This window comes from Opisthocomus hoazin, chromosome 22 (genome assembly GCF_030867145.1).
Source record: "Opisthocomus hoazin isolate bOpiHoa1 chromosome 22, bOpiHoa1.hap1, whole genome shotgun sequence".
Taxonomy (NCBI): Eukaryota; Metazoa; Chordata; class Aves; order Opisthocomiformes; family Opisthocomidae; genus Opisthocomus; species Opisthocomus hoazin.
Window position 1 is genome coordinate 2016187 of NC_134435.1, and position 142462 is coordinate 2158648.

A 142462-nucleotide genomic window follows, 5' to 3' on the forward strand; every position below is an offset into this window, starting at 1 on the left:
GGAGCAGAGGAAGCTCCAGCTGAACCCGAGGAAGAACTTCTTCCCTCTGAGGGTGCCGGAGCCCTGGCCCAGGCTGCCCAGGGAGGCTGTGGAGTCTCCTTCTCTGGAGATATTCCAGCCCCACCTGGCCGCGGTGCTGTGCAGCCTGCTCTGGGTGACCCTGCTTGGGCAGGGGGTTGGGCTGGGGGACCCACAGAGGTCCCTGCCAACCCCGACCATTCTGTGATTCTGTGATTCCCGCACGGCTGCGTGCTCCAGGAGGCAAGCTCCTGCGATGGCGCATGGGCACTTCATGGCTGCACACCTCCAAGCTCTTTTCTGCTGGAATTTACCCAGTTACGCAGTGTTCTCAGGCATTTCCTGCCTATCACCGTGTTAGTGACCTTGCCTGGAAGGAAAGCTGATACAGGAGCTACCAGCAGGCACCCCTGCAGTTTTTCAGACGGCGGGTGAAGGGGTGACCAGTGGAGGCAAGCTCTGCCAGCCTAGGAGGTCAAGTATGCGTGGTCCAAGCGCAGCAGAAAACACGAGTCCCAACAGCGGCTGACACCCAGCCCCAGGAACTGCACCGGCTCAGCAGAGCGCAGCCTCGGGTTTGGGGGATGGTTATTTTTCTTCCTTTTCTCTTCTCAGAAGCGCTCGTTTCCACACAGGGATTTGCAGAACGCTGCTCGCAGGCCCCACACCGAAAACTGCCTCCAAATCTAAGGCAACCCCCAGCGCCCAGGCTGCCAGAGGAACCAAGGATCTCACCTTCTTAAATGGGTTTGTTTTGTTGGGTTTTATTCCTCAGGGGAGGGGAATACTGCTTCCACAAAAGGATCCAGTAGACAAACAGCACGAGAGATACCAGGCTGGCTGTTAGACGACGAGACCTCGCCCGAACGGCGTTCCAAACGGTTTCCAGGACTTCTTTCTGAAACCCACCACAACTGGGCTAACCAAAGGAAGCAGGCTGGGGTTCGGGTCAGACGCGATACAGAATCACAGAATCACAGAATGGTAGGGTTTGGAAGGGACCTCTGTGGGTCATCTAGTCCAACCCTCCAGGTGAAGCAGGGTCACCCAGAGCAGGCTGCACAGGACCTTGTCCAGGCGGGTCTGGAATATCTCCAGAGAAGGAGACTCCACAGCCTCCCTGGGCAGCCTGTTCCAGTGCTCCGTCACCCTCAGAGGGAAGAAGTTCTTCCTCATGTTCAGACGGAACTTCCTGTGCCTCAGTTTGTGCCCATTGCCCCTTGTCCTGTCGCTGGGCACCACTGGAAAGAGTCTGGCCCCGTCCTCCTGACCCCCCGCTGCAGATATTTAGGGGCATTTCTAAGGTCCCCTCTCAGCCTTCTCTTCTCCAGGCTGAACAAGCCCAGCTCCCTCAGCCTCTCGTCGTAGGGGAGATGTTCCAGTCCCCTCATCATCCTTGTAGCCCTCCGCTGGACACTCTCCAGTAGCTCTTCATCTTTCTTGAACTGGGATACCTTGCTCTCCTCAAAGGTTTTATAAGCTTGCAGAATCATGATCATTATTTTGCAGGTGGAAGAATTGAGCCGTGGGAAAAGAGAGCGATGCCCCGAGGAGACAGCCCCGGAGCTCCCAGTCCAGCATCCCCTGGCCGACACTGGTTTCCGAGAAGTGCTTAAGGGACCTGGGAATCCAAGGCACTGCTTGAAAGGTGACTTGTCCCCTGAATTCCAGCTCCTGGGGAGACGCACTGAACCTCCAGGTATCTAAACCATACGGGAAGCGTGGGTCGTGGGAACCAGTCACGCCGTTACTTGGGCTGGCAGTTGCTGCTGCAATGCCGGGAGGTGCACGCCTCGGGGCTGGGTTTAGTCCTGGCCCTTGGGCTCGATTTGACTCTTAGGTCATCCAAGCTCTGTCCCTGGCTGCCAAGAGCTCCCGGGGACGCCTGGCGCACTGCTCAGATCTCTGCATCTCTACATGGCTGTTTAACTTTGATCCTTGACACGGTCGAAGGGGAGAACGGAGAACTTGGGAAGCACCGTTGAGACTGATGGATGCAGAGAGAGCAAAGCGTGTGTATCTCACGACGCATTCATGAGCTCTGCAAAAATCCCGGAGTCCTGCTTTACCTCAGTCACCATTCTGAACTTTTCCAGATCCATGTGAGCAAACCATAGCATTCCCTCTGCTGTAACAGCGGCTCAAGGCTCTCCCCCAGGACAGACACGCAGCCCTGAGCACGCACCTCGTCACACAGAGACGCTTGTGACCCCTCTGAAACAAAAGCCAGATCTCTTCTACAGTTCAGCGATTCAGGCTATGGAGAGCGGGGGTTTGCTCATAGACAGCCAGCCAAGTATTTGGCTCTGCAAACATCTGAAGTAACCTCCTGCTGCCCCATTACCTCACCTTCATCCTTCCCTACTGTTTCACTCAGCTTATTTAAAAGGAAGTACAAAAATACATTAGAAGAAGAGAAATGGCCCAGGTTTTACAGATAGTTCATGGAGGTTGGTCCAAACTCAGAGGAGCTCTTTCCTCACAAGATGAGCAAAGATTCTTGTGGAGAAACCAGACCTGGGTGAACCATGTACAAGAAGGCCCAAAAGCTAACTACGGAGAAAGAACGACCAGGCAATGACAGGCAGAGTCACTAAAGCATTTCTTAGACCTTCTGGCATACCAAGCTCGGCTGACAAGCACGTGGGGGGGAACCCCACAACCCCCCCGAGACAGAGTCTAGTGATGCTGTCGGCACAGCTGCTTCCCTCGGGCCATGCAAAGGCTCCCAAGCAGTTCTGCTACAAACTTCAGTAGCACCTTAGAGAAGCTTCTGGCAATTTTTCAGTCACCTTCCATTGCTAAATAAATGCTGAATGACTGGTTCTCTGCGTTGGTGACGACTGGAGAAGGCTCCACGAGAAGAGGACCCACCAGAGGACCTTCCAGCAGATGGCCGTGCGGCAGGGCAGCCCACCTCCCCGTCACCCCTGCCACGGCCACCAGCCACAGGCAGTGCTCCAGCGACTGAGACCACCTCTTTGCTTAGAACAAGTGTTTTAAAAGAATTACGGAAGAAAGTAAGTGTATACAATACAAAATTAATCAGGGTAAAGCCTACAGGACAACAAAAATAAAAGTAGCAGCTCTGTTCCACAAACAGCACATGAAAACATGGAGATGTAAAAAAATTACAAGCATACTTCACTTTAAAGATAATTCCAGATATGATTTTATTCTGAATTTCACAAGTAACAAGCATTTTTCTATAAAAAAACCTAGGGTAAGGATCAATTTAGTTACAGCCAGAAATATTTACATTCTTGAAGAAATTTCTGTATCTTTCTCTAGACAAAGGCTGTGGCCATTACTAGTTTAAGGTACTCCCCAAGGCATTTGTAAGTAAGGCATTACGGAGCCCGAGCCGATTCTAGACGTTAAGAAAACAGTCTACAACCGCCAAGGTTCGGGTTCTATTCTACCAATACTGACACAGGTATTTATTCGCTGGGACAGTCCCACCAGTTTCCTCACGTGCTTACCGGGCCCACGTGCGCAGGCCCCGGGAGAGCCTTCAGACGCAGAGCCCCTCCGGGCGAGACTGTGACGCAGCGAGGAGTAGAACTCACACCCATCTCAAATCGCACGAGATGAGCAGGACAGCATTAGCATCACCACATTTCAAACTAAAAGTGCCCTGAAAAAACAGTATTTTCACAACGTAGTTGGGTGCACGGTGAAAACGTTCACCAGTACCTCACTGGCGGGATGCTGAAGGCAGTTTTGTGCAGAACTATGTACCAGTTGTGCAATTAATATGATTAAGCACTCAAAACCCAGTCATTGCTCAACTCACTGCAGTCCAATTCCCCGGGGCAGGCACCACCTCCCCACACTTTCCTCTTCCAAAGGGTAGCTTGGAACCAGGGGAGGAGGTGTTCGCACCTCGTCACAGAAACTGCGTCTGCAGTCACCCAAAGCTTCCCGCTACCGAGAGGTGAAACACTCCGTGATGCTCACGTCAGCGTTGCAGTCACCATCCGGAGACACAAACAAGCGAACCGAACAAATGCAGACTGCGGAGCACGGAATTATGGTACCTGTTAACGGTGTTTCCACTTGCAAGCAAAGAAACTGGAGTCACAGGATTACGTGAGGTGCCCGAGACGATGCAAGAGAGCTGGAAAGGACAGGATCCCAGTTCCCCACTCGAGGCCACACGCTGCTTTCCTTGGGGAAGATACCGCAGCGTGCACTGTTCTCTAGCAGCAGAGAATTTTGCCTAACCGGATGATTTTGTATAAGCTCTATTGCTGCTGTAACACAGGTTATGGGCACCAAACCCGTTCAGTATTTCCCAGGCTAAGGGTAGCCTGAACAGCCAAGTCTGCATTATCTTCCTCTGCGGTCCCAGCTCCTCTTTCAAAGGCAAATTCTGTCCCTTCCCCCTCACACAGTGTCACTCTGCTGCTTTGAGGGTAACAGGAGCAAAAGCACTGGCTTGGCCCGAGAGCAGCAGAGCAGGTCCATCACCACGAGCCAGCACGCTAGGCGAGGCCGGTGTGGAGGTGAATTCACACACCGGTACTAAACCCCACCAACTCTTTGCAGCAGGGACGATCCGCGTGAGACTTCACCTTGGGATCCAGAGCTGGGCCGAGCATCCCTCGCTCACCGTCAGGTGGAGAGAAGCATCTCCCCCATGGACCTTGACTCATTTCACAGAATCATAGAATGGTCTGGGGGTTGGAAGGGACCTTAAAGACCACCCAGTTCCAAGCCCCCACCACGATTTCGCTGCACTCACGCAACAGCTCCGTGGGGGAAGTGAAACGCGTCTCCAAACCGCACGTTGAAGTGGTCCGTTTACAGCGGGGTCTCTGACAGCCGGTCCCAACCCTGCTTCGCGTCAGCGTCACGCCAAGCGACGTGCCCAGCGCCTGCTACCGATTCCACACGTCGCCTGGCATCCGTCCCGCCGGAGAAGGCGGCACTCGGCAGATGCCTGCTGCAGCACCAGTGCTTTATTCTGCAGGTCCATCTGCAGCCACGCTGACCGCTGCGCATCTGCTGCCAGCACCGACGCCCCTCCAAGACCTGCCAACGATGGGTCAGCTCCTCTCACCCGCGTCTTACTCGCACAGATCACATCACCCACCTATATTCAAATATTCCCTCAATTTCTTTTGGGAATACATATTAGCTGGATGCTGCCTACCGGCTAGAACACGCTCCTTGTTTTAGAGGCAAGTTAAAAAGACGTAAATACAAATTAACCCAGAACGCTATATTAAATATATTTTACATTTCTGACTCGTACTTTCTGTTTTTAAAAAAAGACGAGCAAGGGAAAAAAAAAAATGTACTTTTTGACACAGAGATTGCCATTGTGTTTTGTAGCATTAGTCATAACCAGGAAATTCTCCAGTGTGGCTGGCTTAAAAAAAAAAAACACAAACAAACAAACAAACCACCCTTCACAAAAAACTGTAGTAAATATCAGAATATTTAAATATTCAGGAACAGAAGTCTCCCTGGCAGGGCACATACTGGATAAAACAGTGGATAGGAAATTACAGCTAAACTCAGACGTTCAATGGGCTCTGCACTGTCGGACAGGCATTTCCATAGCAGATCGTCTGTCGGGCACACACGTCTCTTCCATCACAGGAAGACTTGTGGGACACGGCTGTTTACACTGGCAAACTCATCCGAAGGACGTCGCAGCTCAGTGTGCCTTGCCTCAGATTCCTGGGGTTATCAGATCCTTCTGCTACAACATGAGAAAAGGAGCTGCTTCTAAACAGTCCAGTTCTTAGAAACAGGGTTCACAAAAAAAAAAAAAATCCATACCGAGTTTTAGAGTGTATTCTTCTGTTTGTGATGAGCATTTCCGAGGCGGTGGTAAGCCTCACAAACTGTCTCATGTCTTTTGGGCAGGAGAGACTGGCTGTTACCTGTGCTCTCCTGCCATGTACTTGCTCATGTCAGGGCTATTCTATGGTGTGCAGTCAGGCTTGCAAAATCCAGATTCTCCATTTCTGCACCAGCTTCAAGTCACACACGGCATTTTACACCCACCCATCAGCCTGTTGAACAGGAGTGACGCTGAACCTGCCCAAACGCCCGGATTTCTCTCCTCGGCCGAGCTGACGGGGTGACAAAACCGTGCTGCTCGGTACCGTTCTCTCAGCGGTAACACCGGCCAGCTTCCCGCTGCACCCAGGAACTGAGATACTAAACGAGTCGGTGAGAAAACGCAGGGAAAGCAGAGCAAACCCGAAAGCTCGAGAGACCAGCAGGAAGAGTCCAAACAAAACACTACAGTCTATACAGTGGTTTCTATGTCTTGTTTCTACGACAGCAGGCTGGAGGGCCCACACCAGTGTGGCTACTGGAGCCGGTTACCAAGGACAGAATACGGGGTACTGGTTAACTGGCAGACTGGAATCAGCCGATGCCACTCTGCATTTAAACACGCAGGAAACGCAGCACTCCCCCGGCCAGCTGCCGCCGCAGAATAAGGCCCCTAACAGCTTTTGCTACCAAGGTTTAGGTTCTGTTTATTAAGTCTCTACAAGACAGAACAAAACACACACAAGTGCCACACGAGAGACATCTTTCACTGCTCCCATCTGTCAAAGCATCAGCACAATAGCACAAGTGAGACCGGGTGTACGTATATATTGTCTATATTAAAGAAACACAAGTAATGCCAAGGGTGCTTCCAGGACCCGAGGAACAATTTCTTGGCAGACTGTCAACGAGATTTGTTTTTGTTTTGTGGTTATTTGTTTAAAACATTTCAAAACAATTCACTGATTACATGAGTTAAGTGAAATAACAGACCTCACAGCAACTGTGCAGTGGGCACTCGAGAACGGAGAGCCAGCGGTCAAAGACATTCTGAATTTTGTTCTCAGTACATTCCACCATGAGGTCAATGCAGTGGCATAGATTAACACAAAAATTTATCTCCAGATACATTGATTGTGCGTGCATGTATGTGCACAGGTGTGAAAAACACAGAACAAAGACAGGAGAATTGTTCCTGTCACCCAAATTGCACAGAAGACATCAAAAGGACAATTTCGGCAGAACGCTTCCAACACACATCAAATGGGCAGAACCCCGAACTAACACCACTCCCATCCACACGCAGATGAAACCTTTTACATAATTTAAAATAAATACAGCCTGGAAGCAAACCACAGCCAGGGGCAGACGTAAACAGCTTCACCATACACGTACGGTTGAAAACCAGCATTGGAATCAAGTGAATTTTGTGAGCAAAACTTCAGTGCTACTGAAAATATTTTGTGCAAGACAATCCTTTCAATCTATCTTCAGTTAAAACATATCAAGTTAGAATTCTCAAAATCTTTCTTTGCGTCTTTCTGAATTTGGTGCTAAATTCAGCATATGCAAAGTCATTTGAGTAAGACCACAGACAGGCACGTTCTCAAACCCTTCACTGTAATAAATAAGTTTCCTGTCCAGAGACAGAAGTCAAGGAATCAAAACCAATTAGCAGCTTTTTCTGGCCATTTTTACTTCTTGATGTGCGTTAGCTCTGGCACAGGTTCACTGAGGAATCCAGCTATCCTGCCAGCCCTGGAATCCACTTTCAAGTATCGTTCAGCTGAGCTGTACACTTAGAGTTCCAACGGATAGACCAGATACTGTTCCATGGTACTACTGCGTTGAAACAACCGCGGCTGAAAAATCTCACTGAAGGCTATGCAGTATTTACGTTCGTATAAAAAGAGAATGTACGGAACACAGTGTTTAAATTAATAAATAAGGTTAAAATTACAGGAAACAAAGTGTTGCCACTAGCCCTTTCTAGAACGAATATTAGAAGGAAAGTCCGTTTCACTTTCAGTCCACCAGAAAGTAAGCAGGAGTTCCATCAGAGTGCTGTGCTCTTAAAAATCTCTGGGTTTTCTTCCTCCTCCTTGACATCCCTTGTGCTGCTAGATGCAGGCCTGTACTCCAACCTGGCGAGGAGGGGGGGAAGACAAGAAAGAAAAAAAGAGAATAACTTCAAAAATAGATAAGAGAACAGAGGAAAACAAATCTTTGATATCCTGAGCCCTATTTGACATTACAGCCTCCTAATTTTAATAACCTGCTGGCTTCCGTGGGACAGGTCCCCTTCTTACACCAGGTGTATGCTTACGTGCCTTCTTCAGTCAGAGCCGCGGCAAAAGGCCAAGCGCTCTCACTGCCTTTTTAGGTCAGCTGAACTAAGCTGGGAGAGTTCAGTACTTACATGACTTTCAGAACCTACAAAGATCGATTATAACCCACAAAGCGTCCCCATACCTTTAAAAGTAACTATATAAAGCAATACACTTTTACAAATGCATTCCTTGTATGTGCTTTTATTCAGTCCTCCAGCAATAGATTTGGAACTTAATGACGTACATAGAACGTACATGCTTGGGAGGAGGGACCAGGACCCCAGCCAAGCTCTTACATCTTCAGCAGAGCACCAACTAAACCCCCAACCCCAGCTCCTCGCTCTGACAACACCTAGGCCAGTCCACTCCTCAGAGCAGAGGACAGACGTGTTGAGATCAGCAGGTGACACTTACCCTTTCACCAACAGCATTTGCTCAATTGTGTCCGGAAGAGGCCTACCGTAGCTTTCTGGCAGAAATAAAGTCAGAATTCCTGACAGCACAGTCAGGCTCCCCATCAGGATGTAAGGCAGGAACCGGTCATAGGCACCTAGCCGAAGACAAAAACCAAAAGCTAGCATCAGCTCCAAGTCTCTGACAAAGTTGTGCGTAGGTGCAGGGCTTTATCTGCGCAAGAGTTATGCTTTCAGTAAAAAACAAACAAAACAACGCCCCTCACAGTCTGGCATTCAGAGTATGTGTTGTTTTAAATGTGGTTTTAGGAACTCAAGAGACGGGGAAACAATAGCTACACGAGCTGTCCCTCAATAAGTCAATAAGATCGTGAGTCCTCAGAGCACTTCAACAGGGCACAAGCCACAACTTCTCTGGGTTATGGCCATTCCTCAGAGATGTGGAGATATGATTTTAACCTCCACAAGACACCTGGATCTGGAAACAGAGAACAGCAGAAGGACCCCAGGACCCACAGAGGCAGGACACCAATCTGGGTAAAAAGCATCGCTTTCCAACGGCCAGCATCTGCCCCGCACACGTGCAGCCTGGCCAACCTACCGAGGTAAACGAAGTAAGGCGAGAGGATGCTGCCCAGTCTGGAGGCCATGGAACTGGCTCCAACTCCCATGTTTCTCACTACCGTTGGGTAGAGCTCAGCCGTGTAAACGTAGACCATCGAAAAGGCAGACGTGATCCCAAATTTCCCTAACATCACCAGCAGGATAGACAGCGCACGCATATCTGAAATCAAAACGCAGTAAGGATTTCAATAAAGTTCCGCCAATTCATGGTATCTGTTTATTCCACTGTGTTTGTATAACTCCTGTCTAATTAATTCCTGTATCTGGTGTCTTTTATTGTCTGTACACGTCTACAAGCATAGGCAACATGTTTTTAGAGTTTTTTCTGAATTACCAGGACTCAAAATTTTCATTTCCTCTTGAGCACGGGGCTTCCTGCCAAGCAAACACCAAGGAGAACAGTGCAAGAACTGGAGGTCCTCTCCGGTTTCAGATCTCTGCTATTGCAAACAACGCCACGTATCCCTTTTTAATAAGGTGAGCAAAGTTAAAGATTTGACACAAGTTATTTTTGGTTTCCTGCTCTGGTTGCTCATTAACATTCCTGGTTACAAGTCCCTAATTTAATTATAGGAAGCTGGGCTGACTTTAACTGGGACAGATCTGAAAATCAAAACAGATCGTATCAGCGTCCAACTGACTCAAAGGACTGGGGAAAGAGAATGTAACAGGGCTCACCTGTATAAAATGAGCAAGGCACTTCTTGTCCATTCTCTTTTGTTTATTCTTTGATTTGTAACCAAGTGCTAAGCAACAACACCCCCCACCATATTCAACATCACTACCAGTAAGAGTCCATAACCCTCTCAGTCTATCTGGCCTAAAGATACATATGGCTTCTTATCCAATAAATGTTATTTTGTCCTCCGTTCCAGTTGCCAGACATGAGTTTAACTACCAACTCTAACTCAGCACAACATCTTTGCCTAGCAGAAATGCTTCGACAATAACTCCCTTGAATACAACTGCTCAAACAAGCCATAAAGAGACAGCCATTTACAGTCATTGGGAGTTAAGTTCTGCAGCCTCTGGGTAACCTCCACTTGCCAAATCCCGGCTGGTCTAGTCCTGGTTTTACGCTTGGACCTTACCAGGGCGCCTTGCCAGGGATGTACATTAAGGCAAAGCTGGACTACAGAGCTGATCCTGACAGACCACAAAGTCAATGACCCACCTTGAAAAACGTATCTGAACTGACCTGTTGTGTGAGCTCCCTGTGCAGCAGCACTGAGAACCAAGGAAGAGGGGCACAGGTAGGGAATTAATATCTCCACCCCTGCCCAGTGCACAGTACTGCACTTCACCTATCATACGTATGTGAGATCAACTAACGATTCCATACGTGAAGGCACCAGCTGAATGAAGAGAAGAACGCAGCCTCCCAGGAACAGCGCAGCAGCCATTGAGTACCGTCGAGGGAGATTTCGAAGCAGCAGCCATGAAATAATGTAGGCTGGAACTTCAATCACTGCCGAGAGGAAGCAGTTCAAGTAGACGTCTCCGTGCAAGTTAGGTGTGTCAAGAGAAAGTCCAAAATAACCAACAGAGATTATCATCCTGAAAGAAGCAGAACAACTGGATCAGACAAATTTCTCTTCTTCCTGAGGTTGCCACGAACCTCTTTTACATCTCTGTTAAGCACAGAATTCATTATTTAAGGTAAAATCAGCATCTGCCATTCATTCACCCTCTGAAGCAGCTAAAGCGCTAACTTCAGAAACAGCAAGATAAAAATTAGAGTGCTGACACTTTTCATCTTTCAAGTTGCTCTTGAATTCAAAGAATAAAATGTATATTTAAAAAAACCTACAACTATCCTACTCAGCATTAACGCAATTGGGTAACTCCAGAGCTGCTGCCAGCCTTGCTGAGGCACACGCCTACGAGGCCACCAGTGCTGGATGATCCTGCAGCTACAGTGGTCATACTCCTTTTCTGATGCCACTGCCTGACTTTGCAACTGTCCACCCCACTCTCTCTCAGACCTTGCAAGGAAGCTCTGGGTATCGGTCACTTTTAGACATCTCCTTTGTCCCTGCTAGTCACGCTGATGGAGAGGGGCTGACCACTTCTCACGTATGCCTCCGTACTTCAGGTCACCCCTGGGAGATAAACGATGATCATGCACCAGCAGTGATACAGCAGCTCCTGTTACGGGTGGTTAGAGCCTTAGCCTGAAAGCTTGGACTACTAAATTTTACTAATAGCCTACAGCAGCTTTTCGTTATGTTTAACAGGGAGCACTGGGTGGAGAACATTGTTCCTGGGTCATCACCCTCCAGGCTTTGTGTATACAGTCTGGAAGGAGGAGTATGGCATCCTGACAGACCCAAACAATCCGGGACTTTCTCTGCCACGTCCCAAGCCGGCTGGGCACCATCCAAGTCACGTTTGCATGGCTCGGTGCCTGGACTGGTCATTGCCCAGAGCCTGGTGGCTGGGAATACTGCCATCTTAACCATGCTGCTGCCAGACGAGAGCTGGCTTCCATGTGACCAAGGGAAACATAACTGGCCTTGCAGATAAATCCTGCCGTGTCCTGGGAGACACTGGGAAGAGAGGGTGATGCTTCACCAAGTAACACGTGGCAAACAAGGAAATAACAGGCAATGGGTCAGGACGAGTCCAGACGCAACGGTGAGGCACCCAGCACATCATCTCCTTCAGCATGCACGTTGTAACAGAACCCGGAGCAAAGCCACCGCACAGCACGAAGCGGGTCACTGACCAAAGATTAGCTCTTCTTTCTTCCTCCTCATTTCACACGGGAAGAGTCTTCACAGTCCAATTGCTTAAAATAAGAGCCCTAGTGTACCTGGGCGGGTGTGAAGTCATGCTGCTGAGGGTGAGCCCCCGCTGCTGGGTGTGCCCTGCCAGCTACAGCCTTTCTTCTCACAAGTAGTTCCGTGGTGTTTTCCACCGTGCTGTGCAGTACGCCCAGCCCTGTGCTCTGAGGAGTGACTTTTACATACAACAAACTCCGCTGGCTGGAACGCACTTTCAGCAGCAGTTTGCCTTAGCTTATCACATGGGTAAACCTTGATACAGTTCTACATTTTCTAGGAAAACTTTCGGGGTATTTACACATCGCAGGGTGACACGAAGCCAAACTTTCTCCTTTCCAAGGCAAACCCAGCAAAGGGATTATTTTAAAGGCCTGCTATTTACTTAAAATTAACGAAACACTCAGCAATATGTAAAGGTGATACACTGCTAGCTGCAAGCATACTCTTTTTATGAGATCTTTCAATTTGTAACGCAGAACACACCATTGGTATGCTATGGGCTGGAAAACACTGCTGTGAGTCTGCACTGGGCGCTTTATATTCTGGGAAATTAATTAAAAGGAGGTTAGGCAACTGACATGCAAGGTAAAAATAGTGGAAAAATTGCCCAAAGCAACTGACAGCTTTTCTGCAAGAGGAGGTAAGCTTGTGTAAGTCAGCTGCACATGTTTGACTCTTTCTGCCTATCATAAAACTTCACTTACGTGGTAAAACGCCCTTCAGCATATGGAATGGATTACTTACTGCTATGTCACTGTTTCTCTCAGATGCTTTGTCCTACCAGAAATGCCGTTCAAACAGCTTTTGCATTTGATTTCTACAACACCACACGCAAAATCAGCTGTGCCTAGGAACTTGCTACCGATCTACTCCAAGCAGATGAGGAGGAGCACGGCAGTCTCAACTCTCTGGCTCACTTCCAGTTAAAGGTGAGTGTCAGCGTCTGGACTTGTAGGGAAGACAGCAGTATATGGAAGCGGTACCGACACGTCCACAAACAACTGATATTACTTTTCTTTTTTGTGCCGTTTTCTGCTCACTTTCCTTTCTCGGTGTGTTTGTAGCACTGTGCTGGGTGACAGGCAAGGCAATCTGGCTTAAATGTTAGCCAAGTCATCCCTGGACCCAAAAAGCCCCATCAGCTTGCACACACTGGAAGCTCAGTGGACTCCAAGGCTTTGCCTCACTAAAGCACAGGAACATTGTTCAGTGAGGCAGCAAACAGACTTAGTCAGCCCCAAAGCACTCGAGGGACCTTCTTCGCCAGGACACTGTAGGTATTAATGAAACCTCACTGTTACAGCCTCTGGCAGGCTGTAAGTTACCCTCTCCATTTTTTCTCTTCCAAGCAACTACAGCTTCATCAAGATTTCCAATGACAATCGTTTAACCAAATTGAACATCAAGTCTGGCTTCAGCTAGTGCAAGACCACGCTGAAGATGGCGGGTAGACAAGAGTAGTTAGCAGAAAAGTCTAGGGAAATCTGCGATTAGAACTTCAAAGGCAGCTTTACCCCCTTAAGAGACAATACAAACGAGATGGGAAGATTCTCCCCGCTGCGTTCAGACCCCTGGGCAGCAGTTCTCTGGCCGGGGGACAGGGCATGAATCACTCCTCTCCAAGACTTCGTTACAGTCAGCAGAGCATTCCCCAAGGCCCAGTATCAGGCAGGGTTCCCACGCATCATCGCCAGCTGATCTGATTCTTGCTCGGTTCAGGACACGCCTGACTGCTTCAGAAAGAAATAACAATCCAGATGTGTTTCTAGGCTGTTACTGGAATGAAGAACCTACGTAACCAGCAGTTTGTTGCTTCAGCCAGCAGACCATTGGTTTTTGAGCTGGTTTTGTCCATATCTCTTCAGAAAACCTTAGTGTTCAAAGAGCATTTTTTAATTGCTTTGCTGCCTTTGTGCTTACATACTCCCGAACCACACTTGCTTACCAAAGAATCACTGACATAATTGTAATAGTTAGGATATTTCGGGTTTTCATTAGATCCAAAATGGTGTATGTCTGTTGCTTCTGGGAATTCAAATCTTGCATCTGGAAAAATAAACAAACAAAAAGCCCACGGGAACATTAACTTCCTGCAAGCAGAATTATTGTGAAAATAAGTCCCCCCCAACTCATACATCAGTATTTTGATGTGCTGCAGAGCTGAAACAGGTGCCTCACTTTTAACCAAACACGTATAAGCTACAGGAGCCAACCACCTGGGAAAGTAGCTGCTCCTCCCTAATTTAAAGTCACTTAAAATTTAGGCTGAAATTAAGAACCATTTTCTCTGCCTGAGGCTTCACAAAGCAACTGCTTATTGTTACTTTTATACTTGAATTATGAAGCAATAATTCACGATTTATATGCCACTACTGGCAGGGTTCTTGCGTCCAGTTTTGAGCAGTGCACCTTGGGGAACATGCACATCAACTGCACCCAGGCAAGAAGAGAGCAACGAGGACTAGGAGACATTTGAAAAACCAGATCTGTAAAAGTAGAGGGTTTATTTAACCTGAGGGTCAGAAGACCGAGGGCGTCTTAAAAGACCAAGAATGGTCTTCAAAGACCAGCAAAAAAAGTGATAAACTGTCCTCTATGCCCACTGCAGGCAAGGCAAGAAATAACAAGATTAAATGGCATCAGGACTGATTTAGTAAATGACTCCTCGTGCTGGACCCAACAGTAACGTATTTAAACTGAGACAAACTGGATAATGAGCTGAAGAGCCTCCACCACTATCCAGCCTGGTTTTGAGATATTCTTCTAAGAATATAAGCAAAAAGACAACAAACTTCTCCTTTCCCCACGAAACTTTTCAGCTCCTCAAAATAAAACCACTTCCACGTAAACAATGCAAAGATATTCACCCACGAAGCACGCAAACAAGTTTTGTGCTCGGTAAGATTGTAAAAAAGGAAAGAATTTAAGCTTTTTTTTGAGTTTAGGACTTTAATTCAGACCCCTTACAAGGAGTAACAAGGGAGAGATTTTTCAAAATATGTAAAAGGTGATGTGAGAAGACAAGTTCCATTGATTAACATGATTAACTTTGATAAAGCAACACCACATGGCTGAAGAACCACAGTTTCCTAGACATGTCATATTTTTGTTATCATAAAAGATGGTATGTTTTCAGGATTTATCACAGGCTACTTAGTAATTTAATCATATTTTTAACAGTCTTACAGTAAGAACATTAACAATATTTTGATCTTACAATCTTCCACAGAGATTCTTTTTTCTGTTAGGACATTTTATATCTATCTGAAACTGTGACTCTAGCAACAGTTAGAAATATAATCAACAAACAAACAAGCATCCACCTTAGCAGCCCAAAATTATCAACTGAGAAAAGGTAATGCTGAAATATTTTTTAATTTTGACACTTTTGGAATTGTAAAGCTGCCAAGACACCTCACAATATTGAAGACTTCTCTTCCCCCAACTAGAAGAATCACTCCTGCCTGACAGATCTCTGCTATGTACAAGCACAATCCACTGTACACAAAGATTACTTCCTCCCTTGGCTTTTTAAGTCAGTGTGACCTGAGAATGTCAAATAATATGTTTAAAGACTGAATGCCTTTTGTTGGCACTGTGTACTCCTTCATGGTAACTGCAAATAGTTACAAATAAAAGTAAACTATGACTGTAGCTTCAAAACTGCAATTACTCACGACTCAACTTTCTGAACTCTTTCTGCCTGGTCTAATACACCATCCCCTACTCTGCATTAGTCCAACTTACAAGACTTTTTCCCCAGAAACCTCAGGCTGGTCCAGCAGAAGTGGCTGGATGTGTTGCAAGATACAGCACACCAATAAAGAGACAAAAGCAACCACCAGTTTCACTTCATTCCTCATCAACCTCTCTTCCACATTCTGCTAGTGGCGTTCCTTTTGGCAAGCTGGACACCGATTTGAGGCCCTTCACTCTCGCCCCTCAACTCAAAACGTACATTATCTCCCCAATGTGTCGTACACTGTATCGGAGCTAATGGGAACATGAAGTTTACGTAACCCCTGCAGTCAGGCAAAAATTATTTCCAAGTGATAGGTCATTCTGCAGACCCGGAGGAGAAAACAGCGGTCTGATGCTCACGCACACCAACCTTCAGCGTATTCGCTTTCATAAATCTTCATTTTCTACGACAAGCAAACAGTTCTCGACTGCTTTGACAGCTTTCACTCTGCCTGCAGGCAAACTCGCCCCCCCACGAACTGCAGCCAGCTTTACAGCTCGCAGCCCTTTCTCATAAATCACATGATCTTTCCGAAGTACTCTCCAGTTTCGCCACTGTTTGTTGCCAAGAAACCAGCAAACAGGAAACAAAAAAAAAAAGGAGAAAAACCAAACAAACCACAAACCAAACCCAGGAACAGTAAAATTCAGAGAGTCACAGCTGACAGGCAAAAAGGACCCTGCCTTTTAGGAGCTGGAAAAGCAGACAGCATAATCCTCGACAGCACAGGTTAGAGCAAGAAGCTCTGAGCAGGGCAGGGAGGGCAAAACGATGGTTTGAAATTAAACCTATCACCCAGACAATTCTCTCCCCCTCCTACGGGACAATTCAGCCAACCAGCCCCTATCTGTGCTCCGCAGCTTGTCTGCGACGAGTCATCTGCTGGATCCCAACTGGGTCTGACGTCCCTGGAGCTGAAATACTGCAGGTGCTGCTCTCCAGCCGCACGGTTCGAGCGATGCTCCCGACACCAGCTCGGGCTGTTCCTCCGTCCAGCACTCACGCTCCAACTGCACAAGGGTAAGGGCCAGCCGGATTTCTGAGAACCTCTCTGCAGCGTAAACACGCTTCCTAAAACCCCCAGCCAGGCTGCGAGCCTCCTGCTTTACAGCTCTTCAGAAAGCAGACGAAACGACAGCGTAAACAAACCGCCGATGAAGAAGTTTTGCACGGATTTTTTTTTTTTTGGTCACAGCATTCATTTACCTTAAAAAGTAAAAAGATGGACAGGAGTTCTGCATTCAAACAGTTCCTGTTCATCGAGCTCATTTTCCTTTCCGTGTCAGAACGTTCATCCGTGTGTCGGAAGGCTGATGTGCAGCGGTTTAGCTGTCAATAAGCACGGCGTGCTCCAGCCCACCCTGCTGCAGAAGTCAGCCTTCCCCCTTCTCCAGCGTTCCCTGGGGCCACATCCCTACTCTTGTCCCTGCCTTCTGCTGCTTCGTAGTCCAGCCCCACTCAGAGATGGCAAACAGATCAGTACTTCTTTCTAAGAACGGGAGACGAGGACTCCAGGGACAGTGACCTTAAGCAGCTGTTGGAGCCAGAGTTTATTTTCTGTTCTCCTGCCGCAGTGCTGGCAATGGGTGAGTTTTCATATCTATAGCATGAGCAGGAAGGAAGGAAGGGGGAGGCAAAAAATAAATTAAAAAAAACAAAAAACAAAAGGCATGTTCTAATGAAAACCCAGGGAAAAAGCTATCCGAAAAAGGTCTGGGTTTCCCTGGCATTCCCACTCTGTTCCAGCAAGAGTAGGATGTTGTACTATCTACAAATAAATCTGGGCAAACAGCTTTGTTTGCACCTCAGCTAACTTGAACCCAGGTGAAGCTGTTTCAATCTCAATAGCGAGCACACTACAGGCTGATGGCTGTCCATTTTCCTTCGCCTGGTACAGAGGCCTTGTAAAGCAGGCGAGTACACAAGGGATTTTCACATAAATTGCAAGACAATGTGAACTGTCAGTCAGAGCACAATTGGGCAACTGCCTCTAGAGATCTGTCTGGAGGCGCCCATTCTCCCGGATTATGCAAACAGTTTGGCTGTCTGACTTCTGGAGGTCATGTTTGAATGAGTGTGGAACTGCTTCTACTTCTTAAGGTCAGCAAACAGCTCAGACAAAGGGGAGATACCTAGAGGAAACAAGAACACGTTGGAAGAAATGGATGGGGGAAAAAAAGATACTGCTAACTACTCCACCCTAGAGGGGCTCAAGTTTTGCTTTCCTTAACGTGGAGTAGAAATTGGAGTACAGAGTTGAATAGCATAACATTATTTCCAGTGCCACTGGTCACAACTCGTCCTGTGTTAGACTTGTATAGATCGACATTCGACCACACAAGCACAAAATCTCTTCAGCGCAGGTGTTTAGACCACGAAGCAATAGGTACCTCTAGTTCACTACCTTCCCCCAAAAACTAGAGTTTAAAAGGAAAAAGGTGGCCGCAAACTGGATCAAAAAGATGTTTGCATTAGAATGCCTGTTGGCATTTCCATGGGAATGGGACAGCAAGGGCTTTGTAAATCTTACGGAAGCAGGGAAAGGGTATTCTGCTTTTCCTGAAAAGGATGATCATTTACCCACTCGAGAAGTATGTAACACACTGCAGGCATAACTCGATTCATACGTCTGGAAATTAATCACTTTACATGGTCACTAACAGCTCCACCAAACAACTGGACTGCTGCAGGAATCTTACCTCACTAGGGTCAAGTATTACATCTGGGGCTGTAATGCCATTAATTTTTGCAGCCTTTCGGATGATGTCTTCCGCCTCTTGAAATCTTCCCTGGGAGATCAGCCACCGTGGAGATTCTGGAATGACCCTGCGAGAAAGAGGTTCAGAATAACAAGCCTGCATTTCCACAGAAAGCATTGCTCCAGGCACCAATACGCATTGTTCCAGCCTTGAAGAGCTGAAAACTTGCCATATCTTGCAGCAATTAGAGCAATGACAACAGAAATCAGATTTACAAGAGCAGACTAGCATACTGAACAAGAACAGACTCAAACGTGTTTGGGGACTTTAGAAATACTAACAAAATAAGCAATGACTCAGAAAAAAAGAGCAACTAAAACCTTCAAAATATGGAAAACCAGTTTAATTAACAAAATTCAGAAATGTGAACACAAGCAGCACGCTGTACGTTAAGAGACGTATCCTTAGAGAATAATACATATAAAAATCAGCAACTGTAAATACTGCCACATTAAGGCAAGTCAGAAAGTAGAATTCGCCTGAGTCATTCAACTTTGTAAGAAACTGGATGGACTCACAAACCTAAATGCTAGCGTAAGTGAAGAAACACCACCACCGTGTGGACTATTTAAACTCTACACGCCACCTAAAAGTAGTATTTCATTAACTAAGGAAGAAACCACGGAAGTCTCACAGATGTGGAAGTACTGTTTTGTAGCTTGTCATATCTACGTCACCCTAGCATCGCCCAGCTTCCCAAAGCAACTGGTTTCTCCTTCTGCCTTTAGTTCAGGCCAGCTCTTAAGAGCTCATGGATTTCAGTTGGCGCAGAAGGATGAGTTTTACTAACCCTTTTTTTTTTTTTCTTTGCATGCACTACACTCGAATTTATAGAAGCCTACAGAAAATGAAGAATAGGCTTTTCAGGCATGAGTCAGATCACCCACAGCTGTGGGCTTGCAGCTAAACGACTGGGAAGAGCAAAGGACTCAAGGCCCATTCTTCACCTGCCCATTCCCGAATTTCATTGGTACAGGCTGGTTGGCTTGGAGTCCGGATCTTAAACATCTGCAGACAGGACCTTCGAAAGACGAAAGTCTTCTAAATTTGCCATACTCACCACCAGAGCGGGATGCAGAGCAGCCCAGGTAACGTCAGCGCCAGCAGCAGCATCCGCCAGTCTCTGATGAAGTAAGCAAACAGCGGCAGCAACATGTAGCCGAATGCATAAAATATGCAAACGCCTAGCGTGCAGAACAGCACGCGAATGGATTTGCCAAGAATTTCTGCGCCTGTTCAAATCAACAGAGTGAAGATTAGTATTTTTACTTAGTAGCAACCAGGTAACTTAGCAAACATACCTCTAACGACTGGCTCTGAAATACACTGCGCTGGGTAGTTACTGTACACAGCGCGCTCTGCCATCCAGTTTGAGAGGCACCACAGATCTGCTTCACGCAACGATCCTGCACCAGCCCAAGTAATTGTATGTATCAAAGGAGGAGAACCAGGGCATACGGTATTTCTGTAGCTAGAAGTAGCTAATACTTCTATAATTTTATGTTCTTGGAATCTCCCATTTTACTTGAGGAGCTAAAACCACCCGACACACTACAAAGCATTCACAACAGCCTCAGCTTGACCCCTGGAGGGTCTTCTCCAGCTTATGGAGAGAGACCAGCTTCCATAAATGGCCATTCAGAGATGCCTCAATTAGGTTTCTGACCTGTGTATCACCTTCTAAAAGACCATTCCACTGTTAGCCAAAAATCTTGCAGTGTTTTGGCATACACAGATGGAGGGTCACTAACGAAGGCTGCTGGCAGTGGAATTAATGAGCTAACAGGGTCCAGTGCTTCCCTTTGAAACGCTTCAGGCCCTGCAAATCAAGAGACCTTGTAAGAGATATAATCGGCCTCATTTCCACAGAAATTGAAGATGACAGAAGTTGTGGCAGAATGTCTGCAGTGAGGTTAGCTAAACACTGCTTTCACAGCTGCACTGGCCTTTTTTGGCCTCAGAGGAATTTCTTGCCAACATTTGCTACTTTGGACAGTGAAGTCACTGTAAATAACATGAATTAAATTTAAAAGAAAAAAAATTCTCAGATTCATAAGGTAATTCACACTCCCACCTGATCAAATAGGGTCTTAGTTAAACTGAAAATCCACCAAGCAGGAATCATTATGCCATTTAATTTTTTACTACAGGCTGTTTTAAGGAGACTATAATGCTTCCTTTGATTTTTTTTTCTGTTATAAGGTTTTATATCAAATAGGCATTTAGGCCCTCCAATGGACAACACAAATCCCTGAGAAATCCCATCTTACACATCATATTACCAACTGAGGGACAGATTTTGTTTCAAATAACCAGTTTGAGGTTTTTTGCCTTTTTAGGATGGTAAGCCACAGAATTAATTCAGACTGCACTTCTATCAACTGGAAACTTCCAAGGAGAGCATGAGTTACCCATGTTTGGTGAGGACACCCTCTTAACAGTGTTGCTTGGCAAAGCAAGTCAACCCTAAGCCAGTCCTGGAAAGGAGCAGGAAAAGCACAAGACCGAAGAAGGCACACTGTGCCCAGCAGGACTTGCATACCAAGCACAAACGCTGCCACATAGTTTGATATCTGTCCCATGCCGACCAGCACGAAGAACACTGAAAACATCTCCCAGCTGGTAGAGAAGACCTGTATGAAGCTGAAGCCAGTCTGCATTGCCAGAGTTGCAAAGAGCACATTCTTCCTGCCAAACCTTCCATGGACAGATTAAAAAAAAAGAAAAAGAAAAAGAACAAGAGATGATTATACAACAGCATGAATGAAATCTTCAGAAAGAGAAAAGTAAGGTTACTGGTATGCATACTTAGGGACATACAAAATGTCTACAGGTTCGGGAAATGTGACACAGGCACAACTACTCTAAATACCCTAAAATAATCCCCTGGCCTGGAAAAAATAATATTCCAAGGGCTGCTAGTTAAGTTGCCTTTAAGTACGTGTTGGAACACTATTCCTTTCTTACCAATAGGATCAGCAGGGAGACAAAACATCGTGAGAAAATTATTTAAAATGTAAGAGTATTAGAAGCTCATTCTCCTCTAAGGAGCACACAGATCATGACACAGAGCAGCATGTTAAAACAAAAAAAAACAAAAAGAAGGAAAGCTTCTGTAAGAGAGCTATCACTCAGGTTTGTAAGACGCTACTATCAGTAAGTGATCCATGTTGCAATCTTCATTCCACTTGGTTAAAAAATGAACCACTTTAAGGGATTCTAGCAATTCTATTGATGAAGTATTAAAAAAAAAAAAAGAAATTAAACTAAACCCAACCCATCAAGCTGTTGTAAGTGTCAGTGCTGATGTCTCGGCCTGGGCAGCTCCGCAGCGCAAGCAGACTTTGCAGCCTGGGACAGGACATCTGCCGACAGCAGGGCCACACAGCTCCGTTCTGAAGTTCAGCTTGACCAGGAGGTCTACAGCTGGTGCCATGAGCCTCAGGGAGGTCACAACGCGTTAAGAACAGATCGTCACTCGAACCTGCAAAATGCTGTGCCAACCTCAGTGTCATGCCTGGCTGGGCACGGGGCTCAGCTCGCTGCAAGACTTTCTGGGGCAGATGGCAGCAGCAAAACACGGCGTGCAGCCATCTCCTCGCTGGGCTGCTGCCTGCACTCGGTCTCTTGACCACGAGCCGGCGGCCGTTCTGTGGCTACGAGAGGGACTGGATGAGCTCCACAGATGGCCACCTCGACCGCACCTGGTGAGGATCTGTGTCACCATGTGAAGGAGCTGCAGGAGGAGACTCCCATGATGGTGAAGGTGTGAAGCTCGTGGCTTCTGGCACCAGGAGAACAGCTCCTGCTTCACCTGCCGGTTAGTCACAGAATCACAGAATAGTAGGGGTTGGAAGGGACCTCTGTGGGTCATCTAGTCCAACCCCCCTGCCGAAGCAGGGTCACCTACAGCAGGCCGCACAGGACCTTGTCCAGGCGGGTCTTGAATATCTCCAGAGAAGGAGACTCCACAGCCTCACTGGGCAGCCTGGGCCAGGGCTCCGTCACCCTCAGAGGGAAGAAGTTCTTCCTCATGTTCAGACGGAACTTCCTCTGCCTCAGTTTGTGCCCATTGCCCCTTGTCCTGTCACTGGGCACCACTGAAAAGAGCTTGGCCCCATCCTCCTGACACCCACCCTTCAGATATTTGTAGGCATTTATAAGGTCCCCTCGCAGCCTTCTCTTCTTCAGGCTGAACAAGCCCAGTTCCCTCAACCTCTCCTCGTAGGGGAGATGCTCCAGTCCCCTCACCATCCTCGTAGCCCTCCGCTGGACTCCATAGTCCCCATACCATGGAAGGCACTCGGCATCCTTGCAGCAGATGAGGGGCTGGGAGCTCTTTTGGATGAAGCACCCCAGCCCTGCAGCAGCACTGGGATGAAGTGGTGGGAGACTGCCCACGGCGAAGGGGGGAAATGGCCCCTCGCACAGGAGAGCAGCTGGAAGGCATGGAGCTCTGCCCAGGGCCAGACAACAAGCCAGCCGAGAGCTTATGGGTCAGGATTAGCAGGCACACCAACGCTGGTTGACCTGATCAGAAAGGAGTAAACCAGGCCTGCTTCACACAGCCTCTGGAAGCCTTGTGCTCAAAGGCACTGGCCATCATGGGGGACTTCAACCACTCCAACACCTGCGGGGAAGACGAGGCCCAGGAGGTTTCTGGAGTGCATCAACAGTGAGTTCCCAACGCAGCTGACTGAGGAGCCGACAAAGGGAGACGCTGCCAGACCTCGTGCTTGCAAACAAGGGAGAACTGTTTGCGGATGTAGGATGGTGAAGCGCGGGATCGTGAGGGGAAGAACGAGGCAGAAGGCAGGTTCATAGGGAGAGCAAACACTGGCCTGACCAGGGATCTGCTTGGAAAAATCCCACGGCATATGGCTCTGGAGAGAAGTCCAGGAGAGCTGGCTGATTTTCAAGGATCGCTGCCTCCAAGCTAAAGAGTGGTCCAACCTGACGAGCAGGAAACCATGCAAAGGCCCTGAATGATGCTACAAGATTTGTTGCACAGGGATTATGAGTCAAAGAAACAGAAACGCTGCAAGCGAATCAGCAAATTAGAGGACCACATATTGTTCCCCGGGAACTGGGAAGACAGCACACAAGGCATTGCACAACAAATCCCAGGGAGAGAATCAGAAAAACTGAGCTTAAAAAAAACCAAATAACTGTCAATGTCACAAAAAACAAGTGTACTATTTTTTTTTTTTTAATGTTTGCATTGATAACAAGAAGGCCTTGCTTCTCTGGAGTACAGCTGAACAGCATTCACGCTTTGCAGCTTCCAGAAATGCAGATCATCAGACTTAAACGCTGCATTTGATGATGAGGAAGAGAAACTATGGGCATTTACAAAAAGAGAATTTTAAATTTGACCTCAAAAAAAGCAAAACAAGCCTCAAGGATCTCTCTGAACACAGTCCAAAGTAATTAGAAGAGAACGTCACCGACCTGATTTTTCCAGATGAAACTTATCTCCTATACCTGTTCTCTGGCACAAAAACAGTTTGCTCCAGAAGTGATTTCACAGAAAAAACAAACAGATAAGGATAACACCCACTAACAAGCTTTGTAACGTTCTGTTCTGGTTCAGGACGTTTACTCTATACGCTCTGTGCACATTCAGCCAGCCACAGAACAAAGACACGTTAGTGGTTGCAATAAGACACTTACAGGAAATTTCACATGCAAGAATTGCTTAGAAAACAGCATCAAAGAAAGAGCCAGCAGCTCTGGTGTATATACTTTACTTGTCTGAGAGCTGTCCTGATATGAAAGATCCAAGCAGGACGCCCACGAAGAACAGGGAGGTGCTCAGGGGTCCCTTCCAGTCGTTGTCACACACGAGATCCCACTGCAGGGAGAGAGAACATGGAAATCTTCTAATAAACAGGATTTCCCCTCCCTCCTAAACGTCTGCCTGAGCCCGGGTGAAAATGTACCCTTTGGAGAGAAAACGGCCGCAGGAGCAGCGAGTTATGAACCTACTGCAAGACGCAGCTCTGGGAAGACAACGGCAAGGGAGGCTGGGCAGCAGCGGGCAAAGGCTGCCCGCCCCAGGCCCCAGCCCTACCGTCCGGTGCAACCCGTGCGGCTTTCCTCACGCCGGGGACGGCTCCGGCATCCCCTGCACGCACGTGAGGGACGGCAGCTCACAATTTCCCAGCACACGGGGTTCGGCTCCCTTTCAAAGGCTCTGCAGCCCCCTAAACTGCTGCAGCTCTGCTGGCTTTGGAAGGAGTGAGAATAGACCCCAAATTTGATTTTCCCTGCATACGGTAAAGTTTGTCGTTAAAATTTCACATTTCTAATTTAAGAGAAATTGCATTATACAAACAAATATAGAACAAAATGCCTCCTCATTTATTACCTTTTAATATGGTTTAGAGAGACTGGAGACTGTTCACTGCTCACTGGGAACCTAACTAATGTAAATTACAATCTTTGGAATACAGATTAAAATATATATCAAACAAACCAAAAATTCCAAAATGAAAACAAAAAAAAGAGAAAGAAAACAAGATATTTATTAAATAAAGACTGCCATAGTTTCCAATCTCCTACCCACTCCAGTCTGATGTTTTTGAAATAGCACTCGTGTTATTTTTGTACCTATACCAACAGCTATTATTGAAGGAGCCTTCCTTTTATTTTGGTTATCTGGGTGGGAAAAAGTGCATAAATATTAGCAGAAAGGACAAAACCCAGCAGGGATGCCTCACTGCTGCGCTGGGACTGGCGGAGCTCCCGGAGCAATCCCGTCCTGCCAGGACATGATCCTTGTGCTCATGCCCCCAAACCTTCCCAGCCAACGCAGTGCTCCAGCAAACCCCCCCCACCATCAACCGCGCACCGTTATGGAGGTGCCTTTCAGAATCTCAGCTTTCTAACGTGCTAACAAATTTGTGCCACTCATGTAAGGGATTTAACTGAACTGTAATTATCAATATCTTTTAGATTAATAACTGTAATTAACATTTATAATTAAATCCGTATTTACTTGACAAAAGGTGTACTTCATTATCGATTATAGGAAGTTTGAGCAATTCCATGATGACCACAGAGGCCAGCTGAGCCAGGAAGCTCCAGGAAAATGTGTCTGGCACCTTGGAAATACACAGCAAATGACTGTTACTGAATTTATATAGGCCAAAGGTTTCGGTGGTTATCATATGCTTTCACATGCTGACCCTCAGCAGGAAAACCAATCCACTCCCAGTACAAATCCTGCATTAATAAAGACTCGCCTACTCACAAAGAATCTTCTTTGTATCAGCTCCTGGAGCCAGACATCTTCAGTAACAGAACTAAAATCTAACTAGCCAAACACCTCGCTTGGTGATTTATAGTCCGTCATTACTAAATAAGTCACCGTTTTCCAGCTGACCCCCCTGTGCTTGCGAGTTCATCGCCTCGTTTCACCCACCTTCCGCTCTGCACTTTGGCACGCGGCTGCGCGACGCTCGGCTTTCCGCACACCGGCACGCCTGTGCCCAGTAGAATCATAGCATGGTTTGGGTTGGGAGGGACCTTAAAGATCTTCTGGTTCCAACCCTCCTGCCATCAGCAGGGACCCCTTCCACCAGACCAGGGTGCTCAGAGCTCCATCCAACCTGGCCTTGAGCCCTACCAGGGAGGGGGCAGCCACAGCTTCTCTGGGCAGCCTGGGCCAGGGCCTCACCACCCTCATGGGGAAGAAAAACAAAAAAAGTAACAAACATTTGTTTCAGACCACCGAGGCAGAGACACTGCTCGGAAAAGTTCACGGTATTCAAATGTGTTGTACTGCTCTGCCAAAAGCTTCTTGCATGGGCAGGTGGAAACATTTCGCTCCTTAAAATGTGGCAATGATTACCAGCTTGTTTTTCTGTCCACTTTATTAAAAGCAATGGTAGGAGCTGTTACGTGAAGATCACTTGAACCAGGCATCGAAGTGAACTTCAGTATCAAACTTCCAAGGGAAAACTACCTTGGTTGTGCAATACCAGTTACTTACCGACTCCACAGATGCACCACGATCCGAACAAAGGGACTTTAAGGTCTGTTACCCCTTGCCCTGCTAAACGAACACTGAAGTCTTCAACTTTTTAATGACTCACCAACCAGGTCTACTATATCGCTTGTCAGTGATGGTGGCATCAGCCTCCCAGAACCACTCTGCAACCGTACCCTGCCCTCAGCTGTGTGTTGTCCAAGCAGAAGCCACTGATGCCTCGCTGTTAGAAGACCAGCTCTGCAAAGAGCGAGTGTCCCCGGAGTAGTTACTGATTGAATCCTGCCGCTGGCCGGGCTGTTCGGACACAGCATACCGTGACCCAGTGCTCCAAAATCACGTGCTATTTTCACTTCTTAGTATCCTTTGAGTTGGCCTGCCAGCTGTAACGGCCTTTGCCCCAATGAATGAGATAAGGTTAACCTCAGCAAGGTATCTGGGCTCCAAAGAGAAGTAAAACATTTCAGCTTTGTTTCAAAGAGCAGCTGCTGATGTGGCAAAGCACTGAGCTCCTGAACACTGGTAGCCAACGCTCAAGGCATGGCACAGGGCATTCTCACTCAATATTGTTATAACTTTAATAGAAGACATCTTCTGTTGCAGTTTAAACTCATCTTCTTCCCCAAACAGCTTGCAGATGCTTTGGGCTGTAGCTACTTCTGGAACAATTCATCGGGTCAGGGCGATGCCTTCGTCAGCAGCCTCACACCTAGCAGCAGCAATCGCTTACGCACCGGAGGCGAGATGCGCGGTGAGAGATGTCCTTCCATAAAGGATTCCTGGCTGACACCAGCCGCTGGCGAGGACAGGTGGGAAGAGGGGCTGGGGCAAGGAGAACAGGCTATGGAGATGGCCAGAAAATGTGGACAGCCTGGGGGAGAGGGCAGGGGGACCCCACGAGGGAAAGCAGTGGCTTCTCGAGCTCAGGTTCAGGGCCAGAGTATGAAACAGTCCTAGGTATTTAGGGTCATCACTTTAGCAACTCTTTAGGAGAGCACTCTCCCAAGTTCTGCTTCATCTCTTACACAGCAAGCCAGCTACCTGGAACCACAACCCCAAATCCCTTGCTATGAGGCAAGCCCAGTTACAAAACCGAGAAGAATAAAAAAACCTAATCTGCTCCCTCAGACCTCCTCCCAGCCCCAAACGCAAGACCCTCCCCAACCACATTTTATTACCTTCCAGCCTTTTATCACAACACAGCCCGCACAAGAAGCTTTAGGGCAGGTTTAGCTGGAATCACCCTGAGCAGCAGAGGTGGAAGCGCGTGCTTAGTGCCAGTGTCAGTCTGGCCAGACTGGTGTTTCCTGTATTGTCTTATGCCTTTCCAACATTAAACTGAACATTAATATAACACCTCTATCCAAAAAGAACAGTACCCTACAATTTTCACGCAAGCCACAATTAGAACGGAATTCAGGCCCTAGATGAAATACTTGAATTCTTTAAACAGCAAACAACGGAACAACATTGGAAGCATAAAATGACGGTATCAAACTAAAATCACACGGCAAGTTTAGGCAGCGAGGACGCCACAAGTCCAGCTGAAGATACTGCCACACCACCAGCGAAAAACAGCCTTCCTCTACGTTCTCCAAGAACTTCAAAACCCTGGGGGTAAAGACCAACCTCCTGCGTGCAGGCCCTGCATCGACTGCGCTTGCCGAACCCCACCGGCCTGGAAAGGAGAGCGGGCACTTCCCAGATTACTGACACTCCAGCCTGCGATGGCTCTCATCCAGGCACCGACGCAGATCCCTTCTCCTGCTTCACCTTCACCGTAATTTTGTCATCTCTTACGAGATGTTGTAAGAGGAATAACAACATCCTAGCTTCTAATAACAAGATCCCTATCTGCTTTGAGCATAACATTTGCCCAATGTTTTTAACGCATCATAACATGGAAATTGCAAGCCTAATTATAGGGGAGCGTCTCAAAACATGAAAAGTTCTTGCAATACAATCTCAGCATCACAGCAAACAAACACATACCACCACCAAATACACACCACCACCAAATATGTTTGCAAAGTTACAGAAGTAGCTGCAGGGCCATCAACACCGTCCTTTAGGACCTCGCTTGAGAAAAGCGTGTTTCTCAGATTATCGAGAACTGTTCCACCGCAGGAGCACTGGCGCTTCCCTAAAGCCATTACTACAGCCCTGAACAAAGATCACCTACGACAAATACTAAAAACTTTGAGAGCTTTACTCAGTTACACCCCTACCATATAATGAGGAACCGTATAGGAAAAGGAATTTTTATAGCTACAATATATTGGGTCCTCCCACTCCATCTTTTTTTTTTTTTTTTTTAAACTGTTTTCTTCTCTTGCTGTGAATAACACACATAACTGAAAAATGAAATGGGATAGTCCCATGTGCTAATATTTTCCTTTTGAAATCCACACATCAGCAAGAATTTTTGAAGCTAATCCAATATACTGCACTCTCTGCTACCACTTGCTTCTCTCTGCAAGTAGAGGCAGGTCCTTAAAAAAAAATCTCGCAGTCTCACAATTGAGTACTTATGACCTTCGATTCAGAATCTGGTCTTATTTATACTCCTATAAATATTCTCTCTGCTTACTTGAGAGCTATGAGTATTATTAAACACACTTTCCTCTGACAATACATTTGTATATTCCAAATACTCAGAAGTTCTAGATGTTACATTAAAGTTTATTATCTAAACGTAAACAGAAGTCTCTATCTGTAAAATATACATTCTGCTCAATTTCTCCCCTTGTAGTTATTTCAAATATTTACACAGGTAAAACTTGCATAGAACAGGAAGGAAAGTGCCAAATATTTTATAATTCCAGTGCAGGAACTGAACTCTTGCCCATACATCACTGTTTTCAGACGGCTGGAGAAAAGGGCAACAGGCAACTGACATCAGAAACTGAGAAACGTGAGCTGAGTTTTAACCTGAAAGTAAAGGCAGCACAATGGGAACACTGCCCCATCACCAATTGTCCATGGGACCTCTGAAGGAGCGCTGCTTCCATTTTAACGACATCAACCGCAGGCCTATCCTTCTTTCCTAACACCAACCTATTTTCTGTTGCAAGGTCAGAAATGTCCGTACTTGTACAACTCTGAAGAGTCCTGCATTATGTGCTTCTTAAATCACACCTTGAAAACCTCAGCACTTTAGAAGTACTTTCGTACATCTGTCAGCCATTCATATTTACTTATTAAATGAAAACGAGACTTATTTTCCTTCTTCTGACAAGACTACTAAGATTTTGTACCTGCAAATCACCTAATGGTCTTTCCATAGGTTTATCAGCTCCTGGGGCGGAGAAGTTGTCAATACGAACTTCAGCCAGAAAAATTAGCAGATATTCATCTACAGCAGGAAAGAGGATGCAGTGATTTTAAAAGATGAAACACAATGGAGGTGACTTCTCATCTAGGAGGCCAGTGCACTAACATGACTGAAGAGGTCAAGAGTGAACCTGAATGACACAGGCTTGATTTACACTTCAGCTGCTGCCTCCACTCTTAGAAGAGCCTGTGGAAATCACAATGTCCAGCACGAGCCCACATTTTTATTTTAGTAAAACAAAACAACACATCCCTCTGCCTTCCAGCCAAGTGAACTGTCCAACCTCCAGTCGAACAGCAGTACCACAGGACCCACTTGTGCCATTCCAGATGCCACCACTGCAGTCTCCGCTGGTTTCTTGAAGGTCTGGCATAACCCACTCCAGGGACAGCGGCCTGACAGCTCAGCAGGGCACTTGCATCCCTGGGGTGGGGTAAAAGCAATGGAAACCTCAGGGCCCTAATATTTGCTAATTCTCTCTCCCTGCACGTCCGCAGAGGACCCAGAGTGCCAGCCCCGCACCGAGCCTCAGGACACTTGGCCGTTCCCACCACGCGCATCCTCCCTCTGCAAAAGCCAGGCAGGCCCTGAAGCTTGTGAAGAGCACAACAGGCACAAAACATGCAGCTCTGGAGCACACCACCTGCACTGAACTGATTTCAAACTGATGAACAACGCAACACATTTTTAGAAGTTGAGGATGAGTATGCGTATACAAAATTCAGTGTCTATTTATGCTTCAGTATGTAAGAATTACTCCCGTACCAACTAAAATGTTTTGACCGCTGTATCATCTAACATCTTCTCATTATATCGTATTTCTAGTCCGCTCACGCTCTCAGTAACTCCACTGCTCAATTCCATGCCCAGCTATTCAGTGTAGCCCCATAACAGATACTGACTGGCAGAAGTTAGCCTCTTCCCTTAATTACCACTGGTTTTACTCCTTTTACTACCACACACAAACATTTATTACTCCTACATGCTTTTTTATGGGACTTACGGAGGAATCAGAATGACACAGATGGCTTCCTGAGCCAAAGCAAAGCCTTTCTTATCCCCTGAGCTACAGCACTTCAAAAAGCAAAAGACAGAAAGGGATATGGTTACACGGGAGCTGGTTAAATGCTGCAGGCTGGCGAGTAACAACCCTCCGTTGTTAGTCTGTGTGAGAAAAGGAAGTCTCTCTCCAAATGAGAGGGAAGCAAATGTTTTAAGTCTCCCCTGAAAAGCAGAACCATAAATAAGGGCCCTCTCCAGAGTCACGAGAGATTCAGCAAAAAGCGTTCTTAAAAAAAAATTCCCCCTTCCCCCTCCCAGTGTTGGCTACGGAAATCTGGGACAAAGGTCCTCATGATTATTCAACAAGTTAGAGATATGCAACCAAACACAAGATTAGTGAATCATAAAAGCAGCAGCACCAAGCCAAGAAATTAAACAAGTTCAACACTGAAAACCTGTAAGTATGTGAAAGGGCACAGCTCTTGCAAAACTCCCTCAGAAGCATTAATATTAAAGGAAAAAGCAAAATACCGTCTCAGCGCGTGACGCCTGGGCAGACGAACCTGACCTCCCACAGCCCCACAACATCTGCCAAACCACACAGACAAAGGCCAGAGCTGCTGGCGAGTCTCAGCAAAACGGTAACAGCGCCTGTTCCGTACAGATTAAAAGACTCCCGGACGATACTCCGATAGCTTGAGACATTTTAATTCACACCAAGCCAAAGCTCAGCAAAGCAGCTCCCCAGAGCACTGGCTGAAATCATGCCTCAAGCCAGGCCAAGCGCTACAGCAAGGCACTCGGAACAAAACCCCTGTGTCCACCCGTGAACGGGGCTGCCCCGAGAAGATGCCAACTGCCCCACCAGTGCCTCAGCCCCTCGCCACAGCGCCTTCCCGCAACGGCCAGGCTCCAGGCACTCAGGGCGGCTCTCCTCTCGAGGAAGACAGCAGTTCTTTAGCAATAGGTGAGGCAATGCCTCGCGCCACTTGTCAGCATCACTCAAGCCCCTGCCGCTGTGCGTGTCCAAGGGAAGCTTCCAACAACTCCAGTGTCACCATTCCCACGCCTCCCCGTGCTGTCACGGCTCCTCTCCCACGCTCCGTTCCTCAACCCAGTCCTCCTCCTGAGGAAGATTTCTCTGCTCAGACCAGCTTACAGTCCTTAAGTACTCACACCCATCACCACCCAAACACCCACCACCTGCCAAACACCCACCACAACCCATTTTGCAAAGCAAGGAATAAAGGCAAATACAGTTCCAGCTCTGTAAAACTTGTCCACAGGCACAAACAGCCGATGGGACGGTGCAAACGGCTCGCAAGCCTTCTGAAATAAAATAAAACCGTGCACGTTTGGAAATTCAAGTACTCCTGAAAATCCATTTCCTTGTATCTTAAGCCACCCATCGCCTGCGGGTCTGCACAGCTTTCACCTGGAACAAGAGGAACAACGGACGAGCGTCAACCCTGCTCGGTCGCCCTGCCCAGACGTGACTCGAGGGGTGCATCGGAGCAGGGAGAACCCGACTCGGAGCAGGGAGAACCCGACTCGGAGCAGGGAGAACTGACCCGCGCCGGCGGGCGAGCAAAGCAGCGGGCACGACCAAAGCAGAGGTGCGTCGAGGGTCCTTCGGGACACAGCATCAAACCGGGGCTCCCCAACCGCCGCGCCTCGCGCAGCTCGGGGTGACTACTACCGCCTTTCATCAGACAAACCTTTGATCCCTCACGGGGCAAGCTGAACCCGTGGTCCCCGTGCTGCCCCTCGCTCCAAGCCCGGGACCGGGACCAGACGGACTCTGTGAAGCGGTGACCGTACCCACCCCGCGCTGGCGAAGGGAACGTGCTCCGCTCGGAGCCAGGCTGGCAGCCCGTTGGCCGGTGGAAGCCAACAGCAGGTCCCAAAGCCAAGCGGGGCGACAGCCGGGCAGGGACCCTCGCCCAGGGGAAAGCGGCGGGAGAAGCCCCGCTGCGAGGAGACCCTCCCTCCACCCGTCCCCCGCCCGTTCCCCGCACCTCGGTGACGATGGTGGAGAGGTAGACGTCGCGGCCGTACTCCCAGCCGTCCCGGCACGGCTCCTGCTCCAGCGAGCCCAGCTCCACGTCGGAGCCCGGCCGCAGGCCCAGCGCCGAGAAGTTGGCGAGGGCGGGCAGGCGGTAGCGGCGGCAGCGGCTCGGCTCGGCCCGGCCGCCCCGCAGCTCCAGCGGGATGCTGGCCTCCCGCCACTCCCCGCTCAGGTTGGCCCCGCCGGGCAGGGCGCACCGGTGCTCGGGGGTCCCGGCGAGGAAGATGATGGAGAGGCCGTTGAAGCCGTTGGGGACGATGCTGGCGCTGAGGAGGAAGAAGACGAGGCGCTGGAAGCGGCCCCACTCGCCCAGGAAGGCGGTCACCTCCTCGTAGTCGCGCATGGCGGGGCCGAGCCGCGGGCCGCCGCTACCTGGCCGGCCCGTCTGGAGCGGGGAGGCAGCGGCCGGCCGAGCGCCGAGCCATGGGCCGGGCCTCGCCGGCGGGGGGAGCGGCCGGGGGTGGGGTTTGCAGGCGGAGGGCCCTCAGGTGGGGCCGGGCGCTGCCGGCGAGCCGCCGTCGCTACCGGTACCGCCACGGGCCGGCCCGGCCGCCTCAGCCGGCGCGGCGGCTCCCGGCATGCCCTTCGCGCGCCCGCGCGGGAGGCGCGGTGGGGGCGCGGCCGCTGGGCTGAGGCGGCCCCGGGAGGCTGAGGCGGCCGCGGGGGGCTGAGGCGGCCGCGGGGGGCTGAGGCGGCCCCGGGAGGCTGAGGCGGCCCCGGGGGGCTGGCGGGAGGGCCCAGGCCCGGCGCCTCGGGCTTACGTTCGCCAGCGGCGGCTGGAGGGGGCCGGCCGGGCGGCATGTCCTTCCCCCCCCCCCCCCCGGGGACTCCGTGTTGGGAGCTGACCGGTAACGCCGGCGTCAGATCTCGTATTTACTGCCCAAACGGTTCAGGAGCAGGGCTTGAGGTGAACCGGATTGCTACACGGAGGGATGAAAAGGGGAATCAAAACGTGAAGTGATAACTGGAGGGCTGGAGCACCTCTCCTCCGAGGACAGGCTGAGGGAGCTGGGGCTGTTCAGCCTGGAGAAGAGAAGGCTCCAGGGTGACCTTAGAGCAGCTGCCAGTGCCTGGAGGGGCTGCAGGAAGGATGGAGAGGGGCTTTGCACAAGGGGGTGCAGTGATAGGACAAGGGGGAACAGCTCTAAACTAAAAGAGGGCAGATTTAGATGAGATACTGGGAAGAAATTCTTCCCCATGAAGGTGCTGAGGCCCTGGCCCAGGTTGCCCAGAGAAGCTGTGGCTGCCCCCTCCCTGGCACGGCTCAAGGCCAGGTTGGATGGAGCTCTGAGCACCCTGGTCTGGTGGAAGGGGTCCCTGCTGATGGCAGGGGGGGTGGAACCAGATGATCTTTGAGGTCCCTTCCAACCCAAACCATTCCCTGATTCTATGCATGAATCAGGCTGTCGCTGCTGCAGGCGTATTTGTAAAGCCCTACATTTATCACAGTTAAACGTTTTGTAATCTTGAAAGTTTAAAATTAACTATACTAGGTTTAGTGAAACAAAGAAACAGGATTTGGAGTAATGTGTTATTGTTTGGTGAGAAGGATGTGCCTGTCCAAAGTGGAGCCAGCGAGTGATGGATCGTAGGAACAGCTAACGAGCCATGACAAGCTGCCGAGATTGACTTTGCCCTCGTGACCTGTGTTTTGGCATTTGTCAGGGGAGATGGCGACCACCGGCTCCTGGACCACCTACCCCGGTTATACCCCAGGCTCAAAGGACGAAGAAACTGAGCATGCATACTAATTTACATGCTGGACGAAGAGACTTTAACCAATCATCTAATAGAATAACCATGTATTAGGAAGATGAACATGGTAATGTTGAGTGTATAAATAACTGTTGATTTGTGAATGAGGGGTGCTGGCTCGGGATAGACACGCCTGTCTGCGCTGGTACACAACAAAATACCTCTGCTCTGTGTGTGTATTGGCGTCCTGCACGCCAGGTAAATGAACCCAAATTTTGGGGACGAGAATCATCATGCAGTGGCCTGCAGCCCCCAGGGCTTAGCTACCCGCTACGAGTGAACCGGCCCGGGGTTCCTCGGTGAGACCGCGGTTTGGGTCGTTGCCATGTGTGGAGCTGAGAGCCTTCGCCAATCGTTCTGCTTTTCCCGCGACGAAAGGCAGGCAGCTTTCTGCAAGTCCAAGTGTCAGACGGTTCCTCACCTTGCTTCCGTCTGCAGCAGCGCCTTCCCACAACTGCCATCGTCCCCCCTTCAGCCGCTGTGAAAAGGTTTTGCTGACCATGACGCTGTTTTCTGAGGGAACATGTACTGTGTGTTCGACAACCAATAAATGTAATAAGTCATATTCTATTATTAGGCCAAAAATCCCGGTTCCTTAGCTAGTGGCACTGTCAGGAAGATCGTGTCTCCCACAGAGCTCAGTTAAGCTGTGTAACTGTCACTGCAGAATTTGGCTTTGCTCTCCATAAGGCTTTTTCTGGCTGATATTTTCTCCAGCTCAAATTGACAGAAGCCAAATGGATACCTTTTACAGCATTTTTGAGTGTTTGTATTTAAAAAGAGCTTTCGTTCCATGTTGGAATTGCACAACTGTGAAAAATCTCAAAGGTGGGAAAAGGACAAAATTCAACCTGAAAATCATCCCCCAGCCTGGCCAGGGTGTGCGTCGGGGGCTTTGCAGGATTGCAGAGTCAGGATTGAACCACCTGAAAGCCAGAAAAACTGTACTACCGTAACAGTCTGCCTGTGTGGAGGGGCTTATTTGTGGAAGAGCTTATTTTGGGGGTTTGTTTTCACACTTTCTCCGTGCTAAATACATTTCAAATTACTTCTTTAACCTTCTTTCCACAAAGCGCTGAAGTTAGGAGACTTCATTCCTCAATTACAATCCACACAGAAAGTAGGTTATACAATGCCAGCGAGCTTTTTTGTAACTGTGAAGACAGAAGTTGGCAAGTGACAGTTACTGCAGTTTCCTATGCGCTCGAGCAGATCCACAAAGCCAGCTGCGGGTCAAGGGCTGCCCCGAGAGACCCAAGGAAACGCGGCAGAGGGGACGGACGAGGCAATTCAACAGCGCCTGCGGTCAGCGGGAGCGATCCAGCCAGTGCTTCCCTCCTGTCCCCGGGTCGGAGCCTTGCAGGATGCCCTCGGTGGGGCTCTGGTCACGGATGTCAGAGGAGGCCGGGATCGGTCCTTTAGGGGTGTGGGCTGAGATTTTCAAAGACAGACACCCAGCTCCCGTTCATCCAGTCAATACGCGCAGTGAGGAAAAACACCAGCATTACGTTTGCTATCTTTTTTTTTTTCCCCCTCTCCTTCAAGCAGCTTTCATCGAGTACCTGACTGACTGGAGTCATTGCTGTATTATTCCTGCGGCTCATTTCTAGCTGACTCGAATAGCGTTTAGCACAGGCAGGTCCCCGTTTCTCACCAGGGACAGTATCTGCTGGCAAGCCCCAGGTATTTGGACACGGAATTACAGACTGAGAGTCCTACGGGAGTAGACAGCATCTGTTCAGTAAACTCTGCATTTGGGTGCAGCAGCACAGGGGATAACAACTATGGTGCAGTAGCACTGACTGTTGGGTTTTGTTTGTTTTCCTTTGGCAGAAAATGCATTTTGAGAAGGTCTCGTTCTTTCAGCCCCTCTGAGAGCGTGCATCCTTCTTCACAGGGTGTTACCTGAACTTTAGGACTCTCCTTTGAATTCCTCATGCCGGTGGTTTGTTGCCTATTTCTGCAACTGAAAGCAAGTAAAAGACTGAGAAGCTAGAAAACATTTTACAGGGTGTCATCAGACACTTCTCCCTCCTAATTAGCACCACTAAAATAGCCATGTTACATTGCTGATACAAACATTAGAAAAAAACTAAGCCACCTGGAACCAAATCCTCCGTTAAGTAATTCAATGTGAGGGAATAAAAGTGCTCATAAGCAACCAAGTGCTCCTCAGCTGCCTGGGACTGTGCATCCTGCTGATCTTCTCCAAAAGAAGGGAAGAGGCTGGTGGCAGCTGAACAGGCCAATCGCAGACGAATGGGCCACTAACGGGGAATCCTCCGATGCCTTCCTTACTGCAAAGGGAGGAGGCATCAGGCCTCCTGTGCCAGACAAGAGGCTCTGACCTTGGTCTGCTCTGATTATTATTTTGGATGAGAAAGCAGCAGCCGCTGCCAGCAGCCTGAAGCTAGCGCACGAGTGTTTGGGCAGGATGCAAGACCTGCAAGTCACAATAGCGCAGCAATGAAAAGCTCTGTCAGGAAAGGGACAAGCCAGGAGTTAAAGTATTTAAGGTACAGAAAGTACCAAAGTGAACCTGACCGCTTTATTTTTTAGCTGGGATAGAGCAGTATGCTTTCTAATGTGTGGAATCAACTAGGATTAAAGCGAAGGCCCCTGGGTATTTCAGATAGAGCCAAAGTCTGTGATTTGATCTCTTCTGTGTTCATGAGCTGGATGAACTGCGAGGTCCTAATTTAGCTGTAGCAAATACCAGCAGCTGATGAGTTTCTCCTAAAACCTCCTAAAGTTTAGGAAACTATTCTGATGACTGGAACAAGATTTTTTAAAGGCTGAGCATATGGAAACCTGGGAGAAAAGAAAAAAAAAAACCTACAGTAAAAACTTATCCTGTCTACATCTGTTACTGTTACCTGTGCTGCAGCGGAGACTGAAGACCCTAAGGAGCATCACAGCCCTGCTGTCCCTTTTACTGTGCATTTGCACTGCACAAGTATGAAATAAAGACACTATATTTTCAGCATTTTTTTGTACAGTGTGTTACAGTCACACTGGAAAGTAGAGGCGAGACCACACAGGTGAGCTACAGCTAGTAGTCTCCCCTGGCCTTTCCTGGCACGGTGAGCCAGCGTTAGCCCTTAGCAGCACACCAGCCATGCTCCGCCGCAGTCAGCAGTCGTGCTCAGTTTGTATCCAAGGTCTCAGCAGGCAGGAAAGCTCCTTGGGTGCAGGGGAGAGCTGAGACAGGTCCAGTGATGGGAGAAGGAAATAAATCAATTGTGAGCAAAATAAACAGGAGATTGAGCAGCCGATATTCACAGATACTTCCACCCTAAATCCCCGAATCTCTGTCACCTTTTCCTGTCTGCTACACCAGGATCATTTCCATGTACTTAAAAAAACCCAACAATTATCAATTACTATTTGTGTGGCACTCAGATTGTGATGGTAATGAGTGCCAAAAAAAAAAAGCCTATGAGGAAATCAATAATTCTGCTTACAGACCAAGGCATGAACAGTAAGAACAAGCAAAATGAATGCTGAGGTGCCTGGCTTAGTAATTAAAAAAAAAATTAAAAAAAATCACTTCATGAAGGTCACAATGAAACACGCTCTCCTGCTGCTTAATCTGGGTGTTTTCCATGTATTGCTTTAGAGAGCATGGAGTCAGGGGATGTTTGGATGCCCGCCTGGCTCATCTGCTCCTGACATACCCATCTCGGTATGTGCCTGAAGAGTGCAACGCAACGAATTTCCTACTGCTAGATTTCCTTACTAGCTAAATCACTTCTTGTCACAGTCTCCTGGGAAAATAACTGGCGTCCCAGGGGTAACACCCACTGCCAAGATGTGACCGATTATCATCCCAGCCACTCTGCTCGCACGGTTTATAAACACCGTCGTTGTCTCGGACCCGCTCGGACGCACTCTGGTGCTGTATGAACAGTCCCTCGCTTCAGTAAAGGAAAAAGGTGCCTGGTTCTTTTGTAGAAGCCAAGGAGCTCCGCTTCATTTCTGGAGCATGAGCCAGTGAACTCAGACTCCAAATGAGAGAAGGGACTTAAAAGACAACAAATGAAGGGACTTAAAGCTGAGCCTGAGCTGCAGAAGCTCCGATAACTTCTCTGGGCAGTTGTGTGGCGCAAGGCAAGAAACGCAAGATGCCTCACCCAGCTAAATAAAGTAAGGAGCAATGATGCTGCCCAGCCTGGAAGCTGTGGAAGTCGCTCCGACTGCCTGGTTTCACACAAGGGTAGGGTGTAGCTCCGCATCGTAGACATAAAGCATCGAAAACGCAGCTGTGATGCCAAATTTTCCAAGAATCACCAGGCCAACAGATAGGACATTGAAATCTGGAGGAGAAAAAATACAATCAAGGTGAATAAACAACACCCTGTGCTTATTGCTTGTGTTTCTTCTACATCCCAAAGATCATAGTGCTGTTTTTTTCCTAGCAGTTGTGGATTTGTTTGTTTGTTTTTTTTTTTAATTATGCAATGTGTTAGTCTCATCAGATGACTTGGCTCCAAACTTCCCACTGAGTATCATGTAGATGCTCAGGTTATTTTGTACTTCTCAGATTTTGGTCCTCTCCCAGTAAAACAGCATTCTTGAAATGGAGCAAAATTCCGGGGTTATACCACAACAGAGCAGAAGCTTGAATCCACCCCTTTTCCGCAAAAACCTGCGGAGATTTACACGCAGTGAAATCCGGAAGACCTGCAGGCTTTTTTAGCCTCTGTGCACAACCAGAAAAATCACAGTATGCCTCTGGCTCTCATTTTGCAAGCTGATTCCTCTGGACTATAAAAAGCTCAGTAATTTGACACAATAAATGAGAGCTGCACATGACTCAGCATATGCATATAAAAAAAACCCCAAAACATGGCTGCAAGTGACCAGCATAACCTTGACCTCAAGTTCTAAATTTGATCACGGTTTCCAGTAATTCTACAGAACTAGTAGATAGTACTATACAATATTGCTAACATTCTATATACGCAAGTCATGTATTGAATCCTGTACCTGCAGGCTCCAGCTGAATGAAGAGGACAACACCTTCCCCTAAAAACAAGGTGCCAGATACGGAGTGGCGCCGAGGGAGGGAGCGGAGGAGAAGCCAGGCAATCACATATGCTGGAACTGCAATAACAGCCGAGAGGAAGCAGTAGATGTAGGGATTTCCATGCCAGTTTGGAGTGCTGAGGGACAGGCCAAAGTAACCAACTGACGTGAAAAACCTGAGAAAAGCAAGAAAACCAAATTATTCCAGAAACACCTGTCTCTGAACACCTCCACCGTTGCCTCAGATGTTGTTACAAAAATAGGATGTTGCAACGCATTGCCACAGGCATCGTGACTTACAGAAAACTCAGTGGCAACCCCATCTTTCTAATTCTGTCATCCCTTCCAGTGATCTTATCTGCAGCGGCTTGAAGAGACCTCTGATTTCTCTGTCCTTCCTGCATACACTGCACCAAGTAAAAGGCTTTGTGGAAGTCCTTCACCAAGGCTTTTCACTGCAATGGACTCATTAACGGCACAATGAAATAACTCCTGAAAGCTTCCCATGCCTACTACGTTCCTACTTGTAGCCAACTCCAGTGACCGGATCTCCCACCCTCAGCAGTTCCAACACACCTTATTTAATCTTCACAAGAGAGCTGGATGTTCGGGTCTCAAATCTCAAAAGTGCCTTACTATGGCATGCAAAGTGTGCTAGCCAGTTCCTCTCTCCTTGGGGAAATAAGCACAGAAAAGGGTCCCGGGTTGTCTATGTGGTAATGTTGGGTCCTCCGTCCTTGTGGCTGCCCAGCAGGTACCAGGATCTCACTGAGATGGGCGCTGTACAGAAATGGAACAAAAATGCTGGCCATGGGTCTGGTTCCTGTTACGTTAGTGAGTTGCTGCCTCGGCCTCAAGAAGGACATTTCTCTTCAAACAGAGATTATAGAGATGGAAACTTCTAAAAAAAAAAAAAAAGGCAACAGAATTTAATAGACAGAAGTTGTTACATATCCTTTCCTGACTGTTTTACATCTGAGTCAAGGCTACTGTCTCCATATTCTTGTGTATTGATGCAGTGTGGGTGCAAGGACCTTGAGGGCCGTGTACCAGCCAAGGACCATGAGTAGGTGGCCTCTGAGGCCGAGACTTATTACCTAAACCTATGACATGTGCCCTCAAAGCAGAAATTGTTTCATTGCCTGGGTACTTTAAGAACGCACATTTCCTTACCACAAAAGTAATGACATAATAGTAATAGGTGCAATGTTTTGGTTTCGAAATAGGTCCAGAAGGAAAGCCGCCTGCTGGCGCTGAGGCTTCGAATCCTGCGTCTGAAGGAAAAAGGAAAGCAAAACCAAAAAAATTCCCACACACTTAAGAGCAAAACAACCTCTGCACACCCACGAGTTTGGGCAGTTATGAAGTTACGACTCTTATCGGGGGACAACTACCAGCCCAAGGGCCACTGCTGCACCAGGGAGGCCAGTCCTTCAGCGGAGCTGGGCTCGGCACCCAGCTGTAATCATGGTAGTTTCCAGTTTTTTGCTAGAAAAAGGGTAGCACTGAGACCACTGCACCACGCTGACTAATTATAAAGGAGTATCAGCTGACAAGAAAGACTCATTAATGGTTCCTAAAGGATCTAACACAGTACTTCCAGGAGTAACCATGTTACCAAAGGTATTTTCTGTGCACTGTCAACTCAACTCTCTTCTGTTCAACCTTCGCAAACTATGTGAAACAAATGCAGAAAATCCCCCAGGTTTGCTGCCTGCCTGCCGGGGAGCTGGATGGATGCCAGAGCTCAGCATGGTGTCCAGGGCACATTGCGAGAGCATCCACCTCCCCAGGTCAGAGACGGAGGGTCCAGTTTGAGGCTTGAAGCAGGAATCTTCTGGGTGGCATGAGGGTGCCCTTCATCCTGCACGGAGAGCCCTCGCCGGGGCAAAGCCAGCCCTCATGGCCTGGCTTCCCCCCAAGCCCAAAGAGCGAACCACCCTGGCCCTGCCTATGGGGCTACCCAGGAGATTTCCTTCCCTAGGAAGAGGATGGTTTCCGAGGAATGTATTTCTAGGCAACGTTTGAAAAATACTTCCAATGGAGGACTTGACGTGCAAACATCATCCTCCAGCTTTTGAGGACAGACGCTTTGGCACACGAGATTCCCAGGAAGCAAAGGACAGCTGAGCTGCCACTTGGTCTCAAAAATACACAGGAGTGATGAAAAGCAAACTCACGTGCTAGAGCCTGAAAAAGTCATGTCCGGTACGAGAGACAACTTAATTGGTGCTGTGAAGTACGGAAAGTGCTTTTCCATGGTTTCTGTAGGATGAGCTTCCCATAGCTGGAACATGTGCTTGAATTTACCCTAGAACATACACTTGGAAAAAGAGACCTTCAGCAGCCCTGCCAAAATGTAAGCATGGCGTCCAAGAGGTGGATCCTGCCGACACAAGGTGTAGCACGCAGCAGGTACCGCAGAGGAGCACGGGGTGCTTTGCTTTCTGCTCTGCCAGCAGACATCAGGAGGCACAAACCGCCGGTGCTGGTATACTGCAGGGAAGGAAGATCCGACACGCAGACACGCGGTTATTGCTGAGGCAAGGGTGGAAGCTTTGCTGGTTTCTTTGCACGTGAAAAATGTCTGTGGCTCTTCGGTGGGAGCTCCAGCGAAGGCAAAGCCACTAGAGGGGGAGAGGAGCTCAGGAACCAGCTGGTCCATGGCTCCTCGCCTTGCTGCGCAGCCAGGCTTTCTCTTTTTAACCAATAAATATGAAATACGAGGGAAGAAAAGGCCTGCTGTAGAACTTGGTGTTCTTCACTGCCTTCACTACAGTCACGCTTTTCAAATGCCCTTTGAACACTCGGGTGATTTGACTTGCTTTGTGCAACCTGAGGAGTCCCTCAGGGCTCCGTGCTGCCCCGGCACACGTGGGTGCTAGTTTAGGGTCCCCTGCGCAGCCGCCCATGAAGGGCTGCTGTTAAACTGCAAACCCTAACGCTGCGCCAAGCCGAAATGGGGGCAAATGCATCTTCCTTGGGTCTTCTCAGTGCCCGAAGGATGAAGCTATCTGGGTCACCCTTGCTCTGAAAACCACAACCAACCACTGCTGAGGAAGCGAATTTCACTGTGAAAACCAACCAAACAAAAACTCCTCTGGCCTCTCACTCTGAACTCGCTCAGCCAGCACTTACCTCACATCAACAGTCACGGCCAGCCTCTACGAGCTGCCGGTGCAAACCATTTCTCTGCTGGCATTTCCCAGCAAGTCAGCTGGCCAAAGGGGGAAACTGCTGGCAAGTACCAGGATGTATGAAATGTGCCTCCGTGGTGTCGAAAATCACAGATGGGGCTGGAACGACATTTATTTTTGCAGCCTTTCAGATAATAACTTCTGCCTCCTTTTATCTTCTCTGGGAGATCAGCCACCGAGGGGATTCAGCAATGATCCTGCAATAAGTTTCAGAATAAATGACTCAACATTTTCACAAAAGTAGAAGGTTATTAAAAACACGTGTATTTTTTTTATGAGTTACGCTCTCATCCCACAGATTGCTTGCAGCAGGAGACAGGCAGCACAGAAGCATGCGGGCAACGTAATTCATGGATTTGTCCCACTGGGATCGGTGGGAGAATGCAAATTTACAGGACGTGTTTATTCTCATGCTGAAGTAGATGCATGCCTGGGCACTTGTCCTGACTGGTTGTTTTTGAAGGAATAATTGATGTCCACCAGAAAAACCACAGATGTCACCAGATAGACGGCAGAGATGGGGGTAGCTTAACCAGTGTTGAGCAAAAATATTCTTAGGAAACTGCACACAATGTGGAAATGCTTTAAATATGCACAGGGTATAATTAAAGGCGCTCTGGCACAGGAATTGTTGGGAACAAAATTCACGTTTATTTTTTGAAACAGCAGGCTGGAATGTTGGACCAGCACATCACGGGCTGTAGGACACAACCAGGGAAGACGATGCTACAATTCTCTGCAGAAAAGAGGGTGGCAGAAGGGACAACACAAGGGATAAAGTGTCAGCAAACTGCAGCCGTGCAATTAAATGAACCTCACGTTGCTTCAGGAGACCCAGTCCTACCTCTCAGCGGCGGGGACACTTGGCCAGTGGGGTGCTCCGGACCCCCCACCAGCTTTGCTTTTGCCGAGCACCGAGGCAGCATCCCAACCCACCTCCATCTGTGCCCCACGTTCCCGGGGAGCTGCGGAGCTGAATTCCTGCCTGATCAGATCCCACATCCCCATTAGAGGGACTCTGCCACGCAAACCCCACGCGCTTCCAAGAGGATTTTCAGCCAGCCCAGTGCTCCTGACCCGGCGCCGTACCTCGCAGCCGCTCCGGCTCCATCAGCTCCGCACCAGGGCTAACTACCAGGACAGAGGGAGCAGTGGCAATGGTGATGGTGGTGGCAATGGCAAGGGACCTCTTCGCTGACAGCCTGACCTACTTAATCCTCCCTCCGCCACTCGCAGCGGTGACACACGGCTCCCTGGGGACACGATGCCGTATCCCCTCCATAGCACTGACTTCATATCATGTTCTGCTCTATTTTTTCCCTGTTAAAACCCCATGTGGTAGGAAAGAACAGCGTTAACTATTAGTATATGGTTTTAATTTAGGCTAGCTAACGTTACGATCTACAAGCATAACTTTGACATCATTGGTTCAAAAGCTGACATAAATGTACATGTGCACACTTAAAGACAGCTCTTGCAAATCCCAGCGGCCCCCCAAGGCCTGCGCCCGTCAGCCCCGTAACTGACCCGTGCATTCGCCTTTCCTGATACCCCTGTGCTAGCAGGAGACTCAGCAGGGTCCCCTTCCCTTCCCCATGGGGGTCCCCCCTTCCCCACGGGGTCCGCAGACAGCGACTGCAGCCGTGCAGCCTCCTGTGGCCACTGGCTCTTTCTCCCCAGTCTCACCATAGAAAATAAAACAAACCTTGGCCTCTAAAATTAGGCACTAGATCGCTAGCCTCAGCACCGAGACCGGTGACTTTATGGCCAACGGGGCTCTGACGCCCACCTGGCTCCAACACCCCGGCCCCCCATGCCCTCGCTGTGCCTGGAAACGCTGGTTTGCTCCACGGCTTTGCAGCCAGGTACGCACCGACCCCTCTGCCAAGGGGTGGAGAGGCAGGGAGGAACCCGAACGCCTTCTCTGTCTCAGACCTGCTTCTTCTGATAACAGACCCTGAATGCTGCCTTGAACTTCTCCAAAGAGGAGGGAAATGGAGGTTTATTTAGAGGTTTCATCCCCTCATCTTTTTCTCTAAACCTACAGAAAGCATAGGCTCAAAGTGTCCAAGAGCACAAAAGTCATACTGGCCTGAAACAGGAATTGTACCATCAAGGCTTTACCGCTGTCTAATTAAATGATGCAGTTTCAGAGGAAAAAAAAACAGAACAGTACATTAAGTGCTTGCTTAATGTAATGCAGACATATTCATACCCAGTATGAAGGCCACCACGTAGTTAGAGATCTGTCCCATCCCCACTATGAGGAAGAGCACTGTGAACATCTCCCAGCTGGTGGAGAAGATCTGCAGGAAGCTGAAGCCAGTCTGCACAGCCATCGTCGAAAAGAGGACACTCTTCCTGCCAAACATTTTGCGAAAGAGAAAGGAGATGATTATTGAAACAGTGTTTATGTACAGAGCAGGGCTCTATAAGAGCACAAATATCCAACCTTGAGAGATGCAACTTAGAACAACCTGAAGTGTCATTCATTTTAAAGAATTTTGTTTATCATTTTCATAGGCATCAAGAAAAAAAAAAGAAGTAAGATTTCTGAGACCCAGGAAACAAATCAAGAAGAAAAATCAAGAGCAGGAACTTCAGGGAGCCACTAGACAGGGACTAAAGAAACTAGACAACAGTACCTAAGCGAGAGACACCTGAAGATTGCAAGCCACGCAGCCAGAGGTTAGGAAACGATGGCATTTAGGCTACTGGTATCTACACATTGCAACACCACTACACTTCGAATCTGTTCAATAGCTTTATGAGCTGGTTTCGGTCTCTCTGAGTTGCCATACATATTGCATTCTCTCACGCGCTTCTCTACAGTAGAAGTTCACAGCATTTTCTCATGGGAAGGTAAGAGCCAGCTGACGTAGCCCTCTGCATGGACGCTGGACGGGCCGCATCGCCAGATGCCGCAGCAGCCCTTGCCTTAGGAAAGGTTTCTGCAGCAGCTCAGGGGAAATCGCTCGGGTGCAGGCTCAGAACATACCCCTCTACTGAGAAACCGTTTCCAAACAAATTCAGTGAACAGCTAATGATGGAAGGTGACCGGGCTGCCGGGGCGTGCACGCTCTCTCAGATGCTCCCCGTGGGCACACGGCACCAGTGGGATTTAGTGATTATCTCGTCTCCCTTGCAAACCGTAACACCAACTGACTTCTGCACTGGGGGCAGGAGTCAGGAGATTAAATTCAGAATACATGGAATTTAATGCTGGAGGCTTTGGGATTAAGACTCCCACCGAGTTTTGCAACCCCTCTGCTAAACATGCAGAGGAGCACTGCTGCTCTTGGCTTCCTCATGGACAGGCAGCAGCCAGAGCAGTGCTGGAGACCCCGCTGTAATGGTACGGCGAGAAAGGCGAAGGGATGGATGCAGAGGGAAGCAGAGACTTGCAGAAGGAACGTATGTCCTGCATTCGACACTTGTAAGGCCAAAACTTAAATACTGCTGAGATAATTGTCAAGTGCCTGTAATGTTTTCTTTATACTTTGCACCTGCTTAGATGGTGTGACATGACTGCTATCCATGTACAATTTATCTTTTCTTCTGCCAGTTCGATATGCTTTATTTCTAACAAACCACCTCTTCCATGCAGAGCTTCCACCCAAAGGACAAGTTTCTATCCTGCAGCTCCGAGAACGGACTGTTAGTTATTGTGTGACAAAAAACAAGATCTTTTGAAACACTAAAAAGGCTGGATAAAGAAACAAACCTGGCTGTGAAGTGAAAACCAGCACAGCAATCTGCAAAGGAGCTGCAGGGGCTCCTTGCAGAGATCAGCTCTTGGTCTCCTGAAGCGCCCAAGAAGCAGCAGTCCCACACCTGGGGCAGGTCAAGGTTGGGATTTCTGAAGAAGCCAAGCCAGTTACCTAATTTTGATCAAAACTCAGAGAACTGGACATTTAACTCCCTTACGCCTCTTAAGAAGGAACGCAGCAGCCGTGGCACTGGGTCTGCCATGCTCTGCCCATGGGCAGAAGGGGAGCAGCGGCGTTACCCGTCCAAGAGCTGCCCTGAGACGAAGGAGCAGATGAGGACGCCCATGAAGAAGAGGGAGGTGGTCAGTGGGGCTTTCCAGTTGTCCTCGCACACCAGGTTCCACTGCAAGAGAAGAGCCTGCGCTCAGCCGCAGCCGCAACGCCGCGTCGAGCCTCGTCCAGGCGCAGGGGTTATTGGCTGGAGACGCACAACTTTCCGTGTAATTTAATTTAGTTTCCCCACACCCATGTTTCCACCCGTCGCTGGCACCAGCACTATGTCCACAGCGAGGGTCACTGCCAAGACGCCCTGCTTAAAGCATAAAAAAAGGGAAAGCAGTCACCTCCCCAGGCAAGCTCTATCGGGCCAGAGCCCCCCAAAACACCGGCAGCCATCTGATGGGCCCCCATCACATCTCAAGCAGGTGAGCGGTGATGCCAAACCCGATGCTGCCAGGGTGTGCAGCCTGGCCCCGTGTCCAGCACGAGCTCCCCACCACGTGCCCGTCAGACCCCTCCAGCACCCGGGACCCCATGGCCCGAGATGCTCCCCGCCAGAAAAGCAGAGTGATGGGGAGGGGTGAAGGCCTGCCCCGTCCCCGGCTAGGGACAGTTTCCAGTTTACCTGACCTCTGCCAGCACAAAACTCTCTGCATTTCTAGAACTTCTGAGGTTCATGTGCAAGACAACGCACAGAATGAAATCTCTTTTCCCGTGCTGACATGTTTCCAAACTCCTTTCCATCCCCACAACCTGCGGGGCTGACTCGCTGCCCATCGCTCAGTCTCGCGACCGGACCCGCCTGGGGCTGGAGGCTTAGGACAGGAGCCAGCATGGAAAATTCCACCTAAAGCCACTTGTAACCCCAGACAAGGTTTAAAAAACCAAAAATGAGTCTCAGTCCACCAAAGTTACAGCCAAGCGTGTTTCTGCCGCGGCTTGCTGCCGCCCCGGTGACTTCAAGGCATGCCTGCCAGGAGCGCTTGGGGGTAGACTTCAGACATGTCAGTCTCAGATTAGATAATTCTACCACAAAGCTGAGCTAATTAGATCACAGATCAAAGTATAGCACAATTTTAATAATTAGCTGTGCTATTAGAGAGCAGGGACGGTGCCTGCACCAGTGCTCACCCTGTGCCCGGGGAACGGAGGGGCCAAGCCCAGGCAAAGGCAGGGGCTGCGGAGCAGAAACCTCCCCGCGGGGCTGCGCAGGCTCCCCAGCTCAGCTGCAGGCAACAAAACCGAGCAGCTCCTGCGTTAGGAAGAGACCCAGATGCCATCTGACAGTGCCATGGGTCCTGCCAAAACCAAAGCAAACAGCCAATGGGTCGGCAGCAGGGCTTCACTGCTGCAGAAGAACAAGCAGGAGTAAACCCCAAAGGAAGGAGGGATTCGATGTGGCTCGGTGCAGGTTGCCCTGGACTGTAATTTAGGAAAGCAATGCAATCAGTGCCTGTTTTCAGGCAGAATGAAGGTACCTGCCAGTGGCGGGGAGCCCGGTGCCTCTGCCCCTCTGCCCTGCTTGCCAAATAACACCAGCTACATGACGAAAAGAAATTAATCGAGTTTAAAAACGCAGCTCTTCCTGAGAAACACACCCGGGCGTTCACCTGCACTGATCTTCGCTGCATTTGAGAAGGTGGATGGGAGCGCGTGGGTCGGTAGGGCTCCGATACGTTCAAGGATGCTAATTGTGAAAAATATATGCAGGGATCTGCTTCACATGTCAAAGAAAACAGAGTGTTTACTCTATGCAGCGGTCAAGGTCAGCAGCTTCTGCTCAGAAGGAGCCCGTAGCAGCTCTGGCCTCGGGAGAGGAGCGTTTCATATTCCGGTTTCCTACCTGTTAACTGCTACTGCTTTACACGTGACGCTCGGCTTTGCCTGGAGCCAGCTATGGGGGTAGCTGGCAAAGCCATTTCAGAGATCCGAGCAACGCTGTCATATTCTGAAATAACACAAGGGGCACTCAGAAACGCGTGGGTGTTTAAAATACGCACAGCGCTTGGCTCCCTGGGGTGCTGCGGCTCCCTGGAGGTGATCAGCAGGGTGCCCGCGTGGAGCGGGACAGCCCAGCCATGCTGGCAGCGGGCGAGGGCAGGCCGGGGAAGCATCTCTCCAGCAGAGATGATGAGAGGGCTACGTGGAAGGTGGAGGCACCGACCGGGGAGCGATCGCTGCAGGGTACCTGGGGAGGAGGAGCAGACGGCAGCGTTTATCCAGGCCAGGCAGCGATCCAGCTGCTCCCCGGGCTGAGGGATGGAGAGCCCACGTCATGCGGTAAATGGGGAAGATTTAGATCTCTCCGGCTTGGAGACAGGCTGGAGGTGGCATGTTGATGCCAGGCCTGGGCCACCACAGAGCTAAAGCTGTCCCCAGTGATAAGAACAGAGCCGAGGCGGGGGCCGACTGGGGCAGATCAGGGGCTCGCAGGCAGCAGCCGTCGCCCTGCCCTGCCTTGGGGCTGTGCAAGAACCACGGGAAAGACATTACCCTCCCCATTCCTTATTTCCTGCTCCCACAAGGCAAGAAGGAGTGGGGAGTGTATTGTCTTAAGAACTAATGCAATCTTAATAATTATTCACTCAACAGTAACAGTTTACAGAGGGATAATTTGCAGTGCTCGTAAATGACTGTGGTTAGACTGCAAATTTAGCGTATCAAAAGTGGTAGACAAGTACGACATACTCAGGTTTAACTGGTTTGCAGATGAATCCTTAATGTATTATAAATTTCATGTGTTCAGCACCATGGGGTCTTCTCTTACATTGTGAATCTACATAAATCAGCAGTTACAGAAATACTGCGAGTTCTAGCCAGCTCTGCCGCAGCCCCGCTAGCCACCGCACGCAGCCCTTTGAGCCCGCAGCGATGCCACTCTCCCGCCAGCCTTTGCTGGGTGCTCGCCTGACTGCAAACCCCACTTATCATCCAACATCAGGGATGCTTCAACCCAGGCACGGAGATGATGAAAAACCACGCAGAATTAGCGGCTGGTGAACAGCTCAGGCAGCCACGGAGCAAATTCACTGTAGAGGAAGGGCCAGTCCTAGTTCTCCCAAACGAGCCCTCTGAAAGCGGCCAGTGCGTTTCACTGCAGCCTTCTAAACACGCTGTCAGCTATTAGATGAAGAGCAGCGTGTGGGAAACCAGGTTGGAGAGATTCCTGTAAAGTGAAATCAGAGGCTGAGGAGCCAGTAGAGAAAAGGAGGAGTACCTCAGGCACAGGGGGAGAAGGAGGGAATCTTTGAACAGTGGAGAAACCACCTCTTGTGCAAATATTTTGTTCTTGGGAAAATATTTTGCTCTCACGCACACAGATTTTCTAACATGGCCTAAGCCAGTCAGGCAGAGGTTGGCTGGGGAAGCGGCACCGACGGGCTGCCGAGATGCTGCAAGCTGCCCAGGGGCTGTGGAGCAGGGCTCCTGCTCGCGTGCGGTCGCATCACCCTCACCCCATGGGACACTGCCCCCCGGCATGGCCATCACCATTGCTCCTGGGCTGCTCTGGGTTCAGGTGGTTGCTGCCTGCAGTGGCTCCGCTCTTTCTCTTCTCCTGGGGCAAGGCCCCTCTCAAGCATCCTCTGCCTTGGTGGGAAACTGTGTCACCTTCCCCGGAGCCACCTCGAGAGCTGGGAATTAAGAAAACACATGATAACGAAGAGTTTTGTAATTCCATATCGTTTGCGTGGCACTCTGATCAGGTGGAGGCTTGCTTAGAGACGGGGCAAAGCAAAATCCGTTTGGTCAGTGTGCTTGCTGAGCCTGCAGTGCCCTCCGAGGGCTCCGTGTCCCCCGAGGGCTCTGTGCCCCGGTGCCGAGCAGGCGTGCGACCCGGCTCGAGCGTGGCACGGCCGTGCTCTCCCCACAGCCCCCGACTCACGCTCCTGCCTGCCTGCCCTGGAGCGGCTGGAGCCGGTGATGGTGTCCACCAGGGCCACGTCCCACCGGACTGATGGCATCTGGGAAAGAATTATCTTTGGCAGCTCTTGAAAAGGGTCTTGACCCATCTCAGCTTCGCTGCTCTCTCAGCAGTGCAACGCATTTACCCGCTCGGGATTGCCCGGTGCAAGGATCCCTTGAAACCGTATGAATTTACAGGACTTGGAGCTTTTAGGGGCCATTGTGGCCATCGCTTCCCAGGTCCTGGCAGCGGTGCGTGAACTTTTCCTCTCCTAAGCAGACCTGGGCGGACAAGCGCTCAGCGTGGTTTTTTTGCAGGCAATCACATTTGTGGGAGGAATCCTGTAGAAGAGATGGAGCCAGGGTCCCTGCCTGTAGTATGCATGTGAGGATTTGGGATAAAACCTCCTAAAATGTACCTAGTCAAGCAGAGTCAGCTTTCCACCACCATCTACCAAGGACCACTGCTCACCATCCACCGCTCACCAAGGACTTCAGTGATCTTACCTGGTGCAGTGTCGCTCCGGTCAGGTCAGACACACGGCTCCGGGCCTGCCAGGGCACCAGCGCACGCTTCCACCGCAGCCCGACAGCAGGAACGGACGCATTGAGGGGTCCGTGGGGCAGCACCACCCCGTCCTGCACCCCCAGCTTCAAGACAGGGCACAGTGATGTGGGTCGGGGCTGGCAGGGCTGCATCCGAGCGAGGAGAGGCATCATGCCAGAGAAGGGACAGGATGTCTGGCAGCACGCAAGAGCCCAGGGGACGGGCTCAAACCCACCACTGCGGCTCAAACCCACCTCTCCCAGAGCAGAGATTTCTCGGAAGCGCAGCCCTCTGGCTGGATTTGGATGTTTTCCACCCAGGAATCACCCCACAACGCTGGGAGCCCTCACGGCGCAGGTTCCGCTCCCCATCCTGCCTGAAACCGCTGGGTGTTTTGGTTTCCATCACTAGATGGTGCAGGAGACGGGCATCTGAGGAAAACACGATCGCTGGCGACTCTAGAAAAGGCTCCCCAGGCGTTTCAGCCTTGCTGCTCTCAGCAGCGCAACGCGTTCGCCCGCCGAGCAGCGCTGAGGATTGCCCGGTGCAAGGCTCCCTTGGAACCGTATTAATTTACGGGACCTAGAGCTTTTAGGGGCAGTCGCAGCCATCGCTTCGTTAATCAAGCTAAAAGCCGGCAGTGTGCTCGAGCAGCGTCTTCGTGCAGCGAGAAAGCAGCCTTGTGCACATCGACTGCCCAGAGCAGCAGCGCTGGCCGCAGCCCAGGCCCTCCGCACCGGCTCTCCCTCCACGAAGGAACTGCTCTAGGACTACATCAAAATTCAAAATATTTAAGTGTCCCGCTGCAAGAAGCTGCTCCCGGGCTGGGGAAGCTCTGTGGGTGGTTCCCGACAGCCTGTGTTTTCCCAGGGAGAAACAGAGAGGCAAAACAACTTGCAGATAAGTTCCCTTACAGTCAGGAGCAGTTGTGTGTGTTTTATTATGCTTGTGGGGAAGATTTTTTTTTCTCCTGAAGTAATTAAAATAGCCTCTTGCACAGATGAGAAAGGGAGGAGAGGGAATTTTTCCAAAGAGTCTCTTTCCCTTTGCCTCCCCCCCTGTGGCACAAGGACATTTATCCCAATTCAAATGGACCAGCTGAGATTTTTTTAAGGTCCCTGGGGCAGCCATCCAGTAACAAAAGCAAAGTTAAACAACTCCAAACAAAAGCAGCAGAAGAAAGGGGGTGTGGTGGTGGAAATCATGCCCAGCTAAGTAGGAAACTTTAATGATGATACATGGGAAAAGTTAAAACAATTAGAGCTTGAATCAGTCTGGCCCCGGTCCCACCTCGTTTAGTTAATAAACGGTGCCCTTCGTCATGTTTGATCTCACACGTCGTTTTTTCCGAAGCGGCGAAGGAGGAGGCTCCCGGGGTCGGGCCGGTCAGACGGCGGCTGCTGCGTGGGCCGGGGTGCCCGGAGACGGTGGGGGGTCCCAGAGGGGCCCCAGGGCTGCCCCGTGTCCCCCTCTTCAGCCTCCCACCGGGGAGAGAGGCGTAAGCACGGTAATTATTTGAATACATGCACTAATTAGACATGGAGCTGCACAGACATAAACTACATGAAAATCTTTCATACCTCGTGCAGAACCTCAGAGGCTTTGTCTTTTTAAATATTTTGAGGCCCATAGAAGCGACAATTCCCACACATGAATGCCTTCCAATTAAGACCTTTCAGATTAAATAGCTGTTGGAGGCACTGAACTCTATTATAATTATTATAACTTCTGACTTTCCCACACACACTGAATCGAATACCAACCAACGATTAAAGCCAGAGCCATCGGGATGTAGCTACGTAAGCAAACATCCCTCGATGATCCAGCTGCTCAACTCCAGCGAGCCCGCCCTCGCCCTCCTGCTCCCACCACCCCGGGGGTCTCTGTGGTCCGAGGGCCAGAAATGATGGGGTGGGACGGGGCTTTCGGGCCGGCTTTGCCCCCGTTGGTGTTGCAGCTCTGGGCTCCCTGTGCTGGCTTACAGGGAACCAGCCCGAGCAATGCCATGGCCGGCGCCGGGCAAGGGGATTTTCAGGAACGCTGTTTGCTCACGGCTGCACCGGGGCTGGCATCACCCTCGGGGAGAAGGGTGTTTTCCAGCCCGGGAGCTGCCCAGATGCCTCCCACGGTGACTGGGCAGTGACATCCCCAGCCCCACAGAGCTGCAGCTCCGGCTCCAGTGAGACCCGGGGCCATCAGGAGAGAGAAGGTACCTGGTTAAACGCTGCTGAAGAATCTAATCCATTGGCCTTACGCATGGGCAGACAGGGTAAAGCTCCACATCATCACTGGGTCACACCGGTGGAGGGGAGCCGGGCACCCCTGGGCGTTCACGGAACGCGCAGGGACACGACGGCCCTTCCCACCTCTGCACCCGATAGGACACCGGGTCCCAGGAAGGTCTCAGGAGTTTAAAAAAAAAAAAACAAACCAAAAAAAAAAGCAAACCAAAAAAAACCACCCAACAACACACCCAACACCCCATGAAAACACAGGCCAAACCTCAAACAAGGCTCTCGATGCACAGTGCTGCGAGAAGTGCAGCTCTCCATCTCCAAGACGCGTTCTGAAGTTTATCTGGTGTCCTCCTTACCCGGTGTCCTCCTTACCCGGATGCCGAGGAACCCCCGCACGCAGGGGCACTGCCACGGGGCAGACCCGACCGGGGACGGGGCAAAGGCCAGGCTGAGTGATGTGAGACATAAAACCAACGATACAATTTTATTCTGTATTTCATACAAACGGCTCCCTCCCCACGTTTTACAGAGTTAACCAGCATTACCCAGCGGCACGGGGAGGCTCGCTCGCGGCTCCTACAAACCCCATAACCTGACAGACGTGGCCTGAAGCCCGGAATGAGTGTGCCCCGGGACGGGGTTGTGCGAGGCAGCTCCAGCTTTAGGCTCCTCAGGGGGATCGAAGGAGCCGATTGCTCCTAACGAAGGGCACCACGAGACAACCGCGTGGAAAAATTGATTTGCGGGAACTCGGTTTTAAATTAAAAGAAAAGCCCCGTGCCCAGTGCTCCACTGGTGCAGCAGCCGGGCGAGACCACCGAGGATGCCCTGCCCGCAGCCCACGCAATTCGGTGGTAAAATGAGGGCAAGGAAACAATTTATGAATTTCTAAGGCGTTCCCTGTGCCAGGGCTGCGAGACTCCTGGCATCCCCGCGGGACACGACCGCCGCACCGACGGGCTCGCATGGGGGACAAGAGCCGCAGCGAGCGACACGCAGGCGGCTGCCGTGGAGAACGGGGAGAGCCCCCTGCGCCACTCGTGTCGTGAGTTTTCCATTGCTCAGCCGAGCTGGATTCAGTCCTGGGTTTGGGCGAAGCCTGAGCTTTCAAGCTACGGGCACCAGAGCTTGGCCCAGCAACATGCGAGGTTAATGGAGGAATTCAGCACAAATGCTTCTGGCAAGGGCCAACTACAGAGCTCCAAGCAGAGGCCTGCAGACCAGGGCAGCAATGCTTCCCACCTGATTATTGTAAGCCTCCTCATCATTTACAGCTGCCCCCAGCACTTCCCTTCAGACAGTCCAACCTACCAAGCAAGGCTATGCAAATACAAGAAAAACAAGGCTCAGCGCCACGATAAAAATTTCCGCGTTGTTTCTTGTACTTCAGTAACTAAAAATCCAGATGGCAGAAGGAGGGGGAGGCGGATGCTCTGCTGCTAGCAGGAATGCTGGCATCCCTCCGGCTGCGCGGGGGTACCCGGCCGGAGGAGCTGCGGGCTCGGGCAGGAGCTCCACAGGGCAGGAGCTGCTCGAATCCCTAATAAGGCACCACAAGAAAAGGTCTAAATGTGGCCCTGTAACACCCTAAAATCCTTACTCCCTCTAGGAAGAAACTGCATGCCCAGCCCCAACCGGGATAACGCACCCGACCCTCCTCCAGCCCTGGATTTCTCAGACCCCTGTTAGAGAGAGCCAGAAGGGGAAGGAGTGCTTTGGCCATCTCCCCATCTCATATTTTCCTTTTCCACAGAAGAGAAGCGAGCACAGATGTTTCTTTGTCTCCTCCATGTCCCCCCTCTCTCAAGCGAGGAGGAGGAAGGAGGCTGTTGCAAAGCAGAAGTAACCTCGTGGTACCAAACACAGGGCTCCCACCGCCACGTGCAGTGGCACCCAGCAGCTGGGTGACTGATCTCTCTCTCTATTCTCCAAACACTTACACAAAAAAACTCATTTCTCCAACAAAGCAACATCCCAAGATCCTCAGAAACTTTTCCTCGCCAAATAAAGCGGCCGACGGACCTGGCTGAAAGCGCAGCCTCGGGTCACGGGTATCAACCCGAGCCCGCTGCCTCTGGACTGGGGGCTCACAGCTGGGCTCCCTGCTGCTCCAGTTGCTTCCTAAGTGCCTGGAGGGATTTCATCACCTCCTCCCCGCTGCGAGGCAGACCCAGATGGCAGCAGCCTGGGGGTCTAGAAATAAGGACTACAAAAATATAGCGAAAGCTGGGGAAGAGTCAGGATGGCCAAAGCAAGGGCAGCCGAGGGGCAGGGGCGCGGGAGGTAGGGACAGCTGAGGTGGGGTCCGTGCTATTTCAGTGTCCTTTAAAGGTGCTGCTCGGGTGATCAGATGAGAACAACTGAGGAGTGAGAGAAGGAAGATAAAAGCCTCATCGCACGCTCGGTGCGGAGATCTCGGGGAACTCGGATCGGTCTGTGGCAGCCTCTAATGGCAGTGCCCTGAGCCAGGGAATTTCACAGAAAATGCTGTTTTAAGAGACTGCCCTTCCTCAGCACATCTGCAGCGATGGGGCTGAGCCGGGGCCCCCGACCCACCGGTACCTCGTCCCAGACTCCTCAGGGGGTCGGTTTTTAACCCCCGGGGCAGCCGGAGGGCAGGGGGTTAAGGTCAGAATATAGGAGTCAGCTTCTTTTGTTAAAGTGCCTTACTTTCTTTCAGCTTTTAAAACATCTTCCTTGCTTTTTCAGAAGAGGGGGAGGCAAAAAAAAAAAAAGAAAAAGGAATACTGGTTTTGTATGAAACAGAGTAGAGAATTAATCAGTATTTACACAGAACTGGGATAAGGTTATGGCACAGACTAATAACCCAAGGCAGCAACCCGAAAAGCAGAGTGTCAAAAAGAAGGGATAAACCTGTTCGTATGCTTTCAACACCATCCCCTGGAGATCCCAAGTGTAAACGGTTTTATCTAGGAAAAGGCGTTTTAACTTGGGCTTTGGTAATCGGGGTTGATTGCAGCCACGTTGCGCAGCCGGCGGGGAGGACGTGGGTGGGCGCGCGGCCGCCCGACCTCTCCAGAGCACAGCCTGGGTTTAGACAAGTTCCACTTTCGCGTTGGGATAAACAGCCACCACGTCATAGCCCTCGGGGGGCTTAACCCTCTCCTTGGCGTGCGTCTCGCAGTAGAGCTGCTCCTCGATGAAGAAATACCCGCGCTGCTTCAGGTTGAGGCCGCAGTCGTCGCACATGAAGCACTCGGGGTGGTAGAGCTTGTCCCGAGCTTTGACGATCGTGCCCCTGGGGAGAGACGGGGAGAGCTCGCGTGAGACCGAGAAACGAGTGGCTTTTCCTGCTGCCTCAAGTGAAACGGAGTCAGCGAGGGAACGCGGCGTGTGGGAGCGCGTAGGGGTGTTATCACGGGTTCCCATCCCGGCGCCTGAGCCCACCCAAAGCTGCCACCCCGCTCCGGGCACAGCTCCGCCGTCTTCCTGCGGGAAGGGATGCTCCGTTCCCGCTCGCCCGCACCCCGCTGCGGCACCGCTCCACGGCTCGACGCGGAGCTGAGCCTCCGATATCTCCGCTCAGCCTGGAGCCAGCCTCCGCGGAGCGCCCAGGCACCACGGCTCGCGGAGCAGAGACCCTCAGCCCACCGCACCGGCGAGAGCGCGGTCACGGGCGTTTGCAGAGCAGGGGCCACGCAGCCAGCAAATCTGGCTTGAGCAGAACGTAAGTTACAACGGAATACAAACTACAGCAGGATGAGGCAGGAAAACACCTGTATTCTCGGAAATCAGACCCAACATCCACCTGCCGGAGAGCAGCTCTCCAACAAACCAACCAAAACAACCCGCAGACCGTTTCGACTTGACCCTCTGAGCATTTCTCCCTCCGTCAGGCAGCGAGAGTGCTGGTGCTGTTCCTAGTCCCCGGGATTTACTGCGATAAGCAAGGCAGAAACCACCCCATGAATCATTCCGTTTCGCTGCAAGATTCCCTTAAAAGGGGCAATCCAGACCGTATTCCTCAGTCCCAGGTTTCCCTATGGTTAGCAAAAACCAGGAAGGGATTCAAGGTATTCTGCTTTAGATGCAAGGTATTCCGCTATAAATACAAGGTGCTCCGCTATGAATTCAGCCCCTGTGCCCGGCAGGACCCGACGCAGCCGGGCCCCCGCGCTGCCGTCCCCACCGCGGCGGCCACGCGACGCTTACACGATGCCGTTCCCGCAGCGGGTGCACTCAGGGAGCATCTGCAGCCCGGACACGGCACCGCCGAGCTTTGACACGGGGGGCTTGATGTTGCGAGGGTTGCTCAGTTTGTCGAGTTTTTCACCTGCCAAGAGATTTAAACAGACACAGATTGAAAACTTGGCATCTCGGGGCTTCCCCCCCACCACCTTCCTTTCTTTTTTCCTTAAGGAGTCAGGTAAGTCTCTGCCTGCCACAACAGAACTTGCGACTGCTCATCCAAACGCAGCGTGGATGGTGGCAGAAGCTCCTGGCTGCATCAGCAGATGATCTATCCACGTGTAGCGACAGCATCCGCTCAGTACACCTGGCCAAAAGGCAAAGCAGCCTTATTCTAGAGATGGGAGATGAATTTGGCTGCAATACTATTTGGTAAATTGAGGAATACAATTAGCAAAAATCTCAGAAAAGCTCCAGAGAGAAGAGGTTCTATCCCACCAACATTTCAGGTACGCTTGGTAGATCCACCATCAGTCACGGAGACAAAAATGAAAGCTTTCTGGAGAATCAGGCAAAAGAAAACAAACAATAATAGAATCAGATGCATTTTTGTTCCTAGAATACTCGTTTAATCTCATATAACCTACAATAAAACACCATGACAGAAGATAAGGTCTTCTGGGGCACCAAGCCTCCTTGCACGAAGGCTGGGGAAGGGGGAGCCCACCCACCCCTAACCCCCCGGGCTACCCCCGGGACGCGCAGGCATCCTTGCACAGCAGACCCCGTCCCCAGCCGTGGCTCTGATCCGGAGCCCAACGCTGCCAACAGCTCTGGCCAAGCCAGTAAACCCCAAAGGACCAATTTCCCACCAAGCCTCACTTTCCCGAGACACAACACAGCGTCTGGGGATGCCGAGAGCCTCGGTGCGCGCGAGTCTGCCTGCGCGGGAGCGGAGCGGGGCTGCTGCGAGGGCTCGGCTGGCTCCAGCCAAGCTCGCCTGCCGAGTCCTTCCGCTGCCTTGCTGGGAATAAACCGAAACCGCTGCTCAAGCTGCTGGCTTCCCCAGCGTGAGACACGGCGTGCTTGGACTAGACACGCTCATCTGCCAACATTTCACAGTTAAGCTGTCACTGTCTCTCAGAGGGCTTGGAGAAGCTGCTTAAAAAAGAGAGGGGTGAAAAAAAAAAAAAAAATGAAAAAAAAAAAATAGAGAGAGAGATTTTACAGCAAAACAAGCCCTGCAGAGAGGGCTGCTTCCCATCTTCCCAACCGATGGATCGCTTCCCGCTGTTTACCAGCCCACAGTCTCACTGTAATTCATGGTCCTCAGCATGGCAGCGAGATGCTTCAACTCCCCCATCTCAGCCCTCCCCGTCGGTGGCTGCAGCGCTCATCCTTCCCGCGCCAAGGGCCCGGACGGAGGCAGCCGCTGCGGCTCCTCCAGCCTCAGCACAAAGAATTGTGCCTTAAGGGTGCGGGGATGGGGCTGGTGACGCCGAAGAAAGTCTGGCTTCCAGTGGAAACACCTTCCATATATAACAGGTCGTTGTCTGAGTCACCCAGCTCCTCGGGAGAGGAGATCGTGACTTTAAAAGGACAACACACAGCGAGGTCAGGCCAAAATGTATAATTTTAGGCTTAAAGGAAAAGGAGCAAAGCTGGAAGCTGTAAAACAACCTCGCAGGAACACTCCTGGGGATTTAAACCATGCTGAAACCTCACAGAGCTTTATGCCAGGAGAGATGCTTTTCACTTAATTTCTCATCCCTGACGAAATAAACAGATGGAGGCGAGAGCGTGCCCGCAGGCAGCCGCACATCCCCGCTGCCCGGCGCGGCCGAGAGGGACGGGGCCGGTGGCAGAGCCCCGGGGTGACGGCTCCGGTACCGACAGCAGCGTCAGCCCCCGGCTCCACGCACGCCGAGCTGCAGCCGCCACGGGCTCGCGACCAGACGCTGCCGGGCGAGCAGACACCCAGGACTGGCTAGGACAGACCCCAGGTCCAGGACAGACCCCAGGTCCGGAACTGTCCCAGCACCTCTTCATCCTCCCCTTCCCCCAGCCCACCCTCTTCTCTTTCTCCTCTCCTCCCGAAGGGCAGCACCGGGTTTCTGGCTGTGGGATGCAAGAGGAGGCAGCAGCAAACCAGAAAAGCTTCATTTTTTGTCCCTTTCCTGGCAGAGAGAAGGGGGGAAGGCGGGAGCATCACTAATTGGGATTAACACAGTCACTTCCTATTTGCTTCTTCCTAACGAGGAGACCCGGGGGTGCTGCGGACACCGCACCGGGAGGCTGCTCGTGCCTGCTCTTGGGAGGGACCTGAGGGTACATCTGGAACCTGTAATTAGCAGCCTCGAAGGGGCTGTAATATTTACGCCCAGTGCTCCCACAGCTGATCCCATCTCATGCTTTGCGGACGTGCCCAAGTACCACGGAGAAAACTGGAACGGGTAAAAACTCCTGATGCTTAGAAGTTACCCCAAATCATGCTGCTTCTGGTGAAGCTAGAAGCAAGATACTTCTAGTCAAAGAACACCCTTCTCCATCATTTTATATACACAGAAACCGAAACGCAGCGGCCTGACTCGCTGCCTCTCGCGGCTTCATCGTGAGATTTGCAGCGCTTGGTGTTTTCCCATAAAACCCAAGTTTCTGGGTTCACGTGACCAGAGGACGAGGCTCTCAGAAGGAAGCAGAATGAAGTCTTGCCCTAATGACTGTAAAATGAAGCCCAAAAGTTCAAACATCAAAACCCAAATAGACTTAAGGATGTAAGGCAAATAAAAAGAAGCTGAAAAGTGGTTTGGGGATCTTATTATTCAACGCTCGGTGTTGGCTCCTTCCCGCATTAACGACACGGGCAGGAAGCTGTGACAGACCTGAGAAGTGAGCCAGGAGCTCCTGATCTCTATCCCGGGCTTGCCGAGGACGATCCCACGGCCTTATGCAAATGCCATTTACTGAAACAGCCAAACCGCTCTCCAGGGGTGATCTCACGCAACCGCCCCGGGCCGTCACGTTCCACAAACCGTCTCAGGAAAACAGCTGCCACGCAGAAGCTCTTTGCAAATCCAGCTTTCACACGACGCTCAAGCCAGCCACGAAACTCGGTTAAGCCCCCAGGTGCTGGCCTGAGCATCTGGAACTCCGATTTGAAACTTGAGTCTGGGGGTTTCCCCTCGCAGGGTGCTCGGACCCTCCCGCGTCGAGCCGAGCTGCCTCGGCACCGAGGCGATGTGCGGTAAAATGACAGAGCCGAAGGGTTTGCAAACCCATCCCATCAGCTCTTGCAGATGGACCCTTTAGATGCTTTTCAAGCTTCTGGACCTCACCAAGGGAAGGAGGAGGATGTTACAGAATCACAGAATGGTCGGGGTTGGAAGGGACCTCTGGAATCACCCAGCCCAACCCCCTGCCCAAGCAGGGTCACCCAGAGCAGGCTGCACAGCACCGCGGCCAGGCGGGGCTGGAATATCTCCAGAGAAGGAGACTCCACAGCCTCCCTGGGCAGCCTGGGCCAGGGCTCCGTCACCCTCAGAGGGAAGAAGTTCTTCCTCGGGTTCAGCTGGAACTTCCTCTGCTTCCGTATGCTTCAGGTTAAGCCTGCAACAGCACCTCGGTGGGTGTGCGGCCAGGGAATAGGGTGCAGAGGGACCCCGCGATGGTTTGTGCCCCGCAGCCGTGCAGTGCCGCAGCCCGGGTCCAGGGGAGGTGTAGGGGACTCGCTGGGACACGCTACGGGTGCTGCCAACCTCCTTACCGTTCTCACCAGCCTCCAACATGCCCTGCAAGTACCGGAAAGACCCGGACTGCTTCGGCTCCGAAACAGGCTTTTCGTAATCCTGAAGCATCTTGTAGACGTCCGACTCCACATCAATCCCATTCCTGTTCCGTGGGAGAGACTTCAAGGGGTCGAGGCTGTTTTAAAGAAAAGCAAGACAGGCTCAAGTGGAACGCAAAGGGCAGTCGTCAGCTCATCAGGGAGGTACTGGAAGCTCCTTCGACCAAACACCTCTCCGTTCCCATGCATCTCCCTGCCCGGGAACAGCCCTCAAACCAGGGGAGCTAAACCCGTTCCCTGTTCAGCTCCGATGGAGCAACCACAGCCAGGGCTGGCCCGGACACCAGATGCCTTCAGGGAAGAGGGCAGCTGCTTACAACCACTGCGAATTGCTCTGCCACACGTGGACTTTATTGAAAAAAATGGGTAAAACAATGCATTTCTTGAACTACACAGGGCCAGGGGATCCACCCACTCCTCGTGCCGCTGTTTGGGCACCCGGCACAGGGGCAGTGGGTGCTGCTGCCAGGGACAGGCACGACAGCAAACCTCCTCGCCGTCCACCAACGCCGCGTTTGAAGCCAGCGCTTCTGCAGGTGACGGCATCCGAAGATCCGTTTGCCAGACGCAGCCCACAGCTTAAATCAGAACCCCCTCCCCGGGGCCGCACAGCACCGAGGGTGGGACACGAGGGCAGCCCCGTCCCCCCCACCCCCCAAACCACGTGCTGACCCTCAGCATCCAGCCCCGAAGCTGCTCCTTGTCTGCACGCAGCAGGACTGGGGTACGACAGACAACGGTAATTTAAAGCATTATTCCAGTTCATTCAATACATCAAAACATGAAAAGCATCGTTTGGAACCAAAAATATTGTGGGTACATGTTCAAGTGTCCTGCTGAGCAGAGAGGAATTCAAGTGCTGCTGTGCTTTGCTGAGGCCCCGCAGCACAGCGTCGGGGGAAGGGGCTCCTTTTCCTTTTCAAGGAGAAGGTCATCAAGGTCACTATAAACCCAATAAAAACAGCAAGAGCCCTGAACGCCATCAGATATATTAACACACTTTAGCCATCATCTGACTCATCTTCTTCACCAGCACCATATTCATTCCCCTTTTAAAACAAACAAACAAACAAAAAGAAAACAAATAAAGAAAATTCACTTTTAAACAAAGGAAAAAACCCCCAACGAAACTCACTTCCCAAGAAAAGCCAAAGCTCTGTTTTCCAGGAGCGACCTGCCGGCTGCTCCCATGGCTCCCATCTCTCGAGACGAGGGGCAGAAGTGCCGCTGCCGGGACCGGGGCCGCCGAGGACCCGTCCCCACGCCCCTGGCCAGCCCAGACCCTCCCTGCGTGCCCCGAGTGCCTGCCTGCCCTGCTGCAGCCTCCTCGTTCGTCAGCTCACACATTTTCAGTGAAAAAGGGCAGATTTTCACCAGTTCAGCCCGATGGAGCACAAATTCAAACAGAACGCTCTTCTGACCCAGCTCTGCTCAAGCACCCAAGCTCATCCCGCCTGGACAAGGTCCTGTGCAGCCTGCTGTAGGTCACCCTGCTTCAGCAGGAGGGTTGGACTAGATGACCCACAGAGGTCCCTTCCAACCCCTACTATTCTGTGATTCTGTGATCTCCCGGCTTTTGGCTCACACACAGACAACGTCAGATTTTCTCCTCCCTTTTTTTTTGTCTGTGTTTCTCTACTTTCCAACTTCATTAACTTTCCTGGAGCAGCACGGGGAATAAGCTGGCTCGCAGCATCACTGAAATATGAATTCGTGGAGGCAGACAGTTCCCCAGCTACAAAGAAACTCTCTTTGCTCTTTGCATTTGATACGGACGTTATTTTCCTGCAGAACATCTTGCCAGCCTGGAGGAGCATAAATCAGCAGCAGCATACGCCATGCGAAAGCATCGCAGCCCACAACCTGGCCTTCCTCAAAGTCCGAGTCATCCACCCAAACTGCTCTTGGCTACACAAAAGTTTTTTCTTTCCTCCGAGCGTTATTTATTCCCAGCCTCCCGGACAGCTGCGCTGAGCAGATCTCACATTTATAAACAGCCCAAGTTTACCGGCGTTAATTTTCTCCACAGATGCCTCCAGCTCCCAGGCTGAGGGGTTGCTCCGGGGTCTGTGGAGGTGTGATCCCCACTCCTGGGAGGGCAAAACCCTTCCCCCCTGCCTTGAACATTCACTTTGAAACTCCAGGACACTAACGTCTGTGACAGTCCTGGCACTGACCCCAGCCTGGGGACCGGAGCTGATGCCGCTGAGCGACCCACCCCCACGGCAACCGAAGGATCTTATGTGGGTCTGGAAAACCGGCACCTTCGCCCGGCTCCGAGGCAAACGGCTGAACATTGCTCCAGCTTCACAAGCTTCAGTTCAGGGCTGCAGTTACTACATACACACGTGGGGCCGTTTTGGTCAGAATTTGGCATCTCCAAACCCTTTAAACCTTTTTCCTCCTCCTCCTCTCCTCCTTTTTCCTCCTCCCCTCCTTTTTCCTCCTCCTCCTCCTTTTTCCTCCTCCTCCTCCTTTTTCCTCCTCCTCCTCTCCTCCTTTTTCCTCCTCCTCCTCCTTTTTCCTCCTTTTTCCTCCTCCTCCTCCTCCTCCTCTCCTCCTTTTTCCTCCTCCTCCTCTCCTCCTTTTTCCTCCTCCTCCCCTCCTCCTTTTTCCTCCTCCTCCCCTCCTCCTTTTTCCTCCTCCTCCTCTCCTCCTTTTTCCTCCTCCTCCTCTCCTCCTTTTTCCTCCTCCTCCTCCTCCTCTCCTCCTTTTTCCTCCTCCTCCTCCTCCTCTCCTCCTTTTTCCTCCTCCTCCTCCTCCTCTCCTCCTTCTTCCTCCTCCTCCTCCTCCTCTCCTCCTTTTTCCTCCTCCTCCTCCTCCTCTCCTCCTTTTTCCTCCTCCTCCTCTCCTCCTTTTTCCTCCTCCTCCTCCTCCTCCTCTCCTCCTTTTTCCTCCTCCTCCTCCTCCTCTCCTCCTTTTTCCTCCTCCTCCTCCTCCTCTCCTCCTTTTTCCTCCTCCTCCTCCTCTCCTCCTTTTTCCTCCTCCTCCTCCTCCTCTCCTCCTTTTTCCTCCTCCTCCTCCTCTCCCCCTTTTTCCTCCTCCTCCTCCTCCCCTCCTTTTTCCTCCTCCTCCTCTCCTCCTTTTTTATTTCCCCACCCACACTTGCATAACGGAGCAGGAGCTACACCTGACATCTCCGGAGCTCCGGGAGCCCCACAGCCCCCCCGGACACCCCCGAAGCCAAGCCTGCAGACCCAGACCGTGGTCCTACCTCTGGGCTGGAGCGATGTGGAGCCCGCTCAGCTGGCCCGGCAGAGCCGACTCGCAGCCGCTCTGCCCGTAGAGCCGGGTCGGGTGGTGGTGCTGGACGTTCAGCATCTGCTTGGTGTCCATGGGGTTGCCACCAGACCCAGGGGGCACTGGCCTCCTGCCCTGGGCAGGCCCGTTGTCCTGGAAGAGAAGGAAAAGCAGACAAACCTGAGATTTATCGTTCTTCGTACAACACACGTGGAGAGGCTGCGTTGGGACGTGCAGTTCGCAGCAATAATATTTCATATGCGCTATGGAAAACAGAGATCTGCAGGAGAAGCAAAACTCAGGCTCGACCCACAGTTCAGTCTTGCTGAATCCACGCAGCTCTCCTTGGTCTCTGACCAAATGAACTCGCCTGCTTCTCCGCAGCGAGCCACTGCCAAGTATTCTGCCTTTATCCTCCCGTAAAAGCATATTTGTTATTTCCGCAGAAGCAAGGCTGCGCGTCTGCTTCTCGTTTCGTGTGACATCACTGCGAGAGCACTTCTGGCTCCCCTGACGTCGGGGCAGTCGCTCCCATTTGCGTTACCAGCACACGATGACACCCAGGCTCTGCACCCACGCGTACGGGCTGGGCAAGACCTGAAACCTGGTACTTTCACTCACTTGCAGCTACCCTCGTCCACAAAGATCTGTGTGTGTTCCGGGAGGGTTTCTCCCAAAATAAGGTCAGTCATTTACAGCGTGAGACGCGTTGGTCAAGGGTCTAGCTTGGTATTCACATTTTCATTTGCTTTTTAATTCCCAAGGCAATCTATGGAAATCTTTTTGTCGGAAGACGTCAAGTCAGGAATCCCAGAATCCCAGCATGGCAGGGGTTGGAAGGGACCTCTGTGGGTCACCCAGCCCAACCCCCTGCCCAAGCAGGGTCACCCAGAGCAGGGGGCACAGCACCGCGGCCAGGCGGGGCTGGAATATCTCCCGAGAAGGAGACTCCACAGCCTCCCTGGGCAGCCTGGGCCAGGGCTCCGTCACCCTCAGAGGGAAGAAGTTCTTCCTCGGGTTCAGCTGGAGCTTCCTCTGCTTCAGTTTGTGCCCGTTGCCCCTTGTCCTGTCGCTGGGCACCACTGAACAGAGTCTGGCCCTGTCCTCCTGACACCCACCCTGCAGATATTTAGAGGCATTTCTAAGGTCCCCTCTCAGCCTTCTCTTCTCCAGGCTGAACAAGCCCAGCTCCCTCAGTCTCTCCTCATAGGAGAGATGCTCCAGTCCCCTCCTCATCCTCGTAGCCCTCCGCTGGACTCTCTCCAGCAGCTCCTCATCTTTCTTGAACTGGGGAGCCCAGAACTGGACACAGCACTGCAGATGGGGCCTCACCAGGGCAGAGCAGAGGGGGAGGAGAACCTCCCTCGCCCTGCTGCCCACACTCCTCCTCATGCACCCCAGGATCCCATTGGCCTTCTGGGCACCCAGGGCACGCTGCTGGCTCATGGTCACCCTATCGTCCCCCAGCACTCCCAGTCCCTCTCCACAGAGCTGCTCTCCAGCAGGGCCACCCCAGCCTGTCCTGGTGCCTGGGGTTGTTCCTCCCCGGGTGCAGGACCCTGCCCTTGCCCTTGTTGAACCTCATCAGGTTCCCGGATGGCCTTAAAACGCAAGTCTTCCGTATTATTTTACCTACAGAAAACACTGCCCACGTGTTTTCCCAAAGCTCTGTTAGTCGGCCCGGCGCACACCCATAAACCCAACCGCACCTACAGCGAATCTCGCCGCAAGCCACCCGCGCCAGGCTTCACCTGCCGACACTCAGCCCGGGGAGCGCCCGGCAGCCCCTTCCCCGGAGAAGGGCTCGTTCCAGCTCCTGGGAAAGGCAGCAGAAAGCCAGGCACAGCCTGAGGATGAGTCAGAAACACGCCCGTACCGATGGCAGGAATAGATCCTCGTATAAGAGGCTGCAACCTTTTTAATCTGGTTTCATCTGTTTCAGGGCAGGTCCGCAGCGATGCTGCCTTGCGCCAGCTTTCCAGTAGGCTGAAGCTGATGCAGAACCAAGCAGAGGAAGAAAACACCGTCCCGTGAACAAATAACAGAGTCCATACTGCGGGGCTCTAATACAAAGCTTACTTTTGACTAAAATAATCCAATAAACACTAATTGGAAACAAACGTCTGTCACTGGTGCATAGCAGAAAACACTGGTGCTCCCAAGCCTTGTAAAAAAGAACAGCGAAGAGAAATAAAAACCAGACCCTGTTAGAAAGACTGGAAAGTCCAATCCTTCAGTTCTTCCCAAGGCAAGACTCCCATTGATAAACCCGGGCTTAATTTAGGACTGCAAAATGGTGGCTGAAAACCTGCAAACTCCGGCGAGCGCCTGGCACTTCACCGCCTCGAAAGCCGCCCCGAGCCCTCGGCACTGCTCCTTCCACACCGTGCGTGCACACACACGTGGGGAAAGCTGCTTCCAACGTAATAACTTCAAATTATCTATTAAAAAAGGAATTTTGCTGCCAGGAATAATATAATTTTAACTGTTCCCCAATTTATAGTCTTTTAAAAAAAATTACTACCAGGCTACGGGTTTCCATTTCCCAGATTTACATTATGATTTCAAGGGAAATAAAGAAAACACTTTCAACCGTGACAGAGAGAGGAAAAGAAGGATCATAAATGTTTTTAGGGAAAAAAAGCAGTGGCCCATGCTGCCCAGCAGGCCAGAGTTATGCTTTTAAAAAGCCATTATCGTTAATTATCCATGTGCCGGGGCCCAGACGGGCAGTCACTCCGAGGGACGCTCTCCCGTCCTCCGACCCCGCGGGCTCTTCCACCCCAGGGACATCCAGACCCTTTGGTGGGGAGCACGGGGCTGGCGGCTGTTTCTGGAAGGAAAGCCCCCTCCATCAAAGGGCCTACAGACTGTCATCTCCACAGACTTGCTTTCATCCGACGTAGCTTCTCAAGCGTTGGCCATTTGCTCTTTCCAAGCTCAGCAGTTTGTACACCAGGAGCAAACGTTGCTACAAAGCTCAAACTCCTTGCTTGGGCGCTCTCCAAAAGGCGTGAAAGCCTGGTGATGGAAACGGGGCGGTTCAGAGCCCTCCCTGCGTGGCCGGGCTGCTCGGTGTCCCTGGTCCCCCCCGGCTCCGGCACCGCGTCCCTGCGGAGGAGGATGCTCGTGGTGGCAGCTCACCCCGCATCGGCTCAGCAGTGCTGCAAAGCCCCAGGTGACCCAGCAGCATCCAGAGGGATCGACGGGCTCCTCCGGACGGACACCGCAGCGCTCCTTCTACCCCGACACCTCCCAGACCAAGGCCATGGAGATGAAGCAATGGATGTCCCTCAGCCTTTTCCAACAAGTTCTTCGCAGGCGTTGGGGAGCTGTGCTTCATGTCCTGGGCAGCTAATGGCCTTCACAGGATGGTGTTTACCCCTCAGGGCACACCGGTCTTTGCCTTCCTTGTCACTCTCAGTTTCTGGGCTACAAAACCTTCCTGTTGCACAAAAAGCCATTCCCTGGACTGAGCTCCATCTCCTTTTTCTCATCTCGAAGGCTGTTTCAGCATTTTCCCCATGAGACCTCTGCAAGGCTTCGCATTGTGCAAAACACTCATGCCTTCGTTCTCGGAAACCTAGAACCAGATGGATTTCTCTCCAGTTCTCAAATTCACCATCAGAAAAAATTTCCCCCATTCGGGCCCTAATTTGCTCTTCTCTGCTGGCTTTTATTTTTTTTTTTTCCTTGCTTTTTATGGCCCCTCTTAAATTAAAAAGGTTTGCAAACCCTTCCTAAGAGCCGGCCTGCGAAGTTTCACCGAGGAGAACTCTTTTAGCCTACGGAACAGACACTCGCAATCTGTTTTCTCATGCTTGCCTTCTCGGCCCATCAATCCCAAAGAGTACCCAACCGCCTGACACGCAGCATCTGGAGCTCCTGGAGCCCAGGCCTCCCACTCCCGGCAGACACGGTCCCTGCAGCCGCCCCACACCAGATGAGCGCGAGGCAGAGCTAGGAAGGAGCTGCTCGAAGGCCCGGTCCCAGAGCCGGGTGGGTTTTGGGGTGGTTTCTTGTGTGGCTTCAGCACTGACGCGGCACAGTGTGCCCAGCCAGACCGACCTTCTCTGGTCACCGCCTTGCTGGAGACCCCCAGCCTGTCCCTTCGCACCAGGGGAAGGAATGAGCAGAGGAAAAGGGATTATTTCGAGGAGAATCATAGAATCATTAAGGCTGGAAAAGACCTCCCCAGTTCAAGAAGGATGAAGAGCTACTGGAGAGAGTCCAGCGGAGGGCTACAAGGATGATGAGGGGACTGGAGCATCTCCACTACGAGGAGAGGTTGAGGGAACTGGGCTTGTTCAGCCTGAAGAAGAGAAGGCTGTGAGGGGACCTTATAAATGCCTCTAAATATCTGCAGGGTGGGTGTCAGGAGGATGGGGCCAAGCTCTTTTCAGTGGTGCCCAGTGACAGGACAAGGGGCAATGGGCACAAACTGAGGCAGAGGAAGTTCCGTCTGAACATGAGGAAGAACTTCTTCCCTCTGAGGGTGACGGAGCCCTGGCCCAGGCTGCCCAGGGAGGCTGTGGAGTCTCCTTCTCTGGAGATATTCAAGACCCGCCTGGACAAGGTCCTGTGCAGCCTGCTCTGGGTGACCCTGCTTCGGCAGGGGGGTTGGACTAGATGACCCACAGAGGGCCCTTCCAACCCCTACTATTCTGTGTGATTCTGTGTGTGATTCTAAGATCAAGTCCAACCGTCATCCCAACACCACCATGCCTGCTGAACCATGTCCTGAAGTGCCATACCTACATGTTTTTGAACACCTCCAGGGATGGGGACTTCACCACTGCCCTGGGCAGCCTGGTCCAGTGCCTGACCACTCTTCCAGTAAAGAAATTTTTCCTAACATCCAATCTGAACCTCACTGGACTCAACCTGAAGTCATTGCCTCTCATCCTATCGCTGGTTACTTGGGAGAAGAGACCAGCACCCACCTCACTACACCCTCAGGAGCTATACAGAGCGAGAAGGTCTCCCTTCAGCCTCCTCTTCTCCAGACTGAGCAGCCCCAGCTCCCTCAGCCGCTCCCCATCAGACTTGTTCTGCAGACCCTTCCCCAGCCACTGCAAAAAAAAGACGACCCGTGGCAAGCCCCAGCCTTGGCCACCCCTTGCATGGCCTCAAGCCTCCTCCTCCTCGCGATGCATTTATCAGCGTCGCACGAACGCAGCCAGTGCCTTATCAGGCACAGGTAAGGGCCCTTCCTGGTACGGTATTTATGTCCCGAGGAGAAGGAAAACGCGACAGGGCGTCGGGGAGTGTTTCTCTTGGCAGGAGGCGCAGGAAGCCGGGGCAGTCGTGTGTACGTAGCTGCGGTCGGAGCAGCGCTGGCAGCAAGCATCGCCTTGCCCCGCGCTGCCGCAGGGACGTAAAGCGTCCGTCAGGCCCTTCGGGTTGGCGGCTGTGCCTGAGCTACCGCATTTCTTTCCACTGACCTCCAACATGAACAGCCAGATGCCGTCAGCTTCACTCGACCGAGCAGTCCCTCACTCCATACAGCGTCTCAAGCGCGTTCTTGGGTGCCACCGTTTATTAAGATAGGAGAAAAGAGAAATTTCCCTGGTTTTTGGATGCCTGGCTCTCGTCCCCGACGCATAACACAGCGCAGAAAGCACAAAAGGAACAATTTTCCTTTCATATTTAAGAGCAAGATGCTGAATGACAGGTTGCTTGGATTTAAGCTTGGGAATTCCCCAAGGAGCCAGAAATAGGGAGAGCTTTATTCCTTCCTTCTTCTACAAGCATTTCTTCAATTTCTAGCAAGTCTCTCCGTTCCGTGCCTGCTTCTTAGCAGATCTCTTTTCCCCTGTCAGCTGCCGGTATTTCGTTCAGCGAGAGCGTGCTGCCGGGACGCAGCCGGCGGAGGAACAACGCTCAGATGCTTTTCGCAGGACGCATCGTTTCCCATTTCAGGAAACCTATCGGGGAACATTAAGGGAGGCAAGCTGAAGACTTCAGCAGAAATCCAAACGTACCCCGTGGCTTCACCCCGCGGAGCGAACGCGCGCTCCGGGTAGAGAACGTGAGGGCTCGCTGCCGCCGTGCCCCCGACTCGCTGGAGCGGCTGCGCTGAGGCACTTTCGTCCCTCAGGGGTTTTTTTTTTCAGTCAAACCTGCAACAGGGCAGAAGACTCAATAATTAAATACTTCCATCAAGCTAATCGCTGCTGCCGAAATGTGTTCTCCTGAGCAGGAAAACACGCGGCCAGCCAGGAGTTCTCAAAAGGTTTGAAGATCAGCCTCAGTCCCTGCCTCTTTCGGAGGGAGTTTATCGTATTTTGAAACCACCTTTTGCAGAGTCAACAAAAAGCATAAATCTCTTCAGATTTGTAAAACACGTCAAGGCCAGCATGCAGGGTTTTTTTTATATTTTTAAAAATGGCCTATTTGTCCTCCCAGAGTGTTTAAAATACAAGTCTTTAGAGGCCACAGGTCTTAGACACAGCTTTAGAGAACATCAGACTTCGTGTTCTGAATTGAAGCGTTTAAAGTTCATCCATTCCACAGTGTTTGAAGTTAGACCCTTAAAAGCCCAGGAGTACAAACGAAATAATTTTCCAGACTACCAGACAGAGATTAAAATTGAAGACTGCTAATTTGAGAAGCCAACATTGGCTCCTACAGCCTCCACGTAAGCACCTACACCCACAGCCTGATCTGGCAGAGCGTTGGCATCTCTGAGGAACCTTCCCTGGGAGCAGACCCACCAGCACAGAGCCGAAACACAGCTTGGCAATGACCCCTCCGAGCCCCAGATCCATCCTGGACCCCACTTGTGCAGTCAGGGGAGACCCACAGGGACAGGACCAGGGGATCACCTGCGAGATGTTTATTTTCCTAAGCCCAGGGGAGCCAGTCCTGCTCTCGGTTATAAACACGCGCCGCGGGCTTAAACAGAGCTGAAGGTCATTAACGGCTTGGCTCGGCCGAAAGCTGTTTTCTGCTTGACGCGCTTCAGATCCACTCTCCTCCTAAAACCAGAGCACGATCAGTCAGTGTCAGCTGGACCTTTGCTGCCAGAACGCTGAATTAGGGACGCGAGCGTTGCGGTTTGCGCACCCCGCAGCCATGGGGTCCCCTCGCAGGGGTACCTCTCGTGAGCATGCTGGGTTACCTGTGCCCATCCTCCCGCGGTGACGGGACGAGCCCGAGCGCTGGGGCTCCTCACCAGCCTTGGGCTTTTCCCTCCCGAGCCCCAAGCTTGGGTAACCGAGCCCCGCCGTGCCCTGCGGAGAGCCGGCCAGCGGCTCCCCAACCATCTCAGTGATACGTGGCTAAAAGCTGCGTTCCTGCATCGGTCCCGCAGCTGCCTACCACGGAAGAGAAGAGGGCACGTGGGCTTCTCTGGGAACCAGGATAGTGCTTGCATGTCACAAAGAGGGTGGATTTAGATTAGATATTAGGAAGAAATTCTTCCCCATGAGGGTGGTGAGGCCCTGGCCCAGGCTGCCCAGAGGAGCTGTGGCTGCCCCCTCCCTGGCAGGGCTCAAGGCCAGGCTGGACGGGGCTGGGAGCACCCTGGGCTGGTGGAAGGGGTCCCTGCCCGTGGCAGAGGAGTGGAACTGGATGGTCTGTAAGGTCCCTGCCAACCCAAACCATTCCACAAGTCTATGATTATCGTTGGTAGGACATCATGAGACCATCTGCCTCAAAGGCTGCACCCAACGGAAGGTCAGCTTGGAGCAAACCCGTCTCAGTTCCCCAAGGCTGAGCAGCAGTTTGAGACCCATCCCCACCGTGCCAGCTGCCCAACGCACCCAGACAGCCTGGCCATGGACTCCCCGGCTTCTCACATGGGCCCTGGCACTGCTGCCTGCCCACGGAACGGGACCAGCTCAGACCTGGCAGCCAGAGAAGAGGACAGGATACAGGCAAAGATTTTTTTTTTTTGCAGCCAAGGTGCAGTTTCCACCCATGGCTGCCTTTTCTTCTGACCCGGGGGGTACAGCTGGACTTCGATGACCTGATTCTGACCTCTCCTGGCAGAGGGCTTTTTGTGGGCGAAATTTTACTGCCTTCATTGCTGCAAGTCCTCTTTCATGCAAATGTGACAAGCAATTAAGCCTGAAGACGTATCCTCGCATATCCTGACACCAAGACACATCCCACCATATCCCAACGCCCTCAAGACTGCACCTCAGCCTCGGCACAGACGACAACTGCAACACAGCAATCCCTTCCTCTCTTCCCCCAGCTTTTCGACACAAACAGAGCTTCATCTCCGACAAACTGGCTCCAAAGTCCCAGAAATGGAAATCATATTAATACCACACAGAGGAGCTGTAGGGGATGGACGTCGCTGTTTTCATCTGAATGCAAAGAACAGATTTACGCAGCGGCCGGCGCCCGCCGGAGCGCGAGCGATTCTCCAGCTCACTGCCTCAAAGGCAGTCCTGCGGCGAACCCTTATGCCAAAGGCTGCCCTCGAGGCTGGGGGAAAAGGATAAATTTTAAAAGCTGCACACACTTTAACACATATTTCCCTGCCAGCCCAGTTCAGATGTCCTGTCGAGATGCCAGTTTCACAGACTGAGCAGAGCTCAACTTAACTTTGAAAAGCTCTAGTAAGTACAATCCCACTACTTAGCTCGGCTCAGAAGATTAACAGATAAGAAAAAAGGTCGGGTGTAGCTTGCTGAAGCTGGATGAACGGAGCGTGTGGTTATTTTATGAGACAGATTTCAAATATTCTGCCAAGCTCCTTTTTCAGCGTCTATCACGGTCTGAAGAAAAACTTTATCCATCACGTCCTTCTTTCTACACTCCTTTCAGAGTCATCAGCTAAACACCAGATTTGTTTTTCAGATCTCTCTAAGTAAGGGCCCAAACTCTTAAAATCAGATGGTCTTTCAGTTAAAAGGCCGCAGCCAGCGTTCACATGAAACATGACTCGAGCTGGAGCCTGGCCGAGCCCCAGCCCGCTGCGTCCCCAGCCCGCTCTGTCCCCTGAGGAGTGCACAGCAGGCGAGACCTCGGCACAGGGGCTCCAAACGAGCCCCACGGCCTCGTGCCGGGTCCCGGATGTGCTGGAAAACGCCCGTGGGTCATGTCCAGGCGGGCAGAGGGGCAGCCCCTGCCAGCATTGCTAAGGTTTGCTCGGCTTCGTGGTCTTGGACCCAGCAGTCAGGTTCATTTTACAGTGCTTATTCCTGTGTGACATGCTGCAGTTTGTCCTGAAACCCCTGCAAGCTACAACAAAGCTTTTGGACAAGGTCCTGTGCAGCCTGCTGTAGGAGACCCTGCTTCGGCAGGGGGGGTTGGACTAGATGACCCACAGAGGTCCCTTCCAACCCCGAACATTCTGTGATTTTGTGATAAGAAAGTCTCCATCGCTTTCTATTTAATTGCTGTTATGGCAGGGAGCAGGCTGGGATCGGCCCCACCATCCCTCATCTGTGCAAAGTCCCAACCACAAAACCCCATTTCCACAGGCAGAACACGCCTACCTCTGCATACAGTGTTTTTCAGGAGTAATTCCATTAAACACATGACTCCAGGAGCTGGGGCTTGACTGAAAGCCCCCTCCCCGGGCACCACAGTGCTGCCAGGGCCAGGCTGCGGCTCACCCCGCTGAGAGCCCCCGGTCCAGGGTGACAGCACCGGGGAGGTAAAACTGAATATTCCCTCCCAGCGTTCAGTGATGTGTCTCTTTGACAGGGTTACAGCAGCCTTGACAGGAGGCACCCAAAAGGTACTTGCAAGGACGGGGACATTTCTAAACCATTTGTAAACGATGGTTGGGAATTTCCTCGCTTCCAGGAGGAAGGCACCCACCCCTTTCTGAAGGAGTGCTCTCACGAGAGGCAGCTCTGTGATGCAAAATGAGGTATTGTTAAAAAAAAGTGGTTTTAGGGTAAGCTAGGAAAATATTCTAGCTCTGTCTTTCCCCGTGCACGCGTTCTGCACCGCATATTGTACAGCACAAGGACAGCACGCATCGAACCCAGGGACCACCCCTCACCGTCAGAGAGAAGCCGCACAGACCCTTCTCCAGGAGCAAACACTCGTCCACCTTGACGTGGCCACGCCGACGGCCCCCAGCGAGGGTCCGATGGCTGCCGGCCCCCGGCGAGGGTCCGACGGCTGCACAGCTTCACCCCCAGGACAAGCCACCGCCCTCGTGCGACTTCAAGAGCTAAAGAGGGACTCGAGCTGCAATGCCACGACTTTATCCTCGAAGCTAACTGGCTCCCCAGCGGTCTCTTAAAAATCCACAGCAATGGAAAAAAGTCACCCCAGACCGGCAAGAATGATGAAAATGTGTTTCCACTTACCTCGCCTGCTCCAGTGCAGAGGGCATGTTTTTAATATCAGTGGTGCAGGGGGGTGTTCAGCCAGCAGACAGAGCAGGGCTTTGTACAAATGCATTGGCTTTATGAGCACGTCCATAAAAAAAGCCGGATAGCGGGGGACCATGCGCTCCGCTGAACCGCAGGGCCCGGGTTACGCCGGCTGCCTTTTCAGAACACCCTGGGGCCACGCTCTGCGGACAAAGCCCTCCTGCACAGGCAACGCCAAGACGTCTGGGCACGGGAGGAGCTACTGCCTTGCAGTGACACGATAAACTCGTCTCGCGGCTCAGGCCAGCTGCGAGTGCCACCAGCTCTCACAGTCCTAGGACAACCTCGGTCGCGGTTTCACAGGTGAACAGAACTCATAGTCACGATGAGGGATTTTAGAAGAAATGAGAGAGGGTGAAGAAGCCTAAGAATAAAAGAATCTCTCCGCATCCTATAAGCAGCGTTTAACTTGCATCCGTACAGGAAAACCTAGCGGCCATTAACAGAAAACAAACCTCGGTGAAACTCAGGGTATTTTTGCAGTGCAGTCACCCCAGATGACAACGGCAGGAGAGCCTCGATGTCTCCTCCTCTCTGTCTGGCCATGGCCAAGCTCCACGACAGCCTGAATAAACCCCAGAAAGGATTTTCTCTCTGCTTCCCAGTGCTCAGGGTCACCTTTCCAGCCCAGGCACAGACAGCTACGGCGCAGGGCAGCACTGCTCAGCATGGGCACAGGCTGCTGTCTGGGCAGGGTCAGCCTCCAACCGACAGAAAACAACATCCACTATGGAGAAAAAAACCCCCAAACCATCACAAGCAGCCACCCCGCGTCCTGCCTGCTCCCCCTCCTCTTCGGGAGGACGCTGCTCGTCCCACTGCAGTGTCATCCGACCAAGCCACCAGTTCATGTTACCGTTCAACCACTTTTCTCACCACCTGGTGTTTGGCTTAAAGAACAAACCCAGAGAGCTTGGCACCAACAGCCAGCATCCTGATTTCATCCTCTTCAGCTTACTGCCTCTCTCCTCTACTCCCAGTTGGGGGAATTGTAGCATTTTCAGGTGTGATCATATCACACTGTCTGATTTTCTTTCCATAACCACTACGGCAGCTAACCGAGAGGAAAAAAAAAAGCATCACTGGCAACAAGCTAAGCTTCAGATTACAGAAATATTGCATGCTTAAAACCCAAAGATGCCTACTTCATCACCGGGGCTTATCTGAACGTCTCTGGAAGAGCCAGGGGAAGGCACGCAACAAGACACAAAGGCAACAGGATAACATTTTTGGTTTTCATTTTGGAATACCTCAACCTTTTGCTTTTACTCATTAACAAAGATGATAAACCCAGCTCGAGTCAAAAACATCTCTTGGGCTTTCCTGCTGCCAAGCAAGCCCCGGCAGTGCCGGCGGGACAGCCCAGCCCTCCGCGGTGGGAGCCAGGAGCGTGCGGGTCCAGGGCATGGGAGACAGCGGCTGCAGCACCCGTCCCCAGCTCTCCGCACGCCGGGGCTGCCGCTCACCCACCAAAGGGAGCTTGGGGGGCTGCTCCCTGCCCTCGCCCCACCCCTTCACCCCCGGGGCTGGTGGCCGGTCTGCCCTGGGCCACTTGGCTGGCTGCATGGAGTCCGGGGCACCACGGCGAGCATCCCTCCCGCGCCCTGCATCCCTCCCCGCATCCAGTGCCTGCATCCCCCATCCCGCACCCTGCATCCCTCATCCTGCACCCTGCATCAACATCCCCCTCCTCACATCCCTCCCCGCACCCAGTGCCTGCATCCCCCATCCCGCACCCAGTGTCTGCATCCCCCTCCCTGCACCCTGCATCCCTCATCCCGCACTCAGCGTCAGCATCCCCCTCCCCACATCCCTCCCCGCACCCAGTGCCTGCATCCCTCATCCCGCACCCAGCATCTGCATCCCCCTCCCTGCACCCCTCATCCCACACCCAGCACCCCTCCCGCATCCTTCGCCCTGTGCCCAGCGTCAGCATCCCCCTCCCCACAGCCAGCCACTCGGGGAGGGCTCCCTCCCCACGTTCCCATGCCAGCAGTCACACAAGCGACTGCACAGAGCAATTCCTTCATCTTCAGTGAAAAACAAGAAAAAAAAAATGAAATGGGAGAAGTTCTTTTTCCTGAGGGATAAGCACAGAAGGGCTGAACCGCACGGCTGCTCGCAGACAAACGCTCGGTATTTCTGAGCAGGCAAGCAGGCAGATTCCTTACCTGTGTTAACAGAGTCATCACTGAAACTGATGTTATCAAGTAAAATAACGTAATATGAGTCTGTGTTGGCTCTCTACCCAACACCATTTTAGTTTGTCCTAAGCCAACCCGCACTGTTACTCTCTCAGTGTAGCTCCTATTTACCTTCGAAGAGAGCAAACTATTCAAAACAGTGTTTTCTTCTGTCCAGGTAACTTGAAGTTTCCATTCCCATTTTTTCCCCTCTTTATCCCAAGATTGTTTTCTCCTCTTTCCCACACCAGGATTATTGAAGCTCACTTAATAAAGATGCTGGTTTGTGTAAGAGTTATATAGAGGATTCCACATAAAAGGTTTCAGACGCAACAGTTCGACACACAACAGTGGTACTGAGAAAATTCCTTTGCTTTCCAGTGGTTGCACGTGATACCACAGGGAAAAAAACCACCAGACAAGTACGCACCAACTTGTGTGTAACTCCTTCACCCAGTAAATCAGCTCAGCAGATTCGGGGGGTGTTTAAACCCCCGATATCTGGGTGCGAAATGCTGCCTGAGCATCCGCAGCCCAAGGCTCCGTCCGGACTCGGCGCGTTTCTGCGGCGCAGCCAGCCCTCCAACGACGCGCTGGGAGCTCCCACACGCCGGGACCGCGCTCTCCTGCCAGGGCATTAGCTCATCCTTTGCGTTGCCAAAAGCACAAGGCAGACGCTCTCCCCCTCCTCCCGCCCCCGAGCCGCAGCCGATGCCCACGCCAGGGCTGGATGGATGGGGGGAGTCGGGGATGCTCCAGGAGCTTTCCCAGGAGCAGCCACGGTCCCACCGTGCCGGCCAAGGTCGGTCACCTTGGGAAAGGGAATTCCACCTCTCCAGCGAGGAGGCTTTCACCCCCGGTTCAGAGAAGCAAGCGTGGCCTGTGCCATGGCTTCGCAAACCCACACGTGGAATTTTCCTGCACAACACCAACCCACTGAGAACTCAAAACAACGCTCAGAGCCAATTAATCAAATGAGCAGTTGTTCATCCTTCATAAAAAGAGCAGTGATAAGCTACTGAGACCAAAAAAATAAACACGAGAATATTCAAGACGTTTTTGAAGCTGTTGAAGTCAGTGCCAAGGGATAAGTTAGCACCAAGCCCTGCTCCACAGCAACGCCCTCTGGGACACCAGAGGCTCACACCTGAAGCCCACATACGAGTTTCTTACTTGTTCCTAATTAAAAAAAAATAAAGAATGATCAGTAGTATAATAGACTGATACTACTAGGAGGTGGCTGTTTCTGAGGTCAGGGCAGGTATGACGGGAAGGATGCTGCAGAGCCCACGCGTGACGGCAGGCATCAGCTCTTCGGCCAGGCACCAGAAAACGGGGTCACCCACGCCCCACCACCCGCACTGCCTCTTCAGTCAGCACAACGCGGGTCCTGCAGCCGCGCAGACCCCAGCCCAGCCGACCACAGTGCTCGTAACGAAGCAAAGCCAGGTATTTTTGCGTTGTCCGGTGGCCTGGCTTACGGGTAGCACTGGGTTTCTGGCACTGCCTGCCTCAGGCTGTCGAACAGCTGGGGTAGAAGCAGGTTTGCCCACGTTCCTCCTCTTCACCCCATCCTGGGTGGTATGTCCACCTGGCAAGCTGCACGCCTTGCACCTGATTTTAGCCAGAGCACACTAACACGAATCTCTGCAGACTAAGAATTCGGTGCCAAGCGCAAAATAACACATTATAGAAACAAAACTTCAAGTGCCGAGCAGAAACAGCCTTCCCACCCTTTCTGTGGAACCCCCTGCGCAACGGAAAGGCCAGCTCTCCTCCCCTGCTCCCAGCTCACCCCTCAGTCGGACCGTTGGGCTTGGAAAGCCCCAGCTCCCACAGCACAGCACGAGAGGACCAAGGCAAGGGGGTCCAGGCACCCCGACCCGCTGTCCCTGTCCCTCCCCAAGGAGGACACGGGTGCTGCTGGGCCAGCTGGGCGGCACTGGGCTGCCATTCCCACGGGGATGGGGCTGACGGCGCCTGCGGGAAGGGCTTCTCCCTCTCCGGAGGAAACCCAGCCTCTCACCCCGCGTAGCTGATTTTATCTAAGCGTCCAGGTTCGGGAGGACTTGCATCCTATTCCAGCTCGGGCTACGTGCTGCCAATTTAATTTCTGCTGCAGTCATTCCCCCACCCAGACACTTCATCAGCTGTCAATTAGCGCAGACAGGGCTCTGCCCCGCAGCTCAGAGCCCACGTTTCCAGCCCCCCCGGGCCAGAAAGCTGCCGATTCTGGCAGTATGGAAATGGTCAAGAAAACAAACATCCTCTCCTCGTATTAGCACCACATGGAGGTATTCTGACTGCAGAGCTCACGCTACGACAAGCTGAAGACAGCGGGATTTCCAGAAACCGACGGGTCGGTGCTCCCGCTCTCCCCGTCTGCCCGGGGCCGGTGCCCACAGCAACGCCAGCACCCGGCGAAGAACGGGGGGCAAGGCGAGACCAGCGATCCCAGCACATCAGCAGTGATGGCACGGTGGGAATCCCGACTTCCCGCGATGGCCGCCCCACAGCATCCCCATGGGTCCCACCGCCGCCCACAGCCGGGTCTGACGGAGATGCGGTGCTTCGTTATTTGAACGTCACTGAATTTGCACCCTCCTCTGTAGACCCTCACTGCTAACACCAGCTTTGTCTACTGCACCCAACCGAATCACAGCATGGCAAGGGTTGGAAGGGCCCTCTGGGGGTCACCCAGCCCAACCCCCTGCCCAAGCAGGGTCACCCAGAGCAGGCTGCACAGCACCGCATCCAGGCAGGTCTGGAATATCTCCAGAGAAGGAGACTCCACAGCCTCCCTGGGGAGAAATAAATAATTTTTCGGGGTGGGCAGCCAGCTGTCGCGAGCCCACCAAGGCCACCACCTTGTCAACCTCGAGGGTCAACCACCGCATCTTGGGGTCCCGCCTTCACCCCCGCCCTGCGCAACCAAAAAGCCGTTAAGGAAGGAGACGTGGGGGTAGTTCTGGGCTCCCCAGTTCAAGAAGGATGAAGAGCTACTGGAGAGAGTCCAGCGGAGGGCTACAAGGATGGTGAGGGGACTGGAGCATCTCCACTACGAGGAGAGGTTGAGGGAACTGGGCTTGTTCAGCCTGAAGAAGAGAAGGCTGCGAGGGGACCTTACAAATGCCTACAAATATCTGAAGGGTGGGTGTCAGGAGGATGGGGCCAAGCTCTTTCCAGTGGTGCCCAGCGACAGGACAAGGGGCAATGGGCACAAACTGAGGCACAGGAAGTTCCGTCTGAACATGAGGAAGAACTTCTTCCCTCTGAGGGTGATGGAGCCCTGGCCCAGGCTGCCCAGGGAGGCTGTGGAGTCTCCTTCTCTGGAGATATTCCAGCCCTGCCTGGACAAGATCCTGTGCAGCCTACTGTAGGTGACCCTGCTTCGGCAGGAGGGTTGGACTAGATGACCCACAGAGGTCCCTTCCAACCCCTACTATTCTGTGATTCTGTGATTCTGTGGGGACGCAGCCACTGAAAAGGAGAGCGAGAGCAGGAACGCGCTGTCCGTACCTGCGTGTTCTTGTTCAGACGCCTCTCTCGCTGCCTCACCACAAACACATCTGCGTTACCCCCCGAGTACTCCACAGATTTACACATTTTCAGCGTAGGTCTGGATTCAGGAAAATCCATCTCTACCCCCTCATTACATTCTATGTAACTGTCTAATTTTTAAGAAGATCCATATGTAACATATATTAATAGCCAGATTCAAATCCAATCTGCATTAAACCTCAGAAATGTTGTCTCTGGCAGTGGGACTGCTGCACATTTGTTCCTCATTTAATATCATTCACAGGGTTTTGGGCACATCAACGTCTATTAAGAAAAAATATCTGTCAGAAGAGATTGCTGTAATTGATTAATGAAGCAAACACGGCCAGAACTCCGAGCCCAAGCACACAGATCGCCCTGCTCCGTCAGTCAGCGCAGCGAAGGCGAGCGGACCCCGGGTCGCGCGGGTGCGACACCGGGGCGGGTTGGCCGGTGCTGCCGTTCTGCAGCCCCTCTGCCCGCTGTCCCCGGGCAGGAATGCAAAACATCTGCCAATTCCACACGGCCTCAAAGGCCAGCAGATTCACAGGCATGGCTACACAGGTCTGCTCTTCGAGGGGTTTGGAGACGCTCAGCCCCCCGCTCGTCATTTGGTGGAGTCTCTGCTGGCAGTGCCCCCCCTCACTGCTCGCTGAAGGGAAACCAGGCCACCACCACTCCTCGTAGCATCATCCCACCCTCGTCCACCTTCGCTGGTCTTGTACGTGGGGGTTGGGCTAGAAGAATCACAGAATCACAGAACGGTCGGGGTTGGCAGGGACCTCTGTGGGTCACCCAGCCCAACCCCCTGCCCAAGCAGGGTCACCCAGAGCAGGCTGCACAGCACCGTGGCCAGGCAGGGCTGGAATATCTCCAGAGAAGGAGACTCCACAGCCTCCCTGGGCAGCCTGGGCCAGGGCTCCGTCACCCTCAGAGGGAAGAAGTTCTTCCTCATCTTCAGCTGGAGCTTCCTCTGCTTCAGTTTGTGCCCGTTGCCCCTTGCCCTGTCACTGGGCACCACTGAATAGAGCCTGGCCCCATCCTCCTGACCCCCACCCTGCAGATATTTAGAGGCATTTCTAAGGTCCCCTCTCAGCCTTCTCTTCTCCAGGCTGAACAAGCCCAGCTGCCTCAGCCTCTCCTCATCGGAGAGATGCTCCAGTCCCCTCCTCATCCTCGTAGCCCTCTGCTGGACTCTCTCCAGTAGCTCCTCATCTTTCTGGAACTGGGGAGCCCAGAACTGGAAGTCTCAGCAGGCTTCAGCCCTGCCATCCGTTACCTCACGTGCCCTGGGAAAGCTCGCAGCATGTGCATCAGCTCAGCACCCATTCGAGGAGCAGAAAGACAGCAGGAGCTCCCCCTTGCCCCATCCCTTCCTCCTGATCTCCTCCTCGTTCCCCAGAGACCTCTACAGCAGGCATCACGGGCCAGCGCACCCTAAAACTCGTCAGGCAGAACGGGAGGCGCAAGCCACCATTCCTCTTCCCTTTGAGGAGCCAAAGGAGAATGAGAGCCACCTCCGGCCTCGCTGACGAGCTATTAGTCAGGAGCTGGGTACCACAGACGGAGATCTGCTCCGCTCCATCCACCCCCCGGCCGGAGACGGCGCTGCCCTCGCCCCGGCTCTCGGAGACCGCGGGGTGGGAAGGCAGGGCAGGCTGCAGGCAGCGTGCAGGCAGGAGGGTCTGGGGAAGACAGCGAGAAGGAAGAGAAGGGAGTGAGACAGAAGGAAAGAGAAGAGACAATTATCAAAAAAAAAAAAAAAAAAATCCGCTGCATGAAGTGGATCACCGCCATGGATTAGGAGGAGGGTGCAGTGGATTTTGGAAGCAGCTGGGACGGAGGCACATGGGCCAAGGTGGGTGCAAACAGACCCCGGGCGTGCTGTGCCGCAGGCAGGCGTTGGGTAGAGCCTGCATCAAGGCTCCCGATAGCTCTGTCAAAATATTGCTGGCCACCACCCCGAGGAGGGTCTGGTGTGGGTGCTCCCCCGCCGTGCTGCCCACCCTCCCCAGCAACGCCTGAGCTGGGCAGGGAGCAGCTACAGAGCTGGGTTTAAGCCAGATCAGTTCAGGGATCCCGTTCACCACAGGAGCCTGGGCTTTAGCATCCCAAGGAAAGCGCAGCAAGACCTCCACGGAAAAGCCTACGACGCTTTAAAACCACGCACAGAAACTCCTTAACCTCTGGAAGCACTGCAGGGAGAGCAGAGGGCTTCCCAGGTTCCCGACACGGATCTCCCCTCCCCAGAAAAGCAAGCTGGGCGAGCAGCCCGCGGGCAGGGCTGCCGCTGCCGTACCTGCGGCTCCGGCTCTACGTTGATCCGGTACGCTTGAGCCTTGCCATCTTCCAGAAGAGGGGGTGACCAGGTCTTCCCTTCGGCCCTGCAGTGGGAAAATTAAGTAAACTCGACTTAAATCACTTTAAAAATAAAAAAAGAAAACAAACCCCTCAAACAACGGAAAACCAGACTTCTTAAAAAAAGACCCACAAACCAAAAAAAACTCAAACATATATATAAAGAGTACATAGATCTGCCAGAGGATGAATATGTATATAAGTTTGTCTAAAATTATCCTCAGAAATAGCACAGTGGTAAATAGAGAAGATGCCAGTTCTATGCTATTAAAACCATCAAGCTCAAAACCCTTCCTGAGCTACAGGCTCCAGCTGAGCGTGGAGCTGAAGACACAAACTTGTTCCAGTTCAAGAAATCAGCAGAGAACCTTGGGGCGGTTCTTGTTTCGCGTACTCCTGGCTTTGCCCCGTTAGTCTGGCCCTGAATCCTGAAATGCATCCTGATTATGTGTATATACATATATATATATATTTTTTTTTTTTTTTAATTCCCTGGAAGGCCTATATACTAGAACACAGGGGGAATTTTATAACCGCCTTCCAGCTGCAAGGCTTATGCGACCCTGTATGAATCATCTCGGCCCCGTCAGCACAGGTGCTGGATCAAAGAGTCCTAAAAATACAGTTTCCATTCACAAACGGACCGCCCGCCCTGCCAAGCCAGGGCAGGACGCTGCCACCGACCAACGATTTTCCATGCGCCTGCTCATTTTTTCCCCAGTGAGGCATCCGGGGTCACGGCCGGGATGCGATCTCCGGCACGGCTGCCCCCTCCCACGCTCGGGGCACGAGGGAGCTGCAGGGACCCCGGCAAGGTCCGGCAGGAACACGCAGGAGCTTTTCTGGACGCGAAGAGGTCGAGGCAGGAGATGGGAGCTGCATGAAGTACGAGATAAAGCTTTCAAATGCACACAGAACCCCAGCATGGCAGGGGTTGGCAGGGACCTCTGCGGGTCACCCAGCCCAACCCCCTGCCCAAGCAGGGTCACCCAGAGCAGGCTGCACAGGACCTTGTCCAGGCGGGGCTGGAATATCTCCAGAGAAGGAGACTCCACAGCCTCCCTGGGCAGCCTGGGCCAGGGCTCCGGCACCCTCAGAGGGAAGAAGTTCTTCCTCGGGTTCAGCTGGAGCTTCCTCTGCTTCAGTTTGTGCCCGTTGCCCCTTGTCCTGTCGCTGGGCACCACTGGGAAGAGTCTGGCCCCATCCTCCTGACACCCACCTTGCAGATATTTGTAGGCATTTCTAAGGTCCCCTCTCAGCCTCCTCCAGGCTGAACAAGCCCAGCTCCATCAGCCTCTCCTCATCGGAGAGATGCTCCAGTCCCCTCCTCATCCTCGTAGCCCTCCGCTGGACTCTCTCCAGTAGCTCCAGGGGACAGGGGAGCCGAGCAAGCTGCAGAGCAGTGGGGACCTGGGGGTCAGCACGGCCACCCCAAGCCGCCCTGGCAGCAGCTTCATGCTACCAACAGTCAGAGCTTTCTGTTTAGACAACAGCAAAAACTAATCACACTTTTCTAACGTAATGGGTGAGAGATCAGACATCGCGCTCAAATGTTCCGAGTCGTTTAATTTACGGCTCAGGGATGGGAAAAGCGCTTTCAGATGTGTTGTAGGGGCTTAGAGTCAGCTATGTGGAAATCATTACCCTGCACTAACAAGGTTCTACTCTATTTTAACAGCTGCTAGGACAATCCCAACAAAAATAACTTGACCTAGGTTAGTGCTAGGCCTTCCACCCAAGGCTTTGTGGGAAACAGACCCATTAACAAGACATAACTAAAAAAAATAAAGGTGCAGACACCTTTTATCCTGTAATTTGTTTTCTAAAAGACTCAACGTCATTCTCCAAAGATTACTTGCATATGCTCACATACTTTACCAAAATGTTTTTTCACCTGGTAATGATCTGCAACTCTCACTCTCTACACTTGTAGAGCTGCTTTTAAGTTGCAAGAATTCCTGGGTCTTATTGAATTTCTAATCTCTCCAACCCCTTTTAACGAACATTTAGCCCTTGGGAAAGTGCCAGACCGGATCTGGGATTATTGTGCAGCCGCGCAGGTGTCAGCGGGCGACAGCTCCACAAACCTCCAGCACAACACCACCACCGTATTTCACCCCAATCTGTCCAGTCCCTTCTGGGCGGGAGGACTCCAGGTTCCTGCCCACCTCCTGAGCACCATTCGCCTCCCACGATGGCACATCGCTACGGTCATAGAATCACAGAATCACAGAATAGTAGGGGTTGGAAGGGACCTCTGTGGGTCATCTAGTCCAACCTTCCTGCCGAAGCAGGGTCACCTACAGCAAGCTGCACAGGACCTTGTCCAGGCGGGGCTGGAATATCTCCAGAGAAGGAGACTCCACAACCTCCCTGGGCAGCCTGTTCCAGGGCTCCGTCACCCTCAGAGGGAAGAAGTTCTTCCTCATCTTCAGCTGGAGCTTCCTCTGCTTCAGTTTGTGCCCGTTGCCCCTTGTCCTGACTGCTTTGAATCACCGATATGGCCAGGAGCCTTCTAGGAGCTGACGTGAGCCTCAAAGCAGCTACGGCTGATGGTTCCCCAGGATTGTGAACCTCCCCGTGACAGCTACCAGGCGTTGGATCCATCCCCAGCCTGATGCAGGGCTTCCACCCACCACGGGCAAGGCTGGTGAAGAGGCACGGGGTCTGAGCTCTGCCGAGCACCCCGACGGAGCCGGCTCCTCCAGGCTCCGTGAAGAAGCAGCTGCGGGATTTCTCCTCCTTCATTCCTCTCGGCTGAAACCATCGCTGTGCATCCAGGGCTCTGGAAAGCTGCCGGTTTTCCTCTCTATGAGTCCTCGAGGAGCTCCAGAGGGGAAGCTGTGATTCACTTTTTCAGTTGTACTTTTACTGGAAACTTGAGAACATCGTACGTTGTCATCCTTCCCATCAGCCAGCAGCGTGCCTCGCAGCGAACGGACCCCGACAAAGCCTCCACGAGCAGCGGGAGGCAGGAGAGGGGCCTCGGAAGAACATCAGCTACGTTGAGGTTCCAGGGAGCTTTGGGGCTACACGTCCAGCAGACTCATTACAGGGCTTTCTCTTCTAGAAACTCCATCTCTATGCAGAGAGCAGGAATAAACAGAGAATCCCCACACTCAGATTCTCCAAGCAGGCTCAGCAGAACTGCTTTCCTGGGTCCCTCGGTCTCCAGCTAACGGGAACAGATCCGACCCACCTCGCGAGCACAACGCTGCCGTCTCTAAAAGAATTTGGGTTTTCTCGGCCCAGGCACGCCAGCTGGCTTCCTCCTCAGCCCCTCGTCCTTGCTCTGCCAGGGCTGTGTGGAGCACAACAGCCCCCGGAGCTGGGCAGGGGGGTCCCACAGCTGCTATTTCAAAAGAAGAGCTGCCATCCCCGAAATACCTTCCCTCCCCGGGCAAGGGCCCAGCAGTGCCACTGCTGCAGCACCGCACCGGACGGAGGGGGAAGAAACCGCTTCTAGGATTTAATTTCGGCAGAAGAAACCAAAGCTGAACCTCTGAGGATTTATGCCTCGACACCGCAGTCAGGGAACGAACACAACGCAGCAGCCCCGGGGTCCTCGGCTGTGCCCGGGGCCAGGCAGACGCTGCCAGGCCTCCAGCAGCCCCCCAGCCCCACGCACAAACAGTCCCAGGGTCACTAGAAGAGAAGAACAGCATCAAAACTACTTTTTTTTCTTTTTTTTTTTTTTTTTTTTAAAAAAAAAAAAGGTCTCAACACACATGAACTCCCCCCTGCACATCACAGGAACACGAACACGCTGCTCCCACGATGCAGGAGCCAGAAAGCATCCTTCCTGCCTGGCAAGAGATTTCTTCATTTGCGTAACTTAGAGGCAACTTCACAGTGAGAGAAAAAAGAAAAACGAATTTTACCACACGATCATCCTTATCCATACATTTACATTATTTGAAACTCTGAAATCCTTCGCCTCCAGTCAAATGCATGCATGTTTTGTGGCTAAATACCACCATCTCCATCCCACGTTTCTGCCAGCAATAATTCACCGGGCTGCGTCCCACCCGGGACCTTCTCCAGCCAGCGGCCACGTACCTGCCCTCGCCCTCCCGCGCAGACCCCGAGCTGCCTTGGCTGGGGCTTCCACAGCCGGGAACAGGCTGATTTATCATCAGGGCCCCCTGAACCGTCCTGCTCAGCCTTCGTCAGCACCATCACCACCTCCCTGCCACAGCCCACGTGCCAGGTGCTGCTCCAGCCTCACGAAGCCCACCTGAACTCCCGGCCTCGCGTTCTGGAGCCGTCAACCACGACCCCAGTGCCCAGCCCTCGTTACAGGGCTGCCTAGGTAATTCCTCACACGTTACACCAGTACCCACGCCAGCACCGGTTACACAAATCGACTCCTTTCGTGAGCTGGCGAGGATTTTCCTCCACTGATTTCGGAACGGAAAGGCTACGGCGCTGCTTTGCCATCCACAGCCCCGCGCATCTCGGGGCAAAACGCGACCCGAGGAAGGCAGGGACAAACCGCCCGTGAACTTCAGCGGGGACAGGGGTCTGGCCAAGGAAGGCATTAGGGAACGGGGGTGCAAAGGAGGAGGGAGACCCACCCCAAAAGTGCTTAAAGTCCTTGGTAAAGGACAGAGTAGAGATTTTTTTAAACAAGAAATAAACATTAGCAGAGCCCGAGAGCAGGGGCAGCCTCACAGATCCCAGCGCTGACTGTGGGGACGCAGGGGAGCCGCAGCCCCCGACACCCTTGAAAAGCTGTCCCATCCCCTCCCCGGCAGCTTCCCCAGCGTGGGCCTGGGGCCAGCTCCTCCAGGAAGGATGCGGCACAGCCCTGCATGGTCCCAGCTGGCAGAGGACAAAAGCTTCAGAAGAAGCTTTCGGGCTCGCCTTCCCCCTCCGGCGCAGACGGGCAGGTCCGGACAGCGCTGCCAAGGACTTTCCAGCGGTGTGCGTCAGCAGGAACAGCATCGGTGATGCCACAAGGTCTCCGGTCCAGCGCCCGAGGTCCTCTAGGTGCTCAACCCTCTGTTCTCAGGCGGTGGTTTCAGCCGAGCACAGCTCCAACCCAATTTTACGGCTGCTTTTATCTGAGGCACGATCTGATTTGAAGCTCAAGTCGTCCCTAATAACCAGCATAAGCATGAGAGATGTTAGCATTCCAAGGAGCTGGGAAGGCTATCTTTGAAAGAGATAAGAAAATACATAGTAATATGTAAACAAGAAGAGGCCAAGCTGCACTGCTGAGCTGGTCATCTCTGGACCGCAGACCTGTTGCGCGCGCTTGCCTGGACACTGACTTCCAGGACAAGAAAGGGTTGATTGTGAGAAATAATTTCCATTTTAATGCGCAAGCACTCGTTCACGTGAGCATACGTCACTACAGAGAATCCAGACGTGATTTATCAAGCCTGTGTCGCTGGGTCCTTTGCTACTGTCAGAAAAGAAAACAGCTTTTCCACCCGAGGTGACCGCTGTCTGGAGACAGAACGCCGTGGCTCTGCCGGCTTCTCGCCAGGCTGCGTGTTCTGCTGCCGATGCCCTCCACACACTGCCTCCCTCAGCCTCCCCAAAATCACCTGAAAGCTCAGACGCAGAGCTGCCCTGAGCCCTGCTCTTCTTCTCAAGCCAGCAGCCCACCTCATCAGAGACATCTCCCCGGTGCTGCATCCCCTGCCCTGTCTCCTGTGGGCTCTCACCAAACGGGACACCCAGGCTTTGGGCATTTTATGCTCCGTACACTTCACGCTCTACACGTCCCACTTGAAGGGGCCTGATTTTCTGAGCATTTCTTTGCTTTTCCTTCTCGTGACAGCCCGTTCCTCAACAGCTCTCAGCAGGAAGCCGCCCGCTTCTCTGCGTACCTCCGCAGATGCCTGTTGAGGGCAGGGGCCAGCTCTTGTGAGCAGTTCTCAGCGCAGGGCACAGCTGAGGCCACCCCAGCAGCTTTGAGATCCCAGGACCCTCCCCACTGATGATCGTGCTGGCGTTGAGTTTGGAACCAGCACGCGAAACTGGAGCGTCCCATGGAGAGAAGACAAATGTTCCTCCAGTTTCCCAGGACCTGCCATGAGACCGTGCCAGCCACGCTAGGAAGCGATGTGGTTCCTTTCTGCCAACACAGCCACGCTGTTTGCACCGTGGATCTTTCCTGCTGCCTCAAAACTTCGCTTCTGCAGGGGTCCCGCTGCCACTGACCCCCCCCGGCTCCCTCCGGAGCTCCCAGCGAGCGAAGCCGCAGCAGATCACAGAACCACAGAACGTTCAGGGTTGGCAGGGACCTCTGTGGGTCACCCAGCCCGACCCCCTGCCCAAGCAGGGTCACCCACAGCAGGCTGCACAGCACCGTGTCCAGGTGGGTCTGGAATATCTCCAGAGAAGCAGACTCCACAGCCTCCCTGGGCAGCCTGGGCCAGGGCTCCGGCACCCTCAGAGGGAAGAAGTTCTTCCTCGGGTTCAGCTGGAGCTTCCTCTGCTCCAGTTTGTGCCCGTTGTCCCTTGTCCTGTCGCTGGGCACCACTGGAAAGAGTCTGGCCCTGTCCTCCTGACACCCACCCTGCAGATATTTATTAATTCCACCCACAAACGGTCAGTCCTCCTGACTCTTTACTTGTTTCCCCACTGGTGTATCCAAATGTCTTAATGAAGCAAATCTGATAATCCAACAGGATGATCAGCACCTCCTCCCATCGTATTCAAAGAGCTCTCTGCATCCCCAGCACCTCTGAAGCCTGGACGGGCCAGGTCGGTCTCAGGACACCCCGCCAGACCGCACAGCAACTCCCCCTTCTTGCTTCCCCCCATTCTGATTTTCCTACTCAACTTTCTAGTCAAAGGGCATTTACTGGCCACGGTGTGGAAACAAACCCGATCCTGTTCTGCATCTCGGTAACACAAAATGCCAAGGGTTCATGGAGAAAGGGCATGGGATGGAAGAAACCCGGAGGGCACCCGAGGGCTGGAAGCCCTTTGCTGCCAGGCTGGCTGCCTGGCTCCCTGCCCTCTCTCGGCCACGGGCACCCTCCTCTGCTAAAGCAGAATGAACAGCAGATTTCCCTCATCTTCACTAAAGACGTACAAACGGGCTCATTATTCCAAACGCATTTCAGACACATTTCAAAATAAGATCTCCTTGTGTTGACTCGCAAACTATATTTTGCTGAAGGCAGTGTACGGAGAGGACGCTGCCTGGAGAGCATCCTTCTGATACCAATCCACGCAGGGCTTTCCTGGAGCTCAGCCCCACAGCCAGTCCAGGGTGGTGATCCACGGCTACCACGAAGGGCAGTTGCTGGACATGCCCACAAACCAACCGAATCCCCCCCGGATGCGGTTCCCTGGCCAGCACCGGGTCACCCGGCTCGCCGGGAGGCAGGTCCGGAGCAGGGACCGGCTCCCACCGAGCAGGGAGCACTGGCCACGCTTCCAGCGATGACTAACGGCTGGGCAGAGGCGTCTGGATCCAACGGGTCACTCGGGAAACAGGGGAGACATCCAAGAGCCATGGCACCGAGCACTTGCTTTGGGCCAAACTAAAATAGACCCCATAAAGCATTACTGGAGCTGCTTTCCTTACTGTAGGAAGAAATAAACTATTCATTTTTTCCTGCCAAGGGGAAGGCCACTCCTATGGACTTCTCCGGGTACAGCCAAGGTGCGTTTGCTCTCGTAGAAGCCACCTAACCAACCCAACAGCGCAATCTCCTCCCGAAAAGGAGTCACCCCACGCTGAACAGTTCCTCACCAACACCAGCTCCTGCCTGGTCCAGTCTTGCAGAAGCCTGAGCATTTATTTTTGCCTCCCTGTAAGAGGTAAGAGCCTTCAAAATCTGCATTTATGAAGGTTTAAGGCCTCACAAAACCACTGCAATCCTCTTGCCTACCTTCCTGCCTAGCAAAGCCCCGGCCACCTCACCCACGAATCCTGCACCACTGCAAGGCTGTGGGACATCAGCAGCAACATCTCCTACAGAGAATCCACCACTCCTCTGGGCACATGGCGAGGTCTCAGTTAAAAATATCCACCCTGGTAGGTGCAGTTGGGCAAACCCAACCTGAAGCCACAGACCCTCCTGCTGCCAGACGTGTTCCACACAGCAGCTTCCAGACACCGCGAGGTCATTGATGAACATTTCTGCATCTCAGGTGAGCTAAGCAGACAGACCACCCGTAACCCCACCAAGGCACACACCAGCACTGCTGCGAGACCTCTGTCCACTCCTCCCTTGACCGAGCGGAGCTGTGCCGGTGACAGAGCCCCTGCCCCGTGTCCATGCAAGAAGTCCCCTCTTCAGAGAGGAGATGAACTTTCACAGAGATACTGCTGACACCACGCACACTGACACGGCAGCTACCACCAGCAGTACGGTCACAGCTGCCACCAGCAAGATTCAAGCACCACTTCCTAACCACAAGGGCTGGGTGGACACCAGCAGAAAGCTGGGCACATACCGCGTGCCTCCCGCAGAGGAGGAGTACTCGAGGGTCCGATCTCAGCCAGCAAACAGACACCAATTGATACCAGCGGCTAAAACGGGGTGTAAAAGTGGGAATTCAGCCCATAAATCCACGTGGTTGAAGCCCTCATACACAAGAGCAAAGTGCTGCCACGCTGCAGGTGAAAGCTCTTTTCAGCAAAACCACTCTCAGCCCCGACGAAGATGTTCTGCTGTCACACCACCCCAGCAGCTGCTCACCAAGACCTCCCGTCCCTACACGAGGATGTCCACCTCTTCCCAGGAGAGCTCCACCAGCCTGCGGGCAGCCAGGAAGGGAAGCCCTCTCCTGCCCTGGGTACAGCCCCCATTTGGGGTAGGAGAGCGCCCAGCTGCCCTAAAACTGCTCCAAACGGAAAGCAAAATCCGTCCTCCTTGGCTATGGGAAATTCTACCTGCGGGAAGGGTTTTCTTGTTCTTCTTTTTCTCTCTTTCCTAATGCTGAAACCACATCGTAACCACCTCAACCCTACAGCACGGGCTGAGCTCAGGGGACTCCGCTTTGGCCGGGTGGCTTGGACATCGCTGCCCGATGAACCCTGAGGAACCAGCGAGGCTCTGCTCCATTGCTGGCAGCGCTCCTTCCCCACCGCCCGGGTTTCCAGTCAGAAACGACATGTTTTCCAAGAGAAGTATAAAGAGAAAATGACAGCTCTTTATAGCAGGAAATGCCTTTTTAATCTGAAGGGGAAAATCGTATAAACTTCTTCAGATCCATTACAGCTAACATTAGTTCTTTGTGAGCCTTATAAGGAGCATTCATTTTGACTGGATAATTTGTGATTTGAATTAGGAACTTTTAGCTACAGAATTAATTCCAGTGGAAAGCAAAAAAAAAAAAACACCAAACCACAACCCAATTTTTATTTTGATTTGAAATATTTAAAAAGTGTATTTGGTGGGACCTTCTAATGTATATTAATTGAACAGATGTTCAGGAAAGTGATAGGTGGGGGTTAATGATGCTGGAGGCTTCACCGAAAGGAGATTTTGATCCCCGTGCTACTCCTGCTTGAGTCAATAAAACCTCCACTGGCTTGAAGGATCCGACGCAGCTCACAGCCTGCAGGAGCCTTGCAAGGTGCAAGCAAGCATCCAGACTTACAGAAATCAACTGGACCCACTTCTTCTATCAGTGAGCTTTTAAAAATAGTTTTGCCTCACTGTTTTTAGAAATACAGAACAATAACGTGGCCCATGGGGACGCACCGAGACCTGAACCCAAGGGCACATCTGCTCCAGGGCCAGCCGCCAGCCTTCTGCCGAAGAGCCAAGGGAAGCCGACACGAGAACACGTCAAAGAGAAGGGGACCTACCTGTTCACGGAGAGCAGCAGCTGGTCCATGCATGCTTTGATCTTGTTTTGAGCTTCTAGGTGCGTCATGCTCTCCGTGCTCTCTCCATTAATTGCCAGAATAATATCTCCTGGGCACAGGTTTGCCATGGCTGCTTTACTGCCGGGGTTGATCTAGGCAGGGAAGAAGAAAAGGGTTACTTTAAAAAAGTCCAGTTGCTTGGAATAAGCAGCAGATAAAGGGAACAGTAATTTCTAGAGAAGATGTGTGTTGTCCACGCCAATGGCATCTACCAGAGGTTGGACGTCAGAGCCAGGGCTCGGGTCAGCCCCAGTTCTCCGAGCGCCAGCCTCTACAACAATGCTCTTAAATAAGAGATCTCTGCCAACCCGCAGCAGTGCGCGACCAGGTCCTCTCTCCAGATGTCCCTCCGGCTTGAAATAATGCAATGCCCTATTTCCAGAGACGCTTCACTCTCCTTCGGCTTGCAGGCCTTAAATCACGCTGCGAGAGGCAGTCCCAAAGAGCATGGCAAACCCTCCTCTCGGGCTGACCACGCCATCAGAAGACGAGCGCTGCCACCCTGATTGCTCCCTGCGGAGAGGTTACATTTGACATCAGTTTTTCCCGACCATCATTCAAACGTCTTGTCCCTGGCCTTGCACGGAATGTCACACAGCTCCTTACGTCTCCACAGCTCTTTCCCTCTGGCTTTGTAGGAGTGCCAGAACTTTATAAAACTCATAACTTCTTTCCTGAGGAACTACCGACAGGTCCAAGTACTGCTTGTGGTCAGCCGTAAGACCGATCCTGCAGCCCACAAAAGAGTTTCCTGAGAAGTTACCATTTCATTTCATGTGGTTTCAATTTTTGAAATAGTATAAAATGACACAAGGCATGGACAGGACAGGTAAATGTGCCTGTTTAAACTCTTCATAGCTAGGTGCTTGCCCTAAGCGTCGTTCAGAGCATCTGCTAAAGCTCCACTAACCAACCACGTGGTTTATCAAGTGAGAAAGTACAGCCAGTCTACCTTTCGGTCATTCATGTCTCGCTGGATGTAGAGCGCGATGGTGCTTTGATTCCGTTTCATCTTGGTTTACACGGGCATCTTGGGCGATGGGTCTCTGCTCCATCACACCCTGCTTGGAAGGTCCAGGCAACAGGATCGCTGCTCTGCCCTCCGCCTCCCCTTGGATTCAGCCCACGTCGGCGCATGGGGACCACCAAACGCTGACACACCAGGGGTATGGTTTCTAACCCAGTTTGAGACCCAGCGCCCAGCCATCAGCTCCACGGTGCCCACCAGCCCCTGACCACCGCATTAAATGGGCAGTCTTTCAGAAAGGGAGGCACGCACGCCTCCCTGATTCCCTCCTGATCCGGCTTTGTCCAGCTCTACGGTCACAGGGATTTTGAAGAGGGTTTAGCCTTGCCACCAAAGCCCTTTGTGGGACGTGCTGGGGCTGCTCACGGGACCAAGGCCGGTAAAACAGCCAGCGCCAGGCAGACGACACCCGGCGTAGCACGGACTGGCTGCGTGATTACAGCCATGCCACCACTGAAACTCGAACCTGAAGGTGTTTGAGGAGCTCCAAACCACTTTGTGCACTTAAGTAGAACTGGCAGCCTGAATTAAGCCTTTTGTTGCATTGTCAGAGTAAATCAGCATTTACCATTTGCTCTTCAATAGTTTCAGCCGAGCTATTTTGCTCCAAAAACAAACCCACCCAGTCTTCTTCTCCCCTGTTCCCCGGCTCCCCTGTGACTCAGCCCCAAGCCAACAACAGGAGGTATTTCTGAACACAGCACACCCGAGCTGTAAAGCTCCGACACGGGACATTTCAACTGGGATAGGTTTATTTTCTCCCTGGCACACATCTGTCCTGTTGGGTTTTTTGAAGACTTGCAAGAAGACATGGCATTCACAGAGCATCACGCTCCTTCTACAGGTCAACCAGAAGGTCAACCAGAAGGTCAACCAGAAGGTCAACCAGAAGGTCCAAGGAAGCATCACCATGCGCTCTCCTGTTGCTACCCGCCTCCCTCGGTGTCCGCCCCGCAGCCCAGCTGCCAGCAGACTTTCGGACTAGCAGACCTTCAGCTTGACCCAGGACAGCTGCATTTCGTTCTTGTCTATTCAACGCTGTCTAGATGTCTGACGGATTTTTTTTTTCTCCCTGCACTGATCTTAACCAGACTGTGGCTTCCCTGGAGAATAAGCTGCTCATAAATGGGGCTCTTCGCTGTTTCCTATTTTTAGATTCTGGTTTATTTCAAATTATTTTGGCAGTATCTTCATATTAGCATTTTATGGTAGCCGTGGAGATGACCGAGGGCTTGAAACGGAGCTGCACTCCAAGAACTCATTAGTTTGAGATACAGCATCGGTGTCACAGCAGCTTGGGAATCAGTATTGTAATGTCTGTCAGGTCCAAAGTTTGTATTTTAATGAATAATGTTTAAAATATTTCAAATCTAGTTCTCCTGACTCACAGCTGCGCAAAGCCATTGACACCAAGCAGCCCTACGAGCCTGGTTATGAGTCAGGGCTGCGTCTGAATCCTCGGGCAAGGGTCCTACCCGCTTCGCTCCGTGCGCACCCGTGCAGACAGCCGACTGCAAAACCAGGATCTCCGTAAGGAGCAGGACCCAAGTTGAAGTACAGTCATTTTTGTAACAGAGTCGATGCTTGGAGCGAAACAGCCGAGAAAGACGACCCTCCGTCATCACGTGGCAACCAACAACTACACGAGGAAGGAGCAAGAGGGATCTGGGTGCCTTGCTCAGGCACCCACCAAGCTACAAGCAGGCAGCACCCAGCAGCAACCGGCTCACCCCAGAACGCTCCTCAACCAGCCTCTCTCCTTACACAGGCCAGCTCCTGCTGAGCATCTGCCATGATAAACCAGCACTTACATAAAACAAGAGGTCTTCTGTTCAAGTGAGAAGCCTTGATCTGCAGACCAGCCCGTTCTCCGGGGCTGTAGCCCCAAGCGCTGTGCCCACAGCCGCGCCTGCTGCCCGCAGGGTCTCTCCCCGACGCCGAAGCCCGGCAGCGCAGAGAGGTTTCGGGATGGAGCCCTCACCGGGGCGCTTGCCCGTAGCTCCCTGGGCTCGGCCGTGAGCGGTAACCGCAGCGTGTGCGACGCGAGTGAGGCGTGCGTGGATTCGAGAGCGACTGGATGCGTTACGGAGTAAAAAGCACTGCAGAGAACCTGCACCGAGCCTCCGGAGCCCGGTGTCCTTGAAAGGGGCCTCCAGAGGAGCTGAGCTTCGAGAACAGGACAGGCTTCAGAAAACCAGCGACAAGATTTTTGTTGGTTTGTTGTTGAAGTTCTCCAGCGGTGCTAAGAAAAAACCGTTCTAAAAGTCCAGGTCGAACGAACGCAGCGCAAGACAAGACCGACGCTGCGTAACTGGGGCTGGCGCGAGGGGTCTGCCCAGCACCAGGACAGGTTGTGTCCCCCCACCACACGCTGCCTTCCCATGGGCGATGCCAAGAACCCCCAGGCAGAGCCCCAGCGCCGAGCACGGGCTCCATCCCATGGCACCCAGCGTGCCCAATGCCTCGGCTTGCCCACGCTGGGCGCCTGCCAGGATTGGGCTGTTTGTCTGCTTTTCCTCCAGCGAAGAGCTCAAGCAGGGCAACCGCACGCTAGCGAGGAGCCAGCCCGCTCCCTCATGCCCTGCCAACCCCCGGGGCTCCAGGGCCCCGCGCTGGCGCCGGTATTTCAGGGCTGGAGCGAGGTGCTGGTGGAGATCAGGGTCTCCTTCCCTGCAAGGCCACCCAGGTCCCAGCGAGCTCTGTTTGTGCCGCGGGGGAGCAGCCACCTCGGTACACACTGAGAGCAGTTGAGGGTATGGCACCCAGCGCCAAACCCACAGCAAACACCACAGGCTTGAAGCAACGTAAATATTTTATTGAAGTTCCCCTAAAGGTTTTTCTTTTTCAGCTAGACAAGAATCCTGCCTCACGGTGAAGAGCTGAGCTCCCAAAGCCACAACTTTCTGCAGCAAGGGAGCAGAACTCCTGGCCACCAATTAACGTGCGCTGCTCGTTATTGCTGCCCTGCCCTCGAAGATATTTTCCCAGTCGTGTAAATCCAAAGCCAACCGATGGAGAGTCACAGAGTCACAGAATGGTAGGGGCTGGAAGGGACCTCTGTGGGTCATCTAGTCCATCCCTCCTGCCGAAGCAGGGTCACCTACAGCAGGCTGTAGAGGACCTTGTCCAGGCGGGTCTTGAATATCTCCAGAGAAGGAGACTCCACAACCAGTCGGGGTGAAGTCGCACAGGGCAGCCTGGACAACCCCACAGCCTGCCAACGAGAGGGGAGAGGACCTTCCCTCTGCACCTTCCCTCTCCTGGGTGCCATCCAGCTCTTCCCTTGGGCCACACCGGGTGCTCAGCAGGGGCTAAGCACAGCCCGGGGTGCAATCCCGCAGAGCCAAACCATTTTCTGGGAGCAAATCAAAGCAACTCTGAGCAAGGGTCCAGCGCGCTGGACCCGTCACCTGGGACCAGGGGAGGGATGGGGCTGGCTGGCAGCAAGCTCCTCACGAGATGATCAAAGGCAGCTCCTTATATGCCCACGGAGGTGGATTCGGGTGTGCTCTGCCCGAGGCAAGCGCGCACGCACAGCACGGCGTCTGCTCCGGGAACGCAGCGTAAGCACGCGGCCTTTCTCGTGCTCTCCCAAAATTAAATCAAGTCAATAGAGAACAACGTTCCGCATTTAATCCGCCCGTAAAAATAAGCAGCTGCTTCTTCATTTCTCTCTCTCAAAAAAAAAAAAACAAAAGCAGATGTATAAGAGCATTTACAAACAGAAAATACTAAAAGAAACCAAACACGCGTGCAGCTAGCAATGCTCTAACCGGAGGGCCCGTGGAGGCTTGCGGCGCACGTGCCCCCGTAAGCAGCTCCAGGCTCTCCCGTGCCGCATGCCTCCCACAGGGACTCGCTCCAGCAGGAAGCAGGACTGGAGGTTTTTCCCCTTTTCCAAAAAGCGTGTTATTCTCCCTAATCCCCTCAGGTCCAGTCTCATTTGCGACGCCTTTGTACGTCCTCCGCATAGCGCTGGGCTTCAAAAAAATACCAGAGGTCCAGTATCGGTGCCTGTCTCAGTCCTTTTATAGGATTCCAGCAGGAAAAGAAGGCTTTTAAAGAAAGAGACCCCAGTGAGCAGCCCCCTCGCTGTCCTCTGCCTCCTCCGTCACCGCAGGGGGGTCGGTCACCGCGCCGCGAGCATCACCCCCACGCCAAGGATAACGATGGGAAAGGCGACCGTGGGGCTGCAGCACTGGACCAGCACCCCACCAGCTGGTATCTCCTTTTGCCAAGTCCTCAACCAGCGAATTCTATCCTCACAATCACAAACCAATTATTTTCCCCACCGCCTTTCCCCAGATTACCACGCAGCCCTCTCCCCTCCCAGCAGACCGGGATCAACAAGCAGCCCCCCCGCACCCCAGCCACACGGATACTCCGACGCGCTGGAACAGACTGGAACCCCCCCAAAGCCAGCAGCAGTTATCTTATCTGGCCCCTGGAGCCTCGTTAGGATTTACTGAGTGTTAGCATCTGACATCGGGCCAATAAACTGAAGCACATCCATGCTGTCCCAAGCCAGCCGGCGCTGGAAGCTGCGCAGCCTCATTCAGTCAGCACGATTATCCGTGCCGAGAGGCGTTTGCTCTTGAAACGCGCCCAGCGTTGGGCTCACCCCGGAGATCAGGCACGGGAGCAGGCCAGGACTGCGAGACCTGCCAGCCCACTGCAAGTCTTCGGGGGCAAAGCCCCCGCCACGTCTCGCCGTGGGGGTCCCACCGCCCGCGCGGGGCCAGCCCCCCACGCCCCGGGGACGGCGCGGCTCCCAGCAGCTCTGCTCACGCCGTCTCCAGAGCTGGGCCAGCACCGCTAGCTGAAACTGCCAACGCTTAAGTGAAAGGCTGATTTGTTATTTGTTCTGTTAACTTAACCCCTTTTTTCACTCTTTCCCCCAGGAACCTGCCCCGTAACATCACCCACGTCAGGACCCCAGGACGAAGGAGCAGGGGACTTGGCTCGTCCGCGCTGCCTGCACAGCCACTGGAGACAAGACTCACTATTTATTCTCCCAGTCTTTTTTACTCCAATTAGTAAAAGGTTCCTATTCAGGTGATACCTGCAGATGTAAAATTTCCACTTACTAGAGTGATTCTAATTAAACTACAGCAGATCCTTGCTGTTTTGAGAAGACAGGAAAGCACTGAGATAAAGAGGCTCCTAAATAATGCTACTTAGACAAACTTGACTTGCTGTTTGGGGGGGACAGGAAAGCTCTGAGATAGAGAGGCTCCTAAATAATGTTATTTGGCCAGCTCGGCCTTGGGAGGGCAGAGGCACCAAGCTACAGAGATAAAGAGGCACCAAGAGGGCAACGAGACCGGAGCAAAACAACCTGGAAGGACACACACACTGATCTTCGAACTGAGCCTGCGCAGAAACAACGGTCAACCAGCGGACACTGCGATGAGGAGTGTGAGCCTTCATCCTGAGACCCACAAAGACCACCCGAGGATGCTAACAGACATGCGTGAAAGACATTAACATATGCTAATCAGTTCTTGGAAAAGTCATGAATATGCTAAACATTTCTTGGAAATACAATGAAGATGTATATTGTGAGTGTATTTAACCTGAAATGACGGGGTGTTTGGTGCAGAGATCCCCGTGTGCCCAGCACCCTAATAAAGAATCCCTGCTTAACAGCCCTCTGGCTATTGAGGCTTCAACTCCGGCTTTTCATCGCATCACAGGCCAATCACACTCACATAAGAAAGGCACTTTTCTCTCTCCCAGATCTCCTTCCCTTTTAAGACAGAAAGCACTACTGTTACCAACCGCAACGCATGCCCTCAGTCGATGAAGCCATCTTCCCAGAAGCCGATGGGCTAAGGGCAGCCCCATGCAAGCCTCCGCAGACCCCACCACTTTTCTCTTCCATCAATGGCGGTTTGTTACAGGCAAGTCTGGGGAAATTTTCCGTTCTGCAAGCGTGATCAAAAGGGCCTGATTAAAGCCTTCGGGAGGCTTTCAAGATAGTGTGACAAAATTCTCAGCTTTTAAACAAAGCCAGCCTGTTGTACGACCAGGAAGCACGCTACGGGGCAGCAGATGATCTTACGGTAGCAATATCTTTGAAAGCAGGAAGAATCGAGAGTTCAAGGACTAACTAATGAAGATAAATTCCCTGAATCCTTTAAGCATCCTTGCTAGGGATTCTCTTCAGCTTTCCACAGTGTCGTGCCTTGAACTGACACACATTCCTTGCCAATCCGTTTGCATTTTTCCAATTGCTTGTATAAAATCCAATGCATCAAGACATTATTTATCCTTGCCAATCCATTTGCATTTTTCTAGTTGCTTATATAAAATCCAATGTATCAAGACATTATTTAGGCATGCTGCACGGCCAGTAAACGAAGAGCACTCTTTACGCAACATGAATTCATTTAACCACTGAAGAAAACAAGATGAAACTTCAGAGCATAAAAGGGAAAGAACCAGAGTACAAGCGTTACAAAAGGCAAGACACTTCAAAATCCTTTTGAATCCAAGGACTGATGGATCCACACCAAATTTGGAATCAGATTCGCAGTGTAGATCCCAGTCCAGCTCAAAGGCTGAGGTCTCTGCATAAGGAAGCAGGTGAGAATCAATGAGATCAGGTATGAATTTTAGAGCAACCAACGAGCCACGTAACCCGAGTGCAAACCTTGCAGAGCTGATTGAGAAAGGCACAGGTCATTCAGACACTCACATCTGGCTTGTTTGGCCGAAAGCTTCCCTTGCTTGGCCCAAGGGTGCCCAGAACCCCGGCAGCACTGAGACCAGCAGCACTGGGACCAGCAGCACGCCACGCTACTCAGTCCCCAGGAGCCTCTCCTGCCTTCCTCCGAGGGCAAGCTGCAGATACACTGCTCTGCTACACAGAACGACCCGCTCTTCATCACTATTCCTGCTATTACTCTTGAATCTGCTTCATACTCACTCTGCCAGGTCGGGGAGCAGGGCCAGGGTGGGACAGCCTGCCCCCAGGGACACCAGCTAAGCCCTGGTGTAGGTGTGCTGGGGGCATCGCTGCCGTCCCCGATCCAGCAGCATCAGGGAAAGCGTTTGTGACCATAACTGGTTCATTTCCATGAGAGGCTTCGTGCTCAGCTCTCCTGGGAAGCCCCCCAGCCCGGACATCGCGCGGCAGCAGCTTCCTACAACCTGGCTGGGGGCTTTGCTGGAGACCTGAGGGAGCTGCTTGGAGCTCTCCCTCTCAAACCACCCACCTTCTCAGCCAGGAAGAGGGGCTGATGCTTTCTTTCCTACCAAAAGGAAAACAGCAACACAGGTACCTCCAAACAGAAGAAAAATCCCCAAACACCAGAAGTCCGAGTTCATCTGGTGAGCCAACCTGGAGCTTCGCTCTTGCACCGCAGGCGTTGGTCTCACACGGGCTGTGGGGATCCGTGCCTTTGCCATGCATCGTGAACGCTAGATATTTTGTGGGATTTGGACTTTTGTACCTTCTCCTGGGAAGAGTTTTGTGACTTACACAAACGGCAGCACTCAGACCCAGCGTCCTGTAAACCTCCCAGCAGAGCTTCCGCTCCGCGGTGCCCGTTACTGAGCGGTGCTGCGTTTCACTGCTGAAAACAGCTTCTCTTCTAGCTATGCATTGCCCATATCTGATAATTAGCAATAATTACTTTAAATAATCTTCCTTAATCTGGTATATTTTGCTTTCTGAAGCCTGTACTGTAAAATGTCACTCGCACGTAATCTGCTATCAGTCCACACAACACGTAAAACTACTTAAGGTTTACTGGGTGTGAATTTGAGTTGCTCTGGCTGACAAGAAAGACTGCGTGTGGCACAGGCTTTGAGGCACGTTTATGATGTTTGGAAAATTCATTGGCTGAAATGCTCTTGCACAGCAATTTTTATTTATTTTAATTATTTTTTAACTAGAGCTCTGTTCTGGACGGTAAGAAAGTGGGGCTGATTTTAGGTCTCTGCTTGCTGTAAAAGCCACCCGAATGCCACACCGCACCTCGACATCTTTGCAACCGCTCCGAGCGACCCAAAGCATCCCAGCTTGAAGTTTTTTGTGCAAAAAAAAAAAAAGAATAGAAGGCTGCGAGGGGACCTAATATATACTTACAAATATCTGCAGGGTGGGTGTCAGGAGGACAGGGCCAAGCTCTTTCCAGTGGTGCCCAGTGACAGGACAAGGGCCAACGGGCACAAACTGAAGCAGAGGAAGCTCCACCTGAAGATGAGGAAGAACTTCTTCCCTCTGAGGGTGACGGAGCCCTGGCCCAGGCTGCCCAGAGGGGTTGTGGAGTCTCCTTCTCTGGAGATATTCCAGCCCCGCCTGGCCGCGGTGCTGTGCAGCCTGCTGTGGGTGACCCTGCTTGGGCAGGGGGCTGGGCTGGGTGACCCCCAGAGGTCCCTGCCAACCCCGAACATTCTGTGATTCTGTGAAATCCCGAAGCAGGAACCAAATGTCACCTTCGCAGGCAGGGCTTGGGGCACGCGCGGCGTCCGCGCCTGCGTCCAAACCCACCGCATCCCCGACCCCGGCGACATTCGCCGCGCCTCTGGCAGCCGAACGAACCGAGCAGGGTGTTCTCTGCACACATCTCTCCTTTGGCTTTTTTTTATCAGCACTCCCAGATCTTGAGAGACCTGCTGTTCTCTCTCACCCTCTAGCACCTGGGGTCACAGATGACTTCAAACACAAAAACACGTTCACTGAGTGTCTGGGTATTTAAGGACGATGAGTCAACGCATTGTAAGAGCTCCAAAATCAAACAAACTTCTTTAGAAACACTGCCTTCAAGAGGACTTGTGCCTCCCACAGACTCATGATACATGTTTTCCCCCCCAAAGATACCAAAAAAAAAAAAAGTAAATGGCAATAGTCTGCGCTAATCCCACACAATCCATAGCGACATTTTTGTATGAAAATTAAAGGACTGATCTACTCCCAGCAGGACCGGGATTATCACCATTTATCGTGCTATACAGCAGCAAAAAGTTTCAGAAAAAAAAAAGAATAATTCCACATACTTCCCTTGTATACTTCCTATGCTAACAGGGCCGTTTTAGTAACTCTGCTATCTACTTTTATCTGTCTTTATTTATGTCTTTTACCCCTGTATCAAGCGGGATACCACCATGTGCTTTTCCAAAGTAACTCCGAATACCTGCCCCAACAGGCAATCTTCCAATCTTCAAGAAGTCAGAAAACTGACACTGCCATTTAAAAGAAAAAAAAGGAAAAAAAAGAGAAAAAAGAACCCCCCCCCCCCCCCCCCCCTAAACTGCCAGCCCCAGCTCTGAATCCCCCGGGCACGCCGAGCCCCTGCGGCTTTGCTCAGCCTGGCAGCGGCCCGCGGGGTCTTCGGGGCTGCGCCGCGTTTATGTGGCCGCACTCGCCCCGAGCTCAGCCCTCGCATGAACGGACCCACATGAGTCATTCCCCCCGCCTGCTTTCCCACTCGGCATTATCCGAGTGCTTGATTACAGTAATTAGCGTCAGGCTTTCGTTCCAGCATATTCTACCGTCGCCATCTCCTGAACCAGCACAAGCATTTGTTCCCTTTCAGTTATGAAATAAAGCCTTGGTGACAGAATAACCTCAGCCACAAATACAGTTGTTACAAACTTTCCTTGCTTCTTATCTGTAGCTCGGATTAACTGTGAAGTACCACTACAGCTCCGAGCGCAGCCACCAGACCTCTGGCTCCAGACCTTAGGAGCAGCAGTCACTGGAAGAGTGATGAGAACAAAGCAGAATGGCAAGCAAAACTATTTCCTTCCACTTAAAAAAGTCATCCCACTTGAACTATTATCTTATAATAAACATTAATACGCAACCGACTGAGAAAGAGCGAGCATCACATAGCTCTAAACAGGCAACAAAACCACCAAAGGTCAGCAGAAAGCAGCTGGGGTCCCAGTTTTAGGATCCATCGACACAGAGCAACTACTTCAAGCCATGTGGGACCTCTAAACAGAGAGCGTATCACTTCCATTTCATAATCCATCCAATACACAAAAGTTACATGTAAAGCCAGGAAAACCAAAAAAAACCAAACCAAACAAACAAAAACCTTAAAAAGCAAAGAAAAAAGCCCCGTTCCCCTTGGTGGCATCTCTGGTTCTTGCCCTCGCTGCCGACACACCCGGAGTTCCTGGGGCAGCCAAACCCAGACCCCCAGCACTGCCCAGCCCGGGGGCTGCAGAGCCCTTGGTGCTCTGCCATCCCCCGGCCCGCAACACCCGAGAAGAAGCCTCAGAGGCCACCTCAGAAACTACTCCTCCGAGTGGGTACTCCCCGCATTCCAGGGGGATCACAGCAACGCGCTCGGGCATTTGCCGGCTGCCCTGACGGAGTCAACAAGACAACTTTTACTGGAATTCCTCCCTCGGCAGAATTCCTTCTCGAATATCCTAACCTTTCACAGGGCACGTATTTGCTCAAACACAAAAGCTACTTAAGTTTAAAAGTCAACCTTAACTCAAACAATACCTGGATAATGGATTGCAGGCCAATTATTTCTCACCCTTCTTGTGTTACAGTTCCAAGCCAGCACCAAAAAAAGGCATTTTTGCTGCTCCCCTAGAGACTGCGGGTGAACTGATGTTGAAGCCAACAGATAAAGGAAAAACTACTAACAACTTTTTCTAAAAATACTGGAACCACTCCATTTGTCAGTTATCTGTTTAGCCAAGTAATTTATCCACGACTCTAAAAGCAGCAAGTGCTTGGATTAACCCTGGCAGCGCTGCGCGAAGGACGACATTGCCTGCTCTAGCAGCTGGACGAGCCAGCTCAAGTGATTAAACACATTCAGCTCCTCCAGTTACGCTAATGATCCGTTATCTTTTAATCCCAGGCAAGGGGTAGATCAACGGTGATCCCACACAGAGCCGCAGCACTCACTGACGTGGCTACAAGCACAACACGGCGAGCAGCCGAGTAAGCTGCTCCATCTCCGTCCCCGAGCCGTGGGTGCCGGTCAAAGGCAACGCCGTCCCTGCAGTAACCCCCGGTCCCACCAAGGGCAAACACAGTGCCCGGCTGTTGACCTGCTCAGCGTAGAAAAGCAGCTGTCAGCTACCAGAATCTTAATTAAGTCTCAAAACCTCTTACTATCAAGTCATTAAGGCCAACTCTAAGCAGATGTTTTGGGTGGTTCCCCTACCCCTGTAAGTGTCACTAGGAGGAGGAGGCATCAACTACATGATGTACTACACCTGCATAAACTGCAGGTATGAAACCAGCTGGCTTTCTCCCCCAGAGCACAGCCTTGGGCTACAACTCCCTTCCCAGCACTGTGCCAGCAACACACCAGTGTCCCCGTCCCTTCGGGGCTGTGTGCCCCCAGCCCAGCAAACCCCAGCCCCGCTCATCTGGGTCCTCCAGAAAACACAAGAAGAAACAAGGCGGGGGGTGGAAAAGGGTGGCTAGCACACCTCGCCTTTTACATGACCATGAGAAAGATGCCCTAAGCACACCCTGCAGGATTTTCATTTATCTTTCCTTATCTTTAATACCGCAGAACTTAACACCCTTGACTCCAGCCCCGCCGGCCTCGCTCGGGCAGTGCTCAGCATCAGCTGTTCCCAGTCACTTGGGCAATCAGATCTTTACCGCTTGTCACTTAAGATTGATCAAACCACAGAGGGAAGTGACCTTCAAGAAAAATAGACCATTCCTTGATTTCATGGGCATATGAGAAACAGCTGCAGGGGGTGGGCTCAACACCATCCGCTGCAGCTGCCCAAATGCCGTGACCTGGCAGGGGGTGAAGGTTCAGGCAAGCCAAGTCCCATTCCAAAGCAGGACTGACCATTCTTTTCCTTGCTGCCAAATCTATATTTTTTCCAAGTTTATCCCTTGACAACGCTGCCACAAGCCACTTTTGGGGACCACCTGCAGCTTCCCTTCCTGCCCCACGCCAGGCACCTCTCCCTTCCCGGCGTTCTGCCGCACCACGGTGCCTCCGCTCAGCCGGGTCTGGCAGCTCCAATCCCACCCGCTCCCCCATCATTTCCCCTCTAGCAGCCACGCTTTGGCTTCAGGTCCCACAAAAACGCAACACGAAGGAACTCTGCCTTCACTTAAGCCAGAGCAGTGACACTCAGACAGGCTTTGGAGCAGGAGCTGCACCCTTCTGGGGTCCCCCCCGCAGACAGCAAAGCATCGCGCTCCGGGGGCCCCGATGTCTCTGCACCGTTACAGCTAGAGAGAGGTCTGGGGAGAAATTGTCTCCTGTGGTAGCGTAGCAGAGAGTAGAGAAAAACAACCTATTAATGACCAAATACTTTTTTTTACAACCCAAATACTTTTTTTTACAACCCCTACACAGATAAATTTGCGTTTTATAAGTAAACAGCCAGCCTCTGGCACCCAGAGCTGAACGTGGGTGGCTTTTGGATGCCGCAAATCCCAAACAGCAACCTACGAGTTCCCAGTCCGGGCAGGATGGTTGCAGAGCTGCGCAGCCCCAACGCCCTGCGGTGCGTCGGTCCTGAGCCCACCTCGGGCACAGCATCCCTCGGGGCAGCCCCTCGCACCCAGAGCCCGTCAGCATCTCGGGCTCGCAGCTGGGTGCGGGAGTCCCAGAGGCTGGTCCTGCCTCCCGGTGGGATTTCTGCTTTGCCAAATGTGGTTGTCATTCAACGGCATTTTAATATAAAACAAATAAAATAAATCACTTTGGAGGAAACAAAAGTCAGCCAAAAGCTTCAACCATTCAGCTACAGTAAGAGGCTCCCTCTCTCCTGCACCCACCCAACCTGGAATAAACAGATTTACTGGTTGGACAATGACAGAATAACAGTGAACATGGCACCACACCAGCCACGCTCAGTCCTCAGCAGACAGGCAGGGTCGCACGGACCCACCACCAAGCAAAACCCTGGCTTGCCAAGAAGCCCCCCCCCAGCAGCCCCCTCCTGCACCCCCATGGCTGGCAGCAGCAGCTCAATTTTCCCCCATTTTTAAACATTTCCAGGGATTATTTGCAAAGCCGGTGAGGTCTCTCCTTGCGTTAAGGGCCCAAGCAGAGCACCCTACACCCACATTTCCATTCCCAGGGAGCTGTTTATCACCCTCCTGGAGCAGCCTCTAGCGCAAGGCACATCGGAGCATCCCCCCCTCTCTTCAGAGGGAGCAGAACTTAAAAAATCTCCCGTTTAAAAGGCTGACACGCTCAGTCCCGTGGAATTGAGTTACAGCTCCTCCCGATCCAAAGCAAGGCTGGCCCGATGAGCATTACCCTCACACCTCCCAGGTCTGCTGGATCAGGAATTTGGCAAGCCACCTGCCCAGGCGAAAGCAGACTTTGTTTTTTCTTGTTTAATATTAAACCAAGCTTTTTTTTCAAAGTAACAGGAAAACAGACTCCCTCCACTAAACTAAGATGTTCATCGTCTTCACATTTTTACAGCTACCAAGAGGGGATTTTGCGTTCTGTTGCGACACATCCCACGTTACCGGGGGAGAAAGGGGACGTCCCCGAGCCCGGGGGTGCAGGCTGAGCCCCGAGGGCCCCCCCTCGCAGCGCTGACACCCCGACCGCCAGCGGACGCCTGCCCGAGCCCGGCAGCACGGCCAGCCCCGCCGGCTGCCGCTGCCCTGGCTCTTCCTTCCCTCCTCTCCATCCCTCCTCCAAAAACAGCCCTCGCTGGAGCACTTCGTGAGGGACAGCCCAAGGCAAAAACCGGGGACGTCAGCTATGCCACAGGCGCATCTGAACTCGGACACAAACTCCTCAAACCACCAAATTCCAATTATTATTTCTTTAAAACTCCGGGTACACATTTCCCCTTTTCTCCCACAGCTTTGGCAGATGAATGAAAAGACGGCAACCAGCTTGTACGTGCTACAAGAGCATTTTTAAGTTGCTTTCAAAGCCTTCCAGTACTCCCAGTGTTTGTTCCAGTGCCCTGGCAGAGCTGGGCAACGCCACGCAGCCTCGGCAGGCAGGGCGGCTTCGGGCATCCAGCCCCGTCCCAGGGCAGCCGGCGGCGATGGGACCACCGGAGCCCGCGGGAACGTGCCCAGCCCCTCGCCCATCACGCAGCCCACCTCGCCACGCTCCTTCCCGCATGGGGAATGGTCTGTTTTCCAATATATCTACCCACAAAGCCTATCTCAAGCCTGGCCACGGTGCCTTAGCAAAGAATTTTCCAGAATACATCTTTCTGAGGTTAAACACAAGTGTGAGCGCACTTACACGGTAATTACTACCAGCCTGCGGGGACCCCCATAACGCAGCAGCCTGCGCGGAGGAACTTCTCGCCGACTTTACCCCTGCCTTCCCCAAAACCCCCAGCAGCCTGTGAACTCGGGCCAGGGCAGGGATCCAAGCCCCGCGCAGCGCCGAGCGCTTGAAAACTTTGCAAGCCGATCTTTGTGAATTAAGGTCCGAGAAAAGAAAAAAAATATCAATAAAGCGCGGAGAAGGGTGTCTGCTCTGCGTTAACGCGGGGAAGGGTGGCTGAAACGGCGCTGAAGTCAGGGAAAAATCCATATTTGTGTGGATACAGTAGGTAGGGGAAGAGATGGCAGCCCACAGACCCTGGGTACCGGCAGCGCGACCCCAGCCCCATCCCCGCTCCCAGCTCCATCCCACCCCCCCCCTCCCAACCCCGGCTCACCCTGGAGATGGTCAACGGGGCGCTGAAGTCCTTCCCTCCCACCAAGCGAAAACCCCACGGCGAGGGTCCACGCAGGACCACCGAGTGGGACATCGCGGCGGCTGCCCAGCGCTCCGTGCCCGGGGATTGGGGGGGGGGGGGTGGGGGGGGCTGCGGCTCCCACTCGCGACCCCCGATGGAATCGCTTCGCCCGGCTCCCAAACCCCGGGATGGGTCGGCCCCGCCTCCCCGCCACGCCCCGCCCCGCGGGGCGTGGCGGGGAGGCGGGGCCGACCCATCCCGATCGTCGTGGGGGGGGCAGCTTGAGCAGAGATTTTCCTTTTGGGAAGCTTTCACGGTTATCGGTGGGCAGGGGATAAACTTCCAAGAAAAGAATTATATTGGGTTTAAAGTAATTTGGGAATCCTTCCCGGCTATCGCTTGGCAAAAAGACAAAACTTCCAAGAAAATTATTATATTGGGTTTAAAGTAAATTGGGAATCCTTCATGGTTATTGCTTGGCAAAAGGACAAAACTTCCAAGAAAATTATTATATTGGGTTTAAAGTAAATCGGGAATCCTTCCCGGCTATCGCTTGGCAAAAGGACAAAACTTCCAAGAAAATTATTATATTGAGTTTAAAGTAATTTGAGAATCCTTCACGGCTATTGCTTGGGCAAAAAGAAAAAACTTCCAAGAAAAAAAACACGTCAGGTTTAAAGCAATGTGGGAATCCTTCATAGTTATCGCTTGGCAAAAAGACAAAACTTCCAAGAAAATTATTATATTGGGTTTAAAGTAAATTGGGAATCCTTCATGGCTATCACTTGGCAAAAAGACAAAACTTCCAAGAAAATAATCAGGTCAGGTTTAAAGCAATTTGGGAATTCTTTGTGGCTATCACTTGGCAAAAAGACAAAACTTCCAAGAAAATTATTATATTGAGTTTAAAGTAAATTGGGAATCCTTCATGGTTATCACTTGGCAAAAAGACAGAACTTCCAAGAAAATAATCAGGTCAGGTTTAAAGCAATGTGGGAATCCTTCACGGTTATCGCTTGGCAAAAAGACAAAACTTCCAAGAAAATTATTGTATTGAGTTTAAAGTAAATTGGGAATCCTTCATGGTCATTGCTTGGCAAAAGGGCAAAACTTCCAAGAAAATTATTATATTGAGTTTAAAGTAAATTGGGAATCCTTCACTGTTATCACCCGGGCAAAAGGTAAACTTCCAAGAAAATAATTAGATTGAGGTTAAAGCAATTTGCTGCGACATCTCTCTGCGTGTGCCCGCCTGGGACACGGGACGGTTTGTGCGGCCGTCCCACCGCCGTGCCCGCGTTCACCAGGAGCTCTGGTCCGGGACGGCGGTGGGAGCTGAGCCTTTCAGACACGCTCCTGAGCCATCGAGCAACGCCAACCCAGTGTCACGAACCCCAAAGAGGACAAACCTCGCTTGCTTTGCCAGCGAGGTGCCCACAGAGGAGCGGCTCAGCTGCAGCCCAGCTCCCACCCGTGCTCTTGGTTCCACGCGAGCGCGTCTCTCCGCGGCGAGAGGCTGCAGAGCCTGGCTTTTGTCTGCGCAGCCGGTGATGAATCATAGCTCCTCGTTCCTGCATGAGATCACCCGGCCGAGGAGCCTGGGAGCAGGCTGGCCTGAGGTTTCCTCGCTTGCCTTAGAGAATCCGCCCAGCCGCGCGCCGAAATGCGTCCCGCAGAGAGCTGGGGGACTCGTTTACGTCCCACCCCGCCTGCTCTCGCGGGTGGGTGGCGAGGAGCCGTTCCCCAAAGGACTGAGTTCAAGACGTGCACAGAAGCGGAGTGTCCCCAGTGGCACCTCCTTCCTCTTAGGAGGGAAAAGAAAAAAAATCCCTTCTGTAAAAGAAACTAATTTTGCCGAAAAGTAGGAGCAATAAAAACAGAGCAAAGGAAAGGAGCGGCAAAAAGAACGGAGACGGCAGATCTGTGGAGTCCGGCGTTTCCCACCGGTGTTCACCAGGGCTTCGTTCCCGGGGTGGTTTCTGAATTGCACAAATACCGTGAGCAGCAGGCTCTGCCGCGCAGCAGACGTCGGGGTTCTCAAAGCCGTTTGCTGGCGTAGGAAACGGACGCTCAAAACACAGAAATCCCCGCTATTAAAGTATTCGTTTCAAAAGCTGCTGGGAAAGCTGCTGGCTCCCAGGCGCTTTCTCTTCAGGGCCTTTTGAATGCTCAGCCTTGGTTACCCCTCACGTAACTCATCGAAAACCTGAGTAAAATACAGCTAGAATTAGCCAAATTGGTGTAAACTTGTGGGTGTGCTTATTCCAGATGAGGCCATATTCCGCAGTGCACTGAGCTGAGCTGGGGCACAGGCAGTCGTACTCTGAGCAGAAGTATCTGCAGCTGAATTGCTCCTGGTGAAAAGCCTCCACATGAAGAGCAGCCCTCAGATTCCCGAACTGCCTCAGGGATCCATCTGGCACCGCCCTGTCAGCGATCGATGTTTTTCCCCAGGGTTTGGGGAAGGAGAACGTTAGCTGAAGAACTCCACGTTTCCCAGGTGCCGCGTTTTCTTCCAGCTGCTCGCACACCTTTTCACACGCGCCTTCTTTCAGCAAAGCCAACACGGTTTCACAGCCTACGAAGGACCCGGTCGTACTCTCACTTCAATCAAGTGAAGTGGGCTCAAAAATTTCTATTCTTGTCTTTGATAACTTGAGAATTTTTCAATTATATTTTAAGTCATTTCCAAAAACTAATTGGAGTTCTACTTCTGGAGCAGGAACCAACAGAACCAACAGCAGATGACAGGAACCTTGCTGTGGGAGCCAGCCATAAGTCCCAGCTAAAACGCAGCATCTCCAACACGCTCTTCCTTCTGCTGAGTGCCGAAACCCTGGGGTGAGCTCTGACAAAGACCACACATTCTTCAAAAGAGAGGTCAAACGTGTTCGTGAATTCAGTCTCATCACCCCATTCGCTTTATCTTTCCCCCCCCCCCATATTTTCCTCAGTGTTTGTCTCCAGTATTTTTCCACCCCGAGTTCTTATCACCTCTTTGTTTCTTTTTTGAATATTCCATCCTGGCTGTCCCTGGCCGCTGGTGACACTCGTGGTTTCCTTTCTTTGTTATCACAGACCGACTGGGTAAACTACGGATATCCAGCTCCGTGTCCCACTTTGAATGAGCATTCACGTTTTCCATTTGCCGCCCTCCCAGCATCTAGCAGAGGTCCCAGTTTATCGGGGAGGCCCAATAATGACCTCCCAATGCTGTTTTTGAACCTCTGCCCACACAAGAGTGATTTCAAGCACCATTATGGCTTGATAGTTCTTCTCCAGGTCAGGAGATCTTCTTGCTCTACAGATTGCCGCCTTCGGGACTATGGCTGTTTCTCCTTAGAGCGGTTTCAGGAGGCTGAAGTCAGCCATGGGTCCTCCATAGCAGCAGGCTGGGTCTAGTGGAAGTAGAAATGAAATCCTCTTATATTTTCACATCAGTTTAAGGGTGACAAGTTGATGTACAGGTTGTTATAAGCATATTTTTTCAGCTTTTTCCTTCTTACTAGAAGTTAGTCGTTCATAAATTGCTTCATAGAATCATTAAGGTTGGAAAAGGCCTCTAAAATCATCAAGTCCAACTGCCAACCCATCACCATGAGGCCTGCTAAACCATGTCCCCAAGTGCCATATCTACACCTTTTTTTTTTTTATGTGATTACCAGTCAGTGGCAAATTGCAATTGCTGTCCTCTCTGCACTGCCTCCAGGCCCTTCATGAAAGATTTTCTTTTTAGACTGTGAAAAAATACCTGATAGACCTTGTCAGTTCAATAAATGACTGTTTTTGTCAGGGAGATCTGCAAAAACCTTGCTAAGATAAAGCTTCTTTGTTTTTCAGAGTTTAAGGTGGAATTCAGCTGCTCTGTAGACAGATTTTTTTTGATGTGGAGGCCTACAAATCTCTACCTGTTCAACTGTGATTGCTAGAGCAGGGGCATCTCTCCTGGTTGCGTACGGCTCAACCTGACAAGACGCTCAGCGTAGCATCATGCGCTTTCTGCTCTACTCCTGGCAGGCACGGCTTGGGTTGTGGAGCGGCTTCGTGACATCCATGTGGCACCTGTGACTTCCCCAAAGCAGCAGCCACCCGACTGCTCGTGGAGTACCCAGGGTGGCTGCTGGCACCTCTGTCACCTGGTAGTTACATCAGCTACCTCTCCGTTCCTAGCTGGAACATGTCTCACCGCACAGTTAACTAGTCAACAAGAACATGTGAGCTGTAACTGGGAATGTGCTGGGAATTACAGTTTTCCCTCACCCATCAGTCACGCCTCACCTCCTGGGAAGGGCACGTCTGGAAACGCTAACCCAGCACACTGATGGAGTGATGTCTGAAGAAGACGCAATGAGCAGTCAGACATTTTGTGGCCCAAGACGTAGATGAAAAGGCTTTCTGAAGTGGGGGAAGGGGATTATTTGGTACTACTACAAATGATTAAGCTGCAAGAAGTTTTAATAAGGCTTAATTTGGCACATTTACGTTACAAAGACGCCTCTCCTCACGCTCCTTCGTAATGCAGAGGTGGCCGTTACCAATAGTTGGTTCTCAGTGGAGTCCGCGCGGTGCCCGTTCCCCTCCCCTGGTCACAGAATCACAGAATAGTAGGGGTTGGAAGGGACCTCTGTGGGTCATCTAGTCCAACCCTCCTGCCGAAGCAGGGTCACCCAGAGCAGGCTGCACAGGACCTTGTCCAGGCGGGTCTTGAATATCTCCAGAGAAGGAGACTCCACAACCTCCCTGGGCAGCCTGGGCCAGGGCTCCGTCACCCTCAGAGGGAAGAAGTTCTTCCTCATGTTCAGACGGAACTTCCTGTGCCTCAGTTTGTGCCCATTGCCCCTTGTCCTGTCGCTGGGCACCACTGGAAAGAGTCTGGCCCCGTCCTCCCGACCCCCACCCTGCAGATATTTAGAGGCATTTCTAAGGTCCCCTCTCAGCCTTCTCTTCTCCAGGCTGAACAAGCCCAGCTCCCTCAGCCTTTCCTCATAGGAGAGATGCTCCAGTCCCCTCACCACCCTCATAGCCCTGAACGAGGCAGCTCCTTCCTTTACATGCTAGGAAGTGCAACTCCTCATATTGCTCATTGAAGCAGCAAACTCCGATGTGCTGAAAGGTTCACTCTGAGGTACCATTCGTCTAGTCCAGAAATCCTTCTTACAGCTTATTTACCCAGAGGTTCCAGAGGGATGACCCCTCTGAAAGAGCTTTTATTGTACGGACATGGAACGTAGCGAATGTAAAATTCCAAACTCCAGTTAATTTTATCACCTGAGGATTTAAATACTTCTGTCATTAAGGTAAGGAAAATATTTTTACAAGCCCCTCTGTTTCAACTCACGGTGCCTTACCCAAGGCACAAGATCTTTCTCTTTCAGCATAGCTGCTGTTGGAAATATTTTAAACTAATGCCCATAGATGTTTCACAGGATGCACTTTTTAATCCATAAAAGCATCCATACTTCATTTTTAAACGAAGTTGGGAATCGCAGATGGTTCCTTGGCTGCAGTGGAACCATCAGTAACACCCCTTCAGACCATTTGTGAACAGTTTAATGCAGATACTTGACATTTCAAAGCAGCTTTAAGAGCCAAACCAGACGTTAGCTTGTGGGCTGGGTTTCAGACTCGGTGGCTCAGGGTTTGGGTTCGAAACTCATTTGTTGTGGATGCTCAGTTGTACGCTCTCAGGCTGGTTGTTCTCCGTAGTGTCTGTGGTTGGAAACGGCCCCTGGAAGTGATGCTGATCACATGAATCCAAAATTCTTGTGGGAGTAAAGACTCCAAGCAATGTTTCATGGCATTTGTGTGATTTTCCCTCAGTAGTCAGCATTTCTCAGAGTATAAACCTCTTTTCCTTTCTTACATTGATCAGTAGACCTTGACAGTTTCACCTTAATCTCAGTTTCCGTTGTCTAAATGAGTCCTTTCTGGTGCCTTCCTAACCCAATGGGGTTCATGTACAACAGATTCTTCATGGTTTCAGTTTATTCTTTCTTTACTTAATAGTCAAAAAATCTAAAATATCCAAAAAACCAACATCCTGTGAGAACAGTTAATTCTGAAACTCATTGTTTGGATTAAGTCCAGGCAAATCTCGACCCTGTGGCAGATTTAACTGCAGGTTTCCAAAGGATTACTTAATTTATAGCCTTTGCAGGATGTCTCAGATCTGAGTTATTATTTTGGCTTTTGAAAGCTCCTTGGCGGATGCCCAAGCCTTGGGAGCTGTCATTCTGAATTCTATTGAATTCATTTGTTTGTCTAAATAATTTCTAAAAAGTTTCTCTCGTGGGTCTAAGTGTCCCACAGAGAAAAATCCAGCTGGGACAGAAATCATTAGGATAACGAAAGAAGTCTCACTTAGAATTTCTTGTTCCATGATGGCCTTCAGGTGGAGCAGCCTGCTGCCCCCCAGGGCTCTCTAGCTGTGTAGGGTTGCTACAGCGAACACCGTAGACGAGAACCTGGACTGTGCAAGGTCAGTGCTAGCTTTGGTTCTCTTCAACACCATGCAGCTGGCGCAGCGTCACGGTAAGGACCAAGGTGAACCCTTTGTCTTTCTAAGATGTCTTCAGAGTGTAAAAAGCAGCAGGGCCTGACCCAAAACACAGTTTACTCCTCTGTCTTGGCAAATATTAATGAGACATTTTTTACACATGATTGTCATCCTTGCTCACCAGGCTACCAGCCATTTACCAGAACTTCACACAGCCGGGGCTTTGCTGCCTGCTGAGCAGCAAGGATCAATCCCTACCTCGCATCATCGCAGACTAAACACGAGATAAGAGCCCAGCAGATGGATTTCCCAAAGGGGAACACCGGGAAGCAATGACACAGCGTGGTCAGCTCGTGTCGGAGCAGAGCAGCAGCCTGTTCCCGATAACGGTCAACTTCAAGGAAGGCTGCGGAGAAGGACAAGGCAGCGCGTCAGGGCTCATGGCAAGCTCGCAGAATGTTCCATCGGGCTGCTGACAAACACAACACGGTCTTTTTATGTTCCCTGCTTCCTATCAGTTTTGCCAATAAATGAATTGGGTCTGTGTTCACCCCGTTCTCGGCCCCACTTTCCATCTCAGGCGGCAGAGCAAACAGATGAGCAAGTGCCTGTTAGCTGGGGTCTGATCTCACTCCATCCCCAGGCTGAGACAAACCCGGCGACAAGCCCGGACAGGGGCAGGCGGGGACCCTGCTGTCACACCGGAGGAGACGCTTGGTTCCTCTTCATCTCACCCGTGAGGTTGCAAGCCCGGAATACATTGAGCAGATGCAAGGCGCTGCTCTGTTTGCTCTGGGTGTCCATGACCTCCTCCCGACGGCTTCAGCTGACGGCGAGGGCAGGATTAACCCCGGCTCCTCCTCGACACGAGCTGTAACCTCTTCGTAGGCACGGCAATGCGACCGATGAGCAGCAGTTGAGAAAACGAGAAGAAATATTGGCATAATACTGTAAGCAGAAGATGAGATTACAAGTGCTCTGCTTTTTCTGTAAGGCTAATTTTTCCCATTATGGGATTAAACTGATTGATTTCCCGTCAGAAAGGGTGCCTGGAAGAACAAAGTCAAAACCTCTGGTATAACGTGAGTCACTCCACCGAGCAGCGAAACACTGAGCTTTTGTATTTATTTCTTATGAAATCATGACATAGGTCAGCTGTTGGTATATTCTGCAAACAAATTTGGTACATTTTTATTACCATTACTTCATACAGTAGAAACCAAGCAATCGTAGCGATGCAGCAGAGGAGGTCCCCAGCCCTCCTTTAGGATTTCAGCATTTATCACCCTCACTCTTCATTCTGTTGATAGTGATGCTTCCTTTTTTGGGTGTTGTACGGCTCCAGAATGCAGACAACTGGAGAAAATTAAGCTGAATGCTCCCAGTTTGTGCAGGTCAAGGAAAGTTTACCTTTTATCGTTCAGAGATAAGTACAGTAAACTAACCGTTTTTGAAAGGCTGAGTTCCACGGATGCCAGTATTAAGCCTCAGTAATCACAAAGGTTTCTGTAGGTGGGTTTCACAGCAGCTTTCCCATTCATTTCAGAATGTCCCACAGCCTTAAGCTGATAGGGACAGAGGGACAAACAGTACGCTCGAAAATGGGGGGATAAGCCTTGTGATATCTTATCCCTACGTGTTCTGCTAGAATTAATTTAGCCCAGTTCTCCGGCTGCTGTCTCGCCCCGTGCTAAGGCACTCTCGCTGTGCCGAGGGTATCCGAAACGCTGCCCAGGGAGAATCCGGAATGAGGAGTCCTCGTCCCGTGTAAAAGGCTGCGCTCTGCAGCGTGTGAGCTGCATTCATGGCAAGGGCGAAGCGACGCCGATAGAACTGCTCAGGGTGTGAGAACAGGACAGCTCAGCACTTCCTCCACTCAGGGTGTTCTTCATCACTTGCAGGACTTTCACAGATGTTCTCTGTAGAGGCACAAGCATCTTCACACCACAGGTGGAAACTGCTAATCCACCCTGAATCACAACATCGCTCCTTACTGCCTTGGGGGAACTGAAGCCAACATCCCCCAGAATTAAATGGAAACACAGAGCATATCTGGTGGTGTTTGTCCTGGATGTGAGAGGCGTGTTTAACAACTTGAACTCTCCCAATTTCCTCAGTTCATCAGATTGCTGGAGGAGGATTTCCAAAAATCTTTTGAGAAATATTTTCCTTGACCTTGGAGGTGAAATGCTATGAGGTGCTCAAGCTAGACAGAAGAATCAGCATTCATCATCCATGGGCATTAAAAGAAGAAACTCAGTAAGAGCAACAAAAAATGAAGAAACCCCCTACTGACGTCACGGGCTTTAGCTCAGCCCTGATTTTTCAGTCACTGTAAAGAGACAAATGGACTAAGCCTTCCTCTCACTGCCAGGGCCTGCAGGTCAGAAACAAGACGCTTTGGTGTCCAAATCCTGACGTCTCTGGGCGTGAACCTCCTGGGCACCAAGTGACACCAAAAGCAGTCAAATAATATACAAATATTATTTTCAAGATTGCCGTAACAATTGAAGATTGGCCTTTTGATTTACTGCATCTCTTGTCTTTTTCTCTCCTAACAATCCCTAGATCTGCACTTGCACCCCTGGATTACACAGCACAGATTCAGAAGCCCTGCAGACAGGCAGTCGCTTTACTGAGTGGGCAAAAAAGAAAAGTAATTGCCAATATTTGTATTCTAGCCCATAAGCAGGAATTCATAAATGCTTGCAGGAATGTGACAGATCAACCTCCCTCAACAGCCGTATCCTGTTTCTTTTGTTTCCTTTTCTGCTTTTGCGGTGACTGTTGCTACAACACCATCCATCACGGCTCCTTTCATCTGTCAGGCCCTCCCGCCGCCCGCCTACAGCTCCGGACCTGCCCCCTCAGGTCTGAGCGCTCGGGATTTCCGCCAGGTTTGTCCTTTTAGGGTGTAGATGCTGGTCCTTTTCAGCCGCCGCTGTGTGGGCGATGAAGTTATCCCCTCCGGTTCCTCAGCGCCCTTCCTGTACCTGCTCGGCTGGTTGCATGAATAGGTTTCAGTCAAACAAGATTAGGCTGAACAGGTTTCGTCCTAGGGCAGTCTTACGGTTAAGTTGGGCATGGTCTAGGCTGAGACCGAGAACCTGATGGCTGCAGTCAGAGGACAATGTGTGTCTCTTCGGAGAAGGTCAGACACGTCTTTGTCCATCCCTTTCCTCTGGTGTCACTAGGTTCTTGACACATAATCATGTGGTTAATAAGCTGCAGACCACTGAAGATGCTCCTACGATCTCTTCAGACCATTGCACTGGGTTGTCTTTGGGAGCAGACTCCTTGAAGAAACTCACTCTGCACAAATGGTAGTTTAATTTTCTTTTTCCCCTCATTCCAAGCGTGCAGTTACTGGGATGTGGAAAAGCCGAGCCTGAAACAAACGTTTAAAGTATTATGAAGGATTTGCCATTACTCGGAGAAATAGTTCTGACGTTTACTGGAGCACAAGGAAGTGGAGGGAAAGAAATGTGTTACTCAGAAACTGCATCGGCCAGGCCAAAGCTCTGCCTTCGGCTGCATCTGGGCAACTCATTTAGGCTCAGGGAGCTGCGTAACATGATTTGGAGCAGAATTTGCCCTCAGAGTTTAAATAACATAAATGATATTTAAGAACCTGCAAGGCTGTTAGGTGATATTGTACAAAAACATGCCTCACAGCATTGAAAACTGGTCCAATATTCAGTGACATCAGCAGGAAAGCTCCCACCAGTGATGGTGGGAATCTCGTTCGAGGAGCAGCTTGGCCATTATCCCATTAGGGTAATCACCAATTCCACCTAAGAAAGAGTCAGATCTCACTATTTCTTTTTTAACACATGAAGCCCTTTATGTTCTTCAGCCTTTTTCTGGCTTTCTTAGGACAGGGTATGACCTGACTATGGAGTAAAGATGCCTTTTGTTCTGAAAAGATACCAGAAAATGCTTAAAATTCAAGGAGCATGGAAAGCAAATGTTATGAACACTTGAAGCATTTGTCTGCTTCAAGCGCAGTATTACACTACAATAATGAATCTATATCTGATCCTGAATTTATTATTAAGAAAATAACTCCCATCTGCTTCTCCAACCAAGGCAATTAAGGGCCTTTTGCAAACATTGTCTCCAAATTTGTCCTCGCAGACAGGATAAGGAACGTTCCTAACAAACGAGTGAGTCTGTGGCAGCAAATGGTTAAATAACCAGTTCCAAGACAAACAGGCAGCTCGTGCTGGAAATCGTACCCGATCTTCTCATTCCCTCTCCTGCGGTTTAGGCAGAAGATGGATGTGTGTGAAAAACCTGTGCAGGACTGAGGGTCCTCTTCTGCCCCATCGTCTGCCCCGAGGTCTGTCTCCATACACCACCAGTTAGCAGGAGAAGCTAATGGTTTCCCAGCAAAAGGAAATTATTTCATCTTTTAAAGACATCACACAAAATAACACTTGGTTCCCAGAGAATATGGTATTTTTACGGACGTTTAGGCATGCAAGGTGAGGTGTCACAAGATCAAACAAATCCTAGCAATTCTGAGGGCTCATAAAACGTGCAGGAAGGATGAATTGTTCAGCCTTTTTAATTCCTCCTGCCTCTTTGAAGACTTAATACCTTTTTTTGGCTGGCTTTAAACCTTAATGGTGCTCTAAAGCTCGTTGTTGTTCCTCAGCAACATCAATGTCGATCTACTGATGGTTCTGCTGAGCGTGGCCAGCGGCTGCTCTCGGGCTGGTCGTGCCTGCCGTGTGGCCTCACCGCCCCGTGCCATTGCCCCTGCTTGCCCGTTCTCCAGAAAATCTCCTCGGGCCCAAGTTGCATCGTTTCCCTTCAGTTCACCCCAAGAACCGCTCACTGCTTCTTTCAATATCTTCATTTCAGCATTACTTCTACAGCAATCAGTGTCGCTGCCGGGGGAGAGAGAATACAAACACTTGGCGCAGGTCGGTATTTACTTTTCTGTTTTCATGGATGCGGAGTCGATTGTGCCTGTGCAGAATGTCTCGGGAGAAGCATGAATAGTTTCAACATGTGTTCAAGGAAGCCTTTTAGTTTATGGATCCCCAGGTATTCTTCCCAGTTGTGCTTTTGTAGAACTTCTTGGATTTGTTGTGTAGCATTGGCGCTATGGTTTTAATTCACAGCCGCATATGGGGGTCACTTTGGGGGTTGTGTTTTTCCCTCTGTTTCACTCGCATGTGCAAACGTGCGTGTGAGGGGCTGGGTGGGTTTTGGCAGCAGTTTCACCGGTTGCGTTGGGATATCTCCAGTGGTTTTTGCCCAAAGTTGGCAAAGCAGCAGAGTGAGGAACGGGGAGCGCTGTGGGATGGGTGCTGGGCGATGCACCCTGCCCAGGAACGGCTGCTCCTGGCCCTGCTCCGCTCGTCCCCGACAGATGCTCATCGTGAAGGATTGATTATGGAAAGATTTCACAGTTACGCAGTTATTTGGTGTTGGCTAACTCAGTCCGGGAGTGCAATGCAGATGCAGCTGTGGGAGAGCAGGCTGTGGCTTTTGTATGTCCTACAAGCTGCACCCACACTCGCCTTCCAGAAACGTACTCGTTAGCGCATGCTGGCCAACACGCACTAACGAAACGCCTGGAATAATCACGGGGCACGTGAGGCTGGACTGGACCTCCAGTGGTCATCAGACCCGAACTCCAGCTCAGAGGGGGACCAGCTTTGTAGTTAGATCCCATTTCCAAGTCAGATGGGGTCTGGTGAGCTGAAGAAGGAGAGGTGCACATTTCTCTTGAAATGCCACAGGAACCTTGAGCATCGGGTGCACTGCCCGTCCTCATCCTCAGTAGACTGAGACTGGAGACTTTACAATGAGGGTGGTGAAACCCCGGCACAGGTTGCCCAGAGAGGTGGTCGATGTCCCGTTCTTGGGAACATTCAAGGCCAGGTTGGACGGAGCTCTGGGCAACTGGATCCAGTGGAAGATGTCCCTGCTTACTGCAGGGGGGTTGGACTGGGTGGCCTTGAAAGGTCCCTTCCCACCCAAAGCATTCTATGATGCTGTGATTCTACGATCTTGATGGTTCTTAAACTGAAGCCGGGATGGAGCAGGCACGTAGCTGAGTTCAACAGCAGAGAGGTTTCTCTGCACCGGGCAGTCGCTGAGCATCAACTGCTGATGACTCACTTGGAAATGATTTGTTGGCGGCATGTCCCCAGCCAGCACGCAGCCTCTGCCCGACCGTTCCCGCAGACCCCGCGCTGCACACGCCGTTTCCGTGCTGTCGGGCGGGGATGAAATCCAACTGACAGCAACTGACACCAGGGAAGAAAAATCCCTGAGAGTCTCTGATCCTGTCAGGGATTTGACAAAGGAAATAGTGAGAACCCCTTTGCTGAACTTGGCAAAAAATGTTTGGACAGTGCTGTCAGGAAAATATACTTCACCGGACGAGTGAGGCAGCTTATTAGGTCTTCTCTCTATTTCTGTCACTATGAAGACAGAATTCATGAGTAAGAGGCCGTTGCGGCCGGTGTCCAACTGAGCAGTTACAACATGCTTAGGGAAGCACACTTTTTCTTTCCTTTTGGATGATCAAATGTAGTATTTTTAGTCCCGGACAGAGCTTTCTCCTCTGTAATGATGCAAGGTTCCTGTTAGCTCATCAGATTGGGTTGCCCACTGTAAAAAGTTAAAAAGAGACAGAATCGCACGCCCCATTAGGTCTGAGCATCGGCTCGAGGCGGGCCGGTGGGGAGAGACTTTCCGCTGCTGAATGGCACCCAAGCAGTGGAGCAGGCAGGGTGCAGAAGCCCAAACAAACCGCAAAGCCTGACTCTGGTTTGAACTGAACTCCGGTTAATTTATCTCCATTTATGGAGTTATTTTATGTCAGACAGAATATTATGCTACTTTACGGCTGATTCAGTCGAGACAAAATATGTGATGACCTAAACAAATACCAAAATCCACAAATTATACCCAGGTGGCAAGTTTATTGTTCGTGTTTTTAAAAGCCTTTTTTACATAATCCTCCTCGTGGGCGGCTGATCAGCGAGGCTGGATCTCTGGCTGGTGTCAGCCTGGCTGTGTCCAGGCGGATTCATCCCTCCCGCTTGCTGCCAGCCAGCAGTTTGCCTCCTACATTTGCATGTGCTTATGCTGAGAAAACTCTTAACTTTTGTTGCAGTGCTGATATTTTCAGAAATAGAGGGCTTAAAGCCAGAGGGGTTGTTGTAAGCGATAAAGAAATATCTTCATTTCGTAGGGTGTTGGTCCTGGTTGGATCTGGCCGGGGGGCACAGCAGTCTCGGTGGCTTTTCAGTGGCCAAGACCTTTTGGTCTGCAGCGGCTCTGGCCCTTCGTGTCTCCCCGTCCCGCATCCCAGCACCTCGCTGCTTTAGACACAGCTTCCCTGTAGCTGGGGGTCTCTGCTTCTCCCAGCTTGCACCCCCGGGGTTGTGTAACTCCACTAGAAAGCGCTCCCAGGAGGGGTTTTTTCCATCTCCTGTTTTTTCCTCTCATAGGCAATCAAATCACATTCACCAAAAAGCTTTCTATGCAAGAAACTAAAGCAATTTCCTTTGAACATTCATTCGAAGCTTGTTAGTTTATAAAGCAATCTGGTTCCCTTCCATCGCCCTTCCCAGGCACTTCCTCCGCATTCCGGACCTGCGCGTCCGTAGGAAACGCAGGTGCCTCGACCTTCGTCTCCTGGCACCCGCCGCCGTGGGAGAACAACACTGCCGAGCTGTCCGCCTTGAAGACGCAGCCCAACGATTCCCTAAACCCTCCCAGCAGGGAAAGTCTGCAGCTTCTGGTCGTAGATGCTAAGCACTCCTAAAAAACCTCCGTTTTCCTGTAGATCTATAAAACGTAGAGGGTCAGTTCCCCACGCGCTGTGAGCCAGCGTAGCCTTGGGGACCGTGAAACGCGGGCGTCCCTTGTCGGACGCGTGGTCCTCGGCTGACCCGCTCGCTGCCACAGGAGGCTCGAGGTGGATGGATGCGGACAGAGACGGCTTCCAGGCGATGTGTCATGCACAGATGCTAAAAAATGATTTTTGGGTGTAGAAAAGGCCTTTCTGGCCCACTGGAGGTGCCCGAGAGGGAAGTTTCTGTCTGAGGCTGGAGCCTAAATGGGATTTATTTTTGCCGAATGCACCGAGGGGCCCCCAAACATTTTGTGTGTTGGCTCCGGTCCAACCCACGTGAGCCTTCCCGTCAACGCGGCTTTTCGGCGCGGGTCGGAAGAAGGAAGGGATTGCTTGTGATATTTCCCAGGCATTGGCTCTATAGTCACTGAAGACAAAACGTATTTGGTTTCTAATGAAACAAGGATGTTTCTAAGCATGATGAAGTTCTTGCCTTTGTTTTGCTTTTCCTAGCCCAGCGTTATGTGACACATGAAACCGCCCCATTTGTTTTCCATTGCCTGTAAGTAAATTCCCCCCTAGGACCACCACGGAGCAGAATCACAGAATCACAGAATCACAGAATAGTAGGGGTTGGAAGGGACCTCTGTGGGTCATCTAGTCCAACCCCCCTGCCGAAGCAGGGTCACCTACAGCAGGCTGCACAGGACCTTGTCCAGGCGGGGCTGGAATATCTCCAGAGAAGGAGACTCCACAACCTCCCTGGGCAGCCTGCTCCAGAAGCGATGGAGGAGGCCAACCCTGCACAGCAGCCCCGTCCCCGGGCTCAGCCGGAGCCCTGGCCCCATCTCGCCTCCTGCAGAGCACTAACCACTGCGTGACGCTGGGGACGTTCACGCGGCAGCCGCCCTGTGCGAACCCAGGGTGCGGTGCGGCCCATACAGGCACCAGACCCATCTCTACGCGTCACTGCTATGCCACAGCACACGTTCAGTCCTAATTTCCATGGGCCTTCTTCAGCCAGATACGCCCCGTACTCATCCTGAAGCACAGCTGGACCAGCAACGCGTGTGACGTTTCTGAGCTGGTGCAAACATGCTTGCTTTGTTGAGACCAGTCCTTCATCTCCTTCAGAAGCAAAGGCCAAGGGATTCCTGGGGTGCATTCAGAGGAGCGTGGCCAGCAGGTCGAGGGAGGTTCTCCTCCCCCTCTACTCTGCTCTAGTGAGGCCCCATCTGCAGTACTGTGTCCAGTTCTGGGCTCCCCAGTTCAAGAAAGATGAGGAGCTACTGGAGAGAGTCCAGCGGAGGGCTACGAGGATGAGGAGGGGACTGGAGCATCTCTCCTACTGGAGAGCTGGGCTTGTTCAGCCTGGAGAAGAGAAGGCTGAGAGGGGACCTTAGAAATGCCTCTAAATATCTGCAGGGTGGGGGTCAGGAGGACGGGGCCAGACTCTTTCCAGTGGTGCCCAGCGACAGGACAAGGGGCAACGGGCACAAACTGAAGCAGAGGAAGCTCCAGGTGAACCCGAGGAAGAACTTCTTCCCTCTGAGGGTGATGGAGCCCTGGCCCAGGCTGCCCAGGGAGGCTGTGGAGTCTCCTTCTCTGGAGATATTCCAGACCCGCCTGGCCGCGGTGCTGTGCAGCCTGCTCTGGGTGACCCTGCTTGGGCAGGGGGTTGGGCTGGGTGACCCACAGAGGGCCCTGCCAACCCTGAACATTCTGTGATTCTGTGATTCTGTGTCATAAAATATGGCTGCAGTGACTGAAGTCATGTGGTGGATGTGAGCAGGACACTGTGGTTTTGACGTCTGAGTGTAAGGAGAAGTTTCTGTGGCAATAATTCCTGTTTCTGTAGTGTCGTCCACCAGCGGGGCCGACGGCGGAGCTGCAGGGAGTGTTTTGGCACCGGGGCAGCCCCGGGGCTCCTGGCTGGCGGCCCCCCTGACCGTCCCTCGGAGCTGACCCCGGCCCCGCTCCATCTTCCTGCCCCCCTGGAGCCACGTGTCGGGGTGCAACCCCCCAGCACCGGGTACGAGCTGGAACCTGCCCCTTGCCGGTGCTGCAGGGCTGACGGATGCAGACTGGAATGCTCGCTGTGAGATGGAGAGAAGGAAGAGATTTTTTTCAGGCTGCAAAGCTGAGACGTGCAGAAACCAAGTGACCTTACAGAGGCCTTTGGGAACAGAAGCACAGCCCGTGTCTTTCAGATTGCCATCCTGTGAAATCCTACAAACCCCTCCTCTCTGCTCCCATCCGTCTGGCTGCAGGAGCACCTCGGTCGCCCGGGGAGCCAGCAGAAGCCAGCCCGGGGGTCTCACGCCCTGAGGGGCCCACGGCTCCTCTCCCCGGGCACTCGCTGCTCTCCCACTTGGGTGTTTCGAAAGCAGGTGGAGAATCCAGCACGCCGCGATGGACGTTCTCCACGTGAAGTCTGCTTGGCAGAGCTTATGGGCTGCGCTGGGTCTTCATTTGCTTTGCTCTCTGGAAGTCACGTTAGGAGCACCTGCTTCTCTTCACGGACAATAACTAACACACAGTCCTATATTTCTCCTGCATTTGATGAAGGAATTACTCCCTAAAGGACTCAGCACAAAATTCCTGTGTTGTTAAAGGTGTGCCAACGTTTCCTTCACAAATCCTTGGTTCCCACCAAAGCTAGTGGAAAGACGTCTTTTAGCTTGCTGGGGCTGGGGCTCTAAACTGAGTTCACTTCAGGATAACCCCGAGGAAACCTGTTGTTTTCTGAATGTGGAAGAAATCGTATATTCCACTTGCTGTGATTGCCAAGGAAAAAAAATATAAGGCTTTTTTTTTTAGCTGTAGGCTTTTTGCTTTTATGCTGTAGGACCAGGTGCCTATGAGTGCACGTATGCTGATCTACACCATTGGTGTAATGCTAGCACTAATAACAACTTCACCAGAAAAATGATTTGATCCTGTTAAGAAAGTTATGTTCCCCCAACTCTTAGTGTATCTCATGTATCTTGTGTAACTTGGGTTGACCTCAGCTGATCTTGATTAATTGAGTTTGACTACTGAATATACCATTGTAATTGAATTCAGGGCAGCAGTAATGCTCTACAGAATCTGGGTTTCTAATTAATTAAAATAAATGTTTCACTGAAGTGAATGGATCTTCTGCTTGGATGTATCAGCTCTGCCTCATCACAGTGCTTAGTGGAGGAGGACGTAGAGCTGCTGAAATCCAACAGACATTTGCAATTAGTGCCACAGGTAATCTCTCGTGAATGTGCGATTTTTCAGGATGCTCTCTCTGCAATCAGTTTATAAACCAGCTAATTTATAAATCAGCTTATCAGTAATCAGAGGTCAAATCTTCGGATGAGGGACACCTAATGAACGTCAGCTTCTGTGCTGAGCATCAGCCAATTCTACGCACAAAGACAACCAACCGCCCGTCAGACTTCCCCGTGTCACAACAACAGAAGTAATCCATTCTCCCTGAACCACGAAGATGACAGAGAGGGACAGCCCTGAGCTGACTGCTGGGTACCTGCGTGGCCGGGGCTGGCAATCGGCGCAGCCCTGGGTATCACCAGCTGGGACCCGAGGGATCCGCTCCCGTCCCAGCTCTGCTGCTGTGGGAACCGCAAGACCCTGCGCTCCTCCCGCCCTGCCGTAAACCAGGGGGATGTCTCTGGCTTCTGCTGGGAGATCCGCAGGGGAGGAGCAGCATCTTAGGCTGTTGCCATTGCTCTGGGCATAAAAACCCTCTGAAATAGCCTCTTTGTTTTGGAGTCTGTCTCCCAGAATAAGCCGCAGTGTTCTGGATTATTAGCTCACTTAGAAACTCCACAACGACACTGCGTTTCAGGGAAGTTTTAGAATAAATTTTATTTTATTTGACTTTTTAAATAGGATCTGAGGATCGTAAGGATTTGCTCTTTACTTATTCCTTGAGCCCAACCTGCAATTTTTTGCCCTATTTCTACGTGACGGTAGCCAAAACAGCCATTACAAATCTGGGACCGCAGCGTTTCGTGAGTCAGTGTCTGCTCTTACGGCAGAAGGCAAGCTAGGGTTACCCCTGGGGTTGTTTATATGGAATCACGCTAATTAATTGCTGAAGATATGCTTTGGGTTTACATCACTTCATTGTTATTGGGCTGTGCTCATCCTGGCTAAACACGGTTTATTTTCAGCTGCTGCCCTCTCCTTCCCTTCCAGCTGTTCGCGTCGCCGTGCCCCGGCGTGAAATACGTGGAGGCGTTTCGGCCAGAACCCCCAAATTCCCGTCACCACCTTCACGGCGGTTGCAGCTGTGAGTCCTGGCTGGGGACAACAGCTCCGAGAGGCTGGAGCCAGCGGTGCCGGCCACGGCTGCCCCAGCCCCGGGGAGCAGCCCCTCTGCCGCCCTTCCCCGCGGCTGGGAAGCACCGCTCGGATTAATCGCTCGCACAACCGCTGTCGGCAGCTCCCTCGGACCCTCTGTTTGCTTTCAGGTCTGGAGAGCGGCTCTGCAAACGAAGCTTTGCCAGTTTGTCTCAGCTGAGCTTCTGGCCCCACGCGTTGATTCCCTCATTGCTAATTGTTTACTTGGGGAAATCAGCGGTGGTTCTTAAATGTGGACGTGCCCTCCCTCGTTGCCGTTCCCCTCCAGGGTTAGTGTCCGCTGTCCGAACGGCGTTTGGCTACCGGCTCCGCCGCAAACATCCCCTTCTCCAAACATCTCTGCGTTGTGCTTGGGGCAGATCACAGCCCTTTGCCCTGCTGCCCCCTCCTCCGTTGCCCTGTGGGACGCAGAGCTTCATCCTCATCCATCTGCATCCTCATCCATCTGCATCCTCATCCATCTGCATCCTCATCCTCTGCAGGAGCGGGGCGAGGGCTCCCCTGCCTCAGCTCCGCACCCTGGGAACTCCTCAGGGCTGCTCCCTGCCTCGTCTTCCAAACTTCTCTTTATTCAAGTCAGGAGGATTTACAGAGGTGGAAACGCACTTGACTCTCCCTCCAGACTCAACGCCACCCGGAATTAGGAGCCCTGGGTCGATATTTCTGGTTTCCGAGGTGGACAGCAGATGTGAGCAGGGACTACAAGCTCCCCTGATAATTTAGCATGATAACGGTGTTAGCAAAGGCCAAATTGCTAACTTGATTGTGAATGAAACGAATTACTCTGCCAGAGCATTGCCACGAATACTTAAAGACCGATGGAAACAGATTGGCCAGGAATGAAATCCACTCATTGTATCAAAATGACCATAACATCTTGCGCATATTTATTGCCAAGTGTGTTGGCTTCTGGGTTATTTGACAAAATATGGCCTCAGCTGCTCTCTGCTGTTTGGCACCGTGTCAGGAGACCATGGAAAACAGGGAATTCTCTTCCACAGGCTTGTAGAAAGGAGGTTAAAAAAAAGGGAAAATAAAGTCAACATAGGATGTTTTTTACAATAATCTCTTAATTACACAAGCAAGCAGTTTGATGGATTTTGTGTGATTTTTATTTCCTGGCCAGAAAGAGGGGATTTTTTTGTGGGGGAGGGTGCTCATAAAGCCTCTCTGCTCTTTATCCCTTTGACCTCTGCATTACCCCAGCTGCGGCCAGGATGACAGATGGACGTCCATGCACTCCGAGTAGTGAGGTTAAAAAGAAAAGTGACTCATCCAGTATGAAACTCCCAGGAAAAGAAAAAAAAAAATCCCTGTGGATGGAGAGAGGTGTTAGACCAGCAGCTTAATTTTGGCCCCTCGCTGCCTTCTCGCCAGACTGCCGTACGGGTTAGTCCCGTGCAACCAGGGCTGCTTCGGCGTAGGCTTGCTGGGCTGACTCCCTAGCAGCACGGGCGCTCGGGAGGGGGGTCTGACCGGCCGTCGGGGTTGGCCGACGGGATCCTGGGATCCAATGGGATCCTGGGGTGCATCAAGAAGAGTGTGGCCAGCAGGACGAGGGAGGTTCTCCTTCCCCTCTACACTGCCCTGGTGAGGCCTCATCTGGAGTACTGTGTCCAGTTCTGGGCTCCCCAGTTCAAGAAAGATGAAGAGCTACTGGAGAGAGTCCAGCGGAGGGCTACGAGGATGAGGAGGGGACTGGAGCACCTCCCCTACGAGGAGAGGTTGAGGGAACTGGGCTTGTTCAGCCTGAAGAAGAGAAGGCTGCGAGGGGACCTTATAAATGCCTACAAATATCTGAAGGGTGGGGGTCAGGAGGATGGGGCCAAGCTCTTTTCAGTGGTGCCCAGCGACAGGACAAGGGGCAATGGGCACAAACTGAGGCACAGGAAGTTCCGTCTGAACATGAGGAAGAACTTCTTCCCTCTGAGGGTGACGGAGCCCTGGCCCAGGCTGCCCAGGGAGGCTGTGGAGTCTCCTTCTCTGGAGATATTCCAGCCCCGCCTGGACAAGGTCCTGTGCAGCCTGCTCTGGGTGACCCTGCTTCGGCAGGGGGGTTGGACTAGATGACCCACAGAGGTCCCTTCCAACCCCTACTATTCTGTGATATTCTGTGATATTCTGTGATATTCTGTGATCTGTGTGTAGGTCTCACCCAGGAAACCCAGTCTCCAGTGGAAGGGGGGAACAGAAAACTCCTCCAGCCTCAAGCGCCCTTATCAAAAGGCAACGCAATAGGCGCTGTGCTGGCGTCTGCCGAGGGCAGGCAGCCTGTTTGCTGCAGCCAGAGCAGCACAGACTCGTAGAATTATCCAGGTGGGAAAAGACCTCTAAGATATTCAAGACCTGCCTGGACAAGGTCCTGTGCAGCTTGCTGTAGGTGACCCTGCTTCGGCAGGAGGGTTGGACTAGATGACCCACAGAGGTCCCTTCCAACCCCTACTATTCTGTGATTCTGTGATCATCAAGTCCAACCGTCAACGCAGAGCTAAAAGAAGCTGCAAATTCACTAGAGAGAAACGTCTGAAATCAGTAAGATCCAGCTCAGTGGGGACACGTACCAAGTCCGGACACCGCACAGCTCCACAGGGACGAGCAACCAGTGACTTCTGTGGCGAGTAGGTGAGGGGCAAACAAACCACCAGCTCCAGGCGAGTCCCGCCGGGACGCGCAGCCCCATGTGGGACTGTAAGCAGGAGAGCTCTGCAGGAGAGGAGCGAAGGAACCCTTCTGCTGAGCCTGCTGTGGGACAGACCCCGGCCGGCTTGGCTGGGCATCACGCACGCTGATCCTTTCCTGGGGCAGAGCCACGAAGTAAACGACCTTTCTTCGACAAATCCCACTTTTTGGCATGCTGAGTGTGATCTCGCAGCGTTGGTGGGTCGCAACTGAGGTTTGAAATCAGACTTTTCCCCCTTGCGCTTTCGGTTTTTAAAAAAATCTGCTGTTCTTTAAGGAGCAAAAGTGGTGTTTACAGATCTCTGTGTGTAAATCAGAGTTTTACTATAACCACTCTGAGGACAGCTTCAGCCCGTGCATCACAGTCCTGTGCTGGGGACGTGTCCTGTAAGAACCCATCTGCAAAGATGCCCGGGGTGGAGGGAGCAGTTTGGACCCCATAACTAGCCCAAGGCAGGTGTGTGGGGAACTTCTGATGCTGTTAACGAACTGGCTGGAAATGGAGCTGTAACAATCGAGCTGACCACCATCACTCACATCTGGTTCACAGCCTTTAACTCCATTGCTTTCAATGTTCTTCCCTCTCTGAGGTGCACTGATGTCTGGCAGTTCTCAGCTGCCTTAGCACTCTGGGGTAACTCCGGGCTGCGATACCAACAAGAGAGGCTGCACGGGCTCTGCCTGCCTGCCTTGGTGTCTGGATGTTACCACCATTATGTTGGATTTCTCTCGATCTGAGCCTCTAATTTGTTGCTTTGTTTGATCCAACACTTCCAGAAGTCCTTGCCTGCCCACGTGCTTGGATCCCCTCGGCGGTCACGGGGCTCTCCATCCCCGGGCAGAGGGGAAATTGCATGATTGTATGGAAAATACCAATAATGTTGTTGAGTTTTGTTGCCGTGGGAACAGGAGCTCAGACCAGAAATGCGGCACATCAGATGGCGGAAGGCTGCCTGTTATAGAGGATGCCCAGAGTTCTGCCTTTAAACAATGACATAGCAGAAGAGTGAGACACGAAAGGCCAAGGGCTGCTCTGCGGGTTAGTCTTCCTTTTCTTTTGACCTTTAACTGTAAAGTGTCCCTTTTATAACTGTCTCATAATATAATCTTATATTGTACGTGATTTTTCCTGCCCTTACATTAATAAATGGGACTATGTATTCCCCTGTTTCTCTCTTTGTGTGACTTTCCGTGAGCAAAACACTCCATCAAGAAATGAAAGACTCTGTTTGCCTTCAGCCCACATACACGTCTCTCGTTACTGTACAAATGCACGAGACCTGCTGCAATCCGTGCCCAGATGTTGGGTGCAACGCCTTTTCATCTTCCAGTCCCATCACTAGGTCACTCGTATTGAGGAACTCATTCATTGATTACAACCAAACTACGGATTTCTGCAGTGAGGCCATGGCAAGGAGTCAGCTCCCACCACTGCTTTGTCGGGACATTTCCAGCGGCACAAACACAAGGCAGGCGAGCGCAAGTTCTCCAGTTCGGCCACTGCCCCAGCTGAGGAACAGAAAACACCCAGTGAGGAGTGGGCTGCCGTGGTGGACACTCAGAAATGACTGCTTCTTCAAAGCTGGTGGGAGTTCGGTCTTCTGCTGGCTCACGACATCGACATCTGTGATGCATCACCGGAACGCGCCGCCAAACGTCCTATCAATGGAGGAGGAGGAATGAAGAGCTTGAGCTCGCGCGGAGGAGCGGTTTTCCCAAAGCGGGGTGGGGTGATCACGCCACGACTCCTCGGCTTTGAGCCGGAGGCCCACGGCGTCAGCGCTGGGCAAGACCTCAGCCGGCTGAGTCAGCCGCGTCAGCCGGGGCGAGCAGAGCGAGCGCGGTTATGGATGGGCTGTCAGGCCCTCCCGCCGGGACCTGCCTTTATTAGGTAGCGTCACAGCTGCTGGCCACTTTCCACAGGAGTTTTAAACATGCTTTTAAAAAATCTTGTAGGGAGGGGGTACTAAACATACTGCGGTGAGAAGCAGACCCAGCTGACAGGAGGGTCTGCTCAGGACCGCCTGAATTCCTGCTGTGTTTTTAACATATTCGTTGCCCTTTGCACTATGTGCCTCTGTTGGCTTTCAGGAGTTGTGTTAATTTTTTTTTTCACTTTCTCTCTCTGGAAGGATTTCAGCCCTGCCAAGGGGTGGAGGTTGCTCGTGGAGCATGTCGGGCTCTGCTCCTGCCGAGGCGGCCATGCTCCGGGCAGGCGCGGGGAGGGGAGCAGTCCTGACCCGGGGCGCTGGGTTCCCCGGCTCCGTCGTGCTCCAGGCTGCACGGGTAACTCCATCCCATCTCCCTCCGCGTGATTCCTTGCTGCTTCCTCCGCACCCTGCTCCCGCAGCCACCCCAAAACCAAGGCCAGGAGGGTGCCGGGCGCTGCCGCGGCGGCTCTGAGCCCTTCGCCGGTGCTGGGCACGCTGCAGCGCTGCGCAGAGCCGGGACCAGAGGCACCCGGTGCTCCCCGCACCCTCGCAAGAGGGGTGGGGATGCAGGGTAAAGTCCGGGCAGTAACACGATGAACTTTGGTGTCAATTCACTTTGCTTTCCTTGAGCAAGCGTCTGTAAGAGCGTGCACAGAAACAGCCCTGCCGTGGCTCTGGTGGTTTTTCGGCCAGCAGAGCCCGGGATGCAACGCCCGGCTGGCAGCGTGAGCTCAGACGCAGAGCAGCTCACGTAGGCTTCCCACTCACCTGGTTTCCCACCCTGCAAGCAACCGTGTCAATTTAAGTAACTTAATTTAGAAATGGGCTCTGGCACTGCAGCCTGGAGGGAGCAGATTTCCCCTTCGGCTGAACCAGATTCATCCAAAATAATTCTGTCCAGATCAGCAGAGTAATCGTGGCATTACCCATCCCGGGGTGACCGAGCCTATCGATCCCACTAATTCTGCATTTCACTACCAAGCTGCTGCGTCAGTCACTGGTCTGTATTTGGATATGTTTAATGTTTTTAAGGACAAGGTCAGGATCTTTGGGTTTTGCAGTACATACTTTCATTCTTCTACTTTAAAAGCAGCATGGCATGCATCCTCAATACAAAAATACCCATTATTTTCCAGTTGGGTTATCACAGAACCTTTGGAACTATTAATTCTACTTTCTGAATTTGTGCCAGAGTTACCTTCTTAGTATCCAAAATACGTAAGGTAGAAGCTGGCATCATGTTAAAAGTTATTTGTGATGCATAGTGAAATATATTGCTTACATGTGTAGCCACAACATGTGGGCAAAATGCAAGTTTATACTGAAGCTTGATGTGAGGTAACAAGTAGTTGCATATTATCCAGTTCGGCCTCCTTGGCTAGCCAAGGCTCTGCCCTTTGGGGGTAATAACTGTTTTACCACGGCCATGTGGAGCCAACACAACTACCGGGGGGGAATGGATTTGTTCTGAGCACCTGCAGCAAGAAAAGAGTCCATTATTTCGCTGTTGAGTTTCAGCTGTGGAGGTTTTTAGGTTAGAGACGGATGCATGGAAATGCGGAGCTAGACAAGGCACCCAGTCCCTCACCCTGCTCCAGAGGGCGAAGGATCTGGCTGATCCAGGATTGCAGAATCACAGAATGGTTGGGGTTGGCAGGGACCTATAGATCACCCAGTTCTACCCCCTTGCCCTGGGCAGGGACCCCTTCCACCAGCCCAGGGTGCTCAGAGCTCCATCCAACCTGGCCTTGAGCCCTGCCAGGGAGGGGGCAGCCACAGCTCCTCGGGCAGCCTGGGCCAGGGCCTCACCACCCTCATGGGGAAGAATTTCTTCTCAATATCGGATCCCAGTCCCTTGCTCCTTCCCTGCAGCCGCCAGCCCGCGCCCCTGGGAGGGCCGGGGGCAGCTCACTCGCGCTGCTGCAGGCGCTGCACCCCCAGCCGCTAAGAATTAATAAGAATTAATAAGAATTAATAAGAATTAATAAGAATTAATAAGAATTTCAAGCTTCATCTCTTCTGCTGCGCACTCAGCCTGACGTGCTCATCCCCCCCCAGCCCCCCCAGCGCAGCCGCCCCCCGGCGCCCGGAGCGCGGTGCGGGCGGGCCCGCGGCCCCGGCCCCAGCTCGGCGCGCCCCCTCCCGGCCGCTCCGGGAACCGCAGCCCGGCCGCCGCCCGAGCCTCCCGGGCCCGGGGCTCCGCCCGCCCCGCGGCGGGGCTGGGGGCTGCGCCGGGCCGGGAGCGGCGGGGGGAGGACGGGCCCCACGGGGAGGGGAGCGGAGGGGACCCAGGGCAGCGGAGGGGAGGGCGGCCGGGCCGCACGGGTGGGTTTTCCGGTAACCCCGGTGAGGGGTGCCGGGTGCCCGGGAGAAGCTGAGCTGTTCGCGGCCCGGGGGGGACGATCCGTGCCAGCTGACACCGAGACGCAGTTCAGTGAGGTGCAGCTGATGAGGGGCTGATAAATCACAGAGTCATTAAGGCTGGAACAGACCTCTAAGATCACCAAGTCCAACCGTCACCCCAACATCCCCACGCCTGCTAAACCATGTCCCCAAGTGCCACATCCACACGGTTTTTGAACCCCTCCAGGGATGGGGAGCCCACCACTGCCCTGGGCAGCCTGGTCCAGTGCCTGACCACTCTTCCAGTAAAGAAGATTTTCCTTATCTTCAATCTAAACCTCCCCTGACGCAACTCGAGGGCATTTTCTCTTGTCCTATCGCTGGTTAATTGGGAGAAGAGACCAACTCCTACCTCACCACAACCTCCTGTCAGGGAGCTGCAGAGAGCCACAAGGTCTCCTCCCCTCCGCCTCCTCTTCTCCAGACCAAAGTGTTGGAAACCCATCATGAAGGAAGAGGTGGTTTGCCCTCCTGGGAGAGGGTTGGTGGGCTGCCTTGGCCAGAAGCAGCAGGGAGACCAGCTCTGACACCGTCCTTTGTAGGAGAGAGCCCGGCTGGAGCCCTGGGCGAGCAGTGACATTTGAAGGACATTTCGCTGGAGACCCGTGCAGCAACGCGGGGCCAACGCTGCCGGAGCTCGCGTTGGAAACCACAGCAGGGCCTTCGGACGGCTCCGGCAAAACGAACGGGGAATGCGGCCGCACCCAGGCACGAGAAGTCCCTCTGCCCAGCCCAGCGGCTCTGGGGGACCCTTCCAACAGCCCAAGAGAGTCCTTTAATTTCCTGCAGCAAAACGATCCCCGAAAGCGATGTGGAAAGGGCAGAGCTCGTGTGGCAGTGTCTGCGCCGGAGCGTAAAAACCACCGCCGAGGCTGGGCCACGAGCCGCATCCTCGGAGAAAACCTAACGCGAGTCCTTGTTTTGCCCAGAGTGACTCGCTGAGTTTTTGACTCCTCAAAACAATTACAGGGGCAGCATGTTAGGTCTGAGCTGCAGCTAATTAAAAATAACTTCATCTTCTGGGGCTTGAAACTTTGCTAATTAAGAAAGAGGCATTCTCCTGAAATTAGTAGGGTTTTACAGTCTATACTAGCCAAAGATTTGTCTGTAGGGCCAAAATAACTTCTCTTGTGACAAGTTTCCTCTGTCACACCCATACATGCAGTGTAATTATATGAATGTAAAATGCAGCACACTGGAAAGGTGGATGAAGATTTACTTTATGGTATTTTAATGTTTCTTGAATTAGAAATTAGAAAATACAATTTCACTTTCTTTTGAATTTCCATCCAGCTCTCGAGAAAGTAAAAAAGCCAAGGGCCATTTTTTATGTTTATGGCAGATATTGTTACTTAGCCTCTTTGCTGTATTAATACACATTTTCCAAGTGTATTTTTCTGCATTAACCGTGGAGCTTTAAATCGTTGTTAACCAGAACGCCTCAGCTCAGTAATTACTTAACAGAGCTGAAGTAAAGACGTATACAACAAAGAGCAGACTAGGAAATCAAAGCACACAGTTATATCATTGCAGTGATATCAGGAATTATGAAAATAGCTATAAAGAACCTCGAATCTGCCCAAATGTCAGAAATTGCCAAAGGTATATACTCTTTACAGACACGGAATTACATTTCTTGCAGTTGCGGTTTCAATGCTTTGCCCGCGTGCTTCTTTCTTTCTCTTTTTGTTGGTGATTTTATACCGTAAGGGAAGAACACACCCCATCCTGATTTAAGCCCTTTGGTTTCACAGAATCACAGAATCACAGAATAGTAGGGGTTGGCAGGGACCTCTGTGGGTCATCTAGTCCAACCCCCCTGCCGAAGCAGGGTCACCCAGAGCAGGCTGCACAGGACCTTGTCCAGGCGGGGCTGGAATATCTCCAGAGAAGGAGACTCCACAGCCTCCCTGGGCAGCGTGGGCCAGGGCTCCGTCACCCTCAGAGGGAAGAAGTTCTTCCTCGTGTTCAGACGGAACTTCCTGTGCCTCAGTTTGTGCCCATTGCCCCTTGTCCTGTCGCTGGGCACCACTGAACAGAGCTTGGCCCCATCCTCCTGACACCCACCCTGCAGATATTTATAAGCATTTATTAGGTCCCCTCGCAGCCTTCTCTTCTTCAGGCTGAACAAGCCCAGCTTGGTTTATTCAGACGTGCTCAGCACACGAGGAGCTGAGCGTGCCTCCACCACAGGCCCTTTGCCACCGCACCAGTCATTATGGGAGAAGCCTCTGGCTCCTGCACCGCCCCGGGCCCTGCCAGCAACGCGCTGCCGTGCGTCTCCTACCCCCGGCAGGGCGAGGAACAGTGCTGGCTCTGAAATAACCTCAGCAAGTGCACGGTGTGAATTTACATCTGGAGCTGTAGAAGACGTGCTTTCCCCTCCCAGCAGCTGAAGTGAAAGGAATTCACGGCCTTATTTAATACCTCTACATGAATGTCCATGCTCAGGCATTCACTGTTTACTTACGCTGAGCATACAGTGCACACACTGTACTTCTTCTTCTGCCTGGGAAGGAATAAAGATCTACTGTTCAAGTCAGCCAAATATTTTTAAACTCGACTGATGTGCCAGAAAGGATTTCTGGAACTCCAGAAGTTAGTGATTCCACCGCTGCGTTTTGCTGCTCAGAGGAAGGATCGGGACTCACGCTGCCGGGGTTGCCACGCTTCAACACTGAAATGGGAATTCCGAAAAGATCCTTTGCAGGAGCAGCTCCTGGTTGGACAGAAGGGGACAGACCTTGAAGCCCTGGCCCAGGTTGCCCAGAGAAGCTGTGGCTGCCCCCTCCCTGGCAGTGTTCAAGGCCAGGTTGGATGGAGCTCTGAGCAACCTGGGCTGGTGGAAGATGTCCCTGCTGATGGCAAGGGGGTGGAACCAGATGATCTTTAAGGTCCCTTCCAACCCTTAGCATTCTAAGAAGACTGACCCCAGCACCTTCGGGCCTGGGAGGCTGTGTGTGAGCCACCAATGATAGGAAACACAAATGAAGGGATGTCATGCGTGAGAACGACGAGAAGCTGAAGGAGTAAGCGCTCTGCAGACGGAGGGGAGATACGTTCCCTTGGCTTCCTCACTGCTGGCAGGCCTGGAGGTCGGGAGTGAACATTTAGGAAAATTTTAGAAGGATGCTGCCATTCTGCCTAAGACTTTAATTCCGAGGTCCGAGATTTGGATTCTCAGAGCTCGCACAAAGCTAACGAGTCGTCTGCATGAGCATTTTTCGTCATCTGCGTTTCCCTTCTGAGGTGTCTGTAACAGGCGCTGCGTGCGAAGCAGGGGTGTGACAAGTCAGCACAGGCCGATGCAGAATGAGTAATAACACAGAGCTGACAGGCAGCGAAACCCCAGGGCCTGCTGGCAGCACTGGGCTGGGCTGCTCTCTTCAGTGCAAAAAACCGAGATGCGGTGACCCCTTCCTCGTTTCTGGAATCTCTTCTGGAGACAGGAACCTCAGTTCCATGTAGAAACCCTCCCCCCAGAGAAGGAGCTCTGCCCGGAAGATGACAGCACAGTGACTGCAAATTATCCTCTCTCTGACTGATCTGACTTCAGCCTGGTTCAATATGTGTTTTTTTAAGGTCTGGCTTTTCATCCACTAATTAGTAGCCTAAATAAAATACAGGTTGAGATTTTGGGGTTTTTTTTTCATGATCTTGTAATGTCTTTTACCCACATTTCTTAACTACATCTTTCCCTAAACCTAAAAGGAATAATGTGACTTGCTGGCCTTTCCTATTTCTGGATTTGATTTATGGTGGAGTCTGCGAAAGGATGACTCACGGAGCCCGCTTTGCATTGGCCGCTCAGTCTTGTGCAAAATCTGTGCTAAAATCCAGGGCGTGCAGGGAGGAAGGTCTGCACAGCGCGGCTCGGGATGACCCGAGTCCTCTGCCTCGCTCCCTCCTGGACTTTCTCTGTTCTGGGTCAAAACGTGCTTCTCCTCCACAAACCTCTACGCTAAACGTGTTGCAAGGCTAAATCCCTTGCGGGCTGCGGTGCGAGCTGCAGCCGGGGTGGTCCGGCTGCCTCACTTCAAAGCCTTCATTTCTTGCAGTTCTCAGCAGGGAAAATTACTGCTGCGTGGCGAACGTAGAGGTCAGGCGGGCAACGCTCGGCAGCTACGAGCTTCCAGCCACCCAGGTGCCTTCGCCATCGCTCGCACCCCGGGGCACGGTGACACGGGGAGGTGGGAATGGGTCTCTCTGCACAGCGGGGGCTGCTGCTGAACTTCGCTGCAGCTATCGGCACCTTCCCCCGGGCTCCAAGGACCTGCGGGATTTTCGCCTTAGTTCAGACAGGGAACATCATTCCTGCTAGCCAAGTTTAGCAAGAGCTTACTCATTTTCTGAGGAGAGGGCCAGACTTTGATTAAAATCATAAAACGTAGATATGATTTTAAAAATGTTTCAGCCTGGACAGTGCCTCCTGTGCATGTAAACGATCGGGGCTGCAGTTGCTCAGCACTTTCACAGAGCTGCCCCTGGATGGATTTCGGAGCAGAATATCATAACATCATTTATTAAAGGTGCCTCGCTCCCTGCAAGCCCCTCTGATGCTCAGCAAGGGCTACGATTTGCATCCCTGCATCCCCTGGTTCTTTTGGGCATCCCTGGAGAATTTGGAAAATCTAATTAAAATATGGGCAGTGTCATTTTAAATAAGATAAGAAGGGGAGAATACGTGTCTTTTCCCTTGCCCGTAGTCAGACACCTCTAATTCTGTAGGGGTGCACTTAGACAGTTTTAAACAAGCTAGTCAGGCAATGACTTGTTATTGCTATGTCTGCAGAAGTTTCAGTGACCTTGTGAACGTGCAGCTGGGCACGGTTCAGAGCGCTGCCAGACCAGCCCCGGCTGTACCATAATTACGTTAAACAGGAACACGAGCCGTCGGATTCCTCTTCGGGCTCGTCTTCCCGACGCTCCTGGCGAATCCAGTTTTAGTTTCCCGAACGTGGCGCAGAGTCAGCTGGAGCTACCGCTGAGCATGACAGACCTTTTCCATCTGAACGCTCTGCGTTTATCTCACGTTAACTCTCGTCTAGCTTATCTGCAGCAGAATTTAACAGATAAATCCCATCCTTTCCTTTCTCTTGGTTGCACTTTGGTGTCCTCAAGGGGTGCAATCTTGAATAACACTGACCGCTGCCTGCAGCCTCCCCAGTCCGCTCGGCTCGGCTGGGCACCAGCATCAGGGTGGCTCAGGACCTTGCAGGACTGAGCTCCCAAACCCGTGTAGGTGCAGTGGGCCTTTTGCCGGATCCAGGAGGACCCGGGTGCAGGTCTGACTGCTCAGGAGACGTTCAGAGCAGGGGTTTGTTTGCAGCCAAGGTCTCTGAGTGTCGTCAGAGGACAAAGCGTGGTATAGTTGATACCTCAGTGTTTCACACACTGTGGGTTTGCTTAGCCTGTGCAGTGCAGCCCTACACGGAGGCACCTGGGCTTGGGCCTGAGCTGGCTGCTGGACAAACTTACTCGCAATCCAGAGAGCAGATGCTGAGCGGAGGAGCAGCATGTGTGCACGGAGCAGCGGGCTGTCTGGGCTGTGGCACGGAATGATGGATGTGCAGTAACCTGGCGAAGCTTTCCGTTGCTGCTGTGCACAGTGTATCGCTAGAAGAGGAAATCGTACTCGAGTCTGTTCACAGTGAGGTGTGTACGTCCAGGCGCGTAGCCTTTCTCCCGTGTTTGGCCAATCTTGCATCTTAGCCACACCTTTTCCTGGTGATGTTTCTGTAATGCTCAGGGGTTCTGATTCAGGATGGCTTCCTGACAAACGTGCAGGAATTTTGCTATCAGCAAACGCTCCGTGATTTTGCTGTCGGCTGGGTACCAGCCAGTGAGTGAGCAACGCCAGCGCTGAGCCCACGGGTGCAGCCAGCGCAAGAGACTCATCGGGGTTCTGCACCTCACTTCGGAAGACCCCCTGCCTCTGCCCATCATCGACAACGGAGTTTGTGTTCCCTCTGGTGCGCCAAATCCTCAGCTTGTGAGATCCATCTGTGCACACGCTGAAGGAAGACTAATAATTACACGATACCAGCAGACACCACTTCTGTAGCGTAGCGTGATCTTCTAGCTGCGGCAGATGCAGAGACACTGGTCAGACTTTTGGCTGAATCTTTGAACAGCATGGAGAGGATGTTGGCATGCCTTGGCTTTTGGCTTCCATTCTTGCTCTTTCAGGATCTGGTGTGATTATTTTTTCATTCACGAAGAACAAGAGAAGAGCAACAGAAACACAGCTAAATTTAGAATTATTCACGTATGAGGTCTTTTTACATGTGTACTTTTTAGCTACAGTTTCAAGGAGAAACCTGAGCTTGGCTGAGGTCAGAAAGAATTCTGTTATCCAGACGTATCCCTGCCTCCTCCGTTCTGACTCGGTGCATTGTTTTATGGGAAACACTATACTGCACTACGTAAGTACTCTTAGATAGTTTTAATATTTCCTCTGCTAAGGTCTCAGACAAAAGCCTTGTAATAGGAGAGACAAGGGGGCATCCAAAAATACTTGCGTGTGCATTTGGCAGCCAAGCTCTCCGCACAGGGATTTTTGACTCCTCTTGTAAGGAAGGCAAGGGCTTGAGACCCTCACAGGATGCTTGGTTCTCCAGGTTTTAAACCAGATCTCCATGCCATAGCTCTCCAGGTGCCAGCTGGGGTTGTGCTGAAGGGACATCAACCTGGACTGGCAGAAGCAGACATTAAAAAACCACCTCCAGCACTTGCCCCCTCCTCTCCCTGGACGGTGGCTTAGTGAGCAGTGTCTCCTCCTTCTTCTCCTCTACCAGAAATCTCTCACCCTGGTCCAGGGGCAGAAGCAAAGGAGCCATTTTTAACACGAGACGTGCTCCTGGTGCCAGCCAGGGCTGCTCTGCAAGCCCAGCAGCTTCATGGAGAAGAATTTCGAAGCCAATAGAGCCAAAGCAAAACTGGTACTTTATAAGGGTAACACTTAATATAGCATTTAGAAACGTGAAACAGTCAAGGCTCTTTGTGCGAATTCTACATCATATGGTCTGTATATACAGTCAAAAGGGCCGCACAGCTGGTTATTCGCGTGAGCAAAGGCAGATCCATGTGTTCTTGTGTTCCCTCTACAAACACACTTTTAGTCCTTTCCACTAAAACAGAGAAAAAAAAAAATGTATTTCTTCCACAAGAGCAAAAAGTCCATCATAAAAATAGGTTAAAAAAGAACCGCCAGGACTGAGTAAGAAATCTGGCTCTGAATCACATCATTGTCTCTGAAGACTAACGCTGTTTTTACAGTCTCTAAAATGTACTGATATCTTTAGTGCCGTCGCAGACTTACAGGTCGCTTCTGTCATCGACAGTAATGCAGTCTTTGCTAAAGATACGATGGAAATTAACTTCACCCAAATAAACATTAATGAGCAGAGTGAATGTATGTGCAACATATGGAGCTCTGTTAGGATGTGAGCAGGCAGCTGGACCCTTTCATTATGGTTTGCTATATTACTAAAAGCTTCAGTGAAATTGCACCCGTCTGTTAGATATTTATTTCCCTGTTTTCTACTTTATGTATGGATTCTGATACGGTGAGTCATCTCCCAAAACCTTGCTTTTTCAGTCCCATTTCGCTAGATCTCTGCTTAGCAAATGGACTTGTGATGGCGAAGCTGGAAAGCAAGAGATTGCTTGTTCTTGGTGTCTTCTATGGCCTGATTTGGTTTCCGACTCTATTTAATATTGAAAAGATGTTATTTTTGGCTAAGGTAATCGTTACGATGATCGGTAACGCTGACGGTCGCTATGAATCGGTGGGAATACTGGTTTGTGTGGGGGAAAGAAAGTAACTTCGATGTTCCCGGTGAGCTGGGGAAGTGACCCCCTCTCGCTCCGTTTCAGCTCTGACCACACCTCAGCTGAGCCCGTCCTTGCCCGGCGGTGGGCCGGGACCCCAGGGATGGCGGCCGGGCCTCGGCTCGGTGGAGCCCAGGAGCCGCCATGGAGAGCGGCCATTCCCTCCTCCGCCTGTCACGCCCTGCTCGTACCCGCACGCAGATCAGCTCCTCATTTCCCTTCACAACCTGATTTTCCTTCTCCTTACGCG

At 51.8% G+C, this 142462-nt stretch overlaps 2 protein-coding genes and 1 pseudogene across 2 annotated transcripts; all 3 read right to left on the minus strand.

Annotated features, from left to right (window-relative positions):
• Window positions 1-3166: 3166 nt before the first annotated feature.
• LOC104327512 (organic cation/carnitine transporter 2) lies at window positions 3167-33396 on the minus strand. The gene is made up of 10 exons (XM_075441517.1): window positions 32816-33396; window positions 24219-24322; window positions 21011-21165; window positions 19529-19700; window positions 18409-18535; window positions 13913-14013; window positions 10524-10738; window positions 9159-9341; window positions 8559-8694; window positions 3167-7958 (listed from the first exon to the last, which is right to left on the minus strand). Exons 1-10 carry the CDS (start codon window positions 33206-33208, stop codon window positions 7871-7873), a joined length of 1674 nt encoding a protein of 557 aa, XP_075297632.1. The 5' UTR covers window positions 33209-33396; the 3' UTR covers window positions 3167-7870.
• A 2980-nt stretch (window positions 33397-36376) lies between these two features.
• On the minus strand, window positions 36377-50844 carry LOC104327511 (solute carrier family 22 member 4-like; annotated as a pseudogene).
• Window positions 50845-53974: 3130 nt separating this feature from the next.
• On the minus strand, window positions 53975-108901 carry PDLIM4 (PDZ and LIM domain 4). Its single transcript, XM_075441683.1, has 7 exons — window positions 108669-108901; window positions 92972-93123; window positions 83126-83210; window positions 64729-64907; window positions 61434-61591; window positions 57695-57815; window positions 53975-56780 (listed from the first exon to the last, which is right to left on the minus strand). Exons 1-7 carry the CDS (start codon window positions 108759-108761, stop codon window positions 56576-56578), a joined length of 993 nt encoding a protein of 330 aa, XP_075297798.1. The 5' UTR covers window positions 108762-108901; the 3' UTR covers window positions 53975-56575.
• Between the last annotated feature and the right edge of the window lie 33561 nt (window positions 108902-142462).

Coding starts and splice junctions, on each gene's coding strand:
- PDLIM4 (XM_075441683.1), bottom strand. CDS start 108,761: ATGTCCCACTCGGTGGTCCTGCGTGGACCCTCGCCGTGGGGTTTTCGC. Junction 57,816..61,433: donor GTTGGAGGCTGGTGAGAACG/GTAAGGAGGTTG, acceptor ATCTCTTGGCAG/GTGAAAAACTCGACAAACTG. Junction 56,781..57,694: donor CGCTGCGGGAACGGCATCGT/GTAAGCGTCGCG, acceptor GTCTCTCCCCAG/GGGCACGATCGTCAAAGCTC.
- LOC104327512 (XM_075441517.1), bottom strand. CDS start 33,208: ATGCGCGACTACGAGGAGGTGACCGCCTTCCTGGGCGAGTGGGGCCGC. Junction 14,014..18,408: donor TAATACTTGACCCTAGTGAG/GTAAGATTCCTG, acceptor TTATTTTTCCAG/ATGCAAGATTTGAATTCCCA. Junction 7,959..8,558: donor CAAATGCTGTTGGTGAAAGG/GTAAGTGTCACC, acceptor CCTCCTCGCCAG/GTTGGAGTACAGGCCTGCAT.